At 39.0% G+C, this 144,179-nt stretch overlaps 6 protein-coding genes across 14 annotated transcripts in view; 3 read left to right on the top strand and 3 right to left on the bottom strand.

The window, feature by feature from the left end:
* Positions 1-6,676, top strand: part of acbd5a (acyl-CoA binding domain containing 5a) — a 17,296-nt gene extending 10,620 nt beyond the window's left edge. For all 7 annotated transcript variants that reach the window (XM_084103057.1, XM_084103059.1, XM_084103058.1 and 4 more), the window contains 5 exons: positions 1-174; positions 2,480-2,679; positions 2,772-2,831; positions 3,140-3,249; positions 5,128-6,676. The exon at positions 1-174 is cut by the window's left edge and continues 43 nt beyond it. In XM_084103057.1, the coding sequence (XP_083959183.1) occupies positions 1-174; positions 2,480-2,679; positions 2,772-2,831; positions 3,140-3,249; positions 5,128-5,140 (557 nt within the window). In that variant the 3' untranslated portion in view covers positions 5,141-6,676. The remainder of the gene's footprint in view (positions 175-2,479; positions 2,680-2,771; positions 2,832-3,139; positions 3,250-5,127) is intronic.
* Positions 6,677-9,197: 2,521 nt separating this feature from the next.
* Positions 9,198-27,386, bottom strand: mastl (microtubule associated serine/threonine kinase-like). Of its 3 annotated transcripts, XM_084102335.1 has the most exons (13): positions 26,932-27,229; positions 26,142-26,279; positions 25,818-25,957; positions 25,643-25,731; positions 25,429-25,535; positions 21,015-21,174; positions 20,734-20,897; positions 17,662-18,783; positions 17,408-17,549; positions 16,216-16,236; positions 12,820-12,933; positions 12,538-12,639; positions 9,198-10,219 (listed from the first exon to the last, which is right to left on the bottom strand). In XM_084102335.1, the coding sequence occupies exons 1-13, from the start codon at positions 27,085-27,087 to the stop codon at positions 10,062-10,064; spliced, it is 2,613 nt and encodes an 870-aa protein (XP_083958461.1). In that variant the 5' UTR covers positions 27,088-27,229; the 3' UTR covers positions 9,198-10,061. The 3 variants fall into 3 exon arrangements, 2 of the variants coding, with proteins under 2 accessions (XP_083958461.1, XP_083958462.1); XM_084102336.1 differs by lacking the exon at positions 16,216-16,236; XR_014604426.1 differs by lacking the exon at positions 16,216-16,236 and having other exon boundaries at positions 9,492-10,219; positions 17,385-17,549; positions 26,932-27,386.
* A 1,727-nt stretch (positions 27,387-29,113) lies between these two features.
* LOC311075677 (uncharacterized protein) lies at positions 29,114-33,820 on the top strand. The gene is made up of 5 exons (XM_084103219.1): positions 29,114-29,173; positions 29,835-31,450; positions 31,676-31,831; positions 32,040-32,549; positions 33,418-33,820. The coding sequence occupies exons 2-4, from the start codon at positions 29,891-29,893 to the stop codon at positions 32,154-32,156; spliced, it is 1,833 nt and encodes a 610-aa protein (XP_083959345.1). The 5' UTR covers positions 29,114-29,173; positions 29,835-29,890; the 3' UTR covers positions 32,157-32,549; positions 33,418-33,820.
* An 11,843-nt stretch (positions 33,821-45,663) lies between these two features.
* On the top strand, positions 45,664-67,694 carry pcolce2b (procollagen C-endopeptidase enhancer 2b). The gene is made up of 9 exons (XM_084102925.1): positions 45,664-45,950; positions 46,136-46,244; positions 48,901-49,156; positions 54,206-54,330; positions 55,637-55,773; positions 55,911-56,074; positions 58,503-58,586; positions 59,922-60,089; positions 67,081-67,694. Exons 1-9 carry the CDS (start codon positions 45,874-45,876, stop codon positions 67,209-67,211), a joined length of 1,251 nt encoding a protein of 416 aa, XP_083959051.1. The 5' UTR covers positions 45,664-45,873; the 3' UTR covers positions 67,212-67,694.
* Positions 67,695-68,658: 964 nt separating this feature from the next.
* Positions 68,659-100,994, bottom strand: trpc1 (transient receptor potential cation channel, subfamily C, member 1). Its single transcript, XM_084102919.1, has 13 exons — positions 100,509-100,994; positions 99,370-99,524; positions 99,115-99,216; positions 98,590-98,792; positions 97,957-98,088; positions 92,720-92,915; positions 91,444-91,780; positions 87,579-87,718; positions 87,052-87,198; positions 73,075-73,262; positions 72,533-72,734; positions 70,685-70,879; positions 68,659-69,110 (listed from the first exon to the last, which is right to left on the bottom strand). The coding sequence occupies exons 1-13, from the start codon at positions 100,672-100,674 to the stop codon at positions 68,883-68,885; spliced, it is 2,391 nt and encodes a 796-aa protein (XP_083959045.1). The 5' UTR covers positions 100,675-100,994; the 3' UTR covers positions 68,659-68,882.
* A 19,132-nt stretch (positions 100,995-120,126) lies between these two features.
* On the bottom strand, positions 120,127-124,762 carry LOC311075476 (NXPE family member 3-like). The gene is made up of 6 exons (XM_084102924.1): positions 124,420-124,762; positions 123,804-124,219; positions 123,644-123,714; positions 123,323-123,526; positions 122,430-122,770; positions 120,127-120,522 (listed from the first exon to the last, which is right to left on the bottom strand). Exons 1-6 carry the CDS (start codon positions 124,669-124,671, stop codon positions 120,325-120,327), a joined length of 1,482 nt encoding a protein of 493 aa, XP_083959050.1. The 5' UTR covers positions 124,672-124,762; the 3' UTR covers positions 120,127-120,324.
* Positions 124,763-144,179: the final 19,417 nt, after the last annotated feature.

Genomic DNA, 144,179 nt, shown 5'->3' with positions numbered 1-144,179 from the left:
AGAGCCACAGCAGGCTGTCCTCCACAGACGAGGTCAGATCACAGGAGGAACTGCTGGGACAAGAGGAAGGTGCACAGCATGGAGGAGAAGATGGACAGAGCAGCGGAGGAGCTTCTCAGAGACAGGGACTTCCTGCGAATAGAAGTAACAGTTCTGTGGTCAGGAGGGGAAGAGGTAAAACCTAGCAGCCAAAAACAGTAGCGATCATATATAAGCTCTGTTTCAAAACCTTGCTAGCTTGCTTTTATTTTCTACTGAAGGCCCTGATATACTCACGCCGAAGTTCTTTTTCATTCTTTGCTTGAAATACCTACGTTATACTGTTACCAAACATCCCAATACCGGGAGCTGATGACTAAATTTACGACACTTTATGCATACACTAGAATACGTGTAAAAACTTAAGTATACTTCGCAGTAGTGGACAACGTACACGAATCAGGTACTTGAGTAAAAGTACAGATACTTTTTTAAAATATTACTCCAGGAAAAGTATGAAATACTCCTTTTCAATTTTACTTTTGTAAAATTACAAAAGTACTTGGATTTGAATAAACTTAAGATAAAAGTACTGATTAAAAGTAAAAAGTACTGATGGATGAATGTTTATTTTGTAATTTTATATACTTGTATACTTTCATATTAGTTTAGGAGGGAGGGAGGGGGTTTGTTGGGTCTGACATCATTATGAATTGTCAAGTAGCCAGCACTAGTCAGTATGTTAGTGGATGCAGAATACATATGTATTGATCTGCATGCAAGAAAATTCTCGTTTTAGTTTATTACCTAAACTTGTCATATACTATAAAACATTTGGAAGGAGATATAGCATAGTGTTTGAAAATGAGGAAAAACAAAATGCGTGTTGATCACATAGAGATAAATGCATAAAATTTTAAAAAGAACATTATGCAAACATACTAGATTTATAGAATTTGATCTGCTACGGCAGCGGTTTTATTATTTTACAGTTAAGTTTAGGGTTGTTTTTTTTGTTGTTGTTTTTTACGTAAAACCTACCCTGTTGAGATGGTGATATGGACATGTATTACAGCAGATTTTGTTCACAAACAACTGACCGTCGAGACCTAAATATGATTTTCGTTTATTGCACTTCAAGGATCTCCCGGTTCTTGGCTAATTTTCAGCCAGACTTGTGAATTCGGGTAACTGGAGACTCTGAATGGATTTTTAATAGGCTCATTGAAAAGAATCAGCTCGTTCACGAATCGGACACCGCTGTCGCGACTTGGAGCATGTGATGATTTCTTCAGTTCAAAGTAATGAGGAACAAGATGTTTTTTAGGTATTGGAGTAAAAAGTACAATATTATGGTTTAGAATGTAGTAAAGTAAAAGTTTTTTAACAGGTTGTTTTCGGTCGAAGTCCATAGTAATCGATTGTCGAGTTCACGCACGTGATCATAGGCAACTAAACCTATGAGCGTGAACTCGACAATCGATTACTATGGACTTCGACCGAAAACAGGATGTAAATACAGGTATAAGCACTGGCTGAAATAACATAATTTTTATTCATATCTTTCACATCTACTGCAGTCAGATTCACCGTGTTCACTCTGAAGGAATCACTCACATGGCTGGGCACTTGTAATGACACATCAAGGACGTTAAGAGGCTAAAAGCAGGTTTAAAACTTGCCCCATTGAAGTCAACAGGGTGCAAATTTTAAAAAGAGGATAACACGGTGTAGGCAACACCGATTTTTGTCGTTGTTCTCTGTATTGAAAGCACTCCAAATTTACAAAAAAATGAGCTCAAGGTTAAAATTGACCGGAGTTCTCCTTTAAGTACTGTAACAAAGAAAAAATACTTTGTTACTGTCCACCACTGGGCTTTAGGATGGTGCATTACAACAGCAAAATCAAAGAATGAACTGGTGTGATGTCATTTCAAACAAAATCAGGCAAAAACGTATCAGGGGTTTCGTTTCAGGAGTTCGAATCAGCTCTTCAAAGCAAACTTTCAAGAAAAGTTTTCTCCGGCTGTTAAATGCCTTCGAACTACCATTGGTCCGTGGCGATTACATAATAGGTAGATGTGGCCTTCTTTGACGTGGTAATCTTCGGTTTATTTCTTCTGTTCATTCGAGGTCAGAGGTCAAATGTCTGCAAGTGAAAACATGAACGCACGGGAGAGCCACTTTATAGTAGAAAAGGTTAAAATTCTAATTGAAAGAGACACTGACACTCTTTTTTCATGTTTAATACTTTATAGCTACTAGCTTTAAAGCAATCTATTGTATAACGTGCTATATAAATAAACTTGATTCGGTTAAAATAGTATTAAGCTTTTCCTGACAAAAAAGACCTCTGCATTGAGTGTACATGTGATGCCTTAAAATGCTTCCTAGGTAGGCAGTTCACTAGGTTTTGGAACAGAGCTGAAGTCCTCAAGTAAACCCTGTTTCTTTATTCTGTTAATGATCTACAGAATGTTGTTTGTCTCGTGTGTATCAGGGTCCAGGTCTCCTGCCTCTGGCTCCGGGCCTGCAGGACCACAGCAGGGCAGTGGGGGAGATGGGGAGCGCTGGGGGACGGGTGGACCTGTGATGGAGAACCTCAACCAACAGATCATCTGTGCTCTGGCCAGACTGCAGGAAGACATGCAGAGCGTGTTAGAGAGACTGCACACGCTAGAAGCTCTGACAGCCGTACAGGTTACAAACCCTCACCTTTATCACATCAAGACAGAGAACACAGATTCAATATGAAATATAACATTTTTCATTTGTCATGTGCCACTTCTCAGGCCCGATCCTTAGCGCTGCCGTCAGACTACCTGTCACCACCTGTAAATAAAACTAAGAAGGTAGAGTCATTATAATAAACTGATTGATGGGATGTTTTTAAGAGTTTTAAGACTAAATAGGAGAGCATTCCTGTAGCTCAGACAGCTAGCAACACCGAGGTCATGGGTTCAGTTCTCGGTGAATGCTTGAACTGATAAAATGTCTGCCAAATGCAGAGTTGTAAATGTTATTTTGTACCCTGGTCATAGAAAAGGCCAGTTACTTCTCATGTCCCAGATCATTTTATGTGACTATGCCAGTGCCATAGAACGAGTGCTGACATAATATTTGCATTTTGTTATTATTATGATTTTTTTGCTGTTTACAGAAGCCATCCTGGTGGCCTTTTGATGTGTCTCCTGGAACTGTGGCCTTTGCCGTGATCTGGCCATTTGTGGTGCAGTGGCTCATCCGTCTGTATCTGCAGCGCAGGAGAAGGTACGCACTGTCATGTTAGCTATGTAACACAATACTATTCTTTTTATTTTTGCATTTGTACACTACTGTTCAAAAGTAAAAAAAAAGAAACAATAATTAAGACTTTTATTCAGCAAGCATGTATTAAATTGATTAAAAGTGTCAGTAAATACATTTATAATGTAACAAAAATATATATTTTTCAAATAAATGCCGTTTGAATCATCAAATCCTCAATCATTCAAAACACAGACAAAAACAGAGCAGAAACAAGTGATAAAAGCATTGCTTATGCATGTTGTATTTTTTTTGATTTTCTCAGCTTTTTGTTGAGCTTTTTTTTATGAAATGTACCCACATTCAAGTGTTGATAAAAAATAATGTATGCTAGAATAAAATAATTTTATTTAGAAGCTAGAATAAAAGTTTTTTTTGGTTTGTTTTTTTTAAGCAGAGGCTATTCTTTCTTTTGATATGTTCCATATTCAGATATATTGCAGCAGCAACTTAAAAAAAAAACGTTGGCAGGGAAAGAGGTAATAAGAATAGAAATAAATGTTTCCTGAGCAGCAAATCAGAATATTAGATTGATTTCTGAAGGATCATGTGACACTAAAGACTGGAGTAATGATGCTGAAAATTCAGGTTTGCATCACAGGAATACATTTTACAATATATTCACATAGCAATTATAATATAATTGCAATTATATTGCACGATATTATAATGTATGTTTGATAAAAAAAATATATGCAGCCTTTTTTCAAGAACATTTAAAAAATCTTGTTGACCCCAAACTTTTGCACGATAATGAATACTGTTAGCCTGGATGCCAGCCGAACTTAGCCCCGCCCACAACATTTGAGCTCGGGAAGTTCGGTCTGGACTTGATCCGTTGTGGTGCAACTATACTCGAACCAGCGCTGTTCGGACCAATCAAATTGTAGGGCGGGCTTTATACGATGATGGACAGATGATCAACAGTAACGTAATCATCTGCGTCACCAAAGAGCGCTTGCCTTGGGTTGCGATAAGATTTGTTTGCTGTCAAGTTCTAATCCTTAACGGAGAACTTGTTCGTATATGCATTCACCTTTACTATTTCTCTCAAAAATGATGATCGTGTTGGTAAGTACTCCGTGTATCCTTAATTTCTTTTACAACACTGGCAAAGATCGCTTACACTCATCTTCTTCTTCTACTTCTTCCAGCGTGCGTGCAGTTGAGTCAATTACTCGGTTGCTCTGATTGGCTGTAGGTCTATCCAATTGAGTGCAGAGACATTTTCCTTCCTGGTTTGATTGAAACACACCCCATAATCACAGCCCAATGGAGCAGTATCAGACTCACATTCTGACTATATCCGAGTATGACGACGCCAGGCTAGAATACTGTGCAAGTATAATTGCAAATTATAATAGATGCCACATTTTCAAAAACCTTTTTATAGTATTTTTAAAAAATCATAGCCAGTATACAGTGAACACTGCATAGTCTGAACATAGCTTAGGTAATTATTAACAGACATGATCATATTCGGATTAAATAAAATAAGACCAAGTTGGAAAAATTTGCATGTAGAAACAAATATGTTTAAAGTTGGCATGAAACAGAAGTTGCGATGGTCTTTTCTTCTCAAACAAGAACAAATGTAGGGCGGGACTTGATTTTGTCAATAAGAGGAGTGGATTGGATGGTTGTGGTTTGCTATTGGTGGATCTCATGTGAGTGACAGGTTGCCCCGCCCTCACTCCAGTAAACATCATCAGAGAAGAGATGAGATGTAAGAGGGAGGGGAAGATTACAAGGGCAGATGAATAAAAAAAAAATGATGTGCAGTTATAATAATAATCCATTTTGATTTCATGGTGACTTTAAGATCGTTTCATCTTGTTGCAGAAGAATCAACTGAAAGGAATGGACTGATGGTTGGATCCAGAGGAGAGGCGTGTTGCGTTTAGGAGGAGGAGGGCGTTTCTCTGCCTGTCCCGTGATCTCTAACTCCTGCTTTTGCACTATGATGATGACGAATCTTGAGAATCAGCGAACGGAAAGACTGAGTGAATGTACAGCATTGCAGCTTATCATTTTTTTTTTCCGATAAGCTGCAATGTAAAATTTACAAAGTGAGAAATCCCTGATTAGGGTAATTAAACGTAGAATTACTATCTTTCGTAGTAGTTATGAAAACCCAGTTAATAGACATGCATTAAGATAACTTTAATGTCACTTATATATCATTCAGTGTTCTGTGCTCATAGCTGCTAACTGTCAGTAATACTGTAGCAAAGATTAAGATGCACTGATGATTTCTCTGATTCTCAGCCCACATCAAGGGCTTCGGACCGCAAATTTGTTAGAGGTACTAAGTGTAACATTTTTACTTTATATGTTAATATCTAGTCTTGACTTTTACTCAAGTGATCTGTGGTGCTTATCAAAGCCATAATGAGAAAAATCATGCGTATTTAAGTGACCCTTTGCTTTGCAAATGTATGGAAAGGGTCAAAAGGCAATATAGAGATTTATGTTCTTCATCCGCTCAATATCCCATGATTCCTGAAAGATCTGGCCTATCAGACACCCTTAAAAGTGTGTAGACGCTGAACCACACTTAATAAAACAAAAATCGGCATGTCACTGCATTTGATACAGAATATTAAAGCAAGTGTCAAAGAACAAAAAACAATAAAAAAATGAATGGTTAAATAAATTTGTAAGTAATAATCAGCAAAAAAAAGTCTAGATTTCAAATAATAAAACAATAATAATATAAGCATAATTTGTTTGAAGATGCAGTGACATTCAGACGGATGTTAGTGTGATTCAAGTGTGCAAATACTTTTTGGGTCCACTGTATTGTGTTGATGCAGACACATTTACACACACATTTACTAATGTTAATTTGTGGCTGTGGTGAATTATTTGAATGTTACTACAAGGTCTGTGTGCATGAGAAATCCTAAACCTTTGTCAATGTTTGCAGGGTTGAGATTGAAACCTATCCAGTTGAAATGTAAAGCACTTTGGATGAATGTGAAGACAGTGACTAAAACTAATATAAGGCTGAAATCTAATGAATCATTTACATAGGCTGTTTTTTTTTATTTAACTGAGACATACAAGTGTTTTGTTTCATTGTAGTTTGTGTAAATGAGTCAATAATTCCTTTAATAATTGTATATTAGAAATGTGCAAAAATATATACACAAAGTTCTATTTTAATTGTACTATACTGTAATGTAGCATTTGCATATATAATTCATGTCTGTACTACTTTGAATCATCTGTAGAGCAGGAGGTTCTTGATTTGATGCTTTTGTTCTGATGAAACATTATGTTCCTATTAAAACAGAAGACATATGATGAGCGCATGTTTCACCACTTACAATACATGTCATTCAATATGTTAGACTTAAGCGTTATTAAAAGCTTTAGAAAAACTGAATGGTTTTTATTTCCTTCTTGCACTGTATTTAATGTTATATTTGCTCTTGCATTATCAGATGTGTGTATTTATTTTTTATTTGTTGTATTTTAAATCTTTTTAAGTTGTATCTTAAAAAAAAAAAAAAAAAAATGCCTTGGAATGTACCTTGTAATACACACCAAACTTGGTAGAATGGTTGTGAATTCTTCACAAAACATCTGCATTGATGACACAAAAATAAGTCAATTTTACAAAAAGAATCACATGATTTTCCATTTCAGTCTAGAAAGTTTTTCAACTATTTATATAGTAATTTTATTCAGAGTCCCAAACATGACATACAAAAGAATTTATACATTTATGACCACGTTGTACAAGTTTGTTATTGTTTTAATTTAGTTAACCCTCTGGTGTTGTTTAGTCATGTTTGAAAACTAAGTTTTTGTTTTTTTACTTCAGCGGAATGGTACAAAACTTGGTAAAGGTTTTGAGACTTGATATGTGAAAAAAAAGAAAAGAAATCATGGACATGATTCGATGAGGTTAAATGGTCCTGAAAAAATACACTTGTACTTTGGCATTAGAAACGAATGGTAAGCAAAATTCGTTTAGTGGAAAGGTTTGGTACTGCGCCCAAACAAAATATTACCGAAAGCTAATGTTTTTGTAGAACCTCAAATTTGGAACTTTATTTAGATTCATGGCTTTGATTTATTTCACATCAAATTTAAAGTCTTTTTATGCATTTTTCATAATAAACAAACTTCTATAACTTGTTTTAGATTTTTTTTTTTTTTTTTTATTTTTTTTTTCACTTTTACAATAATCTGCCAAGTGTCTTCTTTAAAAAGAGACCAAACTTAAATATTTTGTCCAAAGTATTCAAGATTTATGGCAGATTAAGATAGAAATAAAAAATTTCAGGTAGATACTCAAAACAGTTAATAAAGGTGATTATCAGGTAATAAATGGACCATAACTATTCCATAAATATAATTCAGTACCATAAAATCCCCTAAAAACACAAAATATTAAATAAGAAAACATTATCAAACTAAAACATAGTACATTTATTTTAATGAAATAATAAAAAAGGTTAGCATTTTTGAAACCTGAACAACAACACGTTGTGTATATACACTTCAGTCGGGTTGAGGTCTGGACATTGACTGGGCCGGTAGATTTGCTGGTGTGCTTGGGATTATTGTCCTGTTGCATGACATGGTCGACTCAGTGATGGCAAGGTGCCCGGGTCCTGTGACTGCAAAACAAGCCAAAAATCATCAACCCTCCACCAGTGTGATGGACAGTTGCTATAGGGTATTTGTGCTGATATGCTGTGTTTAGTTTTCGCCTAACTTGGTGCTGTGCATTATGGCCAAACATTTCCACTTTGCTCTCGTCTGTCCAAAGGACATTGTTCCAGAAGTCTTGAGGTTTGTTCAGATGCAACTTTCCAAACCTAAGCCGTGCTGCCATGTTCTTTTTAGAGAGAAGAGGCTTCCTCCTGGCAACACCTTCGAAACATGCCATACTTCTCCAGTCTTTTTCTGATTGTACTGCCATGAACTTTAACATTTCACATGTTAACTGAGGCCTGTAGAATCTAAGGTGTAGTTCTTGGGTGTTTTGCGATGTCTGACCTTGGGTCGAATTTGCTGGGACGTCCAGTCCTGGGAAGATTGGCAACTGTTTTGAATGTTTTCCACTTGTAAATAGTCTTCCTCACTGTAGAATGATGGACTTCAAATTGTTTGGAAAAGGCCATATAACCCTTCTCAGATTGATGGCAGCAAGATTTGCTTCTCTAAGATCATTGTTGATGTCTTTCCTCCTTGGTATTGTGTAAACACACACCTGAATGCTCCAGACCAGCAAACTGCCAGAACTTCTGCTTTTATAGAGTTGGTCACACTTACTGATGATCAATTAATCACACTTACTTAATGATCAAAGACATTTGATTAGCAGCGCCTGACTGTTACTTACCCTCTTCATTCCAATGGAAGCTGTAAGTGTGCACTTAGTTTGTAGCCATGGCTTTTCCATTTTGGCCTAGTTTTTGTTAAATAAATAATGGCATGGTGTAATGTCACGTGTTGTTGTTCATCGGAGGTTGTATTTACCTAATTTTAAGACTTCCCAAGAACCAGATTATTTTTTGTTATGTCCTGATACATAAAACCATAGAATTTAATAGTGCCCACTTTCTTTTTCACACGACTAATATATATATATATATATACACACACATAAACTATACACATATATATCCACAGAAACAGAAAAAAATATATTGTAGTCTCGAATTAAGAAATTCGTTCCCTCAATTTTATTTTGGGGTGGAATATCCCTTTCACAAAAATGAGGGAAACAATTAATAAACAAGCTGTATTTTTTTTCTTCCCATGTCATGTCCGGGGAAACATTTTTAAACGTACATTTAAAAATGTCCAAGACATTTGTGGATGTGCCCATTATGTAACTGACATACTTCAAGAGGCTGGAAGTCTTTGTCTCAGTTTTTATTTTTGTCCCACTCCTTACAACAAAAGCACAAAGCCAGGTTATGTCAGAAAGATGAACAATATTAATAGTAACCTGTACCTTCAAAACAAATTAAATCTGAGTAACTTATTTTACTTTATGATATTTATATTTTTGGAGATTTTTCTCCCACACACTCAGCAATGGAAACTTCTGGTGTGTTGCTCAGTTGATCAGGCCTCTATATTATATGCATATTTCTGTGAGAGGTAGTGAATTTATTTATTTCTATCAGACAAACAGCACAGGCTTTAGGTTTCAAGTGAAAATCAGAAATAACGCTCATCAGTTGTATTTTATTTAATCATCTTAAAAATAGGCAAAGTGACAAGTTATAATCCAGAAACATTTTAAGGTGTTGTGTGTATTAAACAATTACAAATGACTAAAACTTATGTTTTTGAAGCAGCAACCATGTTCAAAATCAAACTTGCTGTAGACTAGTTAAAACATTTAGCATGTTAAAATTACAATCAGACAAGAAGTTTTCAAGAAAACATGAGTTAAAAACAGCAGTCTTCCATCTAAATGTGCAATGAGACATAGTAAATAGTAGTGTTGCAAAATATATTACTTTTTTTTTTCTTCCACCAAACAAAGATAACTGAAGATTTTACGCCACAAGCTTTGCAGCATTTATGTGCTCACTGCATTTCAGAATGCTTTCCAACATCAAATCTGCATATACATTTTCAAGAACATAAAAACATCTGACATGAATAACTGAGACAGAAGGAAGAAGGACAAACAAGAGCACTGTGGGATCTGTATTCATTAGAGCTTCTACAACACAGCTGTACCTGAACATACTGCGTGAGCCCTTGGCGCTACAGAGTGTGTGTGTGTGCGTGTGTGTTTACAGACTGAAGCCCGATACAGTGAGATGTTGTGCTATGTTTCTCGCCTCAAAGTACGAGGTGTCTGTCTCATCATCGGGCTGAGGGATGAAGGGCATACTCTTATGATGAAGGTTTTCCCAGTCCACACCCTCAAAGAACGCATGATACTTCAGTTCTACAGAAAGACATAAAAATACATGAAAACATGCCAGTGTTGAGAGTAAGGTAGTTTAAGAATTTTTGTCATAAAGAATTCTTGTTAGTAAGATTAACAAGTTTTAGATGCTAGTTCAAAATAATTCAATGAAAATACATTTTGGCAACAGTTCTTCTAACCCTAAATGATGGGAGTGTGTAGCTTTTCATTTCTTAAACAACCATGTAGGAACACACATCGTGGCCAAATTCCAGGATGACAATGTCAAGATTCATCAGACGCAAATTGTGAAAAAATTGTTGGGAGGGAGCATGAAGAATTATTGTCACATGAATTGGCACCTCTGAGTCCAGACCTTAAAGTCATTAAAAGTCTTTGGGATGTGCTGAAGGAGACTTTACAGAGTGCATTATTTACTCTTGCATTGTCAATACAAGATCTTGAGCAAAAATTTATAAACCTCTTCATAGAAATAAATGTTGTAATGTTATATCCATCAAGAAGTGCGTAGATTTTTGGTCAAGACCACATCACACCCATAGACATCAATCACTTCACTGAATACTTGTCGGCTAAGAACAAATTACTACCTTACAATCCACATTTGAATATCAAGACATCGATGTCTGTCAAAAATAACGTGCATAATACACAGTAGTATTTACGGGAAGCAAAGGGTCCAGAAAGTGCAAGCATTACCTGGAAAACCCACACTACCAGATGTTTCGAGTACGTTATTGCTTTCCAAGAAGGAGAAAATGCCGGCCTGAGCGGCTTCAACATGTCAGAGACGATGACATGTATAATACATAACCCACATAAGTATAAATGTATTCTTTACTCGCTGAAACTGGATCGGAATGATCAGCGAACTGAGTGAAATCCTAAATCACACTGCATGCTAAAGAGAATAAACGCCAATCCAATTGAAAAACTTCAGTGGTTAGTGAACATTGTTTAACGTTTGTTGGTTTTGATGTTTTTTATGCCGTTACATTTGATCACTTGATTTTATTTCATTCTAATGAATTATCCACAAGTAAATGTTAAATGCTAAATTACTACTCATACAAGTTACTTTATTCATCAAATCAAATGGTGGGGTAACAATCATACTAAAAGTGTATTTGAACGTACCCACAGCATATGCAAAAAGGCTTGTGTATGTATAACACATACTGTATTAAATTACACTGCCATAGACTTGTCCACCAGACTTGTTAAACAGCGTTAGGAAATGCCACACTGGCTACGTTTACATGCACAACTTTTGTTTCAATCGGACTGAATTCATTCCGATTGATGAATCTGAATGTAGTGTTTACCTGAACGCTAAACGTGATCGGGTTGATGTGCGCGTTTATATGTAACAAGCTTCAAATCGGAATAGATTTTTTGACGTGCACACTGCACGAATATACAGTTTCCTGCTGTTGGTGCATAATAACCATTTCCTACATTGGTTCTTTATTTTAAACAGCAGACTTAATATTTATCCATTTCTGGTCATAATTTGGAGACATAAGCACATGAACCGTGCAGCGTTATGCCGTGTTGCTTATATTTATCAAGCAGTAAAAATGCCCAAAACCAGTCATCTATGGATGAGAATCCGAAACAAGGACTGGTGGGATGTTGCCCTGCTTCACTTCACAGACGCAGTGAAAGGAGAGTTTTAGAATGACGGGACACCCATTTATATGACACTTTATTCAACAGAAGGAACAGCTCGTTCCACGTGTCATACGTCGTCACGCTATATTAACGTCATTGCACATGCGCAGTCCTTTCAGTTTCGGTTTTCAAGCAGATCAAGTATAAACCACTCCTTTCAAACTCAATCGGATCGATTATGGTGTTTACATGAGGGCTTTTCAGTCCGATTGAGCCGTCCATCCGATTACTAATGGATTATTTAGTTGCATGTTAACATAGCCACTGACACTCAGAGAGTCTCACTGTCTTCCCATGGTTTCTACAGCAGTAAACGTGGAAACCGAGGATAAAGCGGACATGAGGCCACTGACAGGTGATGCAATGAGGGATGTTACACTGCATAAAAATGCTAATTTCTCTGGATTTAAACATTATTGGAAACATTTGGGATAATATAAGTACACAAGTGAACAAAATATATAAGGTTTTCAGATATTTTAATGCACAAATCTTACATGTTGTGCCTTTGTGCTTATAGTCCCTCCCTCTAGTCATCCAATTTGACTCTTTTATGCTGATGCAATATATCAAACTTGACAGTATTCAAACTTTGATAATAAAAGAAATCACCTATCTTCTCAGTTGTTAAAAATATTAATTTGATATATAATATGATTCACCTTTAAAGCCAGCTCTCTTGTTTGGATCCATGGTGAGAAGAATCTCAATGGCATTTCTTGAATTCTGGGTCAACTCCTCATCTCCATCTGGCCACGGTATATCTGAACACATCATTAGATGAAGAACATGAAGATCAGAAACAGTCAACACAACTCTCATGGTTCTGAGGAAAAACAAACCAGGAGATCCATTTGTTGGATCTAGGAGTACATAACTTTTAGTTGTTTTAAAAAACCCTATTTTCATCACCTATGGTGTGTATTTATCATTGATCCTCTTACCTCTGTTGAGAATGTTCTGGAACACCAGCTGTGGAGTCTCATCGTTGAAGGGTGGGATTCCTGTGAGAAACTCAAACAGACAGACACCTAACGCCCACCAATCCACCATGAAATCTGTTGGAGAACAACAAAACCCACTTAAACACACTGTTTTATTAGAGCAAACACACAACATGGCTCAAAATGTGTTAGAAATGTGTCCACTGTTATAAAGAGGTGACAGTAGTAGGCTTGAGTTGATTTTTTGGGGGAAAGGGAACAGCAGAACACAAAACCAGCTTGATATGAACTCAAGTATCATGATAGCTAATGTTACATTACAAAACTGAATAAAAATCAGTCAAAAAATAAATACCTTCAACACTGATAAACTTGAAGCCTAAAAGGTGAAGTTTCTTTGCCAGTAGCAGCACTGAATAGAATTGTGAAAATAACTATTTTAAGAAAACAACTGCCCAGGGTGAGCTAGGTGGTTGCCAGAGTGTTGCTATGCAGTTGCTAGGGTGTTCTGGGTGGTCAAAAAGACCGAATCAAAAGTGTCCACCATCTCAAATCTGTAGATTTGACTGGGTCCCTTCTTCAATGCAAGTCTAAAGTTTCACCTGTTTTATTGTGAAAACTGTTTGTTTAGAAAAGTAATGGTAAGAGTAAATAGTAAGAGTAAGACGGGTGGTTTTAGCTTTTGATGTGACTGACCAAAGTTCTACGTATTTTGCAATTAGTGCAAAGAAAACCTTTTTGTTGCCATTTAGACTTAGTGCAAATAGTTGCTGTCTGTCTTTTATGGCTATGGGACGAACAGTGCAAGACTAATTGAATGCCAGAGTTTGATCAAATTGAGAAACTCAAGTATGCATGAGTTTTAACGCAAACAAAGCATATTTGTACAGCCAAATGCATAGCTTTTTTGAAAGTATGCACAAACACAGGAGGTCCACATGCTAAAAAAATGTTTCATGTTTGTCCAATTGCTGAGCTAATTCTCGAAATTTACGACACGCATTGTACGCATATCCTTGCATACAATGCAAAAACTAAAGTATACTTTGGGTTTAAAAAGTATGTCTAAAGTATACATCAGTTTTTATGCATACACTAGGGTATTCGTACAGTGCGCACATTTTTTTAATCACCACCATTGTACACAAGTAGGCAGATTTTTTTTTCTGATTGTTCATACTCTGTAGACTCAGCTTGCTCATGAACTCATAATTGTTAATCAAAATAACTTTTGACTTGCAGCGACATCTCATCTCTTCTCTGATGACATGAGATCACAGCAATAGCAAACCAAACCATCCAACAATTCCCAATTGACAAAAATAGGTCCTGCCTTGCACTTTTTTCTTGTTCCGAGAGATGAATACTCTTGGTGTAACAGGGCTTGAATTTTGCTGTGGGATTGCACGTATTGAGCATAATTTTACTCATTCCTGCAGATTTTGTGCTCAAACATAAAGCCGCCTCTCAGTACTAAATTGAGTTATTTTTTAGGGGTGGGAGAAAAAATCGATTCATCGATGCATCGCGATTCTCTCTCCAACGATTCTGGATCGATTCTGAGAATTTCAGAATCGATTCTGAACTTAGTTTTTAACCAGATATGCGATGACGCGGAGTTTGCTTTAGAAACACCCGTAATCTGTTTTCTTCCAATTCCTCACACACATACAGTACATACACCAATCAAACTTTCCGTAAAATAATCTTTCATAAGTTCGGAAAGGTTGAAGCGAATTACAAGGACATTCACAGGCTTCATTGCACAGGATGCGCTGTGAGAGACGCGCACTTTGTTTGATGTTATGTTACACTTGAAGCGTGCTGTCTCGCCTTTCGGTATTTTCCTTACAAATGCTCTACGAAGTCATCATTTATGTGGTTTGGAATGCAGTGGACTTTTATATTTAAAATATGAACCTCACTAACAGAAGGCTGCTTTCAATTTCAAATGCTGACGCGCGCTTTGTTTGTGTAGACTGCTCGCGCATGCGGCTGTGCGACTCCGTGTATACTTGTGAGGGGAGGGTTGAGGAGTAGATAAAGAATCATTGGTAACACTTTACAATAAGGTTCATTAGTTAACTACATTAGTTAACATTAACTAATAATGAACTGCACTTATACAGCATTTGTTCATCTTTGTTAATTTCAACATTTACTAATACTTTATTAAAATCTTGTTAACATTAGGTAATGCACTGTGAACTAACATGAACAAACAATGAACATTAACAAAGATTAACAAAAACAGTAGTAAATGTATTGCTCATTGTTAGTTCATGTTAGTTAATACATTTACTAATGTTTAATAAAGGAACCTTATTGTAAAGTGTTACCGAATCATTCTGGAATTGGATCGGATCGTGGGGTGACTAAAGATTCCCACCCCTAACATTACATACTGTGAATCGTTTTTTTGAATCGAGAATCGGTTTTGAATCGAAAATCGATTTTGAATCGAATCTTGAGCCTAAAAATCGATATCGAATCGAATCGTGACATTTTCTGAATCGTGCACCCCTATTATTTTTCACTACTTATTGCCCTTAAAGTCAAATACACACAAAATGATCTCAAAATGCCGGTCTTGTGAGTATTCACGTAAACACAATCAGTTGTGTATTAAGTGAACGTAAACAGTTGTGAGTGAAAAACCATGTGTAACAGTATAATGAATCCGTGCGTCAGGTCTTAAAGTAACAGTAGCCTATACCTGATGCCAAATTATGAGATAATAATATAAAAAATATCTATATGGCAGTTGTGGCCAGTGAAAATGCTGAGTGGCTAGTAACTTTGGAAAACCACTTGCCACAGTAGCTGGTGAGCAAAAAGTTAATGTCAAGCTCTGGACAGAGATGAAAAACTCTAAATGAGCAAGTGTTGAGCACTGTTTAAAGGCTATGCCTTTGGCTGTACGCATATGCTAAGTTGTTGCATCAAAACTTTCCTTAAACCATACCAAAGACTTCCATTGCTAAGCCAAACAGGCAGTTATGCCCCTAACTCACACCCTTGGTTGAAACGCAAGTTGACACGGTCCGCTCAACAGAGCAATGTTTCGAAAGCTACACAAAGTTAGCGTTCAGACTTTACAGGAAGTCAAGCCACAAATTACTTTTAATTGACTGACAATAAACATTGAAATTGCTTTTTTAGTATAATGCCCCAGAATTCCCAAGCACCGTCATAACATCCCAACAGAGTTGAGACATTCAGCATTACTGAAGCATTAAGGGTGATGAATCAGGAGCTGCCAATCACAAAAGCTGCGACCCATAATGGAATTAGTCAGCCACGTCCTTATCTAATGCGGTAAAGGTAAGCTGCCCACACATGCACCAACATCTCCATGGCTTATGATCTCAACAGAATACTTTTTAGCATACTTACCATAACGCACAGACCCTGAAACTAAAACATAACATCTGTTAATGAAGCAAAGTAAAAGATTTGTCCCCACGTTATTTGTATATGTACTGTGTAACAAAAATGAATTTTACAATTGTTATGTTGTATTGCAAAACCCTTATGCTGCTATTGTGGTGGGATACGGGTACGGTAAGGGACGTTTGGTGATATTGTTAGGTTTAAGGTTGGGTGAAGGGGTAAGAGAAGGTTCAACAGTGTTAATTACAGATGTAACTATAGAAATTATTTACAAAACTATTACATGAAAGTATTTTTTTTTTTAAATATAACAACATGTACAGTGTAAGTGCACTGTATCAAATGCTTAATTTAAAGACATGCATTCCACATTTTGTATTATATCATATTTCAGCATTATATGAGCTGTTGGGACACCCTGCTCTCTCGGCCATTGTAAAATCCATAATGGTTGACAATAGGCCTTTATCTCATTTCCTGGTTTCGGAACGTTCGAAATCGCCAAGCAGTGTACTCGCACTTCCGGTGGTTACTTAGCTACCTGAAAAGTAGGTCAGTAAACTTAAATAAAATCGCGATATAGACCAGTGTCTGTCAATATTAAACCGCATAAAGACTATTTAAATAGGAATCAAGCAGTTCTGCGTGTCTCTGTTTCATTTACCACACACACACACACTGAGACACGCATGATGCTCGCGATGTTTTCAGCCTAACGTTATATGAGGACATTAATGCACTTCATCAACACAGCCGCTCTGAGAGTCACTTCAGCAGCATTTTAGCTTAATTTGAGAAAAACTATCGTCATATCATAAAACACAGAGAGACGGCACGGCAACCCGTCAAAATAAAAGTTTGGTTTAACCTTTGAAGAAAGTTTTGCTTAAATCATTACATTTTAAATAAATGGTTATAACAATTTAATTAAACCATTAAAATGGAATCAAGAAAACAAACAAAAAAAGAAACTTTTGGGAGATGCGAGAGCGAAGTAGTCCAGTGATAATTAACAGGCAGCCATGGTAAACGCAATAACCGGAAGACGCAGTACACTGCTTCAGCAATTTTTCGCGGCTACTTCCGGCGTTCTATTGTGATGCGATAAATGCCTATTATCATTTAACAGACTAATATTTGAGGCACATATCAGCACAAGATAAACACATCACATACTGATCACACAAACTCTTACCATGAGGTTTGCCTAATAAAAGTTCTGGTGCCAAGTAGTCAGGAGTTCCCAAAATAGGAGCCCCTTCTACACGTTCTGGACCTCTACGGACACTTTTGGGTGTTCTGTAGGGAGTTTGAGACACAATCATCTGCTGTGGAGTCTAGAAAAGAAAAAGAAAATATGACTATTTCATTTTAAATGATTTTAATTCCAACTAAAATCCTTTTCTTCAGTTTTTTTGAGTTCCAAAAAGACTCCAAAAGGCTCCTCACCTGGTAAAGTGAGCTGCTCAGACTGGGCCTTTTCTTCTGAACTGGAGTCACTGCAGACTGGGCATTGTGGAAGGAGGTTGACGCAGACATCTCCATGGCATCCAAAGAGGCTAGGCTGAGATGCGACATACAAGAGCGGTTTATGGAGCTGCAGTAGCTCCTGAACGCAACCACGTTCTTGGGTTTGAGGAAGCCAGGTGATTTGATCATACTGTCAGATAGCCCATGAGGATGGTCAAGAAGAGAACACTTAGATTCACCCCTGTGTTGCTTTGAGCTGCTATGCTTTGGTGTAGCTATTGTGGGCCGAGCTGCCGGCGTGACTACGGAAATCTCGTTTTCATCCAGCTCCTCGAAAGAGGACGACAAAGCCTCATGTTTGAAGTCTGTCGAATTTTGTGGCGTGTTAGCAACCAGTGACATCTCATGGCCCGAGCCGTCCGAGTCTAAACTAAGGCTTCTTCTGATACTTCGGGCATCGCCAGGTGAGGTTGGGGAGCTCAAGTTGGTCTCTGCTTTAAGCAAAGTCATCCCCTCGCCTTGATCTTCGAGATCAGAGAAGAGATTTTTGGCCACATCTACGGGACTAGATTGCTTTGGGCCCATTCTCTCACTGTAGTGTTGACATTTCGGTGCAGTTCTACCATCATCAAGCCCCACAGTTGAGAAAATTCCTGTCAAGCCTGTGTTGGCCGTTGAGTTGCCCTCAGGAATATGGAAGGACCTTTTGTACACTACATTGTTTTTCTTGCAGTGGATCTCAGCCTGCTCTGGGCTTTTCTCTACTTCTTCAAACGCTCTCTTTACTGAGACTTTGGGCTCTATTGGCGGCTCTGGCTTCATAAAATTGTTCCCAAATGACTGATGGGGAACAGCCATACCCAGTGATGTGGCACTGTGCTTGTTTGCACTGAAATGGAGCCTTTTTGCAGAAATATCTGGTTTAATATTTCTGCTATTGTCCAGTTGGTTATTGAGCGGAGTCAAAACATTGCTGTGATCCTGAGCTCGTGCTGGAAACATGTTCCTCCTCTCCACAGGTGTCAAGGGAATGTTTTTTGACATTCTATTGGCCCTTTCTCTTCCGTTTACCTGAGGAAGGTTCTCGCCATCTAGTAAATTCTGGAATTGCAAGACATTGTCAGGTTGATTTTTTTATTATCATATACATGATAAATTGCACTTTTTCTGTTTAAAAGTTTAGGGTCAATGTGTTTTGTTTTTTTTAAAAGAATTTTACTTTCAAATAATGCTGATATTTTGAACTTTCTTTTCCTCAAAGAATCCTGAACATTTTTTATCATGGTTTTCAACATTGATAATAATAAAAAATGTTTCGTGAGCACTAGGGCTGTAGTACTCGAGTCCGGTCTTGGACTTTTCCGCTTTTCTATGGTCTCGGACTCGCTGGTATTCTGACTCGGACTTGTCAAATATGGCTTTTGGTCTCGACCGAGTCCAGGTTTCTTTATTATGTTCCCAGTAATCACACATACGTCGCCGCGATATTAAAACAATATATTATTTGAGGGAAAGTGAAACACTGGCCACCTAATAAGTATTTCGGCTCTTTTTCGTGAGCCGGCTCGTTTCACTCAGCTCACTGAAAGAGCCGGCTCTTTTGACTCACAAACAGCTCTTTAAAAAATAAATGTTTAAATAAACTCGCTGAAAGTCCACCGCTAGTGCAACGTAAATATTCAAATTTTTAATTGTCCATAACAACCCGAAAACTAGCCTGCTTGCCTTGCATATCTAATTAATGGGCAAAGTTTTCCGACTTTTTTTCTTACCTTTCTTTCTTTGCCTATTCCATGAGTGGTAGGCGCAATGACTGGCTGTTTTAAAATATAGCTAATATCGAAACAAAATAACCCAGCTCATAACTTGCAGGTCTGCTTAGTGGCAAACTTTTTTCATTTGATTGCTTCAGCCGCCACCCGCCCGAATTTAATTAAAATATTATTTTTCGTCACGTCATCCGCCCGATCCGCGGTTTATCCGCATCTCTTGTGTGTGTGTGTGTGTCTGTGAGTTGTCTCGGTCTTCCCTCATGCAGTTTAATTGGTTGACATCGCGTGTATGATTGACAGGAACAGAATGTAAGGCTGATCAGACAGTCGAAACGAATGTGTTAGGCCTAGGTATTATAATTATAATTTTTTTGTTGTTCTTTGAATTAGTCAATTATTTTAAATAAAATTAAAATTATTCATTATTTCATTATTACATAATGATTTAATTTCTATAGGCTAGCCTATATTTTTTAGCAGACTTTTTTTTTCCTGTCCTGGACTTGGTCTTGACTCGGACTCGAACCTTTTTGGACTCGGTCTTGACTTGGACTCGACTAGTCCTGGTCTTGGACTCGACAAAGGTGGTCTTGACTACAGCCCTAGTGAGCACCAATTAGCATATTAGAATGATTTATGAAGGATCATGTGACACTAAACTAATGACTGCTGAAAATTCAGCTTTGCGATCAACAGGAATAAACTATACTTTAAAATATTTTCAAATAGTAAACTGTTATTTTCAATTATTTCAATATTAATATTTCGGTTACAATTTATCTTACAGTATGTGTACTTACCCAAGAAATGTGATATCATATACAATATAAAATATAATAAAATACATAAAATAATTAGAATATTGTAATTTAAAAAATACTTTATTTTTGTACTTTGTGATAATACAATAATTTAAGGATTTATTTTACATCCGCACAATATATTGGTACCGTATTGTTATTAGTTTGATTAAATATTTAATTGTGCTGCACATTTACTCTATTTTTTAATACTTCGATTACATTTTGCATAAATTGCTCATTTGAAGTTAATATCTAAAAACACTTATTTCATAACACTTAAATTTAAATGTTCAGCTAATCTTAAAATGAATATCCATTTTTCATACAGTATATCATAATGTTGTGAAACCTAAATTCACTTGTTGCTTTTTAAAAGACTGATTATAGTTTTTACTTTGTTACTTCTTATCTTATGCAGACAATATAGCATTGATCAATGTGCTATAAAGCCCTTCAACAGTAATGCTGAAACAAACCTGCTCATCTTCCCACATTGGGCTGACACAGTCTTCAGAATCAGTAGTGGATGGTAACTGGCACGAGTGGGTGCTTCCAACACTCTCGAATCTCTTCCTGGATTTCATCAGCCTTGGTGTCAAACTCCTAGCCAGCAGGCCAGGACTGAACACACTGTTGGATCCTAAAGAATAGCTCATGTTAGGCTTTACATTATTCACTTACAGCAAAAACAAATGACAAATGCCGTTCTCAATAACACTAATGACACACTCCGTATGAACATTATTCTGACATGTACCTAAAGCTCGATTTGTGCCAACTGGGGATTTCAGGTACTCTGCCCGTCTCTTCAGCAGAGGTGAACACAGAGAAGCATTCCTCTGCTTGAGTTTCCCACAGGACCTGGGACTGCCAAACACTGTGCTGCTGTGACGCTTGCCCTCTGTCACCGGGGTATTCTGCCATTTCAAGTCAAAAATATAACGTATTATTCAAGCTGTTTCAAACATGTATAACATATATATATTAATATAAATAAAAGGGCTCAAAAATAAGAATGATCGATGGCCCGGGCCTGTTAATGGATCGTCACTTTATCTATAAGGCTAGTACAGTGTCGTCACTGTCATCAGGTTTATGCTTTTTTTTTTTATATCTTGCAAAAAAAATTGTGTTGTAAACTTGCTGTGATAGTTGAGTAATAGAAGATCATAGATATTTACTTTCAAAGGGCTGCACGTTCTTTATATTCAGTCTGCGCTACTTTTTGTAACATGCACATGCAGATGGCTGTTGCATCTCACTGCTATTTTCAATATCTTGTGGTGTGAATGTTGTATTAAGACAGCGTGAAGTTTTAAAAAGGTACCAAGACCCCGCAGTTCTGTTGCACTTCATCAAGCCGTTTTTAAACAAGCTCACGTTCCATATGAACAGCACGCCTCAACAGGGTCCGGTGAACCCTAATCATACAGCTCCTTCAAACCAACTAGTTCAGACAATTCAACTACTAAGTGCTTCTAAAACTATTTACAGCACCATTTTGGGGTTGGTTTGATTTTTGAAAGAAGTCTCTTATGCTCACTAAGGCCAGGGTCCCCGCGGATCCTTAAAAAGTCTTAAAAGGTCTTAAATTAGATTTTTTAAATTTAAGGCCATAAAAAGTCTTAAAAATATATATATTTTTAAAAAATGTCTTATTTTTACTTATGAAAGGTCTTAAATTTAAGATGACACTTTGACTTAGACTTATCTAAATGCTTTCGAAATTAAAACTATCTAATTAGCGTAGGCCTACTTATTATTTTTTTAATTATATCTTTGTGGATTTGCTTGTTCACATGACAATTTGCGTCACTTACGGCAGCATATTAGCCTACGTCTGTCTCCTGCACGCGAGAGGAGAGAAGAAAACGAGTAAATGTCAGTTCAGTTGTAAGTTCATTCTTCATGTGCTTAGGAGTGTGCGATATTGTCTATGAACTATGATGATATTGTAATCATTGTTTTAACTATGTATGAGGCACTGCGAGTGCGAGCTGACATCGCGTTTCTCTCATGCTTGCTTTCATTGCGTGATGTGTCAGTGCAGTTATAGATGTGCCCAAATGAGTTTTTGTCTTATATTTATATCATATTATGTTGTCATAATAGAATATCACATGAGCAAGAGTGCCGTTTTCCTGTGCACAATTGCAAATGTGCTATTTATTTTAAACAGCAGTTAAATTAACAATAAAGTTAACATTGTGAGTTACTTTTTGGACACAATATTGTCAATTTTCACTTTATATCGCCGACGAGAATTTCATAATGAAGCCGTGGTCCAACAGACAGCGATGATTTTTTGTTTCACTGAAATCCGCGTTTTGAACGAATCATTTTAACGATTCAATGAACAATCACTTGTTTTTCTGAATGAATCAGCCGTTTGAACAAATCGGTTGAATAAATGACTCCAACAACTCGTTTATTCTTGCCACCACCTACTGGTGGTTTTAGTTTCATATTTAAAGTATCCTTTAATTAAAACGTTAAAATTATAAATCATTTCATATTTAAATATTGAATAGCTTTATTTATGCAATTGTAAATGAAGTGTAAATATAGTAGGCTAATGCCAGTTTTGATGCCGCTTCTGTGTCACCTCTGCACTGCAAGGATGGATTTTAATTGAATGATTTAATTTGACATTGATACTGTGTTATTCTAATATAATTTAATTTGAATGTTAGAATTTGACATAAAAGGTTATGCATACCTCTAAATACGTTTAGAAACAATGTCCATATATAGGTGAAAATGCCCCTGGAAATCAATTTAAGGTGGCAAATATTGCCCCTTAATAAAAATGTTAATTTCAGTCTCTACTGTGAACTGTGACCACTGCATAGAATATAAAAAATATGAATATCGTGGGTTTTCTGTCAACAACAGGCCTAAACCAGCCAGGGTACCAGTACAAAAACACAATCAGTAAAATATCATCTAATTATCATCAACAAAACTTTGAAAATATTGAGACATATTTTTGTCAATATTGCACACCCCTAATGTACAGTATTAATTTTGATTTCTTCAGGTCTTAAAAAGGTCTTAAAAAGCCTTAAATTTCACTTTAAAAATTGTGCAGATACCCTGTAAGGCTGTATTTATTTGATCAACAGTACATAAACTAAAATAATACATTTAAAAAAGTAATCAATAGTACATTAAACATTTATTTTACAATTTAAAATGACTATTTTCTATTTTATTATATTTTAAATTTGAATTTATTCCCGTGATGAAAGCTGAATTTTAGCATCATTACTCCAGTCTTTAGTGTCACATGATCCTTCAGAAATCAATCTAATATCTGGGTTCCCACTCTTTCATTAACACCAGATTCAAGGACTTTATAAGCACCATTTATTTTATATCAAGCAAAATAAAGACAATAAAGGTGAGTTTGTTACTGCCAATCTGGACAGTATTAAAGACGTACTGTACCAGTGTCTATCATTACTGCAGTCATATTAACAGGGCTGCCAACTTTTGAGTTTAGCTTGGAGTGAGATTTTTTTTTTTTTTGGCGAGGGGGGTGGGTGGGGGGTGGGGGGTATGTAAAAACAAATATTGCATCACAATAAGTGTAATTGTGATTGTCAAAACATTTGGTAACTAAATAGAATTTTATGAAGTTTAGTGACAACATGTTACAATGTTTACATTGTACAATGACTGGTATAGGATACAGTTTTTATTATTGCTTGACAAAAATTTCAAGATTTCAATTCCATTCTTGTGATTTGATTCCGATTTTGATTCAATATTGACTATTTTGGATACATGTTTATTTTAAATTTTATTTTAAAAAATAATCTCACCTAATGCTGTAAACATAGAGGGCCCAATCTGCTGGTATTATTAAAGGTTAAAAATAATATTAAATTAAATATAATGCAGTTTTTGTTATAATAACAATTATTTAATGACATAAGTAAAAATATAATAAATATGTAATATAGTGCTCAGCAAAATCTCCTCTCTAGCTATTTTTTCTATTTAATTAACATGCTATGGTCATTAAATGGCTTTCCTGAGGTAAATGTAACGTTATGTGACATAATTGTTCTCCTGCTGTTATATTGACCTCTTTCCGTGGTTGAAAAACACTAATTGGTCGATATTATGTATACTTTCGGTAAGTTGTACTGCATCTTTAAATAAAAAAGTAACAGGTGATCGGTTCACGTGCACTTGAACTGAGGCGCTCAGCGATCTGTCACGTCACATTTACAAGCGCCAAACGTATTTTTGTCTAAATTTCGTAATAAAATTGACGGAATCTAAGAGCTGAGAATTAGTTTAATATTAAAAGTACCTCTTTGCTCCACAATTTTTCTGTGCGTGAGAAAATGGATGTGTGGCGTGAGAGCGTGTGAAAAGTGTCAATTGCGTGAGTCTCACGCTCAATGCGTGAGAGTTGGCAGCCCTGTATTAAGGGTAATAGAAAGGTACGGCAAATTTAAGGGGCATATATGACCTTTTTAAAATCCACTGAGGAGAGAGGGCTGGTAGAATGTACGAGAGAGAGAGTGAGTTAGGGCTAAATTAAATTATATAGATAAGGTAATTGTTAGGCATTAAAAAAAAATTAAATCACCTATTCTGCAGTTTTGTAAACTAATAAACTAAGGTTTATACATGCTAGTTTCCATAGCAGAGTTCAGGATAAATCTTTGTGTTACTACTGGAGCTGCCAGTTTGCTACGTTTCAATTAATTATTAAACAGCAAAAACAAACTATGCAAAAAGCGGCAGCCCTTCCAGCGCACTCAGTGTCCGAATTCACTCACTCGTTTTCATTCACTCCTTCAGTGGACCATATTAGTGGAGTATTTTAGGGAATAGTTAATGAGGGTATAGGGGCCGATTTCAAACAGTCAAAGTTAAAAAATTCAGTTTCAAAGTGTTAGCGTAGCCCTTTTGTTTTTTTCAAATAGTAAGGTGTGTCCAACACCAGGTAAAGTACTTAAACAGTGTAAGCAAGAACTAGGAGAACCAGTGAAGCAGCTCAAGAAGCGTGTAAGTGTTCCTGTTTCTTCAAACCTGGATTTACTAGGTGGAAAGGCTATTAAAATATGAACAACAGAACTGTGAGCGGAAAAAAACACCTTATTGTTGAGCCATATAAAATACAAATTATTTGAATCTGCAAATCTACTCACGAGACCAAGAGAGCTTATCAGTGACAGAACTTGACCAGGTGTTCTGAAATAATCTTTTTTAGGTTTCACTAAAGAGGGTGTGTTTAAAATGTCCATCAGGTTTAGTTCTGGATAGTGGGAAAGGAAAAAGTTGTTAATATCACAATAAAGACTATATTTTAGCATTTTGGTTGTTTAAAAACAATAAATAATAATTGAAAAAAAAAAAACATACCCCTGTCAAGTTTAACCTTGGAGAGGCCAAAGTCTGTGAGCTTAATGTGACCCTCATTCGAGATGAGCATGTTGTCTGGTTTTAAGTCCCTGAATCAAATGACAAAAAAAGTCAGTTAGTTTGACAAACAAAACACTAAATGACTCAATTCCTCAGTTTTATATGACAGAAATACCTGTGAATAATGCTGTGTCTGTGAAGGTAATCGAGAGCGAGCGATACCTCAGAGATGTATTTCAGAGACATGTCCTCATCAAAGTACCCATAAATATGAAGAAGTGATTTCACATCTCCTCCAATCAGATACTCCATCACCTATGAGAGTATCAAACATACTTGAACCAGTTAAAATTTCACATTAATGCTGAAATAAATGTGGAGGTGTACTTCATAAATACATTTTTGACATTATTTTTTAAAACAACTGAACATTTTCTACCTCAGTTCTTTTTTAAATGCAACCTGTACACGTTTTCATGAGATTCACCCTTATACGTACCAGATATACTTTAGTTGAGGTTTGAAGAGAGTAAAACAGGTGCACAATGAAAGGACTTTTACTGAGAGCCAGAGCATCTCTCTCAGCTTTCATCTGATCAGTCATGTTCTTATCCACCATGTCTGCTTTCTTCACCACCTGCCAGACAACAGCAGCATTTTGTTAGTCAATGCAAACAATTTCAAAATGGTGAAAACAAATAAAAAATGTTAACTTATAATAAATATCACCATTTTCCCCAGGTGATTGATTACATAAATAATAACAAATATTAATGCCATCGAGTTAAAGATCAATATAAAGATCTTGTTTTTATATTGCAGTATTTCTTATAAATTATTTAAACATGCACTTTTTTATAAAGTAATGTGCCCTCATGATCTACAATCAAAATAACTTCCCCACCCTCTTGCAGGATCTCTTGGTTAAATAGCGAGTGTGAAAACTTCCTTAATTTCTTCTCTGACTAAATTAACACCACTCAAACCCAAGCTTTTACCTCGTACCTGATTTTCCCCATTCCATAACGTTATTTTCCCTTTAGACATGCAAGGAAAACAACTAGAATCCACCTTTTCTCCTCACGATATTCTTCCTTCTCGTTTCTTAAAACAGGCCTTCGACATTGTTGGCTCAGATATTCTGCGCATTATTAATAATGGTCTCGCGACCACTTCAAATAAATTTTCATTTTGAAAAATAAATACCTACTTAACCGAATATAATAAAATAATCATAATAAATATGAATTATATTCTATCTTATATAACATGACTAAACATCTGTATACCTTGATTGCATAGAGTTTGGAGTTGCATGTCTTTCTGGCCAGGTAAACTTTCCCAAAGGCTCCTCGACTGATGGGTTTGACCAGCACAAAGTCCTCGATGGAGGGAGCTTTCACTGCGCTGCTTGAGCCTTCAGATGAAGATCCATGAGCCTCCATCTCTGCCGTCGCTTCAAATATCAATTTAATCCAACTAACGTTAGACCACTTGTCTTGCAGTCAGATGCCTCATTCACACGAGACGCATAAAAACAATTTTATGGTGATTGCTGTGTTGAAAATCAAACACATATCACCACAAAAGCTTTAAAACGCTTCATGCGTTCGAACTGTAACTTAATAGTTTGAATAAGACAGTCCTGCGTTCAGTCCACCGCAGCCATTCTCACTTTTGACAAGCGCGACGAGTTTGTTTTGAAATTTGAAATGTGCCACATAAATTTGGGTCCTAAAACGCGGTTGTTTAGTCGCCCAAACGTGTTAAAACAATAAATAGTCAACTGAAAAAAAAAAATGTTTATGTTTATTCACGATTGTATAAAAGCTGATATTTATTGTATAAATGTGATACTAATTTTAATCTTACACAAGTAAATTACGGTTACATTTCTGCAAAACGAGTCAGGCAAAGCTTTTGGCTACTTTGCGGGTCTTTAACGGTTCAGAAGAACGGAAGAAGAGAAGGCGCCCTCTGCTGGCCAGAACACACAGTAGTGACAGAATAAAACCCTGGCAAAGCGTATAGAAGTAATCTCATATTTTGTATTATTATTATTATTGTTGGAGACGTGTATATAAAAAAATGCAGTCTTTTAAATGCCACATATTTTGGGAATTGGCCCACAAATGTCATAAACTGAAGAAGCACAAACGAAAAACAATACTTCAGGCAATAATCAAACACTGATTGGTCCATCTTCAACTGCGCTGAGAAAAGTAACAGGTTCTACGTCACATCTATGTGTTCTGCTGCAGCAGCAGCGTTAAATAATTTACCAGAACAATGACACGGACTTTAATTTATAACTTATGAGCTGGTTATTATATCTAATGGGATCTTTTTAAAATCTTATATGTGGCTTTCAGCAAATATTGACACTGACAGACTTTAAAAATAACTTATGAGCTGGTTATTATATCTAGTAGGATCTTTTAAAAATCGTATATGTGGCTTTCAGCAAATATTGGATAAACAACGTTATTATTGTTCATTTGCCCAACATCCAGCCACACAAGACATGCAATCTACCTGAGGGAAGACGCGAGGAAAAGGGAAGGCGTCTTTCGGCCTAATGCTGTTAAATAGAGGAAAACATTTTACATTTCTAAGTTCAAATGTAAATGAAATGTTGTGAAAAATGCATTTTCCTTACCTGCACCTCCGGTGGGCAATTTATTTCTTAATCAGCGCTGGTTTTCATAGGCGTTAAAAGCTGAATTTTAATATTTCAGTAGCCTAGATATCTAAAGTCCATTTTTAATCAATACATTATAGCGGAAATAGTTTAAAAAAGCTGAAGCCTAACCTTCTGTCTGCGCTTCAGAGAGCATCTCAAGCCACTAAACTTATGGAAGGTTTTCAGTCAGGGAAACTGTTTCTCAAAGATGCGCAACGATTTATAGATTTATTTGGAACTATTTTCGTTGGCAATAGAGCAAAATGTAAGTAATACATTTTACAGGTTAAAATCAACGTCCTGCTGATGTTCGGGACAGCGCTCTTTCTCTTCTGATATTGGCTTAACTAGGCTATTGTAAATATATATATATATATATATAGAGAGAGAGAGAGAGAGAGAGAGAGAGAGAGAGAGAGAGAGAGAGAGAGAGAGAAATGATAGCCAACAGCAAATATTTTTGTGAATTATATTCTGTTTCAGAAATGAGCTTTTATTGTAAAATCTGTTGATTAATTTTGGTTGAGTGGTCTTTGCTTAAATAATAACATGTATGCCAGCTTCACTTGCTCCCGTTTATGCACCAGCTGCAAATGCTAAAAATAAATAATAAACAGCGCTAGTTTTTGTATCAACAATCATGAATTAAAAAAGCTAAGTCAGTCTTTGTTTGTACTGCATGTTCATCCCTCACAAACTCGTGTGGTCGACTGTGACGTCAACTCGGGTGGTCGACTGTGACGTCAACTCGAGTGGTCGACTGTGACGTCAACTCGGGTGGTCGACTGTGACGTCAACTCGTGTGGCCGACTGTGACGTCAACTGTCGACTGTTACGTCATAATGATCGTGAGTATAAACAGTGCAGCGGATTTATTCTTCTTGTAGCGAGTCGGCGATTGTGTGAGTATGCTTTTTACACAGGGTTTGGGGATCTGAATTTTAATATTTTCATAATTTGCATAAGAATCTGCTTAAACTGTGGAATGTTATTGTATCGATTTGCTGTAGCTATATTTAGATACATGTATATACTTTTATATATATATATATATATATATATATATATATATATATATATATATATATAATTGTTGTTAATTTATATTTCATTGACAAAACGATAGCAGATCTGATGACACTGAATTGATACTGAAAGCTTGTTGGCCTTAAGCTGTCATTTAATCAATCAAATTTACCTCGACAACCGGGCATAATAAAAAATTACTATATAAATTTACATTATGTGCATCTGAGTTATGCACATTAGTAGGGAAATTGATAAAAATAACAATTAACTTTTTTAGCTTCATTTGTTCATTTTAAATGCATTTTTAAGGAGGTTGAACATAAAAATTGGGCTACACACGGATGTTCGTGGAACTTCACATGACAAAAATTGCAGAATGCGGACGACATAAGTTTACGTTGGGTTTAAGACAACAAGCTTTCAGGTTCTTGTACTGTATGTTTACTCAAATCATCTCTTCCCTTTCTCTTTCTTTCATAGTGTTTCACAGATATAAGTTGCAAGAAGTATTGTTCACTTCTAGTTCATTTTCGAGTATGTCAACCATGCCCACCATTTTTGAGAGTGCAGAGCAGTCCTCATCTACTGAATTGTCAGATGAGCTCACTACGGCCCTTGCTGCGGGGCGCTGGTGGGCGATAATGGAAGTTTCAGACCCCATATCTGAGTATCCTGAGTATGAGGACCTCATCTCAGACCAGTGGTGGGAAACAGTGGAGGAAGGAGAAACATCATGCCCCTCATCCCTGGACTTCAGTGATGCATCCGAGAAGGCTCATTCCCAGCACACCGGCTTCTCAGATGGGAAATATGAGGAGGGAGAACTGAAGACCACGAGGCAGTGGAGGCAGCAGAAATCTCCCAGTGCTAAAAAAGAGGACCTCACCTCATCCCTGGTCTTCAGTGATGTATCTGAGAAGGCTCATTCCCAGCACTCCGGCTTCTCAGATGGGAAATATGAGGAGGGAGAACTGAAGACCACGAGGCAGTGGAGGCAGCAGAAATCTCCCAGTGCTAAAAAAGAGGACCTCACCTCATCCCTGGTCTTCAGTGATGTATCTGAGAAGGCTCATTCCCAGCACTCCGGCTTCTCAGATGGGAAATATGAGGAGGGAGAACTGAAGACCACGAGGCAGTGGAGGCAGCAGAAATCTCCCAGTGCTAAAAAAGAGGACCTCACCTCATCCCTGGTCTTCAGTGATGTATCTGAGAAGGCTCATTCCCAGCACTCCGGCTTCTCAGATGGGAAATATGAGGAGAGAGAACTGAAGACCACGAGGCAGTGGAGGCAGCAGAAATCTCCCAGTGCTAAAAAAGAGGACCTCACCTCATCCCTGGTCTTCAGTGATGCATCGGAGAGAGCTCAGCACTCAAGTTTCTCTGATACAACAAGGGCCATGGACCAGAGGAGAAATTGGAGGCAGAAAAAGCCACAGATAGCACCTGTGCCTATAGGGTCCCAAAAAAGAGGAAAACTCAGGATCCCTGAACATTTGACTAAACATCTGGAGAAGGCTGCTTTAGAAACACCCATACCCATCCAGTCTCTACCACCACCAGTGGCTTCCTCAAAGGTGCTCACACGCTCCTCACACAGAGCACCAATGCCAGAGAAGATCTCAGAGTGGAGAGATCGTAAAAACCCGGAGCTGCTGAGGCAGCATTTGCAAAATGCACCAGTGCTTGAGTCTTCCGCAAACCTCAGGATCCCTAAGCAGCAGAGGCAGAAGAATATCCAAAAGGAAGCACCTGTGCCTATAGGGTCCCAAAAAAGAGGAAAACTCAGGATCCCTGAACATTTGACTAAACATCTGAAAAAGGCTGCTTTAGAAACGCCGATACCCATCCAGTCTCTACCACCAGAGGTCACACGCTCCGCACATGGAGCACCAATGCCAGAGAAGATCTCAGAGAGGAGAGATCCTAAAAACCCTGAGCTGCTGAGGCAGAAGAATATTCCAAAGGGAGTGTCTGTGCCTGCCAAGACCCCACAGAGAACATTTGCTCCACCATGTTCCCCACAGCAACCACCCAGTTCTCCCGAGGGAGCTCCCATGTCCAGATGGAGTAAGAGTCTATGGAGCACAGAAGCTTCTGTAAGTCCCTTATATCTCTTGTTTTGTTTTTTTACTTATTTTTAAAATGTATTCAAACAAGTAAACACTGTCTTTAAATATATGCTACTATGTTTTCTAGATCCTCAGTTTAAAATCCTTTTATATTTCAAAATGATACAAAAAAGATACGCCTTATAGATTTAGTCTAAGAAGCACCCATGAAACCTGCCCAGCATTGCATGATTATATCTTTTCTCTCAACAGGACAACGCAGGTGTGTGTCAGGCACCTCCACAAAAACTGTGTGTGGAACTGAGGCGCTACAACCATCCAGTCCCTCAGATAACCACTTCAGAACCGAACCGGAGAACTCGGAACAGACTTCAGCCCAGGTCCCAGCCGACCCAGAAAAGAGCATTGGTAACTTAGACCCTCCTATCTCGCAATTTTACTTAGATTTGGAAACTAAATAAATACTTTAATAATTTAATCTGGGATGCGAATCATATCCTTTTCAATTCAGACGCCTCATATTGAAATGGTAGAAGCAATTTTTCTTTAGATTTTCTTTAAGAATCACTCATTAAATCTGGTCAGCGTTACATGATTATGTCTGTTCCTTCAACAGGACAGTGCAGGAGTGGACGGAAAAGTCAACAACCAACGGGCGGATCCAGGCAGCTTTGACCAAATTGACCATTTATGTAGCATATTTGCAAAATATTGTGTAATTTCAAATATTTAATTGTAACTGTACATGCCTTATATGAATGCATGTACACATGAATAAAGGTTTTCAAGCGGTGAGTACCTCATCCAATTAATAATTTGTCTTTCAATTCATTTTACTTGAATTCAATTCTACAATTACAATTCTATTAATTTATTTGTTTTATTTTTCAGGTAATATGTGTTTCATTCATTTCATTTCATTGTTAAATATAAATATTTTTCATTAAGAGCTCAACTAAGAAATATTTGTTTCGACGAATGTTCAATTTCAAGGTTACACACAGGGCAGCACACGGGCATTAAACACAAATCTCGACCAGTCACCAGACCGCTCTTCAAGTCTACGCTCTGTGGATCACTTTCCTGCTCCAGAGAGAATCATCGGTTGCATCGCGGATAAACTGAAGTAAGTGAAACAAACAACCATTTAAATGTGCTGCTGTATTAAGTAGCCTGTAAATTTTATGCCAGACATGTTGCTCTGCTGACTTTCTCTGGTAGATATGTATATGTATGTTAGTTTGAAAATGTTAACTTGGTGTTACCTAGCTTAGTTTACACTAGATAAGTTAACGTTAATATGTCAATGTTAATCAATTCCTGACCGATTGCAAAAGGGAACATAAGTTTACCCGTGGCTTATTTTGAGTTTACAATGGTAATTAACGTTAACGTTTAATCAGTGAATGTATCTCGAGTCAGCGTCATAAGAATTACGTTAAAACCGTAGAAGTTAACCTGATCAACAACTAACTTAAGTGAATGAGCTACATATAAAGCGACTGGCTTACACATGTGATTAATGGTAACGTTAGCTAACAGTTGTGACTGGCGACACACACAGTGGTCATTTATTTATGGCTTGTATGCATAGAAGTATTGCTGCATTGGCGCCAATCGGTTGATGTCGGTTGGTTTTCAAAAAAGTGTAGTACTAGCCAGAGGACACTGGGGGGCGGTAAAATATGGCAAGCCGTTTTAGCTTAAATTGTACCCAGAGTTACTCGTCGTAATTGCATTTTTACTAGTAAGAATTAAATTTGAGAGCTCTACAATTCAATTCTTACTAGTAGCAATTACAATTAGAGAGCTCTACAAATGAATTTTTACTAGTCATATGTCTCCATTGACTTCCATTCATTTTTAATTACGGAGCTCTACAATTGAATTGTTATTAGTAAGAATTACAATTAGAGAGCTCTACAATTCAATTATTACTGGTAACAATTACAATTAGAGAGCATTCCTTATTCTTTTCCTAAATTCTTTTCCAGGTGTCAGAGAAGGAAGAGGCTGAAAAAATTCTTCAGCAAGAAAGCATGGCGATCTTCGTCATCAGAGATGCACAAGCTGTACCCACAAACATTGGCATCATACTTGAGGGACAAGAGGTTCTGAGCGACTTGCTGTCTGTCGCAAATGCTGTTGCCATTCTCCTGGGCCTTCAGTCTGGAATATCCCAAGACATTTGAATATATCCAGAAAGTCATCATTCAATGAGGACAGAGATAGTGAGATACTGACTACAGCTGCATTTCTAGTAGTGATGAAACTGAGAAATTGTCGCATTTCCCTAATTCACTGCATTGTTCTCGGTTAAGGCTGTTGTTATATGGTCAATGTTTGCCAGCTCTTAGAAGTTGAAAATCTGACACTTGAGCACTGAAATTGTGGATGTGTGGAAGTAATGTATAATAAGTTAATAAATATCAATGTAATGAAAATCATTTGTCTTTTTTTATTAGATTTTGGACAATTAATTTTTGATCTAAACAAAAGATTAAATATTAAGTAATGTTCCTTAATGGGATACATGTTTAATTAAATCCATATCTTTTTGTTTGTTTAAAATAAATCATTTCTATTAACTTGTATTTTTAAAAATGAGAAATAATTGTATAATTAAATCTATATCTATTTGATTGGAGAAAACAAATAATTTCTAATACATATTTCTTAAATGAGATTTTAAAAGATTTTTGTTTAGATCAAAAATTAATTGACTTTCTTCAACAAGAAAAATATACTTTGTGCCAAGTTTTATAAAATAGTTTTCATAGACATCAAAAATATTGATTAGGGCAAGTTATTTATTTTTCATTGGCTCAAGTTATAAAATATAGATGTGAACCATTACCCTAAATGTTTTTAATTGGATGAATGATTTTTTTTTTCAGTGTATAAAAAAAATTATATATATATATATATATATATATATATATATATCAACATTACTATTGTTTAAGAGCCCAACATCCATCCACACAAAAGACATCTAGCAATCTAGGCTACCTGATGACAAGAAGGCGTCTTTCTTTAAATAAAAACATTTTACATTTAGCCTAGTATCTTTTAGCGTATTCTTAGCCTCGTTTTTCACAGAAACAAAATCACAAATATAGTGTAAAGCACCACCAGCAGCCGATACTGATTCTCTAAAATATCATCTTAATTTGCACCATCGGTTTAGTCTTAATCAGCGTTGAGTTTCATAAACTCGGCGTTGCGTTTGAAATCCGAATTTTATTATTCTCCATTTTTCAATCAATACATTATAACGGAAATAATAGTTGAAAAAACTAAAAGCAGGTTTTTTTGTTGTTGTTTTTTTTGACAAGAGAACAATTGTTGTTTCGCTCCTCTGTCTGCGCTGTCTAAACTTCTGGAAAGTTTGCAGTCAAGGAATCGAAGATGTGCAACGATTTATATATTTATTTGGAACTATTTTCGTTGGCGATATAGAGCAAAGTGTAAGTCATTTAATATTAACGTCTTGTTTTTGAATGGGATAAAATCAATATGTCAGGGTTCTGCCCTGGCAGCCTTGTCTGTTTTGTCTTTGTTTCATGTTTCTATGTTTGTCTTGTGTTTGAGCACATGGCTGTGTCTTTGTTTGTGTTTGCCATGTGCTCCTCCTGTCCCGCCTCCTTGTTTCCCGTTACCACGCCCCCTTGTCCTCATTTCACTAATTGTGCTCACCTGGGGTGCGTTTCCCGAAAGCATCGTTGGCCAACTATGGTCGCAAGTTCATCGCAATGTCCATTGAACTCTATTGGTAACGAGGGAACTTGCGACCATAGTTGGCTAATGATGCTTTCGGGAAACGCACCCCTGATCCGCATGTGCTCTGGTCCCTATTGTGCCTCTTTCCCTCATGTCTTTGCTGGTTTGTTTTGTGCGTTGTCTGCATTCATTGAGTATGCATTCTCGCTTCTTGTCGGTCAGTGCTAGATTTAGTTTATCTGTCAGTTCTAGCTTTGTGTTTGTTTTGATTTTTATCCAGTTTTTTCTTTGTTCCTGATTTTAAGTCTAGTCAAGTTCGAGTCTTTATTTTGATCTATAGTTCTAAATTTTATTTTTGGTTTCTCTTTTGTTTTTGATCTTTTATTTTCTCTTTAGTTCCCTTCAAGGTTGCTGTCTTATTTTATTTCTTTATGTAAGTTTCAGTTATTTATATCTAGATCTTTTATTTATTTAGCTAGATCCTGTTTTTTCAGTGTTTTGTTTCTTTCTTTATTTTTCTCTAGTCTTATCAGTTTTATTTTGCTTATATTACTTGTTGTCTTGGCCTGTTAATCTTGTCTCGTGTTGGTTCCTATCCTGTTGCACTCTGGTCGTTGACTCTCCTGGGGCCTGTACCATGAAGGTAGCTTAACAAACTCGGGGTTACAGGATTAGTTTTGAGTTGACAAAACCAAACCGATGCAATCAGGCTTTATTGGTACCATGATGCAGCTCATCAACTTTCTCTGTCAACTCAGGCTTTGATCCTTAAGCTATGATTACTCCACGCGCGCGTGCACATAAAAGAGTGACGTCGACACTGAACAACCAATCGCGGGTAAAGCTAGAGCAATATATTTTTCCGCGGAGGAGCAAGAGATAATCATTCATAATTACGATTAATTTAAATATGTATTTCAAGCTCGAAACAATACGGTCTCTGCTGCCAAAGCAAGAGAAGACTGTTGGAGAAAGATTGCTGATTGTTAATGTGTAAGTTAAACAAATACATTCTATATTTATGTAAAATGATGTATGTATATATGTATGTGTAGCCAGGGCCGTTTCAAGATATTTGGGGGCCCTAGGCAAAAGAGTGAAGTGAGGTCCCAAGTCCTCCCTCAGGAAATTTTTTAAAATTCAGATGGGATTTCTTGTATTCTGGTGCATTTTAAGAGTCATGAATTATCAATTGGCACAGACAGAAATTTAAGCAAAGCACCTAATAAAGCAAAAAAAAACATTTGGTGAATAGCCATACGTTTATTGTTATTCTCATAGCATATCATGAAAGTGAAGTGTGGAGGATTCGATATTTACTTTACAGGAAAAGAACTTCAATAGAAGGACAAACGCGAAGGAAAAAGGGCATTTTTCTCCAGATGGAATAAAAACACCACCAACGGAAATTGATAGCCTGCGTAACTTACATCTAAAATGTAACCGGACTTGATGGATTATTTTGTTTGGACCTAACTGCATGGGAGTGTTAGGACCAGCTCTATTTGTTTGGAATTGACAAAGTTTTTACCGTGACCGCAGCCGCGGGCAGACACAGCCGTCAAGAGAACACTTCTCTAGCTTTTGCCTTTATAAGTTACATGGCAAAAAATCTCATGCGATCGTAATCTGGGCTCGTGCATCAAGAGGATTTAGCTCAAAGGAAGTTTTCGAACGCTGTAACGTTAGCTACAACAGTGAAGTGTCGAGAAGTTGCCTAGTGTGTATTTTATGCTTAAATTCTGCAAACAGAACAAAGTTGTGTATGACTATTAGTTGAACTTTTTCACCCTCTAACAACGCTCACATCTACCGTTGTGTTTGGTCACTGATGTCAAGGTTTATGTTCGCAGAGATGTGAAAACACGTCAGACAGTTGTATTTGGAGATAATAATGGTTTACTTGCCGCTGTGTCTTTGGCGTTTTTCCTCTTCTTCTTTCTTTCTCTGTGTTTTGGAAAATCGTGAAGGGTATGAACGCTTCATGATGACATTTTTAAATTTAAATGCCCGCGTAGCGCTGAGTGTTTCTCTTCCACTGACAGCTAGTGGGGGACCTGATGGGGGGTGCGCGACGGTGGATGTCACTTCAACATTACAGTGATTAGGGCACTCATAGTGTTTGTCGTTGCATAGGGGGAATCCCTCTAGTTTGGGGGGCCCCTCTCACGGAGCAGTACTGGAAAGTGATAGCGCTGTCTCACTGTGGTTGTTTGTTTACAATGGTTGATACTGTTTGACGAGGGCAGATACACAACCTAAACGACCGTGCGGCCATCGGGGGCCCCCTTCAGCTGGGGGCCCTAGGCAGCTGCCTACCTTGCCTACCCCCTTGCGACGGCTCTGTGTGTAGCCTATATGTGTAATATAGCCAATAGCCTATTTTTGTAATATATAAAAAATGTGCATGTATGTAGGCTACTAAGAAAGATTAACATTCATTGATTTTTAGATTTTTAGATGCAACTCCAACTCCAAATGTTCTTGGCAGCAGATAAAGACAAAATATAAAAATATAATTCAAAGTGGTTATTTCAAGGAGTTAATTCAAAGAGTATTTACCACAACCTTTTATTACTTTTGTGAACATTTTATCACACTTGTTTGCAGCAAACAGAAATAAAGAATTAAATTCAGAAAACCAGAATACACTGGCGGAGGAGTTGGCTCTGAGTAGGCAATAAGGGACGGCCGATTATGGATGGGATTACAGGTGCTGTACAATCTGACCCTGGTGCTGGCTCCTCTAAGCAAGTAACACTGGGTACGTGTGCTATACATTACTACTTTTTTTTTAAGTTTTAAATATGGCTGACTGTATGTTCTGCAGGGAAATACAGTGTCCCTGTTGAAGCTAGCACACATTCACACACACAGACACAGACACACAGACACAGTCTCCCACACAGAGGTCAGTATGCAGCAGACAGAACACCAAACATAACCTGCTTTACAACAGTTATGCTTTACAGTGGCCTACTTTTATTTATTAGGGTGAAGCAAATGATGAAGACACTCTGTCTGTGTGTTCTCAGACAGTTGCTGATGTGAATGCACTGGGCTTTTTATTATGGCAAACATTTGAATGTGTGGCATAAAAAAGGGACTGGCCCTTACACATCTCTTTTGTAGGATTTTTCACAACCTGACCCAGAAACTGAGGCCTCTACCTCAATGGGCTTCAGAAGAAATGTGTAAGGATTTAAAACCCTTGACATAAATTACAGTCAGTCCTGTGTTTGTAGGAAGTCAAGGAACTTTTTGTGATTTTGATGAGCCTCCAGAAAACTTGTAATGATCATGTTTGTGGTGGAATTATGTTTCAGGTGGAAACAGACTCAGTCAGGGCCCTGTACAAAAGGAGTCTCGAACTAGACTGCACACTAAAAGAGTCTCAAGCTAGACTGCACACTAAAGGAGACTTGAACTAGACTGCACACTAAAGGAGCTGACTGTGAGCTGAGGAGGCTCCAAACAAAATCAAACAGCTGGATAAAACTGATCTATATATATATATATATATATATATATATATATATAACTTATTTAACCAAGTAACACTTTAGTATGAATATTTATTAATGCAACTTTCTCTTGCTCTCTTTCTCTCTCCCATCCCACAAAACCAATAAAACAGTTTGAGACATATCTGCAGTTTCAATGTGCTTTTATTAAGTGTAATATTGTATGGTGATTGCATCTACATCTGCACCAGCTGGGTGGTCAAGTGTGATCGGGTCAGTTTCATCGGGGAGAAGCTGGTTTTGTGTTGTTTCTCGCTCTTTCTACTGGTGGCTATATTGTGCAGAATGGCACATACAGCCACTATCTGTGATGCCCGCTCTGGTGACTCTGAAGCGCCGAACACAGTTGAAATGTGCCTTTAGGATGCCAAAGGTCATCGCTATCTTCACTCTGGTTTCTTTGGGGTCATTGTGTAGGTTTTTCTATCTCAGTTCAAATTAACAGTGTTTTGTACTGTACCAAATTTAACTTGCTTTCCTCAAAGCGCTGACACAACACAGACTCAAGGAAAATTTGTAAGACAAGCACTGGAGCCAGGCCATTTGGCATCCAAACTTGATCATATGTTCATGACCACAAGTCATCTGCAGATGAAATGTTTAGTAGATCATTGTTATATCTGTTAATGTTACTATTAATTTAAAGATTCATCTCACAGAAAATAATCATCTCACATATTCACATCATCTCTACCTGAACATTAAGGCTGTGATAGGACTTCCTATTAACATAATCTGCCTCATGTTCCCCTAGAGCAGTGGAGATTGGAGCAATAGACTGCATACATGTTGCAATGACTTGGGAATCCTATCATAAGATTATCAGAAGAATAATAAAAAAGATTCAAAATAATTCTTAACATGTATTATATTGTATAGTACATTTGTGAAATTTGCTTTTTGAGAAAAAAAAAAGTGTTCATGTGATGTCACCCTATCAATATATCTTACCGGCAATTTTATAAAAGCCCTCTTTTATGGACATGGTCGATAAATGTCCGGGGAACACTATTAATGAAGCTTTTCATGTACTCCTGCAGAGCGAGGACCATCTTGCGAATGGTTCGACAAACATATGTTTTCCCCTAGCTTCTGTGCGTCACCCGCCGTGCAAGAATGTACCACTTGCACACACACACCAAAAAAAAAACGCAACGCAATACAATTTGCGGTACAGTAAGTGCATGAATTCGACGTGTTAAATTCTTTATGTGAGGCTCAAGAAGTTCGCAAAGATAAGACATTCCTTCCGCGGAAAATCTGTATCTTTCATACAAGTAACTATCAGTTAAGGCAAGGGGATTTTGTCTGGCTAAAAACTATTTCTCTACGAAGTGCTCGTCAAACAATTTGCGCTGAGATGTCCACCGGATTTGGAAGAAAAGGTGAAGTCATTGCAACAGACACTTGGAATAAGTTACGTCACCTATAATGTTTCTTTGCTCTCAGCTGATTGGTCAAACTTCGGTCTGAGATCTTGAATCCAGAACATAACCTGCCCCGGAGCAGGTTAGCCGTGCAGCGTAAGATACCATGGCAACGAACACCGATTAAAGCCGAGCTACTTTCATAGTACCTAAAACCCAGGGTTGGCGGAAACTAAGCTGAAACATAGCTGGCTAGCCACCTAATCCGGCTTCATGGTACAGGCCCCTGGTCTGGCAGCTAGCCTGGTGCTACGTCCAGTCTCATCACCAACTGTCAAGCCTCTGATTCCCTGAGCCGCTGCCTTGTCTCCATCTTTGCCGTCACCTCTTTGCTGTCTCATCTTCGACCTACCTGTTCTCCAGTTGTGTGCCCTGCCCTGTTCCTGCCTGTGTTTTGTCTTTGTCAGTAAATATCACTCCCCCCTTTTTTTTTTTCAATAGTCCTATGTTTCAATGTTGCTATTTATATTGTTATAAATATATAAAAACAACAGCCTACTGGAGTGTTTTTTTTGTGTGAATTATAGTCTGTCAGAAATGTGCTTTTATTGTAATATCTGCTGACTAAATTTGGTTGAGTGGTCTTGCAACAGCTTCACTTGCTTCCTTTTTTTTTTTTTTACCAGCTGCAAATACTAAAAATATTATAAATAAGAAGCAGTGCTAGTTTTTGTATGAACAATCATTAATTGAAGTGCTTATAGTCCCTCTTTTGTCACAGACACTCAATCTTAGTTTCATTATCATGGACTTTTAGTTTGTTTTCACTAGTTTTCTGTCTTCCTTTGTTTAGTTTCTTGCCACTTATCAGTTGTCATTTAATCATTACTGGTGTTTGTCATTATTTCCCTCATTTGCTTTGTATTTTAAGTTGCAGTCTTTTCAGTGTTCATTTGTCCGTTCACGTCAATGCAGCGGTTGTTTTTTTTGCCTGTCTCGTTTGGAGTACCTTCTGTGTGGAATATTAAATCCTTTTGACCCTGATCTTTATCTTCATTGTGTTTCCTCCAACCGTGTGTGACAGATGACCGGACCCTCAAAATGAGAATAAAACTGGACATAGCATCCATTAATGTTGCCCCGACGAGGGGCAATTTACTGCTGGAAGGATCGACAGTGTTTGTTCCAGAGTGGCAAAGACCTGGAGTGTTGCGTGGAGGAGTTCCTTGACATCTGCCATCAGGCCACGTGTGATGACATCTGTCTGATGGAGGGATTTAAGTGTGGCTTGGACGAAGATCTCCGCTTCGTCATGCCCCCCGGCGATCTCTGCTGGATCCTGGGTACTTACATCAACTTCGTGCTGTGGACGAACGGATCCGCATTTACAGTGGGCAAATTAAGCGGAGGATGACAACAGCCTCGTCCAGCCACACCTCACAGATGTCGCGCAACCAGACCCAGAGCACAACCCACCAACACCCCTTACCACGGAGATGGCTCACCTCATCCAGAAACTTAGGCTTCTCATGATGCAACACTTAAGATCACGTAGCAGCGGAGACAGAAAAAGCCACAGGGAGCACCTGAGGCAGCTGGGTCTGAGAAAACTGAGTGGGGAGAACTGAAGACCACGAAGCAGTGGAGGCTGAAGACACCAAAAGCACCTGTGCCTGACGGGTCCACACAGGGAGAATGTATGCTCGTCAGGTCCCAGCAGAACTCTCCCAGTTCTAAAAAAGAGGACCTCACCTCATCGCTGGTCTTCAGTGATGCATCAGAGAAAGCTCAGCACTCAAGTTTCTCTGATGCAACACTGAAAGGACCAATGACCAGAGGAGAAAGTGGAGGCAGAAAAAGCCACTGGGAGCACCTGTGCCTGCTGGGTCCCCAAAGGAAGCACCTGTGCTTGCTGGGTGCTAGGAACCACTTGTGAACGTCGGGTCCCAAAAAAGATAAAAACTCAGGATCCATGAGCATCTGTCTAAGCATCTGCCAAAGGCCGCTTTAGAAACACCCAAGCCCATCCAGTCTCTACAGAGGTTACCTGTGACTGCCTCAAAGGTGCTCACATGCTCCTCACATGGAGCACCAATGCCATACAAAATCACAGATATGCCAAAACTAAGGGTAGGGACACACCAAACCGATACCAAAGAACTAGCGCTGATGAAAGCCGACTATACACTATATTGCGAAAAGTTTTGGGACGTCTGCCTTTACATGCACAACTTTAATGACATCCCATCCCTGGCCGGATGCACCAGCTCTGCGCAAGTTACAACTTACACCGTGTCCTAACCAAACGTGATGCGATAAGATTCCAGCGACAAATTTGTCTGTCCACACTAGACGCCACTGCGAGATGCGTCAAAATCAATCAAAACCCACAGCCAATCAGAACAGCGTGTGGGCAGAGTCTTGCGGCAAGTGCACAGCACCAGAGAGTAATCTTGACGGCACTCGCAAGAAAATGGATAAGTAGGCTTCATAATCAAATTCACAAATATTACACCATTTAAACATTATTAAAAATGCATTGGCTACTAAGTTACTAAAACAATATTTGTCAAAGAATACACGTTTGAACATTCTTGTTTCCATTTGTTTAATTTCAAGATCTGAGGTGAAAGCTGGGAGCACTAAATGATATTCAAAGTCACATTGCATACATAAGCACATACACAGTACCTGAGATTATCATTGCCACACTTTGTGTTTGTTGTTCCAGCTGTGACGTCGCAGAAAAATAGAAACCGTTTCTAAAAAGAATCGTCGCGTGTCGCCGTCGCAGCTGGTTAGGACAAAACTCTGATTAACATGGAAAAGTTACCTTTTATCTCGTGTAGCGTGTAGTTAGGACACGGTAGTTTTGAAGTAAATGGCCACTAAGATACAACTTATGCACTACTCAATATGTTTGCATTGCACCATTAAACTTAGCTGAAGCGTAACTCTATGTATAAACTAAATATTTATGGAAGCCTCCGATCAGGAGTAACGTTGGAATAAAATAGCAGACAGACTGAACTGCATCAATAAGCTCTTTTTTACCTGACAGACTTCAATTCTTTAGACATGATAATCCTGACATTTACACTAGCTTACATTTTAAGAGAGAGAACATTATATGAATAGATTACTTTGTTAGCACCGCTGTGTGCATCTGTCCCATGGGTCCGTGTTGTGCATGTCAAATAAAATCAGTCATAATCAATAAATGTTATTTCTTATGTTTTTTATTTATTTATTTTTGATTAATACTTATTTATTTTTTATCAATACTTATTTATCCTTATTAATGTTGTTTCAAATACAGTTTCTGAATGTTATTTACATATAAAAACACTTGATCATAATTAAGTGTCGTATTTAATGGAAACTTATTTTTACTGTTAGTTAAGTGAGGCAAAACAAGTTAGAATAAAGGATTAACTGAGATTTACAGCAATTAAACAACTTCTGCTTGCGTATTTGAAGGCTGATATTGGATCATTGAGGGTAAACGTCATATTATGCGACTACGCATTACTTTACGGAGAGTTTACGACTTACTAGCTATGTTTTATCTTGTGAACAAATGGTGCAATGGAATAAAGTACAAAGTATAGTTACAAAATAGCTAGTAGTTACTAAGGCTCTAGTGTGGACTTTACGTTCCAATTTAAAGGAACACTCCACCCATTTGCATTAAGCTTTGCAATGTTAGAAACCCAGTCATACTATTGAATGGTCGTGCAACATTTTCTCATTTTCCCCTGAGACGAGAGAAATCTGTATTTACCTCTTTACACTTCCTCCTACAATGACGCAAAAATCGTCATTTTGCGTCATTGTAGGAGGAAGTGTAAGAGGGGGGATTTCTGTTAAGACTACAAGCACTAGTTCCCACCCTTTCAAACCCGCCCATAGGGGGTTGGACCTAATGCGCTAACAGACCTATCACAGATCAGTGCCAGTGCGTTTGATTTCACCGGCAGAATGAATGAATGGCGACTGTAGAACGCAAAAGCCGAATCCCGGACATTTTGTGCGATATGCGATCTCAAAAACCCGGGCAGACTCACGGAGACTACTAGTAACTTAGCTTAGCTTTATTGTTTACAACTGCTCTCTAACCGGTAGGCGTGGCTTGGGAGTGGCCTCGTAGAGCAGCGAAGCAAGTGCATTCTGGGAGTTGTTGTCTTTCATCCACATGAGCCAAAAATACATTTTCTGGCTTTTCTCAGTCTAGAAAGATCCAAATTCAAAAATAATTTCACATTTCTTCTACATAAATGACCCAATTTAAATACACATTCATCTTTCCAGAGGTGGAGTGTCCCTTTAAGAAAGAACTTATGAACGGCTGGTGCAAGCCTACCCTGATCCGTAGGGTTTAATGTGGTGTTGGCCCACCCTTTGCCGCTATAACAGCTTCAACTATTCTGGGAAGGCTTTCCACAAGAACGAGGGTTGTGTTTATCGGAATTTTTGACCATTCTTCTTGAAGCGTATTTGTGAGATCAGGCACTGATGTTGGACGAGAAGGCCTCGCAGTCTCCGCTCTAATTCATCCCAAAGGTGTTCTATCAGGTTGAGGTCAGGACTCTGTGCAGGCCAGTCAACTCACTCATCCAAGTCTTTATGAACCTTGCTTTGTGCACTGGTGCACAGTCATGTTGGAACAGGAAGGGGCCATCCACAAAGTTGGGAGCATGTAATTGTCTAAAATGTCTTGGTATGCTGAAGCATTAAGAGTTCCTAAGGGGCCAAGCTCAACCCCTAAAACAACCCCACAGCATACCCCCCCACCCCAAACTTTACACTAGGCAGAATGCAGTCAGGCAAGTACCGTTCTCCTGGCACCCGCCAAACCCAGACTCGTTCATCGGATTGCCAGACAGAGAAAAGTGATTTGTCACTCCAGAGAACACATCTCCACTGCTCTAGAGTCAAGTGGCGGTGTGCTTTACACCACTGCATCTGACGCTTTACATTGGATTGGCTTGGATGCAGCTGCTCAGCCATGGAAACCCATTCCATGAAGCTCTACACGCACTGTTCTTGAGCTGCTGGAACAGAAGTCTCAAGCCTCTTTAGTACATAATTGTATAATGTGCATGTATAATGTTAATGTTTATAAAAAAAAAGGCAAATAGTGAAATATTTCTAGAAATAAATATACATACACTTATTTTTAATTTCTTACATTTTTAAAAACTTAAAACACATTATAGCCTATTGCACACCTAAATTATCTTCAAAGTCTCGATTTACATTCATTTTTTTTTTTACTAAACAACTACTACTAAAAAAAAAAACTAATATAACGGCATGTTAAAAGATCTAAAATGGCAAACCGTAATGTAAATAATACATTTAGTAATTAGAATATATTTTGCCATTAAAGCCACGAGGTGGCGCTGTAATCATCTCATAGTACTCATGGATCATATGCATAGATTATTTGACAAATAAATTAGTTTTACAACACATAATTAGGATATGTGTTGTAAAATGTGAAATAAACTGAATTGAACTAAACTGGAGAGTACTAGCCTACTGTTACTTGAAAATTTTTATTTTATTTTATTTTTTTATTTTAGCCTCTTATTAAATCAGACGCCTATCCAGAGCCCTCTCTCTCTTTCTCCTGTGCATGTCTTTGATCACAGGTTTGGAAAAAGGCAGCTGTCGTGCTGCTCCCTCCCACAGAGCAGAACAAACGCTATATTCATCTGCCTCTGAAACTCCCCGGAGCAACTTCAGAACAGACGGAGGACAATAATATCATTAAATGCAGCTGGACGCAGACACGCACACCGTCTGATCTGTTCCACCGTCCGTTCTTACAATGTGGAAGATCTGCGGTGTCCTGATCGCCTGGGCTCTGCTGCTCATCCTGAATGTGCGAGCTCAGTCTCAAAACAGGTAAGTTTGTTCAGTCATGATGCGCGCGCACTGAATGCTCATGTATGATCACAGCTAGCGGCGCGGCGGATCTCACATACGAAACCGCTGTGCATGCATGTCAAAGTTTTATGATGCATATAGGCTGTATTGCAAAAATGAATGCTGCATCGATGCAGGTGTTTATTGTTCTTTCTCTTGCCTAGACAGACCTTCACGTGTGGTGGTAATATCACAGGAGAGTCGGGTGTTATCGGTAGTCAGGGTTATCCGGGCGTCTATCCGCCGAATACCAAATGTGTATGGAGAATTACTGTAAGTAACTGATTTATTATGTATTCGGATAGCTGAAATGCCGACATATAACTGGCATGCGTCTCAAAGCTAATATAGTTAAACCATATTTGCATTTCCTGAAGAAAATATTATTGCCCTGCAGCAGCAAAAAAAATAAAAAAATAAATTACATTAAGTTTGAGGCTTTGGCACTCTGGAAATTAAATATCGCAGCGAAAATATAACAGTTGCCATGTTAAAGAGGCTATGGTTAAAACACGAGTTAGAATTCGCTATAACAAAATTAACCAATCAGAATGAATTAGATTCGATTTTGAATACTCTTTGAACACTCTTATCGCCTTTGAATATCATACCTTTCTGTATAAAAAAAATATAACTCAAATAAGTTTGAATATGCAGTATTGATGAAATAATTTGCAAACAATCAGTTTCAGTCATTGTTAATATCTGTAACCTTTCATTTGCAAGTCACGTGACTTTTTCACTTATCAGCATTCCACATAATAAAAATATAAAAAGGTAATTGTGACTTTTTATCTCGCAATTCTAAACTTTTTCTCTCAGAAAAGTGAGTTCCCACAATTGTGACCTCACAACACCATAAGGACAAATGATAATAATAATAATAATAATTCAGGATTGTGTGATATAAACACACAATTCTGTCTTTTTTCCCTCTCAATTGCAAGTTTATATCTTGCAGTTCTGACTTTATTTCTCACAGTTAGATACATATAAACTCAGAATTGTGAGGTATAAACCTGGAATTGTGAGAAATAATGTCAGCATGCAAGAAAAACAATCAGAGATTGTTTAGGAGATAAAAATGTGCAAATAATTAATAATTAATCTTAAAAAGTTTACAGATAACAGATAGCCTAACAGCTAAGGCTGAATTGATCAATGTCCATGTTTGAATATGTCTGAATGTTAATGTTTTGTGGGTAAATAAAAAAAGAAGAAGTAAAATGTAGTTCTGCATTGCATGTGCTGTAATGATGATGCAATAGAAAGTCGTGGCAAGAATCAGTGTGTGTCTGGTTGTGATCTCCATCTGGTTTGGCTGCTGGCCACATTACATCCTTGTGGCAACTCCAGACTCATTCTAGCATTTTATTGCATTGCCGTCATTGCATATAAGAGACTTAATTGGTGACCACTCTGACTAAGAGAGATTGTCCACTTTATTTAAAAATCTTAATTAGGGCAGAACCTGATTTCCATGTTGCTTCAGTAAAAAAAAGAAAGAAAAAGAAATAATAAAATAAAATAAAATAAATAATATACATATATATATATATATATATATATATATATATATATGCTTATTAGTTTGCATTTCACTGTTTTTATTCTTTTTGAGAGATGCTGAATCTGTTTTTGTGCAAGTGAGATGAGTAAATGCATGTTCACATTTAGCCTACAACTGCAATAACCATCATGTTCACACAGCACACACAAAGCCTCAATACTTATGATTTCTCTCAAAATGAGGACAGGAGAGCTGTCAGCCAATAAATGGGAAAACAAAGTAACATGCATTACTTTATTTGAAAAGGTAACTCATAGGTAACTATGTTTAGTTGTAAATTTAAAAGCAATAGGTGTTACTTTACTCGTTCCTTGAAAAAGTAATCTGATTACGTAACTTGTGTTACTTGTAATGTATGAGCCTACATATTTGTTAGTATAATACTTTGGAAAGATTTCATAGTCATGGTTCTTGAAGTATTTTTCCATTCATTCTCTCCATAGGCTTCTGATAAACAATCTTGAGTAAAACATTTTAAGCCATGAACCAAAGCAATCATGAGATGCATCACAACATTACAAACTTAGTCATTTGAAAAATGCTAAAGTATTTAAAACATTTTTTGAGTTTAAATTAAAAAAATTCTTCAGACACTGCAACAGTCATCCTATGCCGTCGCTCTGCGGCATCTTTTTTAAAAACCTAATTCAAAATATAATATTTCCAAAATGTTAAAAGAAAATTGAATGTTTTCATGTGATACATATTCGCAGGGCTGAGTTCACCAAACTTGAACTTTGGAACACAGCAAAATTTGTATAAACTTGCGTATGAATGGAAGTCAGTGGAACGAAAAGTGTTGTGTGATCACGCCCTTTAATATCACAGTGAAATCATGTTTTTTTTTTATGGAATTTTGCAGTATTTATTATAAATGATTCATCCTGATTGACAAAATCAAGTCCCGCCTTTCATGTTTTCTTGTTTGAGAAGCAGTTTCACTCGGATATACATCACAAAAGAGAAGAATAGGCTATCACAACTTCTATCTCATGCCAACCCCATGAAGCACTGAAAATGACGTATTTAAATAAAAAATGTTAGTACAATATAAATATAAGTGTAAAGTGTTGAGCTGTATAAAAGTGCATTGGGTCACATTTTAGTTTAGGGTCCAATTCTCACTATTAACTAACTATTAACTACGACTTTTGCCTCAATAAACTCCTAATTACTGCTTATTAATAGTTAATAAGGTAGTTGTTAAGTTTAGGTATTAAGTAGGATTAAGGGTTGTAGAATATGGTCATGCAGAATAAGGCATTAATATGTGCTTTATAAGTATTAGTAATAAGCCAATATCCTAGTATTATGCATGGCAATTCTTATGGGTCTCAATATGATGTCTGCTTCTTGCAGGTTCCAGAGGGCAAAGTGGTCGTCCTCTCATTTCGTTTTCTTGACTTAGAGAGTGACAACCTGTGCCGATATGATTATGTGGATGTTTATAGTGGCCACGGCAATGGACAGCGTCTCGGCCGCTTCTGTGGGACGTTCAGGCCGGGAGCCCTCGTTTCCACAAGCAACAAGATGCTCATACAGATGATGTCTGATGCCAATACAGCTGGTAGTGGCTTCCTGGCTGTGTACTCTGCTGCCAACCCTAATGAACGGGGTAAGAACATCTTAAAAATGGACCATATATTTGGAAGCTAATAAGATGTTTTGTTCTGTTCAACTCAGTAAGCCAAAATAGTTTATGAGGTGTTTTAAAGGAATAGTTCCCTCCAAAATGAAAAATCCGTCATCATTTACTCACCCTCATGTCTTTCCAAACTTATAAGACTTTTGAAACACAAATAAATATATTTTTAAGGAAATCTGAGATATTTCTGTCCCTCCAATCCATGTGAATCGTGCGGTTTAATCCAAGTCTTCTGAAGAGGCACGCTCACTTTATATGATGAACAGATTTAATGTAGGCTTTTATTCACATAAACATTGATCAGCACTCAAATATGGTAAACATAAGCTCAATTGTACTTGATGCGTGAGAACAAACCTCATTGGTTCTTGCGGAAGCTCAAACGTGCTGCGTAACCAGGCGGCAACATTCTAATCTGAAAAATGAAGCCTACCCGGAAGTGCGAAAAACTGCAATACATCGAAAATCCACTAGAGGGAGGTCCCAAAAGGGAGCAAATGTCCATAGACCCCATGTTAAAATGTCCGTTTTCACAGCATAAATTCATGTTTTTACAGGTTGGTCCCATGGACTTTTATTGTATTTTTCGATAGCTTCTGAGTGCCTGACAACTGTGAGGGGGGTGAATTTTTTTCGAACTCGTTAGTTTAGATCGTATTTAGATATAAAATGTATGACAAATAAGGGTGTGGTTAACTTTGATTGACCGCTTGATTGACAGCTTAGGCTGCGCCAAGGAGAATGACAACATAAGAAGCGCCATTTTTTAACACAGTTGAAATATAATACTACTGTTTCTGTATCATGAAATGTAGTTTTAAGAGTTTTTCAGGCGAGAATGTAGTTGTTTAAAGCTCAAATCTGTGGTTTATTTAAAGATTATGAAAATTTTATCCAGTTGTGAGATCCAGCGATGACCGGGCGCTCGGCGCTCATGTACCGCGCCTGGTACAGCTTTTCCTCGGCTAGTCGTTCTGACGTTTGCCGCGGACTCTGGCGTCTCTGTAGTGGTTAAACATGAGATATAATTCGTCTTGTGTATATCTAATGGGCGATTTTTGGTCTCGTGAATCTATAATTTGTTCCCTGGGCAATCGTTTTGGCTGTGGGGAAGTTTCATAACTTTATAAGCTATTTAACTTTACCGTTGTATGGTTAGACTAGAGCGCTGACTTTGTATGTTTGACTGAATTGTTTGCTTTATTTGTATAGCTTCTTGTACCTTTTACTTATACTTTTATAATGGCTAATATTGATAAAACTGAAATTTAACAAAAAGAGACTGGGTTGAGTTTTGTCATTTTAAATTTTAATACAACGAAGATGATCTGTAATGTTGTTTACTGCAAAATCTGTTGTTTAGTACAAATGCACATATTGCCTGGACCATATTAAAATGTTTAATATTTTTATATTATATTTAAAACGAAAAGAGGCAGGTTTGTGTTTTATATTTTGTTTTTTTATAAATAGGCAAACGTTATGTGCAGTGAATATAATCAATACGCGGTGCCTGAACCACATTTGAGTGGCTATAATGTTTAAGATTTCTTTAAATGAAAACGAAAAGAGTTAGTATGGTGTTTTATAACATATTTCGTTGCCTAAAATATACACAGAGATAACCGGAGTAGCAGAGCAGAAGGTGGGAGGGGTTAGGATTTCCCAAGATTTTCCAAGATGGCGCCGCCCATACCCCCCATTAACGGCTTCAAAACCGTTCTTCAGAAAGTCTATGGGTGACGTCACAGACGCTTTGTCCATATTTTTTACAGTCTATGTGCGTAACACGAGAATGAACCTCATTGGTTCTTGCGGAAGCTCAAACGTGCTGCGTAACACGAGAATGAACCTCATTGGTTCTTGCGGAAGCTCAAACGTGCTGCGTAACACGAGACTGAACCTCATTGGTTCTTGCGGAAGCTCAAACGTGCTGCGTAACACGAGACTGAACCTCATTGGTTCTTGCGGAAGCTCAAACGTGCTGCGTAACATGAGAACGAACCTCATTGGTTCTTACATGCTTAACTCACATGGATTTATTTAACTATCTCTTCATGAATTTTTGAAACGTCTTTGAAACGTTTGAAAGAGTTTTGGATAAACAGACTGTAATGGAGAGACAGAAATCTCTCAGATTTCATTAAAGATGAACAAAAGTCTTTTGAGTTTGGAACGACATGAGGGTGAGTAAATGATGACAGAATTTTCATTTTTTGGTGAACTAACCCTTTAAGGATTAGTTCAACAGTTGTTTTTGATTGTAATTTGGTGTTTATATACAATCATACTGCCCAGCTCTTCCAAAATATGATCCATGTTGCTGTCCATAAACTCAGATGCTATTACGCCCGGATTGTGTTTACGTGGGCAAAGGTCAACTTTAATGAGCAGTTAAGAGCTATTTAACATCTGACAGCTCCTAGAGAAGTCAGAGGTCAGTATAACGCTAGCTGGAGAAAAGAAATGGATCTTTAATGCTCCAATATAAACCGTTTCCGTTCAGTAAATCACTGAAAGACCTTGTCGATTTACACAAAAGTAAGAAAAACCTGGTTTTACTTTGACTAGTTAAAGAAAATGGGATTTTCTCTGCAGGGTCTGACACTTGATTTAGAACACTCTGGAGGAAGCTGGAGAACATTGCTGTGTATTTCATGGCATGATGTGGAATTTCTCACAGACGTTTTCCCAGTGAATCAGTGATTGGTCAGACCTCCAGGGGCTGTCTTGCTCACTGAGTAACTGTATAAGTGACGAGACGTCTGTTTGGCTGAAGCAAGACAGCTGGAATGTTAATGATTTAGATTGTGTCTCTGTTTGTTTGTAGTTGACGGACAACTGATGCGTGTTGGAAACAATGGAAGCTTGCTGTTAAAGCCACACGATTAATTGTTTCTCGATTCAAACACCCATGCAATCTTATTCCTAATGACAACGATTCAGCTATGCCTATCAAACCTTTGACGCACACGATCACAGCAAACATTCAAATCTGTGTTTGTTGGCGCTGCCGCTGACCCAGCTAGAGAGCAGTAGTCATGTATAGGTATGAAACAGCTGCACAAACAGTCTTTTCAACCACACAAGTATCACTATTTCTGTGTTACAGTAATTTAAATGATCACAGAAGTAATGGGATAAAAGTTTATAGTTCAGATATAAACACTAATGTCTAAAGTAGCGTTCAAAATAGAATAAAAAAAACCTTTTCTGTTTTGAAAGTAACTTTGACATTTCGAATAAAGATAGTATAGATTACATCATTATACGTACTGGTGAATCGAGACTGTCTTTATTTGAAGCTTCATGTTACTTTCAAAAGGTGTTTTACAGAGACTGTTAAAAACTTTCATTGAATCATTCATTTGAGAGATTCATTAAAAAATGATGATTCATCCAGTAATGAAACAAGTGAAGCCATTGAATTTTTTTAATTAATAATACTTTTTTCTTTCAGAACCAGAATAGTAAATTATATGTTATTTTGTTTCGCTGTCTATTCAGAATTGTAGGAGAATCGTGATCTCTGTAAAAATAAATAAATACTTAATTTATCCAGAATCGTGCAGCTCTTTTTGCAGTCATCACATCACTGATGTTATCAGGTTTAAGTTGTGTGCTAAAAGCTGGGCCAGTGCTTATTTTGGTCACCCACTATGTGTGAGTCTTATGAAAAAGGGTCATATTTCATTTTTCTTTTTTCTTTTTTTGCTATTTTCTAATTAAATTCATTAGAATCATACATTTTCATTAGATTCATTATATTTCTTTACTGTAATACAGTGATTTGTTCTGTATGAAAACCTATACAAATCTTTCATTAAAGATACACTATGTAAGTTTTGGAGCTCTAGCGGTTAATAAACAAAACTGCATGTGTCTTGTGGAAGAACATTGTAGCCTGAGCTAATTCTCCCTGTTTATGTATGGAAACTCCCTGTTAACAACGATGTTCTAAAAACGGAAAAATTTTTCCTTTGCATTTTTCACGTACAGACAACACCATTGTCAAAATGATGTCCGTTCACACGGATCTGCGAAAAAGGCTAAAAACGCTGTATTCTGCTGCCAGGCCAGTAGTTGGCATTGTCACTTTGTGAAGAAACTATGCGCCTATAGCCTGAACACGTAATATGCATGCGCATAACGTCACCGTTTTCACAAATTTCACAAAATGTCACAAATTTCACAAATCAGTGTTCAAAAGTTTGTGTTTTCAGGCCCCCAAAATGCCATTGTTGTGTAAATGAACGTCCAAAAAGCATATTCAGTTTATAAAAACAGAGTCGTGTAAACGGCCCCTACAATAGTCTGAATATAAACACTTATTATAGGTGTATCGTAGTGATTCAGGTTTAGACAAAAACATGGGTTGGAAGATGGATTTATGTACTCGCTCATTATATAAATTTTGAACAAAAAAAAGTTACAAAGTGTACCTTTAAAATTAGTGTACATTATTGTAAACCTACAAATGGCTTACTTGTATTTGAATTTGTGACATGGGCTTGTATTTCCTTGTGATTTTGGGGTGAAATATGATTGGAAACATTTATGACGGGTCTAGTGACTTTCAATCTTTTTAGTATAGCGTAGCAATCCAAAAATCCTGTTTAAAATGGCAGAGATGTTTATAGTGCAATTTCATCATATTTTCTGGGTCAAAAATAGGCTTAGCACCTTTTAATATGCGCACCAAAATCAATACACACTGCTTTCGTTGGCATACAGTTCTAGAAGCATCAGCTTTGGATAAAGGGCTTTGGCAGCTGTGTTGAAGGATTAAGGCAGGAACTGCACGCTGGGACCAACAAGTCTGTAAACTCTCTCGTAATGACAAGACTGTAGGGAAGTACATTTTAGAGTCCGCCAATGATGGTGCTGTGCAATTATCTCATGCACTCCTTTTAATTAGGGGTGAACGACCTCACACTGGATGCTTGGTCTATGTTTAGCGTTTCTCTCGTGGAGTTTAGGAAACATTTCCTAAACGTCTGTCTGAATGGATGTTTACAGGGGATCAGTACTGTGGTGGGAGATTGATGAAGCCATCAGGAACCTTCAAGACCCCTAACTGGCCAGAGAAAGACTATCCTGCTGGAGTCACGTGTTCTTGGCATATAGTAGCACCCAAGAACCAGGTGGGCTCATCATTATTTTATTTTTTTATCCTTAAATTGGCTACAAAAACAATTAATGGCTTAACAGACAATCAATAGTTTTATCGATTTAACTGCACTGCAACATTTGTACAGAATTGATCTGGATAATGACTCTAAGGGTGTGTTCTCACTTGTACTTCAGTTCTCTTGGTTCTTCTTGGTCGAAAAAAAAGGCATTTAGTTCTGGTTCGCTTGGCGTTCACACTGTCATTTTTAAGACCAAACCTAAATGTATGTTTTGCAATGGAACTTCCAAAACAATGCTGTTTGCTGGGCTAAACGTGCTTGTTGTATGCGCGTACATATGATGATATTTCTACCAACAGAAGAGCTTACAAAATGTGTAAAGGAGTCAAAACAGTGCCAGGAATGCAAGGAGACACAGTTCTGATACCTGTACCAAACTGTGGGCAACATAGCTCGAGACGAGACAATAAAAACCATGTATGCCCGAGCTGTCCTTTTTATGGTCGCATCTTGTGACATCACGACCAGTTTTTGTTTCGTTTAGATGTCTTTGGTCCATGTTGCGTTCATATATCAGTCTAATCGCACCAGATTTTGTTTGGAATAGGGCCGAGACCGATTTTTTCAGCAGTCTCAGTCCACTTGTTTGGTGCACACCAGGGTTCGGATGGCAGCATTCACGCTTATTCAAATAAACCGCACTAACAGAGCAATCGCACTAGAGTTTGTTTTAATCGAACCAAACCTGCCAAGTGTGAACACACCCTAACTTTGCAACATCGACACTGTTATTGAACTGAATTGAATCAACATTGAACTGACTTGATCTGAATAATGATACTATTTTTGTCTTTATAGCTACTTAAAGCTGAATTGAAATTTTCATAATTGATGAACTTTGCAACTCTGACATTGAACTGAAATAAAACAACACTTAACTAAATTGAGCTGTATAAGGACACTATTTCCTTTTGTAGTGCTGTCTTACACCTGAAATTGAATTAGATTCATTATTAATTTTACAACATTAATACTTATTTTCCTGTTTATTACAATGAAGCTGCTTTGAAACAATCTGTATTGTATAAAGCGCTATATAAATAAATGTGACGACTACAACCATGAATGATACCTCACAATATAATTATTTTTCTAAGCTTTTAGACTTACGATTTTTACCTGGAGGATATTAAAATGGGTGAAAAAATCCCAGTTTTACAAGTAGCGTTGATTAAAAGTGTAACGCCATCATCATCATTTCAGATATTCCTTAATCGTGTTTTTTGCATATAGCTTAAACATTTGTCCTTTTTTACAGATTATAGAGGTAAAATTTGAGAAGTTTGATGTGGAGCGGGACAACTATTGCCGTTACGATTACGTAGCAATTTTTAATGGTGGAGAAATCAACGACGCTAAAAGAATTGGGAAATATTGTGGAGACAGTCCACCAGCGTATGTATCAATGCATCATATATATCATATCAAATGTATTACATCAGTCCTTTGCTCTATATTCAAGATATAAACATGCTGCTGTTAGCAATACTTCTTTATTTGCACTTCACATTCTGTGTATCTCTCTGCTTTAGGCCTGTGTTCTCAGAGGGGAATCAGCTCTTCATTCAGTTCCTCTCAGATCTCAGTTTAACAGCGGATGGTTTTATTGGTCATTACAAATTTAGACCAAAGAAGTTTCCCTCCACAACCGTTCCACCAACCACAACAGCACCACCCACTACCACTAGACCTATACGTAAGTATTCTCCGTAATCATACTGCATGTAGGTGGAGAGCTTAATGTTAGCCTACATTATAGGTGTTGACTTACAGTTAAAGAGGTCATATTATGCCCTTTTACAAAGTCTTGATTTTGTTTTTGAGGTCTACTAGAATAGGTTCATGCTCAAATCTTTCATATATTTTAAATTGTTGCAGCACCTCTCTTCCCAGTCGGTCAGTAACGCTCTATTTAGTTCCGTTCTCTAACTGTGCGTTCACACCAAACGCGAATAGCGCGTCAAATTCGCGTCTACCGTGTCTAGTTGGACGCTTGAACATTTTTAAAAGTTTGAAGCGAAATTGACGCGTGTCTGAGACGAAATCCGCTTGTCTGTTTGCAAGATGGCTGATGTTGATCGAGCATTCATCGAGAGAGTTACCGCATCGGAGCGAGGATCACCCTTCAGGACACCAACTACAGGCGCTCTATCCCAGCTGCAGAGCGCCTGTCCATCTGTCTTCGGTTAGAAAATGTATATGAAATTTTAAATACAGTATATTAAATATTGAAAAACTATCCATGTTTTTCAAACTGTGGTATGGATACCACTGTTGGTGCTCTTTCTAGTGATACTCACTAGAATATACTCACTTTCTAGTGATACTCAGTGAACTGCTATATTGAATATTATATTCTGCTATATTGCTATATTTATCCCATCACTTCACCACGTGACAGCAGCAAGCAGGCTCCTGATTGGTTAACGCGGTGCGAACAGACGCCAAAGTTCAGATTTTTCAACTTGGGCGTCAGACGCGAATTCGTGTCAAACGTGTGAATGCACAAAAAGCACCAAATAAAATCATTCGTGTGTATCGTGCCAGACGCTCAATTCGCGTCGCGTCCATCCCGGCGCGCTAAATGCACTGATATTGAGAATAACTCCCTTTGTAGACCTTTTCATGCTTAAACAGCAACATTACACACTAAAGAAAGTTGAAAACGTTAAAAAAACTTAATAGGTCCTATTTAAAAGTCAATGACTACTCATTAAACATCCCTACTCAAAAGACCAACCTGGATTTACCTGCTGCCATGTTAACGGTTTCAGCCATTTGTCACTCACCAGCCATTCCGGTTTTCTGCAAGATGAAACTAGTCACATTAGAAATGAATGATTTAGCTTTCTAGCACCTTATGAAACTGCAGTCATATGAGGCAACATGTAATCGCATTGTACATCTGCTACATACACGTGTTCAGTCCATTAGATGAAGATGTAGTGGAAAGTAAATGATGCAAGATCACTCAATGCAAGCCTGCCAATGAGAGATGGAACAAAAAGGACAATTCCTGACACTGTGTGCATTTGATCATGTTGCTGGCAAAATCATTCTTAATCAGTATTTGTGTCATGTTTTCCAGTAAAAGTAATATTAAATAAAAAATTTGCTTCAGAAGCAAAATTGTACTGGATTAAGACTAAGAAAATTTAAATCTGACCACAGTTGCTCTTCATTATTTGTCTTTGGCTATAGGGGAAACCTATATTTCTCTCTATGGCTCTGGGGGAAACAAAAGGGAAATTAATACTTGAAGCTAAACTGTCTTTTTTTAAATATTTTATAAATGCTCTTATTTTTAACTTTCCTGAGTTCTGAGTCCTGAAAACAATTTATCAGGGTTTGCACAAAAATATGAAGCAGCACAACTGTTTTCAACATTGATAATAATAAGAAATACTTCTTAAACACCATGTCAGCATATTATAATGATTTCTGAAGGATCATGTGATACTGAAGACTGGAGTATGATGCTTAAAATTTAGATTTTCCATCACAGAAATAAATTACAGTTTAAAACTATTCAAATAGAAAAAAAGTTACTTTAAAGTATAATTAAATTTAACATTATTACTGTTTTTACTGTATTTGTGATCATATAAATGCAGCCTTGGTGAGCATAATAGACTTATTTCAAAAACATTACAAAATCTTTACAACCCCTAACCTTTGTGAGCTATATGTATATATGTATATATTTCCAAACATTTCCAAAATTTGCCATTTGTACACAATCAGTGAATTATGTGAAAAGCATTTAAACATTATTAAATTATTTTAAATAGTGTTAAATAGAGCTGGGAGTACAACACTGCTACAATACTAAAAATGTACTGATATTATTTGATGCATATCATTTAATCTAAATTGAATTACTTACATTATTTAATTTAATTAAGTAAAAATATAATCGACAGACAGGACATTCAGGCAAATTTTCATCCTTTTGTTCTTCGATACTGGCTTTAATATCCAATTTCCGGAGCTTGAACCTAACCCACACTTTCTCACTTTTTGCACGCATGTACTAAAAGACAAACTCCGCTGGCTCAGAGTCAGCATGCTACAGTAAAACTTCTTGAAGTTTTTTTTTTTGCTATCTCTGCTCTCCTCTCCAGCTTTGAAGTACTCTGCAGCGCTGTGTCAACAGAAATGCAAACGGAAGGGAACCCCTGAGAGCCACTACTGTTCCAGCAACTTTGGTAAGAGCAGCACTCTGCAGTTGATACTAACTTTTTTGCTGACACATGAAGACAAACACACACAAGCGCAAAGTGAGGTGGGAATTTGTAGGTGGGGGGCATCAGAATAAGTGGAAACAAGCTTTGATTGTTCACATTTAGTCTATAATCTTGTACTCTTCACAAAGTGCATGTTTTATGGCTCTTTTTCAGCATGCTATCTTTGGCCTGCTGGTTTGTGTCAACGTGTTTCAAAAGATTCCTTGAGCATTTTTTGCCCTCAGCACAGTGGATTTGTGTGTGGGATACAGTGCTCTAGTGTAAATAGACTGCAGTGGACTGTGGATAAACCGCTGGTAAATGGGAGTGTTGATTCAGTCGAGCTCTTTGACCGCAGTCGCTGCCCCTGGAACAGGTCTGCAATGTTCACGTCCAGGAGCTAGTAGATATTTCATTATGATTTCTGCTGTTTACTTGGATTTGCATATGGGGAAATCCTGTCATTGGTGGAGACCAGAGTCATGATGAGAAACAAGACCTGAATGTGAACGAAGGTGGAAAATTACATGCACATCAAGTCATATTGCTTTAATCAGACCCTTTATGTACTGTGGAAATGGATAAACACAAGTTTATGAAAATAAATGTTCAAATAATGGGCCTAAGCCATATTTTACGATTTTTAAACCACTACTATTACTATTTGATCTATCAGGAGGAGTTGATTTTGAAGTTTATTTGAAGTACTAAAAACAGTGTTGGGGAAATGCATTATAAGTTATGTAATCAGATTACTTTTTTTCAAGTAACTACTAAAGTAATGCACTACTTTTAACTTTACAATAAAATATCTGAGTTACAGTTTTAAATGAGTAACGGAAGTTACATTGTTTTCCCATTGTTTTTTTTCCAATTCAACCATACTAACAAGCAAAAATTACTTTTGATAAACATCTGTCTTTTGTTTTCATTTGTTTTTATTGCTGAAATAAGAGCGTTGAACTTTCTTCTCCTGCATTTGGTGTGACTGTGAAAGGGTCTTTACACTTGCCAAAAATAGAACTTAGCGGTACTGCAGGGGGTCCGCCAATTAATGTTTGAAAACAAGTTCAGCCCAGATGAGGAAAAATAACACAAAATAACATAACACATTACCTTCCATAAAAAGTAACTAAATAACACAATTTTTTTTACTTTTTTTAGGAAGTAACACAACATTATAACACGTTACTTTTAAAAGTAACTTTCCCCAACACTGCTAAGAAAAAATAAAGAAAAGCCCCCAAATGAAGATAATTCAATCACATTCGAATTAGTGGTCTCTAACGCGTTGTTTTTATCTTTTTGACATTTTAGTTATCACTGGAACCGTTATCACCGCTGTAACGCGAGAAGGTAGCATGTACGCCACCATCTCCATAATCAATGTCTACAAGGAAGGTAACCTTGCTATCCAGCAGGCTGGCAAAACCATGAGCACAAAGATTGTCATCCTTTGCAAGAAGTGCCCCTACGTCAGACGAGGTAAGTGCCTGCCTCAGCTTGTTGTAAACAGTAACACCTAAGCCCAACGTATACTAGTGTACGTGCACAGTTATATGCAAAGCCAAAGTATTATCCATTTGACGCATGCACATTACGATTTGCACTACCCTTCTGGTCTACAGGAGATATGAAAAATATCTCCCCTTGAGTTATAACCCATATACACATCTTTTTAATATTTTAGGCTAGAGTTGTACAAATGTGGGTACTTTCTAACCTCACTGCCCAATCTCTCATCTACATAGCCGTCCATTGTTGTTGTAGCTGGCACAAGCTTCTGTCTCTGTTTATTCAGTTTATTCTTTGACTACCTCGTGAATCAACGGCCCTGGGGCACTGTTGTAAGGTGACCGAGAGAGCTCAACACACTGCAACTGAAGAAAACGCATGCAAATAGAGAAAACACCAGCAAATTAAGAAAACATCTTCATCAGTTTGACAACACATGTGCTGCAAATACTCACAATGCAACCAAATACAGAAACATGCTGTAAGTAGCATAAAGCTCAACACGCTGCAAATGAGGAAAACATGCAAATAGAAAAAACACCAGGAAATTAACAGCAAATGTGCTGCAAATGCACAGAAACGCGCACAAATACAGAAATTTGCATGCGTTTTCTTCAGTTGTAGCACGTTGAGCTCTCTCGGCCACCGTACTGTTGCCACATTGTGGAGAAACTAATTATTGTGAAAAAACAAAAACATTTCAGTGCATGTGAGACCTGTGCGTACAAAGTGTGTGCAGTTAGAAAACTTGGGCTGCTGTCCGTACTGTGTTGATGATAAAATTCACGTCACACGCACTGTACACAGACCCTAGAGAATGTGTAAAAAGTGAAGTATACTTTGGGCTTAATGTGCTAGACAGTTTTATCTTCCACAGACATCAGCTAAAACACATTAATGTAACCTCTCATATTGAATAAGTAGTTGTGTTCCTATTAGTAATGCTTGTTTGCTTCTCGGTGTGTAAAAATAAAGGAATATTTCAGGTTGTTTTCCACAAACTATAATAATTTCCAACAGGCTTGCTATTGAACTAACTGTGAGCTTAATTTTTTTGTAAGATTTAAAAAATATTTTTTTTTTTTAAAGTGATCCAAACGTTCCACAAATGTTTGCAAAACATAAGGTTGGCTGGTTCTATTTTGGTTATGAAAAACTTGTTAAAAATATTAAGTATGAACTTAAAAACGGTTCCCTTTCCAAGCAACTAGTTTCTCTTTAAGGTGCATTCAGTAGTTTGGTGTTTATTAGAGTATTCCTCATCAGCTGCCGCTGCTCTGTAGATACACCAATAGGCATACAGCATTACAGTCGCTGTTTGGTGATGCAAAGAGTGAAAAACTTACTATCGTGCTTTATCAGTGGAGACAACAGTAGAATCAGTACCTGTATGACCGAAGAAGCAGAAAAGGCCAAAGTGAAAAAACAAGCATAAACATTGGTATGCATTCACAATGTGTAAATATTTGATGACAGAGAAAATCCTGAGTAGTGATGCCCTCATGGCTTTTTTGTTTTTGGACAGGAAAAGGAATTAATTATTGTGTAGATCTCTCTAAGGCTACGTTCACACTGTCAGTGTTTGGGATTGACAACCGCATTTACTTTGTCCCATTCACACAGCAACTTACAGTAGTATCTCTAATACTGTCTGTATTAACGTGCAGTTGGAGTCAAGCCCGTATTCTCCTACCAGTTATCATAGCTACTAATCTAATCATAGGTAATCATAGGTAAGACTGACTCTGGTGACTCCCTTGATTCTAATACTGTTAGACCTAACCTCGGCTTTTGATACAGTTGATCATAAAATTCTCTTATCCCGACTAGAATGTTTTGTGGGCATCCAGGGAACTGTCCTCAGTTGGTTTAAATCAGGGGTTCCCAATCCTGCTCCCGGCGATCGACTGTCCTGCACAGTTCATCTCCAACCCTAATCAAACACACCTGAAGCAACCAAAGAGCATGTCAGGATCACTTGAAAATTAAAGGCTGGTGTGTTTGATTAGGGTTGGAGATGAACTGTGCAGGACAGTCGATCGCCAGGAGCAGGATTGGGCACCCCTGGTTTAAATCATATTTAACGAATAGAAGTTTCTCTGTTAGACTGGGTAATTTTTCTTCCTCGCCTGCTCAACTCTCCTGTGGAGTGCCGCAGGGTTCAATTCTCGCACCCATTCTTTTTTCCCTGTATTTACTTTCTCTGGGCTCCATTTTCAGAAAGCATGGTGTATCATTTTACTGCTATGCAGATGATACCCAAATTTATTTACCTCTGAAACACAACAAACTTGCTGCTCTGAAATCTCTTTTTGCATGCCTAGATGAAGTGAAATTGTGGTTTTCTCAAAATTTCTTATTTCTGAATTAATCTAAAACCGAGGTTATAGTCTTTGGCCCCCATAAAAACTTTAAGAGCAGTAACATTGACCTGGATTACCTTGGTCCTTTTACTTCATCATGCGTTAAGAACTTAGGTGTTTTCTGGGATAAGAACCTCAAATTTGAAAAACAAATAAATGCGGTGATTAGTTTTTTTCCATCTACGTCTTCTCTCTAAGATTTAAATCCTCTCTCTCTGAGAAAACTTGCTTATCTCCAATTAGTACAAAATACCACTGCAAAGTTCCTCAAAAGAAAACATAAATTTGATCACGTTTCTCCAATTTTGAAATCACTGCATTGGCTACCTGTGCATTTTAGAATTGAGTTTAAACTGATTCTCTTTGTTTTTAAATCCTTAAATAATCTGGCACCGAGCTGTTTGTCTGAGCTACTCTGTCCATACAATCCCACACGAAATCTGAGGTCTGGTGATAAGAGACTTTTATCTGTCCCCAGATCACGATTAAAGCATAGAGGAGATAGCCTAGGGCCAGCAATAACAAAGGCTCTGAGGAACAGCCTTCTGGTTTACATCAGATCGGCACTGTCTTTAACTGTTTTTAAATCTTCTCTTAAAACCTACTTTTTTTCTTTAGCTTTTAATTCATTGTGAGCTTCTGTCATGAATGTGTGGTTTGGCCTCGTCTCTTTATCTTGTGTTTTGTTCAGCACTTTGGTCAGCCATGTTTGCTGTTTTTAAATGTGCTATATAAATAAAAACAAACTTGAAACTTGATAGCGACCATGACCAACAAGTCAACAAGTGACAAAGTAATACCAATGATGGCACTTGTCCATAAAACTGAAAAGTTGTATCACTTTTGAGGTGACAAGAGTCCAATCGAGCCACGAGTTCATTCATCAAATCTTCATTACCAACAGGTGACAGCATCTTTTATATCTTGGATGGAGAAAGGAGCATTTGAATTGCGCTTACGTTTGTTTCGAGTTACTTGCGCAACCCATGTTCTCTGAATAGGGAACAAGATGCTGCATAGCGATGCCGAAATGGGAAAGGCCCTTGGGGTGGTTCTGATTGTCTGAACCCCAACAGAATTGAGCCAATTTATTGGCTGATGGCGTGGGCGCCATCTTAGCACAGCTACGTCACTTACTCTTGATGTAGTGAACCTGCATCAGCATCTCGTTCCCTATTCAGACCACTCATTTACCACTGTGCTGACCAATTCTCCAAATACACCTGACTAGGAGATAGGGGCGTCCAGTAGGAGGACTTTCTCTTTTTCACGAATCTCAGTGAGATTCAACCAAAAATGGCGTTCAGCAGCCACCAAACCCACCATCATACCCCCAACCACATGTGCACTGTGCTTAGTCGCACACAGCGGCAGGTCTAGCTCTACGGAGCGCCTTGTTTTAGAGGTCTGCATTCCCGCGGCTGTCCCGCGGGATCCGCGGGACCCGACCAGATATTTTGCGCCGCGGGATTAAATTTCCGACTAAAAAACGGTAGCGGTCGGTAACTCTGGTGTAATTTGAACGGGAGCGGTCGGTCATTCAATATCACGTTCCCGACGCCGACGTTCTTTCAGAACAGCATATCTTCGCTTTACCTAATCTTAATCTTATCGACCACCCGGTATAGGCTACAGTCTGCCCTACATATTGTTCGGTTAAGGCCTACATATTTTGCTTAATGACATGTCATATTTTCTTTCTTTCTCTGACACTTTTCCTGTGTTGACAGCAAAATGTTACAAATTTTGATAATACGAATAAAAATAATAGCCTACACTTCTTTTTTTCGCTGCAACATTTTTTCCCCTACTGTCTGCAGCAAAATGTTAAATTTTGTATATTGACAAGGCGAATAAAATAATAATAAAAAAATGTTTGTGCAGACTACATTTTTATTTTCTCTGTGAAAATGTACATGTGAAATTCTGGGAGATCTATATTAAGCGGGATGGTCGGGTCGGGAAGAAAATTATTCTAAGCAGACAGCGGGTGAACAAATAGTGTATATATAGCGGGAACGGGTGGGTGCGGGATATAACCCCAGCGGGAGCGGGCGGGAGCGGGACTTAAAAAACAGTCCCGCGCAGACCTCTACCTTGACTGCTTCCGGTGACAGGCCCCTGCCCTTGTCCATTTCATTAAGGAGGTCCACTTGGTAGGCCTGAAGAATGACCAAGGCATTAAGCGCCATATCTGCCTGGCCAGCAACCATGTAGGATTTGGAAGTGGTCCTACAGGGCTTAGACTTCCGAGATGGAGCGGAAGTGGGTTTTTTTTTTATGCATGAACTCGCTGGAAACCGCTGCGCCCTGAAACACTACAGGTGGAGGGGTTGGCAGAACGGGAAAAAGGCTGCTTCCAGGATCTTGAGATCTTGTAATAAAGATAATAATAATAATAATAATAATAATAATGTTTATTTTCTATAGCGCCTTTCAAGAACCCAAGGTCGCTTCACAATGCAATACAAATAGCAAACAAACAGCAAGCAAACAGATACAAAGGCCATCTGTTTATAACAGACAAACAATTGACATGAATCAAAGAAAAACATATTGTACTATTTATCAAAGCATACAATTACGACAAAGTAAGTAGCAAATAGGGCTGAGAAAGTGGAGAACAGAGAAAACAGTGTCGAGGATACTTATTTATTGGGCAAATGGGGTGCAAATTAGATTGGCCGCACAGAAAATGCTCGTAGAGCTTGGATGACTGAAAATCATGAGACTAGTAGGCTTTCAATGTTGAGCCTCTCAGTAGCATTGTTAGCACGTCTATGGGCTCAGTGTAGGTCGCACTTCCTAGCCGCTAGGTGGGAGAGCGTCGGCCGCAGGCCCAGAATCCTCCGAATCAGATGCTGCGGTGAATAAAACATCCTCCAATCCAAAGGAAACGGCATCGCGTACCTCTGTACTGGGGCATAAATCATTTTGTTTTTCATAGCCTCGCGCTCGACATCCGATCCCCTAGTCTCGGATTCATGAATGGCCTCAGCCGCTTCATTGCCAAAGAGCGACGGGTGAGAGCGGTTGAATCCTTCTCAATGCAAACAAGCAAGCCTCACGTCGGTTAGCTTTTATGTTTAAAATTCTCACAAAACCTACAGCTAGAAGTGCCATGAATAGGCTCGCGAGCATGCGACAGGCTTACCCTGCAAGTCATTGCTTGCAATAAAGCGAAAGCATTGTGGCTGGCAATGACGCAGATCCATTGTGCTCACCAAGAGGAGAACGAAGCAAGTTCCATTTTATGCGGTCGCTGAAGCACAAAGAGAGAATGTCCTAAACAAAATCATCTAGCACGGGCCAGATAAACCGCTTCTTCTGAAGAAGAAAATCTGAGGAGCAGATGGCTTGTTCACTATATCAAAAATGAGCGACGTAGCGCTGCTGAGGTGGCGCCCACGCCATCAACCAATAAACTGGTGTGATTCGATTCAGGTTCAGACAATCAGCACCACCCCAAGGGTGTTTCCCATTTCGTCATCTCTGTCTCTGTAATTTACCGAAAGCGAAACCACACATGATAATCTGCAACACATGGTAGACACGTGTTTATGCAGAGCAGAGCAGCGGTCTCACACTGTATGACGTGAAAACTATTTGTCCAGTCCGTTTCCATTCACACAGCAAAGTTTTTTTCGAGAATACAATTGTGAAATTTACAGCTCTGAGCTTGGTTATAGAAGATTTTAACTCCCGTAAATAACTGTACCATGTGTGAATAACTGTATCAAAGGGATAGTTCACACAAAAGTGAAAATCTTTTTCATGAAATCTGAGAGCTTTCTGTCCCTCCACTGACAGCCTATGTAACTACCACTTTCAAGCCCCAAAAAGGTAGTAAAGACATCATTAAAGTAATCCATGTGACTTAAGTGGTTTAACCTCAGTTTTATGAAGTGACTCGAGTGCTTTGTTTGTGCAAAAAAACACAATTTACCATTTTATTAACAAAATATGAATCTTCAATGCGCGTTCACGAGAGCACCACGACGCATGCGTCTTGAGTTGACGCGAGAGTGACAGTACGTGAAGGTGTGTTGGAGATTTCTTTCTGGGGCTTGAAAGTAGTAGTTACGTAGGCAGAAAATGAAGGGACATGGCCTAAAACTCACTAGTACCAGTGTAATTTCCATAAAACTCAGGAGAAGATCATGCTGATCCACATCGATAGATGGCAGCGCAGCGTTTAACACCATGGTATTGTACTTAAAGTACTCAAAGAACAGCAATGCTAATGATAGCTAAATAACTACTGAATGCACCTTTAAATAAACAGTTCAGACAAAAACTTAACTTGGAAAAACTTTAACTTAAGTTGTGGAAATGTTAACTTTTTCGTAAAAAATAACCAAATGCGAGTTTGGAACAACAAGGGAGTAAAAAATCGCACATTTTTTGGGTTAACTCACTGAGTTTAGTAATGATGATTTTTCATGACGAAATCTCACTGTCATATGTTTATACAGTATATAAACATATGGAGTGGATAGAACAAGTGAGGCCCCAGAGAAAAGCTGATCCAAAGCCCCTCCTGAATGTCTCTGCCGTTCCGTCACTGCATTCAGGTTTTATTTGTGTGGTGTCGCTAGGTTTGAACTACATCTTCATGGGCCAGGCAGATGAGGAGGGCCGTGGAATGATCGCCCCCCATCATTTCATCATGGCTTTCAAGGCCAAGAACCAGAGGGCATTTAACATGCTGAAGAACAAACGTTGCTGAGCTTTTACGGAAAATCTTTGGTCTTGAAATCCACTCATGGGTGTGTGATGTCTTCATATTTGCCCTGCATGTCCCAACTTCCTTCATCGCCCTCTTCTGAGGAGGCCGAGGACTGTTGAAGCACGTGGCACACACCTGGTTGGGCTCTCTTGGTTCCTACTTCTCTTCTTACTGTTGTGATGAGCATCAAAATGACAGCAAGAGCAAAAGTAATAAGACATGTCAAGAATACTGGAATGTAAAGAGCAAGATTATGGTGTTTTGAATGGCACAGTTTACAAGATATTTGTAGATTTTTGATCCAATAACAAAGTTAGAGGAGCTAAAAGGCAATAAATTAGTAGCACATCTTTGCTGTTTTTGAAATCATGCTGGATAATATTTAAATATTTTCAAAGAAACCTATTCCTAGAGGTGAATGTTAAGTTATAAATTATTTGTTTTATGAGAGGAAAAATAAAGTTCATTATCAGTTAAATCTCAGATATTGTCTTCCTGTTTTTATTCAGTCTTTTTTTATTTGTATTTTTGTAAATTAAATGCATTATTTTCCAGAATCAGATTTGTTTCAAGGAAGTTTTCAGTTGAAAATATTTAGGTAGTCCACATGTTCATGTCAGGACATCTATTTCTAAAATTGCCTAGGGCTCATAGTGCTTGACTGTGAAGGGTACTATTCTAATGTTTAACTCCTTAGTAAACTATTAAAAGGGCCATATTCTATAATTGTGTAGCATCCTTTTTTTTCTCACCTAATAAAGTTGCTCAATATTTCTTGTGCCAGAAACAGCTGTGACCATTTTACATACTCTCTCTGATCATTAGAATTAAGTAGACTGTCACTGTGAAATGAGTAACAATGTCCCAGTAATGAATAATGAACAGGTGTTGCCATGTAAATGTGGGTACATTTCTAAATTACCTGCTTTTTTGCTGCCAATTAGATAGAAAAGTAAAGTTTTTTTCAACCTTGAAAGCCTTGCCTACAGTTTACTCATAGATTGAATGACACTCATAAATAGACATATCTATGGGATTTTTGCCAGTATGCAACAAGAAAACCTTGAATAAATTAGGAAATGAACCCAGAGTCAGAACAGGGTGAAAGAGTTACACCGTGTCTACACCGGATACGACCGTTGAGGCCACGAGGCCATTGGAGAGGATTTATGAATGGCAGTGAAGCGATGCATCTGATGCTGTTAGGTCACGTAACAGTAACATGCCGGATGCAATAAGTCATTCGAATTTAATTCATACTACCCATATTCATACCATATAGAACAAACTTTTTTAATGGTCATGAAGTAAGTTTAAATTCAAATGTAGTACCTACTTAGACAGTGCGATTTCGGGAACACTGTGGGTCATCAAGAGTAGGTTTGAAGAACTCTACTCTACCATACGTTTAAACACTGAAAACGCTGAAACAGTTACTAAGAAAATGTTTCTCTATAATAAATGTTATTTATTTGAAAAGAATGACACTTTTAGAAAACAAGTAGGATGCAAGAATATTACACAAGTTATGGTTCTGGAGGCTGTAGAATAAACAGAGCTTAATAGAATTCCAGTAGAGTCCCAGGACTTTTTGTCACCTTACATCTTCCAAAGAAAAAGAAGAAGAGCATTGCTGAACATGCTGGGTCACTTTTACTAAATGGTCATGGCTTAGCTTCTGGGGTAGAACATGGCATATTTGGAAGTGCGGAAGCCCAAAAGATCCCTCATTTCATTCCGGAACTTGGATAGGTCCTGCCGCAGATCGTTGAGGTTCTCTACCGTGGCCTGGTCAGTGCTCTGCATCTTCTGCCTTGTGGAGGTCAGGTAACGGTGCACTAGACAGCAAATAATCTTCTGATAGTTCTGGTCTCTTTTATGCTTTAGGTTCTTCCATTCCTGGAAGCAAAAAGTTATTGGTTCATTGGTAGGCTGACGTTAAGGAATGATATTCTAGAGCTCACCCCTTTTTCACTAAAATGGTGCAAGACCCGGTTCTCAGCCAATATTCAGGCAAACCTGTTTCGAAGCGGCCCAGTGTTTCTACAGACTTGAGAAATGAATGGTAACAATGGATTATGACGCTACATGTTGTTTATGTGACTACATAACCAAAAAACAAATATGGCATGGCACGTGTTTGTGAATGCCTTGGGGGGCCCAATCCTGCTCCTGGAGGGCCAACATCCTGCAGAGTTTTGCTCCAACCTGCTCCAACACACCTTCCTGGAACTTCTAGCACTTCTAAAGACCTTGATTACCAGGCTCATTTAGGATTATTTAGGGTTGGAGCTAAACTCTACAGCAGTGGTTCTCAACTCCAGTCCTCGGGACCCACTGCTCTGCACATTTTGTATGTCTCTCTTATCTGACACACTCAGTTCAGTTCATGGAGTCTCTCCTAATGAGCTGATGATCTGGTTCAGGTGTGTTAAATAAGGGAGACATACAAAATGTGCAGAGCAGTGGGTCCCGAGGACTGGAGTTGAGAACCACTGCTCTACAGAATAGCCCCTCCAGAAGCATGAATTAGGCCCCCCTGGTTTATGCAACAGCGGCAGATCTGCGTTATGCTGTTCACAGTACCGAGAATGACTCTTGCGTACCAACAGGTCTCAAACTCTTGGTTGTCTTTTTTTTTATTCCTACTCGAGAGACATAGAAACTGAACCCACGGGTTTACTGTCTTTCTCTTGTGCATGGAAAGATGGACGAACAGGCACCCTTGGTCTCCAGAGCAGTGGTTTACAATCCTGCACATTTTGTATGTCTCCCTTATTATGTATGTCACACTTGATTTGATTATCAGCTCATTAGGTGAAAGCTCTATAAACTGAAATGTGTAAGATAAGAGAGACATACAAAATGTGCAAGATGATTCAAAACTGCTTTTGAGAAATTTCACCCTCCCTCTAGTAGACAACAACAACTCCAATTATTTCAGGCCCCGAACCTCCTTTTCTGAGGTAGAAATGCATGGAACCATTTGAGAATTGGCAATAGCCAGGAACATGGAACCATTTAGGTGGAAAGGGGGCAAGTAAGGTTCACAAATCCACTGACCAAGCACCTGTTCCAGCACCAGTACAAAGCTGTAAGGATAGGCTGTCTTTAGAAGCAACAGTTTTTACTTTAAGCCCGGGACACACCAAGCCGACATCAAAGAACTAGCGGACTGTGTTGTCGCCTCTTGTCGACTGCGTCTCGGCCAAAAAGCTGAACAGTCAAGCAGAGTTTTCTCTCTCTCACTGACGGCTCGATGCCGATTCAACATGCTGAATCGGCCCAAAAAAACCCAGACGGCGCCTGACTAAAAAAACCTAACCCTACCGATGCGCAAAAACTGCCCGACGGCCGACAGTTGGCTTGGTGTGTCCAGGCCTTTCATGTCAAATCGATCGAAATGCAAACAATGGATAGACAGTAAAGTTGGTAGATTTTCCCAAATATAAGTTTACATAAGTCTTACATACCTTGAGGCTATTCTGTCTCTTGACCTTGCCTGTGGAGGTGTGGGAACAGATCCATTTGCTCAGGCTGATCACCAGGTAGCACACCGTCTTGGGTGAGGGGAGGATGTTGAAGGGTGGAGGCAGTGTACACTTGTCATCAAAGTAGCTGAGCCACAGCTTAGCCCGAGCAAACTTCCACTCCTTATCTTCATGGTTCTGCAAGTGGATAAAATCATCATGGTACAACAATGATGCTTTCACTACCCATTGTTCATTGCCTGATACAAGAAACCAGAGGTATCTGTACTCATACATGTCTTCCTGAACTAAGGAGTTATAATATAACTAAAGAGTAGGGATGTAACGATTCACTAGCAGCCGGTTAAAAATCGATAAAAATATGACTATTAAAGTCGGCTGAGTTGTAAACGAATCACGATACACATTTTAAACAGCAGGGGTGCTATACTGTGACCTCGCTTCACACAGGCACAATAGCAGCGAGCAAGTTGTAGCTAGCGTTATGGATGGTGCGTGCACACTGGCGTGAAGCAGAGCGAGCGTTTTCAATTAATTCTTGGTGGAAGCTCGACTTCCATAGGAATGAATTGGAAACTTCGTGTGAGTGGACACACACCGTAGCATGGCGACAGCAAGCGCAATGTTGACGTTGACTCATTCAAATTGGAGGTGTAGCAACATTTTAACTTCCTGAAGACTAATAATCACCACAATGAGAAGCTCCAATCATCTCCGTCTGCATGTAAAAAGGCAAACCACAGTGACCGGCGGATTTGCAGCCCCACTTGTGGCGACAAGTGCGAGAGCCACGGAGATCACAAGGTGCATCAGTGTTTTCATGGCAACCAGGTGCTGTATTTAAATTTATGAGAAAAATGTATCTTTTTCTCTAAATGTGTACATGGATTTTTTTATTTATAATTTGTTGATTTTTATGGCATATTTTTCTAAATGTGTTCTTTTCTAAAAAGTCTTGCAAGTGTAATGATACAAATTATATAATGGTAAAATTTAAATCTTGCTATAACAATGTGAAACCCCTGTCACTGTTGTACCTAAATTTTACTTAGTCTTTTTATTTATGCTATTACTCTGTGTATGGACTTGTTTTGGATTTGTTTTATCATTTCAATGTAGCATTTTGTCTGAGAAATAATAAAAGGACACTTTTTCATTTATAATTTGTCTTAAATCTCATGTTGTTAAAAAAATGGTGAGAAAATCATATCGTGAAATCAGTATCGCATCGTGAGTTGAGTGAATCGCTACATCCCTACTAAAGAGCTCTACCATTAGTATTCCAATTGTTCTCAATCATGAGTGATTGGTCACATGGCAGAACTGAATGCCCACAATCAAAGATGGCAGATTTCTGGTCACCTGTTTCCAGGATTATGTGCCAGCTGATTAAACTTTGTTGAAAGGAACTGTAATGCTTATGGATAGACCTCCATAAAACAACCGATAAGACTACATTAACCTACTGCTCCCATCAGGTTTGGAGAACTCGTAGTGAAGAGGTTCTCAATGCTGGCCCTCAAGATCTACTTTCCTGCAGAATTTAGCTCCAACCCTAATCAAACTCACCTGCCTGTAACTTTCTAGGAAGCCTAAAGATATTGATTAGCCTTTTCAGGTGTGATTGATTAGGGTGCAAGACAGTGGTCCCTCGAGGACCAGAGTTGAGAACTCCTGCCATAGAGTTTATGTGATGTTAACTCAGGGGGATGGATATATGGAACTTATATCCACTTGACGGAAACACACAATTACGGTAATTCTATCATGTTAAGAAAACACCTATTGGATTCACATTTTTGGAATCAAATCATCTCAAGGGTCACTCACAGCAATCTGTCTGAAGCTCTTATGCAGCATTGCCACCAGGAGTTTAGTGAGAACGATGACTACAACAATGTTGTAGGTACCGATGATAAGAGCACCAACAAATGATCGCAGCTCCTCATTATAGCTGCTCCTTGTGACGAACAGAGCCACATGTGCCAGGGAAAAAATGTACCAGAAGAGGGCATGACATGTCCCCATAAACCTAGAGAAAGTTGAAGATAAATGATTAAGGTAAAATATTACATTAAAACAGAGCATTCATATTCTTTTCATGGGCAACATGGAGCCTTGCATCTTTAGAAATATGATTTCTGTCACAAAAATCTGAAAACTGCTTTGTCTGTCAAATACCTTTCAAAGAGGTCATATCATGAGGAAGAGCTCAGAACTCAAAACTTCCTCCCCAGTCGAAGAAGAGCATTTATTGAAACTAAGTTACAAAAACAACTCATTTTGATTGAAAAATGAATATGACCCCTTTAACCTTTATTTTTACACCTTTTACACTGACTTCCAATCCTCTAATTAGTGTAAATAAGTACGTGTGAAAGCTGTTGCTCTGCTGCTGACAGTAGATGCCATTGCACTCCTCGCTTTGATTATTGGTTCTGGATGGATCCTTCTGGTCTTTTCCATACAGCTGTGTCAGGCCGATGGTGAAAGAGATGAGCACGAGCAGGAATAAGCCAAGAAACTTCCCGAACTCTTGTAGCATCTGGCCCATGGAGATCTGAAAAGACAAATAAACCGGCCCTTTCACATCAAAGCCTGAGTAGCCCAGACTGACTTGTATATAGGATCTATAGAGTTTGTTCTAAATAAGGAATATTCCAGGTTAAAAACAACTTAAATGGTTAGTTCACCTAAAAATGAAAATAATCCCATAATTTAATCAGCCTCAAGCCATCCTAGGTGTATGACTTTCTTCTTTCAGCCAAACACAATTGAAGTTAAATTAAACAAATATCCTGGCTCTTCCAAGCTTTATAATGGGAGTGAATAGAGCCTTTTGAAGCTCCTGGCTCTTCCAAGCTTTCCAGAGGGTTAATAAAGGCCTTCTGAAGCGATGCATTTTTGTAAGAAAAATATCCATATTTATAACTTGTTGTTATGAAAATATTTGCGTACTGAAATACTCAGGAAAGATGACGTAAAATTATAACAACTTTCTGTCTGTGTCGTCTTGACTTCTTAGCTCACTTTCATCTCTTTCACTTTTTTTCTCGTGGACCTACTCATTTGCTAAACTGAACAGCCAATCAGAGTGATCTCTCTCACCGATGGCCCCGGTGCCGATTCAACATGCTGAATCAGCCGAATTGCCGCCGACATATGGAACACACTCCAAAAACTAACCCAAAGACCGACGTGGTTTTTCACAGCCCTTATGATTTTTTTTTTTTTGTTTGTTTGTTTGTTTGTTTTGGTTCTTTTTGGATCTTCACAGACCAGTGGTGGAAAGAGTACTAAATAATTGTACTTAAGTAAAAGTATTGCTACTTAAGTAATAATTTACTTGAGTACAAGTAGAAGTACTGAAAAATAACATGACTCAAGTAAGAGTAAACAAGCAGTTTGCTTAAAAACTACTCAAGTAATTACGTTACAAAGTACTTTAGTATTATTTTTCTATTTTTACCCAAAATGGGGAGATGATAGCGATATGGAGCGTTAAACACTCTCATGTCAATTCTGTTTCATTCATACTGGAAGCCCAGTAGACACTGATTCATACCTCAGACAGAAAGACACAAGTGAGATTCATAGAAGTGATTCACTTATGACGTTTCAGGAAATGCCAATATGGATATAATAACATGCAAATAGAGACATTTGACTGAAGAAACATGAAGACAAACACATGATAGCGATATCTTAGGTATTTTCATAAGAATGATGTATGTCTTTAAAGAGATAGTTCACCAAAAAAGGAAAATTAGCCCCTGATTTACTCTCCCTCAAGCCATCCTAGGTGTATATGACATTCTTCTTTCAGATGAATACAATCAGAGTTATATTAAAAAATGTCCTGGCTCTTCCAAGATTTATAATGGCAGTGAATGGCTAGAGAAAATTTGGAAAAGCCCAAAAAAGTGCACCCATCCATGATAAAAGTGCTCCACTTTTACTCCAGGGGGTTAATAAAGGCCTTCTGAAGTGAAGCCATGTGTTTGTGTAAGGAAAATACCCATATTTATAACTTTATAATCTAAAATAACTAGCTTCAGCCAGACGACCGACCATACGCATCGATTTACGGTGGAAGACTAACCCCTGACTCGACGCCCAACGTATTATAGAAGAGGAGCTTCAGTTTGTTGCACAGCCCTATTTGTTTAAACCACAAGCGGCATCTAAGCTTACGATACTCCTACATTCTACATCATACATGTGTCACAGGTTACTCTTGTGGCGCAAGTCAATTTGCTTAGTATGCGTACAATCGTCTGGCGGAAGCTAGTTATTTTAGATTATAAAGTTATAAATATGGGTATTTTTCAAAAACCCATGGCTTCGCTTCCAAAGGCCTTTATTAACCCACTGGAGCAATGTGGAGTATTTTTTCTATCATGAATGGATGCACTTTTTGGTTTTTATATTTTTTCCAGCCATTCACTGCCATCATAAAACGATACTGGTTACTCACGTAACCTCGGTTCTCTCTAGAAGAGGGAACGAGTATTTGCGTAAGTTTAGCTTACGCTACGGGAAAAGTCATCTTTTCTCGAGATACTGAAGCCAAAAATTATCCTTAATTTTCATTTATTGTCAACGCAGTGCAGCAGGCAGCTAGCAGAGCTAGAGCGGGCAATACTGCACGCTCATTGGCTGCCGCGCGGCAACTGCTTTAGCTAAATCGAGTAACTAGCCTGCGCACACATAAGCAGGACGTAGACCCGACTTAGACTGATAGAAGTTTAGCCTGCAGGGCGGGAACTTCCAGGTTATAGAACCTAACAAATGTAGAGGGGGAGGCCCAGCCCGCCGCCATACAAATGTCATGAATGGAAATTCCGCTGGACCATGCCCACGACGAGGCCATGCCTCTGGTGGAATGAGCCCGTATGCCCAAAGGGCACTGCAGGTCTTTGGACGCATAAGCTGCTGCAATAGCGTCCACTATCCATCTAGATAGCGTCTGTTTCGAGGCGGCGAGACCCTTGGTGCGCCCACCAAACGAGATAAAGAGCTGCTCCGAGAGCCTGAAGGCGGCGGAGCGTGTGACATAACACCTTAGGGCCCTGACAGGGCAAAGGAGGCTACTGTCATCCCCACTGCCGGACGGCAGGGCTGAGAGGGAAATAACTTGAGCTCTGAACTGAGTACCCAACACTTTGGGGACATAGCCGTGCTTTCGTTTGAGAATGACCAACGAGTCATTAGGTCCAAACTCAAGACACGCCGCGCTAACTGATAGCGCATGTAAGTCGCCCACGCGTTTCACTGAAGCCAGGGCTAACAGAAAAACGGTTTTAAACGTCAGGTATTTCAACTCCGTAGAGTCCAGGGGTTCGAAGGGATAAGCTTTTAGGGCCTCTAGGACCAAAGACAGATCCCATATAGGTACCGAAGGCGGCCGTGGAGGGTTCAATCTCCTGGCCCCTCGGAGGAAGCGGGTAATGAGTTCATTTCTTCCCAATGCGCGGCCGCGCGCCGAGTCGGCGAACGCAGCAATCGCCGCAACATAAACCTTGAGCTCGTCGAGGGGCTCTGGACTGCGCGATCGTGTTAACTACCCCTTCCGGCAGATCAACGAATATCCGTTGATTACCCACGCATGCAGAGACCAGTGCTCTGGATGGGGATGTAGAATTGAGCCTCGGGCTTGAGAGAGAAGGTATCTCCTCACCGGAATCGGCCACAGGGCTGTTTCTGACAGCGCCGTCAGCTCTGGGGACCAAAACTGGTTCTCCCAGCACGGGGCTATGAGGAGCACCGCGTCTCCCTGATCTTCGCTATCACTTGTGGCAGTATTGAGATCGGGGGAAAAGCGTACAACGGGACGCTGGGCCAGACTTGGGCTAGCGCGTCCTCGCTCTTTGAGAAGAACCTCTGGCACTGAGCGTTCTCGCTCGTGGCGAAAAGGTCGACTTCTGCTTTGCCAAAGCGACGCCACAGCGTCTGGACTGTTTGGCCGTGTGGAGCCCATTCCCCGGGGGGAACATTGTCCCTGGACAGCCTGTCCGGTCCGTCGTTCAGGTGACCGGGCACGTGCGCGGCTCTCAGAGAGCGCAGCGAGCCCTGAGCCCAGACCAGAAGGCGCTCTGCCAGAGCGCGTAGAGTTCTGGGTTTGATTCCGCCCTGACGGTTCACACACGACACCACTGACATGTTGTCCGTCCGGACTAGCACATGGTGCCCGTGCAGGTATGGGAGAAAGTGCTTCAGCGCTTTCTCGACCGCCAACATCTCCAGACAGTTTATGTGAAGGCTTTTCTCCTGGTCCGACCAGCGGCCGTAGACCGGTCTGCCCTCGTGAAGCGCTCCCCAACCTGTGTTGGACGCGTCTGTCGAGATCAGTTTGCGGTGTGAGATCACCCCCAACGTAACTCCCTGTTGGTACCATTCAGCTGCCAGCCAGGGCTGCAGGGCTGAGACACAGCTCTGAGTCACTCTGGCTCGAGCGCGGCCTGAGACCCACGCTTTGCGGGGCACTTTCGTATTCAGCCAACATTGGAGCGGGCGCATTCGCAGTAAACCCAGCTGCAGAACTGCTGCAGCTGAGGCCATATGGCCCAACAACCTCTGGAAAGTTTTCAGGGGGAAACACCTGCCTCTTTGAAAAGACGCGGCGAGGTGTCGAACACAGCGCACGCGCTGTGTTGACAGCCTGGCTGTCATGGCCACCGAGTCCAGTTCTATTCCCAGAAAGGAGATCGACTGGCTGGGGATTAGTGAGCTCTTGGCCCAGTTCACCGAAAGACCCAGGCTTTCTAAATGACTGAGAAGCGCCATCTTGTGGGAAGCGAGCTCTTGCACTGACTGCGCCAGAATGAGCCAATCGTCCAGATAGTTCAGAATTCGCATCCCCTGTGTTCTCAGGGGAGCGAGAGCCGCATCCATGCACTTCGTAAATGTACGGGGTGCCAGGGACAGGCCGAACGGGAGGACGGTGTATTGATATACCTGGCCGTCGAAGGCGAATCTCAAGAATGGCCTGTGACGGGGTATAATCTGAATCTGAAAGTATGCGTCTTTCAGATCGAGAGAAATAAACCAGTCCCTCGGGTGAATTTGCGCGAGGATTTGTCTGGTCGTGAGCATTTTGAACGGCCGTCTCATGAGAACTTTGTTCAAATATCTCAGATCTAATATAGGTCTGAGCGCTCCGTCCTTCTTGGGAACGAAGAAATAACGGCTGTAAAGGCCTGCCTCGGTTAAAGAAGGGTGAACTCGCTCTATCGCCCCTTTGCGCAATAGTTTCGCTATTTCTGTATGAAGCAGATGGGCTGCTTCTGCGTTCACCTCCGTCTCGACGCGCGCTCAAAAGCGCAGAGGACGGCGAAAGAACTGCAGCGAATAGCCCCGTATTACTGTGTTCAGTACCCATTTCGACACGCCCGGGATAGCTTTCCATGCATCTGCACTCATAGCTAGGGGTCAAATGGCCTCTGGGTCTCGCCCGCTGCTCTGCGCGGGGCAGGAGACCTGAAGCGGCGAGAGCGCGCGCGCGCTGTCGGTGCTGGGGAACGGGGGCTCGCTGATAGCGACAACCGGCTGAGCAGTGCTCACAGACACGGCCTCTAGGGACTGAGAGCGCGCTGTAGTGGGCAGCCCGAGGCGCGAATGCGGGGCGGGCCTGGGAGTGTTTACAAGCGAGTGTGAGCGCTGGGGAGCGGGCACAGGACTCTTTATTAAAACACGGCCGGTGGCATGGGGCTTTATGAGATCTAGACCCTGAGTATGTGAAACAGAGCGGGCAGTGTGTAGGCGTGAGCACTGGGAAGTGGGCACATTTCCTACATTTAACACTTGAGCGGCAAACGTGCGCTTTATGTGAGTGTGCTCTGTGGGACACACAGGGGAGATCGTGCTTGTGTGTAGACATGAACACTGGGGCGTGGGCATATTTACTACACTCATAACACTGTCGGCGTGAGCCGGATTGCATGTGAGAAGCTGGCCGCGAGCTCGGATCAGCGAACAGCATAAAAAATGTTTGCTGCCAGAGCCAGAATCGAACACGGGTCTCTGGCGCGAAAGCCTGATATTCCGCCACTGAGCCACAGGGGAAGATAACAGGTTATTGGTTCGCACGAGCATCGAGCGACACAGGGGAGATCGTGCTTGTGTGTAGAGGTGAGCACTGGGCTGTGGGCACATTTTCTACACTCAAAAACCAGAATTAACACTCTTTTCCAGATTTCTCTGGGCCGCTGTACAAAAGGCGTTTGTGTGCAGGCGAGCGAGTTGTATAACTGACTCATCGGCTGCAAAATACACATCTGCAGTCGCCTTCTTAGGTGACTGACAGCGCGAAATGCTTGAAGGCTCATATGTTTAAACTCTCATAATTACTCGAGCACCATCAGCGGGAGGGTGCGAGGGGCGGGTTCACTTTCTGCATGTGAGAAGTTGGCCGCGAGCTCGGAACAGCGAACAGCATAAAATTTTTTTGCCGCCAGAGCCGGGATCGAACACGGGGCTCTGGCGCGATAGCCTGTTCTTCTGCCACTGAGCCACAGGGGAAGACGTGCATGTATTATAACAGGCTCGTTACTGCAGTATTAACATTTCCAGCCACCTGAACTTAGAGGGGACTGAGAAACGTATGAGGATTGGAGATTGGCCCGGCCTCAGCGGGGCTACAAACACTCTCTCTCCTCCTTCCGCCGGTGAGTGAGGCACGCGGGGTGCTGAACATTACTCGTGACCGTCCGCTCTGACATCCCTTGAGAACGACGCAGTTTGCGCGGGAAGCGGGGCGAGTAGCCAGAGCGTCATCATGTTTTGCAGGCGTGCGTGTACGGTGACAGGCTCGTTTACTGCAATATTAATATTTCCAGCCGCCTGAACTTAGAGGGGACTGAGAAATATGTGAGAATGGTGGTAGTCAAGCCTCGGCGGAACTCACACACTCTCTTTTCTCCTATCGCCGGTGAGTGACGGGCGCGGGGGCAGTAGCTTTCTTGTAACGTAAAGAAAACTAACCCTGTGACTGTCAGCTTTGCAATCCCTTGTGAGCGGCGCCGTCTGCGCGGCTCGAACAGAGGGAGAGAGCGCGGGGAGAGGGGCGAGCAGCCAGAGAGCGTCATGTTTGCAGGCGTGCGTGTACTGTAACAGGCTCGTTTACTGCAGTATTGATATTCCCAGTAGCCTGAACTTAGGAGGGGACTGAGAAATATGTTTGTGATGGAGGTTAGACCGGCCTCGGCGGGGCTAAAACACTCTTTTCTCCTTTGCCGGGAGACGGGGGGGCGGGGTAGCTTTCTTGTAACGTAAAGAAAGCTAGCCCCGTGACCGTACGCGTCTGCGATCCCTTGTGAGCGGCACGGTTTGCGCGGCTCGAACAGAGGGAGAGAGCGAGCCCCGTAATCATCCACATCTCTGACATCCCTTGTGAACGGCGCAGTTTGCGCGGCTCGAACAGAGGGAGAGAGAGAGCGGGGAGTGGTGCGAGGCATTTGAAACAACGCCTCGTATGAAATTTCTCTTTTAGGGAGAGTGTGTGTCGCAGCGGCGAACACACACAGCATGTAAATACAGTGAGAAAAAGGATATTGTCGCCGGATAGCTGAGCTGGCACGGCAGGCTGAAGGCGGCGAAGATTCGTCCGGCTTCCTCAGGCGCTGTCCTAAGCTGGCTCGGTGCTTTCTTGACGGCGGCGGCTTCTCTCGGAGAACAGCGATGCGAAGAGCTTCGCTGAAGAGACAGAAATCAGAGTTTTAGCCTCCGAGCCTTCCTTATATACGCTCTGACGCCGCCCATTCTGGCGGGCTGTGACGCGCGAGGGCGCGTGCGCCCTCATTGGGCGTGACGTCACGCCGGGCTCACCGGTAGGCTAAAGCAGTTGCCGCGCGGCAGCCAATGAGCGTGCAGTATTGCCCGCTCTAGCTCTGCTAGCTGCCTGCTGCACTGCGTTGACAATAAATGAAAATTAAGGATAATTTTTGGCTTCAGTATCTCGAGAAAAGATGACTTTTCCCGTAGCGTAAGCTAAACTTACGCAAATACGAGAGAACCTCTCGTAAGAGAACTTGGAGGAGCCAGGACATTTATATTAATTATGTGTGAGTAAAATGGGCTAATTTTCATTTTTGGGTGAACTAACCCATTAATGCAATGCTAATCAACATAGCCTGTATCATAGAATTTAATAAAATAATATATTTTCACACATGAAACCACAGAAGTAATTTCAAGTAATTCTGATTTTTGAAGCAAACATGATATTAAACTCATAAATTGTAGTTTTTGACGGTATGCTAAGCAAACATACTAGCTTTCCCTGTTGTCAAGAGAAAATGTTTTATTACTAATCTTTAAAAGTAAGTCCAGGTAAGATCATTTGAATGTTTTTATTTGAATAATTTCATAATTGAAAGCAAGGTTAAGTGAAAGGTCCGATAAAAAAAGAGAGATGTAGTATGAATAAAAAAGTGCCAGTAAAAAAATAAAAATAATAATAAAAAAAATAAGTGGGGTATGGTTAACATTAAATTTAAATGCTCTTTTATTTCGTTCTACCGAAAATGTGCTGGGAGCCTACATCTGATTGACAGACAAATCATGCGATCTTTTTCACTGTTGTCTTTCACTGAGCGTTTTTCAGCTTTGTACAAAGTTTGCTTCGTACATTTAGTTTAATTGTATTGTTTAAGAGGGCGAGCTTTACCTTTCAGTTGAACTGTGTTAATGTTTTCAAGACACTTACATTGTTCTTGCTCAGTCCAAGCAATAACGGTGTCCATGTTATGAGCCGAGTTTTTTATTTACTTCAACTGCTCAGTGCTCTGGTAATATCAATGGGATGACCCATTTCAGGATTTACCATAATTACATTTTAAAATCAGAATATGAGCATAGCTCATTTATATTCAATAAAATATTAAAACGTTAGCAATACGGATTCTAAACACGAGCGCCAGTGGTTTGAACGCCCCGCCCCCCAGCTAATTGATTGGTTTTGCACCCGAGTCAGACCTGTCTGTTATTGGCTGAAGCGCTTCAGAACTGTCTGTTATTGGCTGAAGCGCAGGGCTGAGGGCTCAGCCTCCACCGGCACCGCACGCAGTCGTTTGAAAAGTGTTTGTGAGATGTAAGCTCGCTCTGTTGCTCCGTCGGCACCTTTGCGAAAGTACTCTGTACTTTTGGTGAAAAATAAATGTAGCGAAGTTGAATACTTTATTTTAATTCTACTCAAGTAAAAGTAAAAGTATCACAATTTAATTATACTCAAGAAAGTAGAAATTTTTTAAAAATCTACTCAAGTAGGCTACTGTAACTAAAGTATTTGTAATTAGTTACTTTCCACCACTGTCACAGACTAGTGACATGAATATTCTTCAAAAAGAAAAAAATACATTTTCTGTCACAGTGTCTGGTTTGTGTTCCCTGGTTACCACTAGATGTCCTCCTTCCCCACGGTGTCTGTCACATTATGAACTGCATTCCTTGTCTGTACCAATCACTGTTCATTGCACTCAGCTGTTCCCCGTCATCATTGTTCCCAGCTGTTCCCTGTTTCATTGTTAGTTCTGTGTGTATATATACCCTGGTTGTTTCAGTGTTTGTCATGGAGTCCTTGTCTATTATCACACCACTTCTGAGTTCTGCTTTGTTGCCTGTTTTGTTTTGTTTTGTTTTGTTTTGTTTTGTTTTGTTTTGTTTTGTTTTGTTTTGTTTTGTTTTGTTTTTGTTTTGTTTTGTTTTGTTTTGGATTGCTTCTTTGGTTTTGACCCCTGCCTGGACTGTTTGTGTGTATGGATTACCCCAATAAATATTACTTACTGCTATTGGATCTTCTCCTCTTTTCCTGTGAGTGGATTGTGACATTTTCATACATCTCTATTTTCTCCATTTTTAGATGTACTATCCTTTTAACTAGGAATATTCCCTTTGAAATGGAGATGTTTGAGAACAGCTACTTATGGGTTGATGGTCATGGAAATGAAAAATGTTTAAAAGTTAAAGCAAGAATATGGCAATATTCTGAAACAAGTTAATTTTAAGTGTTGCATGTCATTTTTAACTAACTTCATATAGCAGACAACAACTAGTCACTAAACCTGGCTCGGGTAAATATTTGTTCGAGTCATTAGGGGGTAATGGAAGGGGAACATTTCTCGGTAGAGAACTGTACTTACACACATACAGTAGACTAGCTCTTTTAAGGGTGCCTACCTCTATCTGTACTTTAGATTCCACTGGCCTTTCCAGTGTGGGCTGAGGACTAGATGAATTGCTTGTGTCAAGTCTGACCAGTGAACCATAATGTTCTGTACTGTGTGTTTGCTCTACAACATACTGTAGCCAGGATGTTGGGTTTTTTCTTTCTTTTGCAATTAGTGTAATTCATTTTCTTGTCACTCTCAAACCCCTTTTCCACATCTAATATTTTTCAATCTTTGTTGAACCGTTGCAGTTGCCATTTCAATCTTGTCTCTGATATGAAGCCCAGGTGTCATGCCAAATCCACCTCAAAGTGATTTCACTGGCTGAAATGAGTATTCTATTTGATGCCTGATTAGAAATCCTATATAATACTGTGTTTTTCAACGGTTGCATTCCACTATTTTATCCTGCTTTAAGAGTGTTAATGTTTTGTATAATGTTTGTGGTTGGCAAAGCCGAATTTTCAGGATTCTGGATTGCATTTATTTGAAATATATTTTTTTTTTTTTGCAATAATGTAAAAGTTTACTGTCACTATTGATCAATTGAATGCATTCTTGCTGAAAAAATGTATTAATTTCTTTAAAACAAACAATGGTATCTTACTGACCATAAACGTTTGTTAACATGTTAATACGTAACATGTTAATAATCCCTTCCATAGAATTCTGCAGATTTTTCCCAAATATCAGCACAAAATATAGGGGGAAAGCTCACAGATTCCATCTGGACCTGCAAGTGACTACTTCTTTACATCCAAGCAAGTGTGCTATTAGTATACTTCTTTTAAACTAAAAATAAAAAGTATACATTCAGTCAACATTTGATGTACTTCTTTGAAGAAAGAAATATTCTTTGTGTACTTCTAAGAAATAAACATAAAATTACACTTATATTATACCTGACTTAAACTGACAGAAAAGTCTATGTGGCCTATACTTGTACTCAATCTTTTTATCAAGATCAATTTAAAAGTATAATTAAGTATTCTAAGTATACTTGTAGATGTGTTTACTCTTTTGATTAAGTATAGCCTATGAAATACCTTTTTTTAGATAGTTTTACATAATGTCTTATAAACTTACATTTTTTAAAGATAGATTTATAAAGAAAACAAAATTTTCCTAATTCTGGAAGTAAATTCCTATGTACGCTGGACTTCACAAAAATATACATACTCAATCTACTTAAAGCACAGATAAAGGTATTTCAAGTATATAAATTAATACCTAAATAGGAACATATACTTAAAGTGCAAAATTAATATATAAATAGTAAACTATAAGTATAATGTTAAGTTCACTTAAAGAAAACTTACAAGTAAACTTGCAGTATAAAACTACTATACTAGTAGTTTACTGAGAGTACACTTCTAAGCGTACTTTCATAAACTAAAAATGTGCTACAAGTATTTAACTAGTAAACTAAGTATAGTTGCAGACAGTACAAATGAAAAATGTAGTGGCAAACTAGTTGTTTTACTACTGTTACACTTAAAGTATACTTTAAAAGTATACTTTTATACACTAAAAGTGGGCCAATTTACTCTCAAGTCATGAAATAATGAAATAGTACACTTACAAGTATAGTATTAGTACATTGATATTAGTATACTTACTACATAAATTATGCTTATAATATACTTGAACTTTACATAAGTACTTAATCAAATGAATTTTTTTTTTTTTGTAAGGACAGGATTTGCAGATTATTGTATTTGGCAATACACCAGCCCATCACATACTGCACAGCTGGTATGTATAGGCTTAAGGCTTCACGTCCTTACAAAGTTGCACAATTCAGACAGCTGTACTGTAGAAACGCCAAATTACTCCTTTAAATAAAGTTTAAGCAGTCAGTTTTGACGTCTCAACTCTTGACCTCACAAAGAGAAATATGTCCTCAGACATTTATCCAGAGGTGATTCAGTGTTTTCCACTTGCTATCTTTACTTGGGGAGATTTACTGGACACCCTCAACCAAATAATGAAGCAGGAGGGAGTAAACGTCTGACTGTTCCTCTGCCTTCACAGTGGAGGTCAGCTGTGTGAATACTTGAGTCTGTTCCTTGTCATTCCTGTATTTGTACATCATATGTTTGTCTGTTAGAGGGAGTGACAAAGCAACTATTTAAGCATGTGGAGAGCTACGTGTGTCTACAGAAAACCAGAAATACCATGCTCTTTGCCCTAAATATCTTGCATAGGGTGTGTGTTCATGCATGAATCCATTACAGCTAAGTGCGTCTGAATGCATCATTCCGACCACACTTCTTGAGAGAATTACTTTTCCATACATCAGCGCCAGACACTGATGTCAGACTAGAGAGCAGAGAACGACTCACACGTACGCTCAGGACTGACATGGTGTTACTCATGCCAAACACTGAAGTCCTCAGAGAAGAACACTGCATTATGCAACCTCTCTGAAACTACTGCAGAAAGATGCCTGCTGAAAACTGAAGCTGCTGAAGTCGGTTACAAAGCCTGGGTGAATATTAAAAATATTAATAAATCGTCCTGTAGCTCAGATGGAAGAGCATGGCACATTGCCAAGGACAAAGTGCTAACATCTGAACAAAAAGACGCATGCCTTGACAGCTTATCTTTAATCTGTTCTTCAAGAAACTCATTTTTTTTTACTTCAACAAGCGTGTGTTAAGTGCTAAGAAATCGATTTGTCAAGGCCAATTCAAGACTAGTTATAGGTTGCCCTCCACATAGTCAGCATAGTCCAAAAACATTGATTAATTTAGGAAAGACACAAGTAGCGGAAACGGACCTTTAATGCTCATACAAATTGCTCATATGCCTCTGGACACAGAAGGACTGCATTGGCGTTTGATTGAAATGTAACATCTATGCAAAATAATCCTTGAAACTCTTTGACTCCCTGTGCCAATGCATCGATGAAGTCAACAGTTGGATGTGTCAAAACTTTCTTCAGTTAAACAAAGACAAAACTGAAGTCATTGCGTTTGGAAACAAAGATGAAGTTCTCAAGGTGAACGCATACCTTCACTCTAGGGGTCAAACAACTAAAAATCAAGTCAGGAATCTTGGTGTGACACTAGAGTCAGACCTTAGTTTCAGTAGGCATGTCAAAGCAATAACTAAATCAGCATACTATCATCTGAAAAATATTGCAAGAATTAGATGCTTTGTTTCCAGACAAGACTTAGAGAAGCTTGTGCATGCTTTCATCACCAGCAGGGTGGATTATTGTAATGGACTCCTCACTGGCCTTCCCAAAAAGACCATAAGACAGTTGCAGCTCATACAGAACGCTGCCGCCAGGATTCTGAGCAGAACCAGAAAATATGAACATATCACACCAGTCCTCAGGTCTTTACACTGGCTCCCAGTTAGATTTAGGATTGATTTTAAAGTATTATTACTGGTATATAAATCATTCAATGGCCTAGGACCTAAATACATTGCAGATATGCTCACTGAATATAAACCCAACAGATCACTCAGATCACTAGGATCATATCAGCTAGAAATACCAAGGGTTCACTCTAAGCATGGCGAGTCCGCTTTTAGCTATTATGCCAGCCGCAGCTGGAACCAGCTTCCAGAGGAGATCAGACGTGCTCCTACAATAGTCACTTTCAAATCCAGACTCAAAACACTTCTGTTTAGCTATGCATTTAATGAATGAGCACTGTGCCAATGTTCGTCCGACTGTTTGTACTGTACTGTATTTTATTTTTTATTCTTCTTAACTGTTTTAATTATTCTTATTTCTTGTTATTATTTTAATTTCTTTTATGTAAAGCACTTTGAATTGCCATTGTGTATGAAATGTGCTATATAAATAAACTTGCCTTGCCTTGCCTTGCCTTGCCTTGCCTTGCCTTGCCTTGCCTTGCCTTGTCTTGCCTTGCCTTGCCTTGAAACGTTTCTCATTTAAGGTCATTCCGTTTCGAATATGTGATTGTGTATAGTCAACAATAAGCATAAACATTTAGCATTTCCATTTTGTAGTGTGGATCATACATTGCAACATTTAAAATGATTCTCGTGTTTAAGAATCTGTTATCTGCTTGACAAATAATTTATGCCATACTGCAGTGCCCACTGACATGCTTTTGAAGTTACTGTTACCCTTTTTTTTTTTGGCCTTCAAAAACCTGCATTGAGAATGGATAAGAACTGTTGAGTTGTGGATGTTGTGATTACCTGTAAAGGCCCCAAGATGGAGCTGGTGGTGTACATGAAGAAGAGACGCAAATAGCTCAGAACATTGGCGAAAGCAAAAAGTCCTTCTGCAACCAGGATGGGATGGATCGCATCCCATTCTTTCCTATCTACCACTTTATCCTTATACTGAAGCAGAGGACAAAAGAAAGGTTGGTGTAAATTATGTTATCAGAGACACTTAAACACAGTAACACTTTAGACAACAAGATTGTAAACGTTAGCCAGCGCTCATTAGATTTGGTGATTTAAAAAATAAATCAATTCTGTATAATTTACACATCCTTGTGTCATTCCAAACTAGAGCTTTCTTTTTCCATGTAACACAAAAGGAGATGTTCAACGAAATAGTACTTCTTTTATGTACCACGTAAGAAAGGAAGTCATAGCTTGGAAAGAAAAGAGGACGAGTAAAAGTAAATGATGACAGAATTTTCATTCTTGAGAAAACTAGTGAGTAATGACTTGGCAAAGTGCTCAGAATGAAATGTTCTGGACTGGGTTTATACCTTGCTGTAAGCCACCACTCTCAGGGCAAACGTGGCCAAATAAAGTGAGTTCATGACGAAACTTAGCTGGTTTCGTGACTCTTCCAGGAAATCTTCCAATCCCTCATACCATAGACGCTTCACATCCGACCACACCATGCCTGCAGAGATAGGAATTTGCCATCAGCACAAAGAAGCGTCCAAGCAGCAAATCAGAAATTCCTTATTTCTGGCAGTTTTGAATCACTTCCAGATTCTATGATAATCCCTACAGGGCCAGAGACACTCAAAGAACCATGCCTGACAGAAAAGATTTATGCATGCTTTTTACAATAAGAGCAAATAGCGATAGATGCTATTTCCACTGGGTGTAAGTACAGTATATTAAAAAAAGTGGAAGATACTATTTGCACCTCAGTGTATTGAATTACATTTTACAACAGTATGCATTAATAACAACATATTGTTTACCACAACATCTGTTCACATTTATTAAAATAAATGAACACAGTGGACGTGCCAGGATTCTCCAAACAATTTTACGAAGTGCTTGAATTACACTTTACAAATATTTTCTTCATTTGTATTTAAAATGAATGTGTCTCTGAGCTGGTATGCAATGGGAGTAGGGTGAAGAATTGGATTGGAAAAAGGCTCCACCAGACAATGGCAAAAAAGCCTTTGACGTCAGGACAGGCTATTGGGATTTAGTGCAAATAGACACTCATGAATTTACTCATGTCTATTAGGGCAGGACGATATGAGGCTCTGGGCCCTATCTTGCACCCAGCGCAATTGACTTTGTACACTGACGCATGTATCATTCCTATTTTGCACCCGCACAAAGCGCGCTTTTCCCTCCACAGAAGCACGTCGCTAAACTAGGGAATGAACTTGCGCTCCCTGGGCGGTTCAGCGCAAAAAAGGAGGCGTGTTCCGGCGCAAACGTTCCTTCATGCTATTTTGCAGGTTTAGAAAACAATTGCGCCACTAACCAGGAAAAAATAGTTTAAAGTCAGTGGCGCGTTGCGCATGTTATTCATATGCTATTTTAAGGGCGCATGCTTGGCCATAATCAATGTAGCGTGTGCACAACGCGCATACAATTTGATTCTCATCTACACAGAAGCAGCAGTTTTCATTTTTGCAAATCATACATTATTATGATAGATAGATAGATAGATAGATAGATAGACAATTTATTATAAAAGCATACATCTAGCTTACACATTTACCCAAATTAGCATACGCCTTTTTAACCGAAGTTAATTTGGGTGTGTTTCTCCATCCCCAACGTCCCTGACGAGAGCGTTGCTCTCCTTGGCTGTGAACCGCTCCTGGCGCGCGTCTGGCAAATCCGCCGTTATAATAGGAATCCGCTTTAGAACAAAGCGCGTCTGCTCTTAAAGGGAATGTGAGATGACGCTCTGATTGGTTTATTTCACGTTACGCCCAAACCACACCTATGAATAATGAAGCTACTTCAGACTCATTTTAGATTTGCGCCTGGCGCAAGAGTCATTTATCCCGCTGGGAAAATAGCAACAGCGCCAAGACCCGCCCACAAAGTTACTTGCGCTTTGCGCTTTGCCACTTGCGTTTCAGATCGTTAAAATAGGGCCCTCTATGTTTTGCACCATTTTTTTTTTGCTATCCGTTTCTATTGTAATTATCAGAGAGCAAGACTGCTTTACATTATTTACATTTGACAGTGATAAAGAATCATAAATCATGCGTGAATCATTATCAATAAATGGAAGTTGTGATAGTCTTTTTTGTGATGGTCCCTATTGTGACGTATATCAAAATGAAACTGCTTCTCGAAAATAAAAAGAAATGTAGGGTGGGACTAGTGTGAGTGAAAGGCGCCATTAAACACATCATTAGAAAGAAATGTAAGAGGGAAGGGAAGTTATTTTGATTAAAGATTGAGTTTTAGTACATGACTAAAAAAAAAACAATGATGTGCACGAATAAATGATTCATAATAATAATATTATATCATAATAATATTCCATAAAAAAATAAATAAGAATAGTCTATTTTGATTTCATGCTGACTTTATAACTTATAATGTGAAATGGTGTTTACAATTACTTGTCGCAACTTACCACATTAAAGGAATAGTTCACCCAAAAATACAAAAATCTGTCATCGTTTATTTTGAAGAATGCCGGCATCCAAACAACATTTCATGAACTCATTTTATGGACTAAAGACATTTTTCAAAATATATTTTGTGTTTTCCAGAAGAAAAAAAGTGATACAGGTTTAGACCAGCATGTGGGTGAGTCAATGATGAGAGAATTTTTGGGTCAAATGGCTTTGAATGGGGCTCAACGAGCATCAAAAGAAGTATTTAATTCATTACATTGTGCAAAGAAATATTTTTTTTACATTTTGTACAGCTAAAATAACTCCATTGTGATAATGCTTTTGTAGATTTTGAAATGCTCGCTTCAGTGAAACCTTTTAGTGTGAGGAAGATTAATGGTAAGGCAGAGGTAACAACACAACAATGGATGTACCACAAAAAGCACAAAACTCGCTGAACTAGTTTTGAAGACAGTTGAATATATTTGAATAGTTGAATTATAATCTGTTGCCATTTTGATGTATAAAAGTACACTGGAGGGCTTGTGGTTTGGAAACGTGGTTAGAGTTAAATGCACATCTAGAGAAACATTAGGTAAATGATATTAGCAGTGCATATTCTTAAAGGGATAGTTCACCCAAACATGAAAATTCGGTCATTTACTCATTTGTCATTTACAACAACTTGAGGGTTGTTCCTGTATGAATTTCTTTCTTCTGATGAACACAAAAAGAAGATATTGCGAAGAATGTTGGTAACCAAACAGTTGATGGGTTACCAACATTCTTCTAAATATCTTATTTTGTGTTCAGCAGAAGAAAGACATCCTTACAGGTTTGGAACAACTTGAGGGTGAGTAAATGATGACAGAATTTTAATTTCTGGGTAAACTATCCCTTTAAAGCTGAAGTGTAAAGAATTCATCTTCCTCCCTCTAGTGGTCTTCATGCAGTCTAAATTTACTTCAACTCGATCGTATGACATTCTTTTAGTCAGGGTGCACAATAAACCATACAAATTTAAATTCACAGCCATTTGAGGCCATAAATACTTAATAAAAGGAAATAAGACAAAAACTAAAAACAAGTGCCATTAGCAACAAATTGCCCAGTGGTATCATGGTAATGCGCTCTAGAGAGATTCTAACCACTAGCTTTGTTTCTCACTTCCGCATAAAGGAACATTATCTATGTAATTTATCAGTCATACTAATGGTGCTGTAAAATTATGAAGAACAGATGGAAGAACTGAATGTATATACTGCGTATAAGTTTAAGGCTCATGGGTCCATTGTGATTATTTATCTGACTTCATAAATATAATCTTTACAAAGGTAGATTTGAAAGAATTTTGACATTGAGACTTCATTGAATGTTTCATTGAATTTGAGAATGTAGGCTGCCACAGACTTAATCCACAACATGAACCTCTTAACCTCTTAAAAAACATCAAAACTACAAGTGTGAACACACCTTTACATTTATATGAATTTTTAAAATCGCAATGTTACAAACTACTCTTTTGTACCATTAAATGCACAGCGTACTTCTGCTCTACAGTCTATGCAGCATTACATCACCAAAGTGTTGACTCGGAAGAGGCATTTGCCTCAAGGCCTTAGGGATGAATTCATGGCACTTTATGATTTGTTATAATACTTGATTTATCTTTTTCTTCCTGCTGAAACAACGATCACAGCAAAACATTCTCGTTTGTTGGATAGAAAGCAGATACCAAGAAAATAATAGATAAAAGTGTTCATGTATGCACACAAATGCCGCCCATCCTCACCTATGATCCAGAGAATGAGAAAGTAGTCTATCGATGCCAAAGGGGGACCCGTTGAGTTCTTTGTTTTCTCATTGTAGACCAGTGAATACAGGTTTAGAAGCAGTAGGAAGGTGAAGTAAGATGCACTGTGAATGATGAACTTGATGAAAGGTGTGTGGATGACCTGGCCCACACGAGAACGAGGTCCCAGCAGGTAGCAGACGGACAGCAGCGGCCACAGCAGAACAACACTCAAAACATACAGGATCTTTAAGCATGTGTGCTTGCGGCGGTAGCTCGCCATCTCGCCAAACCACACCGTGTTCAGGAACTGCTGACAATTGGACTGGGCGACAAACTACAGGTCAGAAAAAGAGAAAACACATTACAAAAAAGACATGTATATGGTCTTTTCTCATAAAATAAAGTCTTATATATCTGTCAAGTCATTTAATCTGACAATATTTGTCTACTGATTAAGCAAGTTAACCAGGTGTACATTTCCTAACTATGATTGCAGATTATGTTGTTGGCAATGTTGTAATATAGTAATTGAACCAATATATTTAATGATTTGGTGTTTCCCAGAACCATAGTTCCAAAGAACATTCACAAACAGCATCACACACTTCCACAGCTCTTGACCTGAAGGAAAATTTTTTTGTGCTCTGGGGCAAAATATGCAGGCTGACATGCATGCTAGCATTTTTCATTCCATTGAACAGGAATATGACATAAGCGGGAACCTGCGACTGAAGCAAAACAACAGAACAAAAATAGCGACATAGTCCTCGTACGCCATGTTCATTATTTACATCTCCACCATGCTGCATGACATCATCAACAATGGTTCTCTATTGTTGAACCAACGTTGTTCATACGACGATTGTGCGACGTAGTTACTACCGTTTCGGGAAACTATCTTAAAAATAAAGGTTCTTTAAAGGTATCTTTGGTTCCATGAAGAAATTCATGGAACATTTCCATTGCACAAAGTATTCTTTAAGGTGGAAAAAGGTTCTTAAGCTTATTAACATTTTCCTCACTCTAAGAAAAAAAATCCTGGTTCTTTTAAGAACTGTTAAATACAAGGTTTTTTTAGGGAGCCAAAAATAATTCTTCTGTGGCATCGTTGAGAAATTCCCCTTTTGGAACCTTTATTTTTAAGAGTAGTTCATTTTCCAGCGATGCATCATACTATGGTACTTAAGCAATGTGTTAAATCGTTGTATGAGAAACGCAGCCCAGGCTTGAGAGGACACAAGCACAGTAAGTTGTGTTAAAAATTCTCATTAACCTCTTTTTGGTTGTATTTGATGGCCAGTTTGAGGCGACTGAGGTTCATGCGTTCCTCCAGCAGGCCTCTCTTGTCCACTTGGTCTTCACTGGACGTGTGGTTCAGTATGACTTCCAGTTCGCGAGAGTTGCGGGCCTGAGCCAGCAGGTCTTTGGCAAACATCTTGCACTGCTGGGCAAGTTCTTCATAATCATTCCTGTAATAATGTCAATGAGACCCAGAATGAGCAATAGAAGGAAAAACCTTAATTTCTTCTACACTCTTACAAATAAAGGTTCTTTTGGCATCTGTGTTTCCATGAAGGACTGTTTCCATTGCACAAAAAGTTTTTTATAGTGGAAAAGGGTTCTTTAGATTTTTAAAATGTTATTTGTACTATGTACAAAATGGTTCTTTCTGTTCACTGAAAAGCTCTTTGGGGAAACAAAAATGGTTCTTCTATATCAGGGGTTTTCAACTGTGGCCCCCAAGATCTACTTTCCTGCAGAGTTTACCCCCAACCTTTGCTGTGTTCGAAATCGCCCCTATACCCTCACCCTATTCCCTACATTAATCCACTAATACTGTAATACTGTTTAATAATCATTTGAAACTGGCAGCTCCAGTAGTGATGAAAACATGTACTGTATCTTGAACTATGTCATTGAAACTAGCATGTATAAACCTTAATTAATTTAACAATTTAATAATTAATGGACCAGCAGTTTGGAAAATGGATGGATGGATGGATGGATGGATGATTCTGGCAAGCACAGTAATTCATTCGACACGATCCTAACAGAGCATTATGGGTATTTTCCAGCCATTGAGTGTACATCAGTTTTACACTCGTTATTGCAGTGCATGGGATTGAATGAGTGAACTCGATAATGTCCACTATGGTTTCGGATACTACTACAAATGGCTGTATCCCTCAAATAGTGCCCTATTTAACGGTATAAGGGGGCGATTTTGGACACAGACCTTGAATAACTCACCTACCTGCAACTTTATAGTAATCCTAAAGACATTGATTAGCTTATTCAGGTGTGTTTGATTAGGGTTGGAGCTAAACTCTGCACGACATTGGACCTTGAGGGCCAGAGCCGAGAATCCCTATTCAATGGCATTGCTGTGAAAACCCCCTTTTGGAAACTTAATTTTTTTGAGTGTAGATCTGTCATGACACATATTCAATGGCATTGAAAGTAATCTACAGCTCTTTTTTGGATGAGAAATTGTTTTACAATGGAACATGGAATAATGTCAGTATCTACAGGCATGTAGAGGTACTTGTTATTATCTGAATCAGGAATATGTGTTTAGGAATAAAGTGTTTTGTCACACCGGAGGAAATTTAGGTTGAATCACCTACTGTTCTTTTGACTAACATGAGGGTCTTGTTGTAATATATTTCCCATCTGAATTAACCTCTTCGAGTTGACTGTCCAATTAATATGATGGGCCAAAAATTGCTGTAGACATAACTTTTGTGCCTCACCTGCTAATGGTGCGTGAATGGAAAATTCTAAATTAAATAAATACTTTTTTACTCATCATGAATCTATCCTTTTAAGTCCCTCTTAAATTTAATTATTTAACTGTTTATTCCTTATTTGCGACAAATGGCACTATATGGGATAAATCATTCTCTCAGGGAAACCTGGAGACGAATTGCGATTTTTTTCAAATTTAGCAGCTAATTTGGAATTTAAAAGGCATTCTTATAAGTGCAGTACGGATTTTCTGAGAAACGCTACTGAAAATTTTAATTTACATGTATACAAAAAATATTTTGAATATTAGCTAGATGTCTGTTTGTGTGCTGTAAAAATGTCTTTATCTGCATTAATATTGGAAAAGCTTTCCAGTGCTGGAGAAACGTTAGAGAGCCTGGAAATGAATGCCGAGGTTGCTTTGTTTCTGTTCAATATATGAGTAACATTGAACCAAGATATGCTGTTGTATGCCACTGTTGTTGTAGAATCACAGTTGATTCCGGAGCAATGAAGGAAGGGGTGTTTTTGTTTGGGTGTCGATTTCAAATATTAACATTAGCTGCGTTTACATGGACCCTAATAGTCCGATTATAATCAGACTACTAACGCAGTCGGAATAAAAACTCACATGCAACCACGTCAATCGGAATGAATTGGCCAAATCCGATAAAGTGGCTGTTTACCCTACACCGTTTTCAACTAAAAACTTTTTATGTGTTTTGGCCATTCATTTACACAACAATGGCGTTTTGTGGGCCTGAAAATGCAAACTTTAGAAAATGTGTTTTAAACACGTTTTTGAAAACGATACCGTTATTGCGTTCGTGCAAACTACAAAAACGCAAACTTGTGAAAACAGCTACGGCATGCGCATGCATATTACGTGTTCAGTCTATAGGCGCATAGTGTTTCTTTACAAAGTGACATCGCCAACTACTGGCCAGGCAGCAAAATACAGCATTTTTAGTCGTTTCAGCAGATCCGTGAACGTGAAGCGTTTTGACAACGTTGCCGCCTGTACTCGAAAAATGCAAAGGAAAAAACGTTTCTGTTTTTAGTATATTGTTGTCGTGTAAACATACCCTAAAATTTTATTCGGATTGTAAGGGGTGGTTTAAACCAGGGCTCTGGACCGGTTCAATGAACGAAAACAAAAAACTAAAACAAACGAAATTTAGACAGGAACATTACCAGAAACGGAAACTAAATAAAATTGAATCGTTCTGAACAGAAACGCTTATTTGAAATGGCCATTAACTGGTTAATAACGCTATTTTATCTTTCTGTTTAATATTTTAATTTGGCAGTCAACCAATCACGAATTCAAATAGTTCGGACTATGCAAATGTGATATTGAAGCATAGCCTATCCAGTGTGAGTGAAATGCCCGCGCTCAGCTGCCAAGTCATCATAGGTGGGTCGCAATGGCAATGCGCTGGTGTTTTCTGAGGATACATCACCAACCATCAAGAATTAGGTCTACATTTCAGTGAAAATGACTTGCAGGTAATATGCAGCTTGTTGTGTGTTTTATAACCAGTGAAAATTGCAGGATAATGTAGAACATGGATTCACACAATGTCACATCATGCACTTAAAGCGCTTCTGTAACAGAGAAAACAGATTAAAACTAAATATATAAAAATTAATGTATAGTAATATAAGTAATAGTATATATATATATATATGTATATATATATATATATATATATATATATAGTATATATACTTAAATAATTACAGATTAACAAAACGAAAGCAAATTTTTTTTGCTGCATTTTGGTTCAGTTTCCTTTCGTTGAATACATTTGGATAAAAAATCTTGTTATAAAAATTATGTTGTATTGGCTATGACTAGACAGCAAATACAACACTCTCTTCATGTTTTTGAGTATAGAAAACAGCAAAAAATTGTTAACATTTTTTTACATAACAAACATTATTAACAGTTTTAAAGATATTAAAGATGTAATTTTTTCGGAACGGTAATAATACCGAAGGAATGCATGAAAAGAAACATTAAAATACTGATTCTGCTCGGAGTGAACCGATTTAATTTTTGTTTTTGTTTTTAAACCCTGGTTTAAACCTTTTTCTAATCCGATCGAGAGGACAAGTACTGCGCATGTGCAATGATGTAGAAATGCTGTAATGACATGACGCAATGAACGTGCTGTTGTTGTTGTTGTTAAATGAAATGTCACAAATGACCGTTGTGTCATTCTAAAATTCTCCTTCCACTTATCTGGCCCTATCTTGCACCCAGCGCAATTGACTTTGTACACCGACGCATGTATCATTCCTATTTTGCACCCGCGCACAGCATACTTTTCTCTCCACAGACGCACGTCTGTAAATTAGGAAATGAACTTGCGCTCCCAGGGGCGATTCAGCGCAAAGAGGAGGTGTGTTCCGGCGCAAACGTTCCCTGCTATTTTGCAGGTTTAGAAAACAATTCTGCCACAGACCAGGAAAAACCTACTCTAAAGTCAGTGGCGCATGGCACATGTTATTCATATGCTATTTTAAGGGCGCATGCTTGGCCATAATCAATGTAGAGTGTGCACAACGCGCATACACTTTGCTTATCTCATCTACACACAGACGCAGCAGTTCTCATTTTTAGAAAACCATACATTATTACAAGGAACAATATTAACACACGAGGGAAATCATTGTTGTGTCCATAAATCTATCTTACACATTTACCCAAATTATTATACGCCTGTTTAACCGAAGCTAATTTGGGTGGGTTTCTTCCATCCCCATACAATGTCACTTCTCTGTCTTTTACGGCCCTGACGAGAACGTCGGTCTCCTCGGCTGTGAACCGCTCCTGGCGTGCGTCTGGTAAATCCGCCGTTATAATAGCAATCCACCATGGAACAAGCGCGCCTGCTCTTAAAGGGAATGTGAGATATCGCTCTGATTGGTTTATTTAACGTTACGCCCAAACCACACCTATGAATAATGAAGCTACTTCAGACCAACCCATTTTAGATTTGCATCAGGCACAAGAGTCATTTATCCCGCCGGTATAATAGCAACACGCCCGAGATCCGCCAACAAAGTTACTTGCGCTTGATACTTGCGTTTCAGATCGTTAAAATAGGGCCCATCGTCTGTGAAGTGGAGCAGGACAACGTCCCATCAGTCCTTGTTTTGGACTTTCATCCACACAGACGCCTTGCTTTGGTCGCAGGAATGAATTTTTACTGCTTGATAAATATAAGCAGCATGGCACAACGATTCATGCACATGTCGTCTCCTAATTAGGACCCGAAATAGATAAATATTAAGTCTGTTCTTTAAAATGAAGAAAAGAAGCAATTTAGGAGAATAGTCTGAGTAAACAGCGGGAAACTCAAAATTCCGATTTTGAAGCTTGTGACATATAAAACGCCCACATCAACCTGATGAATTTATTTAGCAGTCATGTAAACACAACGTTTGGTTTCAATTCAATTAATTAATTCTGATTGAAAGAAAAGGTGTCTCCATATAAACATAGATAGTGTTTCTCAGAAATCACTTTAACTGCACCTTTAACTCAATATGATTAGGTGTGTAACCATTGTCAAAAATCCTGGTTCTTTCTACAACAGAACAACTTTTGTCCCCAGTAAATTAATTGTTATTAAAATGCATGCATCTGTAAAATGGTCAAAACCAAAGCAAAGAGGGTATTTGCTGCAGTTTAGCTCTCTCATTTAGCAGTTATCCCTATGAGACCTCTTTCTCTAATCACTCTTCCATTACCGAAACTCCACTTCCACCAGGCTCAGCTCTTTCAGATCAGTGCTGAGCTCAAATGCTCTCAGAATGGGGTCTTCTTCTGTAAGCATGATCAAGGATGGGCTGGCAAGGCACCGGTAAATATCTAGACGGAACCTGCAAGAGACACGATGGAGGAGGAAGGAGAACACTAAAAACATTGCAACACAACTACACATTGTAAATATACTTTAGCATGTCTGTTTGTTCTTATCAAATGTATTTATAGGTGCATTTTCAACTGGGACTACTTGAAATCCCTAAATATGTATCATGTAGGTTGAAATGTCTTACATGTTCTTGAATAAAGATTGGACTATGTCCCTGATAAGCCTTCAACGTTTTTTCAACTTTGAACTAATAAATCTTAAATCGTTCTCTCTCAAATGCTTTTCTATTTTTTTTTTAAGATATAAATACAGAATTAACTTTAAAAACTCTGGATAGGGAAAATGGGAAAATTATTAAATAAATGTGTAGATTACAAAAATTAAATATATATATATACAGTATATACAATAAGAAGATGCAATAAAAATGTTAAAAAAGTTTTTAAAATGTGCGAATAAGAGAAATTAAATAAACCAAATGGTTTGATTGATTAGATAAAATTATTACCTTGAGTGGCGAAGACTGTCCTTCTTGTTTTTGGCATTACAGAGGGTACACTCGCACCCTACAGCGTGGGGTCGGGGCAGTGAGATGTCTTGCTTTAATAGCATGGTCAGAATCTCATAATTGTTCCTGTGGGCAGCAAGAATGACTGGAGCAACATCCATTGTGGTGGAATACTCTGGGTTTTGAATGCGCTGCATTAATTTCTAAAAAAAAAAAAAAAATGAAATATGAATATTTATAAAAATACTATTTATAAATATAAATAAATAAATACAAAACTGTATAAATATCACTGATAGTAAAATACTAATATTTAGTCAATCAAATATAAAAAAAGAAACTCTTCCAAAAAATAGACATATCGTTCAAAAGGGCATATGTGTTTTCCTTCACTATTCGTTTCAACAAAACAAAAGGTTTTTAAGATCAAGAGAAAAAATTCTGTCAAGCATTTCCAACAAGTTAACTGGTAGACTTAATATTTTTAACATAAAAAAATAATATATAATTGAAAAATAGACTAACCGCAATAGAAGGCTTGGAGGAACGCCTGGGCCGATGGTTTAGCAGGATGTCAACTGCTCCTACCACTTCTGAATCAATAGCCACTAATAATGCATCTGTGGCCTGCACACACGCATGCGCACACACACACACACACACACACACACACACACACACACACACACACACACACATACACACACACCCATCCCAAATTAACAGATTGGTTTTATATAATATGTTATGCATGAGCTGAGGACATGGGTGTTTTCTTACCTGACAGCCATGGTCCAAGAGCAACTGCAATATGTCTAGATTCTCATTTTCGATTGAAATGGTGACAGCATCTCTCCCAAGTACATCTACACAGTTAATGTTTAATTCACCATGTCGTTTCTCCTCCAGAAGTTTCTTTACCATGTAGTAGTCTCCTTAAAATGCAGTTAGGTAACAATACAGGTTCAATGGTTTATACAATGACAACTAAATGTTATCAGCAAGAGAGGACAGTGGTTTGTGATGGAAAATTATATTGCCCTTAAAGGAGAGATATCCTTCCCTGAGCCATTTTAGGATTTCTTTATATGGTAAAAGAATAGCAACTGACTCCTGTCTGCACAATGTAACCAGAGGAAATTCATTAGTTTTCCAAGCTGTTTCTGGAATGTTTGGAAATAAACTACGCAGCACACTGCTGTATGAACCAGGTCTGAGCCATCAGTCAAGCTCTCAAAATCTACTTTTCTCAAAACAAATTACTAGAACCACACTAGTAGTACGTAATGCAAAATAAATATGTGAAATTCTTACAGTCCATTATTTGATTACAATTATTTTAATTGTATACAATTACCCTTAAACCATTCGAAATAAAATCTCTACGGTCAAACTTTTAGTTACTTTTTTTTTTTTTTAGTTAACTAAACTACATCTTCGTCTCTGTTCTAATCTAAGACATTTTTGAAACTTTCTATTCTAGCACTTCTTATGTTGCTGTTTTTCTACATGTGACCATTTTATTAAAAGTAAAAAACATCCTCTAAATTATCTCTAAATTAATATTAGGTCATAAACGTACTATATTATTAGCAATAATTTAATAATATTGCTAAAAAAATATACATATATATATATATATATATACATATACATATATATATCATATATCATATATATATACACACACACACACAGGCTTTCATAACTAAATATGAACTAAATATTTGATATGAGAGATATTATATTTTAATAAAACAATGATACATAATAGAAACAATAAAAAAGTTAACATACTATAAGTATTTTGTTTATATCTCAAAATGTATCTAACATAAATATAACCTAATATACTATTATTGTTGTGTTATACAATATATATTTAAATACATTCGTATTGTAATGGTAAATGAACTTACCCTTCTCGCAGGCCAGCAGAAAGAGCTTCTCGTCCAGAGTGGTCTCCTCCTTCACCTCTCTGACGTCTTTTAACGCCAGATATTTATCCGGTGAGGACACGTCCGTGCCCTGATATAGAGCAGCCATTATAACGGAGAGAGAGTACGGCAAAGCACTGATGTGCATCCCACTGAGCAGATAATTACACCTTTATACACATGAAATCACGAAATAAAAATAAGAGCCCTGGTCAGTCCTGATGAAAACGATGTTACGCGCTCTGATAAGGCCCTCGCTGTAATGAGAGATTGACTCCTGTCAGAGCTCTTTATTTAGCTTCCGCGTCTCGGCTTATGTGTGTGGTACGATAGAGAAAACATCCATCAGCATGTATGACGATATTCTAAAGGTTTTCATAACCAAATCTTCTCCAAACGATAGTAAACACAAGAAGAGGCAAGAGCATCGCGATGTTCTGTTGAGCTGGTGCTGATGATGCTGTAAATGCGCATGCGCGCTCACTGCCGTTGGAGCATCAATATAGTTACATAAGTGATGAATGTCCGTAAGAGCCTTTTGGCACTGACAAAGCTTAAGTACAGTATATCTTATTGTGTATATACAGTAAGTAACACCATTTCATTTTGAGTGATGAGTCTTTACTGCATTGTAATCCAAAAAAACGTTGTTAAACTGTTAGGAAGGAAAGCAGTGATGTTCTATTTTATATGATTCCATCGAACCGAGCAAATTACCAATAAGGATTAAACAAGCAAAAGCAATTAATAAAAGGGGGAAGCAATACATGCATTGATAGCCTACCATACCAAAAATATGTATAATAGGCTAATTAATTTAACTAATTTACACTGATTAAAGAAAAAAAGTTTTGTTAACCCATGTATGATTTACAAACAGAAATTAAGCAGAAATGGTGTTTAAAATATGTAAATAAATGTAAATATTCAAATTATATTTATCCGACATGTTTATATGTTAATTAACTTGTTTATAATCATGTTTATTGTTATGATATATGCTGCCATTTTGTCCATGTCTCCGATGGTGAGCTGGAGTTAAATGTCTTTTTGGTCACTTTTAGACAGAAAATGTAAGAAAGAAAATTATACATATACAGAAAGATAATGCAAATATAATTTCACTCACCAAGCCTATCACTTGAAGCAAACATCCATCACCCCGAGCGCATTGGGCCATTTAGTGAAACTGACGGCATAGGCCTAACGGCAGATTAAAGGCACACTGTGAAACTTTTCAACCTTCATAATATATTTCCAAGACCCTTGTGATGGTACATCGACTTACAATAGGTTGAATGACACGTCTGCCATAGCCTGACGGGGTCTGTATCGCTTTTACTGGCACTATGTAACTTCGGGGTTCGGGTAGTAACCCAAGTACAAAAAGAACTACAAAATTCGACTGCTTTACGGCATACGTCACTTCCCCCACCACTTCGTCAAATTTGGACGTGAGAGGCCAACCAGCGTTTGTTTTCGGCTTTCATGCGTATGTTTTTGTCATGGGGCTGTTTACACCTGGCCACTTCATGCGTTTTCTCAGATGGGATAGCTATCTGATCGTGAAAAGACCAGGTGTAAATGCCCTCCGAAACGCATTCAAGACGGATTTGAATCCGATCGCTCAAACCACTTCAGGAGGAGGTCTGTGCCGCATTCCAGACGAAACTGGACAAGTGTAAATGCATCTGGTTGTTGAAACCACATGTAAATTGTACTCCTCTCAAAAATGCTAAAAATAAAAACGTGTGAGAGCGTGTTATAGGCTATATGTTATAGACAGATATGACGACGCTCCTGGAACACACATCACCGCAGATGAGCAACTGAGCATAGTCATAAAGAGAACGTGCAAACTATCGCAAATCAAAGTGAAAGTAAGTCGCAGACGCTTAACACACAATCATCATCATTAAAAGTAAAGAAACGAAATGATCTTACCAGGGCTGTTACTGCTCTCTCTTATTGCGGTCTTTGATTTAGAAATTTTAGCTGATGATCAATAAAATGCTGTTCATATCTGTTGCTTTCGTGACGTGCACTCCATTAAATCTGCATACAGCGCGGGAATTGAAGATCGGATTTAAATCCGTTTCGCAAAAACACATTTATGTGACCAGGTGTAAATGGAATTGTTTTGATAAATCAGATAGCTATCCGATCTGAGAAAATTATTTTTTATTAATTTTTATTATTATTCGAAAAATATTTACGACAGTGCAAGTATTCCATAGCGACTCTAGGGGTCGCTGTTTGACAAAAACACAATTCCTTCACAGTGTGCCTTTAAGTAAAAACGGAAATCTTCATTATGAGTCCTGATTGTGGCATAATGAGCTAGAAGCCCATTTGTCCGCATTATAATAAGTTATGTGACGTCATTATCGCGCTTGCATTTAGGCTTGAGCGCGTCTTCGGTGAGGTCTCGCCTTTTTGTTTGGTGCTGCATGCGGCTGTGACCGTTCAGAGCGGACAACTGTTTGATGCTGCGACCTATTGCGTTACACTACAAACGTGGTTTTGGCTTCCTCCATTTTAAATAAATACATTAATGATTTAAACTATGTTTTACTTCTGATATAAACATTTAGATTAAATATGCCATTCTCATTAATGGAGATAAACACTTAAATTGCATGAAATCATTACTGAGAAGCTACAACAATTTTTATATTCAATAAATATAAATATTTGTAGTGAATGCGATGCTTTGAACACTTTTCCTGTGGCGTGCTGTGTTTTAACTGCAGAGATAATTGCTTATCATAATAACAGCAGATTGTCTGAGAAAATATTTTCGTTCAAAAAATGCACAAGACCTGTTTCCATTAAAAAATATAAAGCAATTAAAAATACTATAGACCCCTTTTGCGCCGACGTCACAATTACGTCACAGCGTTAGCTGGAGGCAAAACAAACGGACAACTGGAGGCGGCTAATAGACCCTTTTACTGTTTGTACACAATGATGACATATGCGCGCGCATATTGGCAATGGAAGTATGGCGAGAATCAGCAGCGTGTCAAGCTACGCGAGCGGATTAAACAACAGACGCGAGCATTTTTTATTATGTCCTCGCTCCAATCAACACGTTTAATCACCTGCAGCCACTATTCTGAAACGGCCGTGATCCTGTCGGAATCCTATAAAACTTAAGCCCCTTGGTGGAATATCGATTAGTGCAACCGTAAACGCAACAACCAGACATTTTGATGCTGGGAAACCGTTTTGATAAACTTTCGGAGGTGCCAACATGTTAGAACCAGTGGGGAAAAACACCACTTCCGTTGCCAAAATGCGCGCAACTATTTGATCACGTGGGCTGTAAAAGGGTCTATACAAACCAGCACAGATTTGGCTACATAATAAGAAGCTTAAATTATTATTATTGTTATTAAATGTCATCTTGTTGTGTTGTTGGGTGCAAGAATCGACGGAGTACAGGCTCCAATTTGAAATTTTATCGAATAATGTTTTCTAATTATTGTGATTATTTGTGAATCATCTATGATTGTATACATTGTTTTGATTGATTGTGACTAGACTTTTGGAAGTCATAAAACTGCATCGGGGAATAACATTATAATCTTGTTCACGGTAGAGAAAGATGCATGTAGGCTACACAGGAAAAGTAACCGTGAAGACACTGAATTTAACATAAAACCGCCTTCATAATAATCACAAATACACTTACATTGCTGTAAATGAGTTTTATGAATGAATGGCTTGTTCTAACTGTTGCTGGTCTTCGTCAACAACACACGCTTTTGCACCACCTGCTGGTGAGGTTGACTAACAGCAGATGGAGAGTATGCTCGGCAATCTACTGCTTTTCCTGCAGTTCCTGGATGTCAATGTTGAATTTACTGTCGAATTTGAACCACTGAATTTGTGGAAGTGAATTTGCAAAGCGAAATAAAATGGACCAAAAAATGCCTGTTGAATATTATAGGTTGTATTTTTTGGACAGTTTGAATATTTGAACAGTTATGTTGAACAGTTCAGTTGAACAGTTCAACAGTTTGAATATTTTGGAAGTGAAAGGTGAATATGGATTATTGAATTTTTAATAATGAAAATGTGTTTGAAATGTTTTTAATTGAAATATTCACAGCTTAAATATTCAACCATGTTGAATTTCAGCCCATAAAAATGGAAGCCCTAAAAATACAATGCATTAAAATGCAAGCATGGTTAATGTAATGCCTATTTTTTTTTCAAGTAGTGCAATTCAACAGGCTTTTTATTTCAAAAACATTTGACATTATTTTTCTTCCATATGTCTCTCAAAGCAACATACATCCCAGGAGATCAGAATCAAGGAGCAGACATCCTGTCGAGGCAGGGGCTGAGGCCCGGGGAACAGAGACTCCACTCCTAGGTGGTGGAGTCAGAGGTTCGGCCCAGTGGAAGTCGATCTGTTCAAGTCTTGAGAGACGACACACTGTCCACTGTGGTTCTCTCTCACACATCCAGCCCCGCTGGGGTTGGATGCCATGGTGCAGACGTGGCCGAGGCTGCGTCTTTACGCATTTCCCCCGATTGCTTTGGTTCTGGGAGTTCTAGAGAGGGTCCATCACGACGGGGTCAGTCTGTTACTGTTAGTACCCCGTTGTGGCCGGCCCGCGTATGGTTCTCAGACATAATTTCGCTCCTGGACGGCCCTCCATGGGAGATTCCCATCAGGAGGGATCTGCTGATGCAGGCAGAGGGCTTAATCACTCTCGGCCAGAGCTATGGAAACTGTGGGTCTGGCCCCTGAGGGGGCACAGTACCGAGAGGCTCTCCACAAGGAAATTGTACGGCCTGAAATGGAACGTTTTCACCGTTTGGTGTAGAGAGCGTGAGGTGGACCCAGTTAACTGCCCAGTGGCTTCAGTGCTGGAGTTCCTCAAAAATCGATTCTCGGCTGATCTTACCCTGTCCACACTTAAGGTGTACGTGGCTTCCATTGTGGCTTTCAACGCTCCTCTGGGTGATGGGACTCTGGGGAGACATCAGCTGGTCGTATGTTTCCTCCGTGGGGCTTGGAGGATGAGACCTGCGGCCCGTACCAGGGTTCCCACATGGGACCTGGCAGTGGTTCTCGAAGGGCTGGTCGAGGCCCTCTTCGAACCTCTGGAGTCGGCTGAGGCCAAGAACCTTTCCCTCAAAGTATCTTTTATACTAGCCATTACTTCTCTGAGGAGAGCAGGAGACCATCAGGCGCTCTAGATATCTCATGGGTGCCTGGAGTTTGCTCCAGGCGACATTAAGGCTAACTTGCATCCCAGGCCGGGCTATGTGCCTAAAGTGCCTTCTAATGTGGCATGGCCTACGGTTCTGCAGGCTTTTCATCCCCCACCTCACCTGACGGTGAATGAAAAGAGACTTAATTTGCTCTCCCCTGTCAGAGCTCTCAAGATATGTATTCAGAGGTCCTCTTCAAGGCGGAAGTCAGACCAATTGCTGGTGTGTTTTGGGTCGTCCAAGAAGGGGCTTCCCGCATCTAAACAGACCATCATCAACTGGATCGTTCAGGTAATATGTATGGCTTATCAGTTTGCCTTCACCTTTGGCCGTGAGGGCTCATTCAACCAGAGGCATGGCGTCCTCTAGAGCCCTCCTTTCAGGGGCCCCGATCCAAGATGTGTGTGATGCAGCTGGATGGGCCACCCCACACACTTTTATTAGATTTTATAGTCTGAACATCCCTTTTATGCCTGGCACTCTAGTGCTCTCATCCTAAGTGTGCCTGTGCGCAGCTTCCCACTGGGACAGGCAGGGCTCGTTCTGGCATAGTGGGTACTCGTTCCCCAAAGTGTCGTAGTCGACGCAGTTCGAGTTCCCTCGAAAGGGAACGTCTCGGGTTACGACTGTAACCCTTGTTCCCTGAGAAGGGAACGAGACACTGCGTCCCTTCGCCACGCCTTCCCCTGCCTGGGAGCAACTTGCTTCATCACAGAAGCTAACTCTGTTTTGTGTGTTCCCTTTGTAGCTTCCGTGTATGCTGTTACACGTTACGTCATGACGCAACACCAATCATGATTGGCTTAGTTTCATTCATGCTTCAGAGGCACTACGCTGGGGGGCGTTCCCCAAATTGTCATAGTCGATGCAGTGTCTCGTTCCCTCGTGTAACAAGGGTTACAGTCGTAACCCGAGACGTTTTTTGACAAACACCAAGGTTGTGTGCATGTGGTAATTTATTTGCTGTCCGAATCCACATCTCTAAGTTTACAAGAAGAGATCACATCAGACTTTACTGTTTAAATCATTTTTTAATCACTGCCGAGCACCATACGTGCATTGTACACTTTTGTCACTGTGCTGGAAAGTATTTACAAGAAACATTTTTCATCACAACTCCACCTCAGCGAACAAAAAGGAGAAAGAACAAAGCACGTAAACATTTGAAATTGGCCGTTATTGTGGCAGCATGTACTGTATGATACAATTTAAAAATATGTAGGCTAGGCTATTATAGTTTGGATTATTTTTTTAAATATCCCATTAATCCTAATAAATGCAATTTCAACTATTCCTGATGTGATTCTTTTATAAAGAACACCGCTTTCTCACATAACGCAGTGAAGCAGCACCTGCATGAGTGAACAATTGATTCTCGAGCCATCGATATAATCAAATTCAGCACCACCCCCACGGACAGCACCTGGTAACGTCACACGTAAAAAGCTATATCTTAAAGGGGACCTATTATGCCCCTTTTCACAAGATGTAAAATAAGTCTATGATGTCCCCAGAGTGTGTATGTGAAGTTTTAGCTCAAAATACCCAACAGATCATATTTTACAGCATGTTTAAATTGTCATTTTTTGGTGCTCAGAAAAACGCGCTGTTTTAGTGTGTGCCCTTTAAATGCAAATAAGCTGCTGCTGCACGGCACAGGGGGCTGAGCTTCATGAGCTCACACTCATTTTCATCTTATGGAAAGATGATAATATCAGAAACTCTCAGTAACGGTGTTCATTTCGACCCGGAGTCGGACAATGATGCCTACAGAGTCAGAGTGCTGTATGGAGATGGAACAGGTATAGTTTAGTTTAATTACGGTTATAACGTATTTGTCATCTGCTTTTATGTATCCACTATTAATAGCCTACAAGTCTGCTGTTTCGGACCAGGTCTGAATGATGATCAAAAATATACTGATGAGTTTAATAAAGTTTATTGTACATCACACGAAGGATGAAGCCTCAGTTTTACTCCAGAAAATCACCGTAAGAGCTGAGTAAACACAGTATAAGAAGTGCGTAAGTAACTTACATAAACGAATTTCGGTAGAGTTGAGAGAGCATTTTCTTTGAAAACAAAATAATTCCACCTTGTCTTCAGCGGCTGCCTCAGATTTCGGGAGTAAATAGAGAGATCTATGTGGATTAATACATCCATCCAGCCACACAACACCTACAACGCTGGGAGACATTCTCGTCAGTGCAGATAGCAGATGTGTACAACTCGCTGTGAACTCGATCAGGGCGGGTCTATGTTGAAACGGCAGTGTCTGTCAACACTTGTGGGCGGGGCCTGTGGCTTTAGTGACGTCACTAAAGCCACATTCTGAAAACAGGTCGTTATGAGACACTGCTGATGATTTATGGGGATTAATAAAAAAGGAGTGAGTGGATTTCTATCACTATGTGGTTGTGTACACACACTGCCAACACACATTTATGTCCAAATAGCATGCAAAAGTGAATTTTGCATAATAGGTCCCCTTTAAGCAACCTCCTAAGGTATAGTTCGGGAAACATGCCTAGAAATGGTATACCTTTAGTTATGTTATACCTTTAGAGTCTTTGTAGCGCTAAGAGACAACGTTATCGGGAAATCCAGCCCATGGCATTAGCTTTCACTGTTATGCTGATGATACATACTCAGCTCTATATTTCTTTGCGCTCCGACGAAACTTACCAATTCACAAAATGAATGCATAGCTGATATAAAAAAAAAAAAGTAAATAGCTAGTAATTTCCTACTACTTAATTCTGAAAAAACAGAGATTCTAGTTATTAGACCACAAACCCCTGCAGGCAGTAAGCAAGATACTGTCTAACACTTGTTGGATGTTCTGTCACATCTTTGTCGTCAGTTAGGAACCTGGGTGTTCTTTTTAATGCCAATCTTTCATTTGAAAGCCACATTTCTTAAAAATATATATGAATTTATATGAATACATATGCTCTCAATGACAAATGCGGAAAAGTTAGTTCATCCATTCATGACCTCAAGGCTAGATTATTGAAATGCTCTACTGGCTGGATGCCCTGCACACTTAATAAACAAACTCCAGCTGGTCCAAAACGCAGCAGCTAGGGTTCTTACTAGAACCAGGAAGTATGACCATATTAATCTGGTTCTATCAACACTGCATTGGCTCCCTATTAAACATCCTTTACATTTTAAAATCACTTTAAAAAAAAAAAAACTTTCAAAACATTAAATGGTTTAGCTCCTTAGTACTTAATGCATTATAGTCTTACTCGTCTATTGCAATCTCAAAATTCTGGCCAGTTGACAATAGCTATAATATCAAAATCAAAGCGAAACAAGATGAATGGAAAGTGAAAAATGGAGTGCTGTTAAACTGGACGGGGTTTCAGTAACGGGACATACTGGGGCCCATTGTAGCAAAGAATGTCCCAATGAATTGAACCAAAAAGAAGCAAGATGTCAAGCTCACTCATGTCTTCCATCTCATGAAAGTGATTTAATCTCTGGCATAATTGGTCCTAAATGCACAGCTGAAATCATTATTGAGGGACAGGTTTGCAACTCTCTTCACAGGTGACCACTGTGTCCAAGTCCTTTTATGACACACATCTGTCATCCTCTCCAATCCTCTCTCTTGATGATCTTATAGAAGTTGAAGGAGCTGGGGGGCAGACTGTACCATACTTGGGCTATACTGAAGTTAGCATACATTTCCCAGAGAAAATTGCTGGAAAAGCTGAAACTGTTTCCACCCTTGCACTTGTCATACCTGACTACAAATTCAATGCTGAAGTCCCAGTACTGGTTGGCACCAACACCCTTGACACATTGTTTAAATCTTGTGTTGCAAACGACAGCAGTTATGCTGCTCCCAAGGACAAATTCCAACATGCACCCCTTTTGAAAACTCTCTTGCGCAGATACATCCTGGGACAAAGCAATGGTAAAGTGGGCCAAGTCAAACTACAGGGTCAGAAATGCGTCGCCATTCCAGGGGGTCAAAAGATGGTCCTGGATGGGTATGCTAGGAATGTGGCAACGATTGCTGATGCTCCACTTGTAGTAGAGCCATCCACTCACTCCAGCCTCCATGGTGGTCTGCTTTTGTGCAGTTATGTCCTGACCAGTCCCAGACGGACCTCATTTAAAGTTCCCATTATCCTCCAGAATGAAACCGCACATGAAATCACACTCCCAGCTAACTGTTGTTTAGCTGAGCTTTATGCTCCATCAGCTCTGTCCTCACTAAGGAATACCTCAGCTAAAGAGAAAAAGCCTAGTGTTGTGTCTTCCACTACTAAAGTCGGCTGCAATGCAGTATGTTCCACCAATCCTGAAAATAAGATCACATTTGACTTCACAGACCCCTCTCTTCCTGAATAGTGGAAAGAAAGAATTACAACAAAGCTTAACTCCATTCCTGAAGTATTTGCAATGAGTGACCTTGATTATGGGCACACTTCAGCGGTCAAGCACAGAATTCGGCTTTCAAATCCAACTCCTTTTAAACAGAGAGTGAGGCCCATTCATCCCTCAGATTATGAAGCTGTTGGGCTTCATCTCCAGGAGCTTAAAGATGCAAACATAATCCGTGAGTCGGAAACCCCCTTCGCTTCGCCAATAGTCATTGTGAAGAAGAAGAACGGTGCTATCCGCCTGTGCACAGACTACAGAAAACTAAATAATCAGACGATCAAAGATGCTTACGCACTGCCTAACATTGAGGAAACGTTTTCTGCATTGACTGGATCCAAATGGTTTTCTGTCATGGATCTTAAGTCAGGTTACTATCAGGTGGAGGTTGAAGAGGAGGATAAGTACAAGACGGCATTTGTAACACCTATGGGATTCTGGGAATTTAATAGAATGCCGCAGGGAGTGACTAATGCGCCTAGTACATTTCAACGTGTCATGGAAAAGTGCATGGGCACCTTGCATCTCAAAGAAGTCCTTGTCTTCCTCGACGATCTCATCGTTTTCTCGAAAAGCCTGGAGGAACACGAAGAACGCCTCATGTAAGTCCTGAACCAGCTGAAAGAGTTTGGCCTAAAACTATCTCCAAGCAAATGCCACTTTTTCATGAAGTCTGAGAAATATCTTGGACATATTGTTTCGGAGAAAGGCGTGGAAACAGATCCTGAGAAAATCTCTGCACTCACCACCTGGCCAAAGGCGACAAATATCAGTGAGTTGAAGTCCTTTTTGGGTTTCACTGGGTATTATCGGAGGTTTGTCAGAGACTACTCCAAAATTGACAAACCATTAAAACAGTTGGCTATTGTCCACCTCGAAGGAATGCAAAGGGTTTTAAGCCTGTCTCCAATTCTGATTTCAAGAAACCTTTTGGTGGTAGATGGACGCCTGAGTGTGACACTGCATTCCAGACCACTGATTCAGAAGCTGACCACAGCCCCGGTGTTGGGATTTGCTAATCCAAAACTGCCATACATCTTACATACAGATGCTAGTCTCCATGGTCTTGGTGCTGCCTTGTACCAGGAACAAGATGGTCACATGATGGTGATTTCATTTGCCAGCAGAGGGTTGTCAAACTGTGAAAAACGTTATCCCACCCACAAGCTGGAATTTTTAGCCTTAAAGTGGGCAGTGACGGATAAGTTGTGTGTTAGTCTGATAGGATAACTTACACATCATTAGGAAACCCCTTAGTGTTAGTCATGCAATCCCTGTTAAGTGGTTTAAACAAAGCCTTCACACAAGCCCTTGAGTCAGATGATTTCCCTGAGGTTAGGATACTGACCCCTGATAGATCAATGATTTGGAATTTAATTAAATCAATTTGCTTATTCAATTTCCCTTTTAGTTACCAGGGCTATGAGGACACTCCCTGTTTACTTTTATTTTGTTATTTTATTTAGCTAAATAAAGTTTAACTAAATTTGAAATTTAACTAAATCAATTGTTTCCCTTTCCTTTTAGTTTTTTGGAGCTATAAGGATATTTTACCTTTACTTATACCCTATCTTAGATATTGACTATCAACATCTTCCCTCTCTCTATAGGATTACAGTAGTTCTAGCAACTGTTGTTTCCATAACTACCCAGGTCATTAGTATCCTAACCCCTGTCTGTGCTTTACCCCCCTCACTCCTTAGCACTGTTGGAAACTCAGAATCGACGACCAGGAGACTTGGTTCTTTCTTCAGCAGGTTTCTTTATTGAGAACACGTGCTGTCGGTAGCTGCAGTCACCAAAGTCTAATCTAAAGAAAGTTGCCTTGCAATTTTATATACATTTAGGGGGAGGGATTTACATTGAGGTTGAACAAAGCATGCAAATTAAGTATACAGGTTAAGGAACCCCCCTAGACTCCAGCTTGTTACCAGTCTCAATCCAATCAGCATAACTAATCAGTGTTGGAATCTTGATTATAGGGGCGAGGCAAGAGGACGCTGGCACTGTCTGTTGCCGCTTCTCCCTTAAGAAAATGTCTTTGTGTATTATTTTTTGCACTCTAGAACCTACTTTCTACAAAGTCACTATCTGCTATCTACCAGGTAGGTTTTTTTTCGGATTATATGGATGTATGGATTTTTGTATACCTGTTGTTGCTGGCAATTTTCTTCGTACAATGCCGGCCTGTTCCTGAGCTGTTGCATCAGAGTTTTTACTACTGTTTACTGGCCCTTTGGTCTTGATATCACTCATCGACACCAGCATCAAGATCGTCTAAACGGACAACACTTCACTGCCAAGTTAGCCCTCGCCGGACAAGGTAACATCTCCCCGGCTTAGCGAGCAGCCACTTGCCAGCCGGCTGGACAATCTTCGGATCCTCTCTGTAAAGCGACATGACGCTAAAGTACTCCATCCCGCAACTGCTTAATTTAAGGAATAACAGCAGTCCAACATATATCTCAGCCATTAAACAACTTAAAATTCAAAGCCGACCCCGCTACATCCATAGAAGCTGCCGTAGAAAGTTTGTTTTCTCTCAGTCTGGTGACTCCATTCCATCCCTCTGGTCAACCGAGCGCATTGTCGCACGGCATCTACGTCATCAGAACGCCTCTCTACTTGGAATAAATAGCGTTGGGAAGTCTACTTGCATAAGACCCGTCACCATGGAGCGGAACATAAAACGTGGAGTGGATTTCAGTCTACTTCGTTCTCTACAGTACACCACTCCATCTAACATCAAAATAGAACTGTTTAACGCACAGTCTCTCACAAATAAATCTTGTCTTATACACAGCCACATATTGGACAAGAATATTGATATCATGTGTCTTACTGAGACCTGGCATCAGTCAGAGGGATTTTTTGCATTAAATGAAGCATGTCCTCCTGGTTATCAATACTTGGAGAAAGCCCGCCACTCCGGTCGCGGTGGTGGCCTAGCAGTACTACACCGCAGTGACTTAAAACTCACCCTGCTGTCTCTGCCCGAACTGTCCACTTTTGAATGCCTTGCTTTCAGATGTAAACCACCTTTCACTATGACTATTCTTCTCATTTACCGGCCTCCTAAGCAAAATCCAGCCTTTATCTCAGAGATAAATGAATTTCTGGACCCTTTTCCCACAGCCCTGGTGAAAACACACATCAGCTCTCTTAGTCCCTTAATAACCAATCAACCATTCTCTACGCACTGATCATGTTCCATCTGCTCTTAAAACTGCTGTTATCAAACCCCTTCTAAAAAAAAACACTTCAGACCCTGAAGTTCTTGCAAACTACAGGCCTATTTCCAACCTTCCATTCTTGTCCAAAGTTCTAGAAAAAGTTGTTGCTGCCCATCTTCAGGATCATCTAAATTCAAATTCCCTTTTTGAAAAATGTCAGTCCGGTTTCCGTTCTGCTCACAGTTCCGAAACAGCCCTGATCAGGGTCACAAATGACCTGTTGATAGCGGCTGACACCGGCACACCATCGCTCCTCATCCTACTGGATCTATCTGCAGCTTTTGACATGGTTGATCACAATATTCTCCTTCAGCGCCTCCATCATACTATCTCCATCATACTATACTATGCCTTGAGGAGATTGAGGCATGGATGAAGGCAAACTTCCTACAGCTAAATAGCTCCAAAACAGAAGCTATTTTAGTTGGTACACCACACCAGGTTCAGTCATAACCCATAACCCACATCTCTTTCTCTGGTCAAAACATTCCACTATCATTGACAGTCACCAACCTGGGCGTAAGATTTGATGCTCAACTCACATTTGACGCCCACATAAAACATCTGTGTAAGACCTCCTTCTATCACCTAAGGAACATTGCTAAACTCCGTCCCACACTTGGTCTGTCAGATGCTGAAAAACTTGTCCATGCTATTGTATCCTTGAGGCTGGACTACAGCAACGCTCTCCTCTTTGGGATTCCTGGCAAAAGCCTTCAAAAACTACAATACATTCAGAACAGTGCTGCAAGGATCCTAATGAGGATAAGGGAATATGACCATATCACTCCCATCCTTCACTCACTCCACTGGCTTCCTGTCTCATACAGGATTAACTATAAAATCATCCTACTTACCCATCAATGCATTCACGGCAATGCACCCCCCTACTTAAAGGAACTACTCACAAAACAAAACTCTTCACGCAACCTCCGCTCTGGAAACAAAGCCCTTCTTCAACCACCCAGAACTAAGCTCCGCACTATGGGGGATCGAGCCTTCTGCTCAGCCGCAACGCGTCTTTGGAATTCAAATCAAATCAAATCAAATCAAGTATATTTGTATAGCGCTTTTCACAATACAGATTGTATCAAAGCAGCTTCACAGTATTAAATTAAAATAAAATAATACAACAAGGTTTGTTTCTAGTGGAATTTATTGATTGATAAAATAAAATTAAATATCCCCAAAATATCCCCAACTGAGCAAGCCAAAGGCAACAGTGGCAAGGAACCGAAAAAACTCCCCATCAAGTGACCTAATGGTGTCCTAAAACTCCATCAGGTGACCTAATGGAGAAAAAAAAACCTTGGGAGAACCCAGGCTCAGTCGGGGCCAGTTCTCCTCTGGCATTTATGAACTAAAGGCCGGATTGTAGTTTGAACTGTAAGATTTAAAATATTATATGAATGCCTGGCCTTTTTTGAACCGATAAGTATTACCTCTGTCTTGTCTGGATTTAATAAAAGAAAATTACACGTCATCCAATCTTTTATATCTTTAACACACTCTGTCAATTTGGATAATTTAGCGTTTTCATCCGGCCGTGATGAAATATATATTTGAGTGTCATCAGCATAACAATGGAAACTAATTCCATGTTTCCTTATAATATTTCCAAGTGGCATCATATATATTGAGAATAATAGAGGGCCCAACACAGATCCCTGCGGCACTCCATAGTTTACTGGAGTTATGATTGATTTTTCTCCATTCAAATAGACAAAATGGTAGCGGTCAGATAAGTATGATCTAAACCAGCTTAATGCTTGTCCTTGAACACCAGTATAATTTTGTAGTCGATCTAAGAGTATTGTGTGATCTATAGTATCGAACGCAGCACTTAGATCAAGCAAAACTAGTACCGAGATACAGCCCTGGTCAGAAGATAAAAGCAAATCATTTGTGATTTTAACAAGCGCAGTTTCAGTGCTATGATGCGGCCTGAATCCTGACTGAAACTTTTCATAGATATCATTTTCTTGCAAGAAAGAGCCCAGTTGAGCGGACACAACTTTTTCTAGTATTTTAGACATAAATGGAGGATTTGAAATGGGTCTATAATTTGCTAGATTATTATGATCTAATTGTGGTTTCTTAATGAGAGGTTTTTTAACTGCCAGTTTAAATGTTGTTGGAACATGACCTAAAGATAAAGATGAGTTAATAATATTGAGGAGAGGCTCTTCCACTACAGGTAACACTTCTTTCAGTAGTTTAGTTGGTATAGGATCTAATAAACATGTTGTTTTAGATGAAGTGATAAGTTTATTTAACTCTTTTTGTTCTATAGTTGTAAAGCACTGTAATTGTTCTTGCAGGGGGATAATTGAGGCTGAATTATAAGGCGCGATTGAGGATTGAACGTTTACAATTGTGGTTCTGATGTTTTCTATTTTCTCAGTGAAGAAGTTCATGAAATCATTACTACTAAACTGTAACGGGATATTTTGTTCGGGTGACGTCTGTTTATTTGTTAGTCTAGCCACGGTGTTAAATAAAAACCTTGGATTGTTTTGGTTATTTTCTATTAGTTTGCAGAGGTGCTCAGCCCTGGCCGCTTTTAGGGCCTTTTTATAACGTGACATACTGTCTTTCCACGCGATTCTAAAGACCTCTAAATTAGTTTGTTTCCATTTACGCTCTAAGTTACGGGTTTCTCTCTTTAGAACATGCGTAGTATTATTGTACCATGGTGCTTTAATTTTCTCTCTGACCTTTTTTAATTTAATGGGTGCAACAACATCCAATGTTCTAGAGAGAATGGTGCTTATAGTGCTAGTTAGTTCTTCTAGTTCATCTGTTTGTTTGGGTTCAGGCAGCAGCTGAGACAGATTAGATAAGCAATTTGAGAAATTATCTATGGTGGATGGAAGGATTGATCTGCCTGGTCGATAACGCGGCGCAGCATGACATATTACAGCAATACGTAATATGCAAGTTACCAAGTAATGGTCAGTGACATCATCACTTTGTGGAATTATATCTATATCGGTTGGATCGGTTCCATATGATATAATTAAATCGAGTGTATGATTAAGACGATGAGTTGGTCCGGTGACGTTTTGCTTGACCCCAAAGGAATTTAATAAATCTATAAACGCAGCCCCTAACTAGGGTGACCACCCGTCCCGCGTAGCGCGTGTGCGCACAGCGTTTGAAGCCCAATTCATGCGTCCCGCAAATTGAGACCGTGTCACGCATAATCCATGCTTGCTCAAAAAAAAAGTTGGTCGCTCTATATCCTCGAGCCCCAGGCAGCCAAACGAACATTACTTGACAGTTCAGCACGCTATTGTTGCCACACCCACCCCTCAGTTGAACTGCTGACTGTAGTCAACTTTTTCGTTGTTGTCATGACAGCGCACGCACGCGCATACCAGACACACTGGGAAGGAACTTTTAGATGCGCGCTTTCCAATTCGAAAAATGGAGAAAGAGACTGTCTGAGAGGCACCGCCATCATCAATTAAAAAGAGAAGGTGTGGGTTCAAGAAAGACTGGGAAAATGAATATTTGTGGCTGAAAGGTGTTGAGGGGGATACCGAGAGGGCTTTTTGTGACCTTTGCAAAACGTCCTTCTCAATCGGACATGGAGGGGAATACGATGTCAATCGTATTTTTTTTTTTGAAAATACTTTTTTTTTAACTGTTCCTGTGGTGTTGAACAACTACAATTCCTGTTAATCCTATAATTTTATATTATAATTTATTTAAAGTGAATAAATTGTAATGAAAAATAAATGAAATTAAATAGTAGCCTAAATCGTAAGTGGAAGTGCATCTGTCAATTCATTGAATGTTCAAAATATTATGAATCTTTGTTTAGAAAAAAATACACATTGGTTGGCCTATTCATGAGCATACATCAGCAATTACACGTTTAGGGGAATAGGGCATTATTAATATACCATGATGTAAGGTGGTATGTGCTAGAAATGGGTAAACCACTATCCACAGTGAGTCTGCCCATGGGGTGGGCCAGGCAGTGTCCCACATTGTCCCTCAGAAACATACCCCTTGTCCCCCCTTGGGCTTATTAGCAGGTGGTCACCCTACCCCTAACGCATCATTTGAATTATCTACGTGTATGTTAAAATCTCCAACAATTAATGCTTTATCGACATTGACCAATAGATCTGAGAGAAAATCTGCAAGCTCTTTTAGAAAATCAGCGTAAGGCCCAGGCGGTCTATATACGGTAGCCAAGGCTAGAGATAATATGGATTTTTTTCTAACATCTAAGAGCGTAACATTTAGAACAAGTACTTCAAACGAAATAAACTTATAACCCGTTTTCTGAGTAACATTGAGAATATCTCTATAGATTGTTGCAACACCGCCGCCACGACCAATCAGACAGGGCTCATGCTTATAGGAGTATCCAGATGGAGTAGACTCATTTAGACCGAAATAATCATTTGGTTTAAGCCAGGTTTCAGTAAGGCAAAGTACATCGAAGCTATTATCTGTGACTATTTCATTTACAATAACTGCCTTAGGTGTGAGTGATCTAATGTTTAGAAGACCTAGCTTTAAAAATTGTTTTTGTTTACTAATAGCAACATTTTCTGTTTTAATAACAATTAGATTTTTCCTAGATCCTGCAGTAGAATTATTATTTGATCTCACTAAACGAGGAATAGACACAGTTTCTATGCAATGTTCTACACTAGTATTTATATCATTTAAATTGGTGCAGGAGAGACTATGATTTGGACTTTTGGTTACTAGTCATCTAATGGTATTTAACATTTTGGAGATGTTATCCGACAGAAGATCCACTCCGAATCTGCTTGGGTGTAAGCCATCGGCACGGAAAAGCCTAGGACACTCCCAAAACAGATTCCAATTATTTACAAAGAGCAGTTTCTGGTCATTGCACCATGACATTAACCATTCATTTAGCGTGAATAGTCTACTAAACTTTTCATGTCCTAGTCGGTACGTGGGAAGCGGTCCTGACACAATGATCGTTATTTCAGGCGATGTGCTGCGTACTGTATCGATCAGATTCCTGAAGTCTTTCTTCAGAACCTCTGTCTGGTGCAGCCTGATGTCGTTCACTCCCGCGTGCAAGACCACAGTTCCGATGCGCTCGTCACTGTTCAGAATCTCGGGAACGCGAGCAGCAATTTCAGAAACACGAGCACCAGGAAAGCAGTGACTGTGCACCTTACTTTTACCTAACGTACCGTGTACGTGCCGAACGATGGAGTCGCCGATGATCACAGCATCGCGTTCGGTTTCGCGAAGAGGGGAGAAGCGGTTTTGTGTGGATAACTCGAAAACCGGGAGGGTCGGAGAGAGTTTTCTTGGTCTAGACCTGACTCGCGTCTTCCGCTGCGGAACCATCCAGGCTTCGTGGTGGCGTGTTGGAGCCGGAGTGAACGAGACCATGGCTGATCGCGACCTCGGCGCTCGGGACCGATGCTGAGTAACGCACGGAGTAGACGAGGTCGGAGTCAGCGGGTTAGTAAAGTTAATCACTGATTTGTGTGCATCGGCGCGTGATGTTTCAAGAGCTAACCGCCGGTGTATCAGCTCGGCCTGTCTCACTGAAAGGTCGTGGATCTGTTTCTCAACAGCTTCCAGCTCAGACTGCAATGCGTGCAGCTCAAATGTGTCCTCAACTGCACCAAGAGGTAGACTACTTACATCTGATATATTCGCCATGTTTGTTTGTGGAGTGTGGAGAAGACGCATTCAGCCGTGATCCATGGACGTAACCTATAAGAGTATCCGGCGTTGGATCACTAATAGGCTTGAGACGCGTCTGCTCAACAGTCCGCGTTGTAACTATGAGGTTTGAGCAGTAGTGCTTCTCAGTGAGGAAAAGTAGAAAATGTTCGTTGTAAGTGAGTTTAAAGGGAAAAATCAAGAATTATAAATCAAATCGATAGAGCTCCAAAGACAACAACGCGTTCAGATGCGACACATGCGCAATTCCCTTCCAGAAAACCTAAGGGCTCCTCAAGCCATACACTCTTTTAAGAAAGGACTAAAAACCTATCTTTTTAAGCAAGCATTTTTTACTTTTTGCTAACTTTTTATTTTTTTCTTCCCGGTTTTTAACTTTGTTTATAGTCTGTAGCACTTTGGGATTGTTTTTAACTATGAAAAGTGCTTTACAAATAAAATATATTATTATTATTATTATTATTAACTATTCAAACGCATATATGCTAATCCAATCAGCCCAACCTTTCAACGTCTGGAGTTGGGACTTTGGCTCCAAGAGCCATTAAAGACAAAAGGTTAGCGTCTCCGTGATCTGACTCATTTAACTTACACTGGTAAAACCGGTCTGGCAGAAATCTATTGCTGGAAACTCAATAAGCATCATTTATACCTCAAATGCTAAAATCAGTATTCTTCAACGTGATGTTTATGTAAGGAAGCATATCTGAAACATATTCTTAAATTTGTAATCCTACAGCACCAAGCTAAGCACTTGAAGTAACGTAAACGCACAGTAGGCCCCAGACAGAACGGGAGACACTTCCCGCTGTTTCTTCTTCTTTTGACCTTGATGTTTGATGTGTCCCTGCTAGCTTAGGCTAACAGCAGCTTAACCCATACGTGACACCTGTTTACCTATGTCTCCTAGCTAAACTTAAATAGGTAAAACACTCCTTTCTTCCCTTTCCTTTCTGAGATCATCTTATTGTTTCTATTTTGGTTTTGCTCTATTTGTTACTCTCGTAGTATAACGTGTGAAAAGAACCATCCGTTTTGAGGAATAGTTTTATGACATGTAAAAGTCCAGTCATCAGTCGATTCTACAGGTTTACATTAAGCAGGTAGGTGCTAAGCTTGGTAAATTTTAACAATATGTATACCAGAAGTTTCTTACAAATGCTCATTTTTTCACTGTAGGTACATACATTCCTTGGTATATTATAACAAAGTAAGGTAAATATTATTCTAGTGTATCAGGCAGGACAGATATATGAGAGCAACATGTCAACTTCATTAGCAATGATAACAGGACCAGGGTGAATATTTTCACGTAGATAGTGACAGGACGTCATCTGCCAGACTTCGAAGTAGATTACTCCATCAATATCTCGGAACATCGCCTGCATCACTGTATTCATCTGTATTGTATACCAATCACTTTGAAAAATATCCTGTAACAACACAGATCAGTAACAGACAATACTATTAGCATTAATATTAACTTGGTTTAGATAAACTACATTGTTTGCATTTTCTACCAGAAACAGTGCTGAGTAGGTTACTTCAATTTTTGTCTGTCACCTGTTATGACATTAAACTTTGACCTTGTAGGCCTATCTAATAGGGGGAAAACAAGGAATAGTTAATTAAAAAAAATGATTAATCTACGTTTCCTCATGTTTTATGCTGAGCTCTATACTAGTCTCTATTATTGAACAAAAAAGCTATTTATAGCAGAATGTCCAGTAAATGGTGACCATTTTTTCATGGGAAAAATAGTTCCCTTTCGAGAATGGTCACTTCGTATTGCGTAGCTTTCCTTGAGAATATTGAAGCCTATATTTAAAACACAGTGCAACTGCAACAACAAGTGGATCAGGGAGAGCAGATGCGCGGTCCTTCTAGTAGCCCTCTTCTGGAGAACCCAAGTTTGGTTCCCAGCGCTGGTGCAGATGTCAAACACAGCCCCTAGCCGATACCTGTGTGGAACGACCTCCTCACGCAGGCGAACGGGGAGATCTGGGACCCTCATCCCGATTTGTGGGCCCTCCATGTGTGGCCCCTCAACGGGTATCCTGGGACCTCCCAGAAGGAGTACTAAATATCATCACTGAGGCAAGAGTGCCTTCTACTCGGCGCCTCTATGCTCTGAAGTGGTCAGTTTTCACCAGCTCGTGCACAGCTAGGGACCTCGACCCACGTTCGTGTGTGGTACCAGTCATACTCTTCAAGAGCTTTTGCACGTGGGACGCTCCCACTCCATGCTCAAAGTATATGTGGCAGCCAAAGCAACCTACCACGCTCCTGTAGTGGGCCAATTACTGGGGGAAAACGACCTTGTTGTTCGTTTCCTCAAAGGGGCCAGAAGATTCCAGACCTCTTATATGTCATAAGGACCCGACTCATGTCTGGTTCTTACTGAGATTCATATCCCTTTGGGAGTTTTTGATTTGTGGCTTGTGTCTTTCTGTGTACCTCGGGCTGTTCGCCCAGGGCGCCAGTTCTGGACAAAGTCAGTTGCTAATGTGCAGCATTTTGCATTGCGTCCCCACTGTGTATTAGCTACGCAATACGAAGTGACCGTTCTCGAAAGGGAACATACTCGGTTACTAACTACTGAGAGTAGGGAACGAGTATTGCGTAGCCTGCCACACTATTGCAATCTGCTAGGTGCTTCGCTTCAATCGATTTAACCTGAAGCTATGGCGAAAATTATGGGCTTTTATAGCTATAAGCTACGCCCCTTCTGGTGGGTTCTGACGTGCTGGGTGCCAAGCTGCCTGATTGGTTCGCGCGTCAGAGCCGCTTCACCATAGGTTTGTGCAGTTGTCGCAGCAAAGCCAATGGGCGAGCTTATCACTCTGCTGATGCTCGCTGTGCAGCTGCACTGCGTTTTAAATATAGGCTTCAATATTCTCGAGGAGTATTCAATATTCCCCACTGCGTATTAGCTACACAATACTCGTTCCCTACTCTCAGGGAACCAAGGTTACGTTAGTAACCGAGTACGTTACATTTAATTCTGTTTCTCTCACAGAACTATCATATGCCTTCTGAAACATGGAATAGTGCTTGAGTCATATGGACTACTTTGCTTGTACTCTGGTACTCATCCACTTTCATTCCGCAAAACCATGGAAGACAATCATACCATAGGTTTGTAATGACAGGATATGACTGAAACACCTTTAAGGGATGGAATTTGGCATGAATTGGAAAATGAAGTGTCACCTCAGCACATGCATATTTGTGTTTCTAGACTTTAAATATAAAGACAGCAGGACAAATGTACCATATTACGAATACAAGATAGAAAGTTATTGAAAATGGAGTAGGATTGGAAAATTAGCAATTGTACCTTTAATCCTGCAGTGTTTCCAGACTTGATGATGACTCTGGTCTCTGGTGCACGACTCAACAATGCAACAACAGACTGACGGATTTTGGCCACTTCATGCACGTAAAATGTTATTGGGTGATAAGCCAAGTGGGCAAATATTGTAAAGACAACAACTGCATGAGGTCCACCAGCTATTTCATCAATATCATTGCTGATATAATGCAAGTCAGTAATGAGCATTTTAGGAAATCGCAAAGGAACACCGTGTGGCCTCCAGTGAACAATGATATTATTTTTCAATTCTACAGCCATCAGGGGTCCACCAGAACGAGGAGTGTGGAGGTCCATTCTTTTTATGCCTAAATAAGATAAGTAAAACTTACATTAGACTCATTGCTTTATTTATTTCTTAAACAACTTTGCAAAGCTGCTTTTTATTGCACACAGCAGCCCCCTAGAAATATGGAAATATGGCACTTAAGGAATAGTACACTTAAATTTTTTAATTCTGTCATCATTTACTCACCCATATTGAATGTTTGAATGTTGATGAGTAAATGATGACAGAATTTTCATTATGTGGTGAACTATCCCTTCAAGATGCACTGACTCATTTGCATGTCTGAATGTCATTGCATTAGATGCAAACAAATTCTTTATGAATTTTTGCAATGTAAATTACAGTGTAATTTTTAAGTGTGACCTATTTAAGTCTTTAAAAACAATTGTCACTTGATTTAATATTTTGGTGTAATTGCAAGACATTCATGCATTTGTTGATGAAGTATCCAAATACTTTTTGGGGCTTCTGTATATTTCAGTTATATTACTTTTATGACATCAAGTCTTAAATAACATGAGAACATTTTTAAACCCCCACCACCCTCCCATCAATGTCATGAACAACTTGCCTGGCACTTTTCTCTCTAAATACTCAAACCACTGCCTTGTAGTGGAGTCTCCCATCAAGTAGACGATCTTGTTTTTAAGACAATTTCTCATTTGTGAAGAACTGAACTTCTGGGTGTTGCACACAAAAGACTTCCAGACGTCTTTCAGATAAAACCCTGCAGGAACTGGTGTTGTCATGCCAGATCTGCATCTCTCCATTGTGCCTAAAGCAAAGAAACATTAACCTGAAGAGACAGTGCCGTAATTATGCAAATTCTTAATTCTCTTGCAACTAACAACATTTGATTTTAGATTATATCGGTCCTGATATATGAACATACCAATGCCTGTAGTGTTGGGAAGGACATTTATGATTTGTGTGTCTCCAGTAATAGCAACATTTGTTAATGTCCTGTGTGGAGTAAAAAAAACAAACATCTTCCAAAGTTTTTCTGGTTTTACAATTCCTCAGTAATTCATTTTGAATCCTTTCCCACTTACTTTGTGAAAATTTGCTCCTCAAAAGGATTTAATGGGTTTTCCAAACCACCTCTTGAGTGATGAACCAGTTTGTCACAAGAAAGTTTCTTTGGTCTCTCACACTGCCACACCGTCCCTGTTTTTATATCCTTATACTCACAGCAGCAGTCGCCTTTACTCCAACTTCCATCTGCACCCCACTTAAGATTGCATTGTACTACTTCACGGATCCTGGTTTTTTGGGGTCCTGGCCCTTCAAAGTAGCCATTATAGTGGCTGCGTGGAAATGAGGACTCCCTGTATTTTTTTAGAATCTGCACAAGCTCACTGGAGTGCTCTAGACGTACATAAACGTGTGCCTGACCTTCCCAGGGCAGAAGAAGAGCAACAGAGTAAGTCCCATTACGGTGATCCAGAACCTCCCCGTACACACTCGCCTTCAAGAAGAATAGAGAAGGTTAAGTGTAATGCAGAAAACTAATTTCTGTTAGTAAATCCAATTTTAAAGCATATAAAACTATAATATATAAAATGTTGTAAATCAACCATTAACAGGCAAATGAAACTCAGCTAATCAAACTCAGTGTCTTAATTTTTATAAAAAGAAATATTATAAAATAATATAAAACAAACACACCTTTAGCTCTGAATTGAATAGCTTTGCTTGGAAAAAATCTCCTCCATATCTTTTCAGGTTCTTGTTGTGGTCTCTGGCTGTGATGGTAACAGAGATCTTTTCTCCCACTTTGTAACTCTCCTTGAGTCCCACAATAGAGAATGTTGAGTGGACTGGGCTTGTGCTCTGATCCAGCTGAGTGATTTCTTGATCTGGACCGGGCCAGTCCAGAGCCTTCTGTAGCCGTTCCCACTCCTCTTCACTGATTCCCATATCATGAGCGGATATTGTAGATGAATAATTATTATTTCGAGGAACTGGTTTAGGTCTGGGGGGCTGAAATGGTCTTATTTGGATCCCACCATTCAATCCCCATAGAGCCTGGGAGAGGACCAGAATTTTAAATCGACCAAATTCTGTTTTTTTGTTCTATATATAAATTATTTTTTTATTGTAGATAAAGATAATTTATGGATAATACTATAAAAGTTATGTAGCGTTTATACGCCCGTATAAATATAATACATTTTTATTCATAACGGATTATGATCAATAATTAATAATTTAATTATTTTCAGAATTTACTGTAGCAGAATCAATAGTATGATCATTTTATCAGTTCATCCAATGAACAGAAAGCATAAACAATTATTAACTCTAGGAAATATAATATCTTCCTGGCCAAGAAAGAATAATCCCCAGCTAACAGTAAATAAATAAATCAAGGGTAAAAGCATAGGTAACTTAGATCGCAGTTCAAGACAATAAATTCGTAAGCACATAACACAAGTAATACTTCTCTTTTCAAATACAAACAATACTTTATTGATTATATACTAACACATAAAACTAATATCTAACACAAACACACGCACACGCATACACACACATTCATACAAGTTGCCGAAAGAAAGAAAGAAAGAAAGAGTTTGGAAAGAATGAGTTTAAGAGTGAGATGATGAAATCTCAAGATTCTATGCACTTATAAGACATAACCTGAACGAACCATCAATAATTAATTTCACCCTTCGTTTCTTAGGTGGGTTACTAAATCTGTATCAAATACACCAGTTCAGTTTAAGAGTCTGGAGGCAGTACTTGCTTGTTTGCGTTCCTTTTTTTCTCTTGGGATTCCCTTTTTGGATGTAAAAGGGGTTTCCCGAGTTTGTTGGCTGGTCTCCTCGTGCTTGGATAGATGTCTGTGGCGGCCACTCACGTGGTGTGGATGGCGGATTGATGGAAAGTCTTTGTTGAAGCTGGCTTTGCAGAAGAAACGTGGACCGAAATCTTGCCGCAAAACTTAACTTAGAATCGAGACTCACAACGGAAAAGAAAGGAAAACTCAGAAAAGAAAGAAAATTGAGACGAGAGTAGGCTAGTAAGATGGCTTGAATAAAGCTGTTGAACCCGTTCTTCTGATCTTAATTTGGGTTCCTTGTCTATGCGCGTCTACATGGTTACTAGTCTGTCTGTTTTTTTCTTCATCTTTGTTCTGCGAACCTAACGCTCTGCGCTGGTTTTTAAAGGTTTTTTTAAAACAAAAAAAGGTTTGTTCCTCCTACAAATGGGAGTTCTGACTGCTGCTTTGTTTTCAAAGTCGTAAACCATGTCTTCCCTGGGGGTGTCGGTTCTCTAGCTTTAAGTGGAGACCAGATGCAACAGTTTAGGCATGATTTCTCATGATCAGAATACGAAACATTTTACACAGATTTAATTCCAGCCATCTTGCTAGTTGTGTTCGTAAGACAGCATTGATATGAAACAGTACACACTTTCATTCACACATCTAATATCTAACGATTTAATGACTTGTATGGGATCTAACCAAGTATAGACACATATAGGTTGTAGACAATAAAGAATCATGTAGTTGAACGATGTTTGATTATAGGTCAGTCAAGAATTGTTCTGGGATGAGTTTTATGGATTTTGATATGTACAGTCTCTTGATGTGTAAAGTTTATGGGGTTTAAGACATTCCAATCTTAGGTCATGAATATTTCCTGCTGAAATCTGTTTTGTTCATCTCTCATGGGACCTTGGTCTCTGTCATTCTCTTAACCAATCAGTGTTCGGCAACAAATCTAGCATTGACCAGTTATTTCATTAGTGGGGCTCATCCCTGGGGGGCTCTTTTAAATAGCCAGACTGGTGGCGCCGGGACCCGATGGCAAGATTGATGATGATGATGAGAAGTTCTGAACAAATCTTCCCCCTTCATTCGGCGGAAAGCGGAGAGTTTGAATTAATCTTCTGGAAGAAGATTAGTCTGTGTTTGGTTCATCCTCGCAGTCGCTACAGTTATGTGGATCTCATTTGCGGTTGGTGAAATCATGCACAAAGTGTGAATGGGTTAGGTCCTACTATGTAGCGCTAGCAACACCATCATGGGTTCAAAAGCAAAGAATTGTCTTTACTCAACAAGTCAAAAGGGAACATCAAAGGGACCTTAGTTCTCATCAAGATGGCTGTATGTTCGACATTTTATCTGCTTCTCCACAACTAAAATAATTATGAGAATACTTAAAACTGAAGTTTGTCTTTTTTTCTTCTTAAAATACTTTCAATCCTAGATAAATAGGCAGAAACAACTATAAGTAACCTTGAACACTATGAACACACGGGATTTGTGGTGCTACACTGAAAAAATGTTTAGTTTGTGCAATTTAGAAAATGTACTTCATGTGGTAACATCTACAATAACTGGTTTTGTTTAAATGAAATAAATGATTTAAGATGACTGATTATAACTGAATTTAACCAACCTGAAAAACAAGGTTTTACTGAAGCATAACTCTCAGTAGATTTAACTTTATTTCAATAATAGAAACAACTCTAAATGTCCAACATAACTGAACATTAAATATTAACATAAACTACCAACAGCTTTCCCTTTACTTAAAAACCCATAAAGTAACACTTCATCTCTAAATATGCTCTCCTAATGCAGCCCCTTGCAAAGCATGCTGGGAACTACAGGTCCAGTGCTCAGGGCTTCGTTTAGCATTGTAAGCCAATAGATCTTAAAGCCTTAGCAACCAATGGTCTCTATGATCAACTTATATCTCACAATGCTTTTGAGGAATGAAGCCCTGAGCAGTGGATCTGTAGTTCCCAGTATGCTTCGCAAGGGCCTGCATTAGAAGAGTAAATTTAGGGATTAAGTGTTATTTTATGTTTTGCAGTAAAGGGAAAGATGTGGGTAGTTTATTCATGTTAAATGTTCAGTTGGACAGTTTCTATAACTGAATTTTGTGGTTACCATTGTGGTGAAGAGTAGTGCATTTCAATTGCGATTTTTTTTTATTTTTCACTTTAACATCATGTATATAATAACCCCTAATCACAATTTCTCATTGAAGCAAAATTCGCCAAACAGCAGTGAGCAGGTACGCCTGTGTCGAATGTGTCCATCCTGAGCTTTAATGGAAATTGTATGTTGGGTCAATCTAAATCAATTAAATGGTAACTAAACCCTAAACCAACTTTTTTTAGTTAATGATCTGTAAGAATGAGGCTTTATTAGTGCTGTTCATTGATTCGAGTAACTTTTTTGACATTTGGGTATAAAGTGTTTTAATTCTACAATATATGGTGTAAAAACGTCTGAGTGCTGCCCTCTTAAGGTTGAACTGTGGCTACTGCAGTTGAATTTTCCTATTGGATGTTGCGGTGGCAAGTGACGTAAGCGGTGGCAGGTGACGTAAGCAGGTTCCAGCTCACCACGCCCCTGGTACGAGCTCACCACGCCCTTGGTATGAGCTAGCGTAAGCGTAGATTTATCTGTATTGTACAGTGGTCAGGATGGTACGTAGGTGTAGTGTTGCTGGTTGCAACAGCACTGCTGGACTGCATAGCTTTCCAGCAGACTTGGAAATTAGGCGCCAGTGTTTGCATGCACTTGGCCTGGAAGACCGTGTGTGAAACCTGCATTTTACGCGGGATTGCTTCTCCAACGCAATAGAGGTGGACATGGGCTTCTCCACACAGCTCGCGCTGAAAAGCAACGCAGTGCCAAACGCTGCTCCTCCTGCATGGACTCCACCACCGCAGCGGCGTCTTGATGTGAGTGATTATATATATTTTAATCACAATTTATGGTTAGGCTAAAGTTAATCCTCTGGGGTCGACAAACGCGTCGGCGCATTATGCTGGATTTTTTCACATAGCGGGAAAATATGAATATGCCTACAGAGAGCGCGCGCTATTGACATCAACTCGATAAAACCAGAGAATGAGGGGCTCTGATAAAACTCATCAAATGCATGTACTTTACGTAGTCTTGCGACCCTGTGAGTCACTCTCCATTTTAGAGAGTCTGACAGCAGGTCTCAGGTGCAGGGGTTGAAATTAGATCAGATGGATTAAGCTGTGATAAAGGATTCCTGTTTATTTTTGTTATATGTTTATTGAATTTTGATGTTACATGTAACAAAATGTTTTCTCTGTATTCAGGTTTGACTGTAGTAATAATAATGCAAAAACATTTACACTTCAAATCAAATTTATTATTTCTTTTTATAAACCTAGACAAAAAGTAGTATGAGAATTTCAAAAAAAATACTTTTGAATCTTAAAAGTAAGTATTTTTGTCTAAAAACTACTAAATTCACAAGCCTCTCTATTATCCCTATTAAACATCATATAGATTTTAAAATATTGCTGATTACTTACAAAGCACTAAATGGTATATCTCCCCAGTACTTGAGCGAGGTCTTAACACATTATAGTCCTTCACGTCTATTGCGATCTCAAAATTCCGGCCAATTAATTATACCTAGAATATCAAAATCGACTGCTGGCGGTAGATCCTTTTCCTATTTAGCACCAAAACTTTGGAACATTCTTCCTAGCATTGTCCGGGAAGCAGACACACTCTGTCAGTTCAAATCTAGACTAAAAACACATCTTTGGCCTAGTATACACATAACACATTAAAGACTTCTATAATTCAATGTTAGGCTGCATAGTTTAGGTCAGCCGGAACCGGGAACACTTCCCATAAATCCTGATGTACTTGTTACTGTCACGGCTGATACAATGCAAAAAGGTGCGAGGATTCAAGTGCAGGAGAATGATGTTTATTTACAAAAGAAAACAAACACAAAACAAAACCCACGAGGGGGAAAACATAACTAATAAATACAAAGACAGACCAGGGCGGGACAGGAGGGACAGACCAGGGCGGGACAGGGCGGGACAGGAGGGACAGACCAGGGCGGGACAGGAGGGACAGACCAGGGCGGGACAGGGCGGGACAGAGCGGGACAGGAGGGACAGACCAGGGCGGGAAAGGAGGGACAGACCAGGGCGGGACAGGGGAAACAAAACGTTTGGGACGCCAGAGCGGCCCACCGGGTTCGGGAGGCCAGGGCGACTCGCAGAGTTCGGGAGGCCAAGGTGGCCCGCAGAGTTCGAGAGGCCAAGGCGGACCATAGAATTCGGGAGGCCAGGGCAGAGCAGGCTGTGCAAACGGCCAGGGTGGAAATGTCAGTCCATCGGGGGGCCAGAGTGGAGACGACAGTCCATCTGGCGGCCGGGGTGGAGACTTTCCAGGGCGGAGACGACCCTTCAGGAGGCCAGGGAGGAGAAACAGGCTCAGGTGGCCATGGCTCAGGAACAGGAGCGGACACCGGCTTAGGAACAGGAACGGGCACCGGCTCAGGAACAGACACCGGCTCGGCGGCGGCCATCTTGTCCGGAGACACTGGCTCGACAGCGGCCATCTTGTCCGGAGACACAGGCTCGGCGGCGGCCATCTTGTCCGGAGACACAGGCTCGGCGGTGGCCATCTTGTCCAGAGACACAGGCTCGGCGGCGGCCATCTTGTCCGGAGACACAGGCTGGGCGGCGGCCATCTTGTCCGGAGACACTGGATTGGCAGACGTGACGTGAACACTCTCTAAATCGGCAGACGTGACGTGAACAGTCTCTGGATCGGCAGACGTGACATGAACACTCTCTGGATCGGCTGACATGAACAGTCTCTGGATCGGCAGACGTGACATGAACAGTCTCTGGATCGGCAGACGTGAACAGTCTCTGGATCGGCAGACGTGACATGAACAGTCTCTGGATCGGCTGACATGAACAGTCTCTGGATCGGCAGACGTGAACAGTCTCTGGATCGGCAGACGTGACATGAACAGTCTCTGGATCGGCTGACATGAACAGTCTCTGGATCGGCAGACGTGACGTGAACAGTCTCTGGATCGGCAGACGTGATGTGAACAGTCTCTGGATCGGCAGACGTGCCAGGTCGCTGGGGTGGCGCCGGCAGGACGAGCAGCTCGAGCGGGGCCGGCAGAGCAGGGCGCCTGAGCGGCGCGGGCAGAGTAGGGCGCCTGGGCAGCGCGTCAGGGATGGCAGTCACCTCCGGGATGGTCTCTGGGTTAGGAGCCACCGGATAAGTCATTGAGGAGGCCTTTCCTTTCCTCCTCCGTCTCCGGACTACCGGACTCGAGACCACCGGCACTGGAACCACCGGACTCGGGACCACCGGAACAGTCACGGAGGGAGCCTTTCTCCTCCCCCTCCTGCGTCTTGGGGTCACCGGACTCGGGACCACCGGAACTGAGACCACCGGACTCGGGACCACCTCCCTGGCAATTCTCTCCCGATGGCGAATGAGACCCTCCACCATCGCCTCAAAACTGACCCAATTGAATCCTGTGATTTTGTAATAAATAAATGTTCTTCCTTAAAATACATGGTGCATAAGTGAGTACACCCCTATGTTAAATTCCCATAGAGGCAGGCAGATTTTTATTTTTAAGTATTTTTTTAAAAACTTTTTTAGGATACTATGCATCCTGATAAAGTTCCCTTGGCCTTTGGAATTAAAATAGCCCCACATCATCACATAGCATTCACCATACCTAGAGATTGGCATGATTTTATTTCAGTTAGCCTAAAAGCTAGTTTGATTTGCATTGAGAGATGATCTTATGGAAAGTATCCCATGCCAATCTCTAGGTATGGTGAAGGCTATGTGATGATGTGGGGCTATTTTAATTCCAAAGGCCAAGGGAACTTTATCAGGATGCATAGTATCCTAAAATTTTTTTTAAAAAAATACTTAAAAATAAAAATCTGCCTGCCTCAATGGGAATTTAACATAGGGGTGTACTCACTTATGCACCATGTATTTTAAGGAAGAACATTTATTTATTTACGATACATTATTCATTCACAAAGAAAATTGGTGTCCTTAAAGGTTGGATTTTTCCTATTTTTTTAAATTAAGGCATTAAGTTCAATTTCCAAAATATGATTTTTTATTCCTCTTTTTAGTCAACTTTAGCATGGGTGTATTCACTTATGCATTGCACTGTATATATATATATATATATATACTGTACTGTATATATCAGTCAGTTGAGTACGTCAGAAATAAAAGTGGGGCATCCGTTCACTGTCAGTGATTGGGCGTGCATCCAGTGTGGACAAATTATAATGAGTTATATATGATTTTGATGAGGCGCATATTGAAAAGTTTAGTTTTGTGAAATAAAGTAATATTGCTGCACCCTCCATTGCAGTTTGTGATAAGGTTTGTAATTGAAGTTTGAATGTCAAATTTCTAAAGAGTTTATTTAACACGTATAATTTATGATGATCTCCTCCAAATGTTATGAAAGTGGAAAAACAACAACAACTCACGACTACATTAGGTGTCAGAATAGAACTTTATTAAAACATAACTACTATATAACATAACATAATTATTTACAATTATAGCTCTATAGAATTATAAAATACAGACATTTGTGTCAGTGCCTGTGTAGCTGCTGGGTTCCTCTGGAGAAGTGCTGGATGCTGTCACTCCATTCTCTGTTGTGACAAACTTCAGCATGACCCTGCATTAAATAATAATGCGGAACATATTAGTCATTCAACAACAACAATCATTCAACAACGCTCACAACAAAGTTTTAGGATACTGGGTTAGTTAGGTACTCTGATTTTAAACTACAACCAACAATTGAATTTAACTTTGCACTGCCTAATCTAAAGTGACAAAAACTGAGCTTAAAGGGATAGTTCACCCAAAAATGAAAATTAGCCCATGATTTTCTCACCCTCAAGTCATGCTTGACATTCTTCTTTCAGACGAATACAATCGGAGCAAAAAATGTCCTGGCTCTTCCAAGCTTTATAATGGAAGTGAATGGTTGTTTCTGATTTGAAGTCCATCAAAGTGCATCTATCCATCATAAAAGTGTGTGTGTGTTACTTAATGATATAATAATTAATAATCTGGGTTAATAAAGGCCTCCTCAAGCAAAGCGATGAGTTTGTGTAAGAAAAATATTCACATTTAAAACTTTATAAAGTAAAATAACTAGCTTCCGGCCAAACGCACATAGGATTCGACTTAAGTGTAAAGCGCAACTTATGCGTGTAATGCGACGAACTGCTGATATTTACGCTACGCCATGATGCACTACGCTACTTCTGACGTCACAAGTTGTGTAAGTTGCCCTTTAGGCGTAAGTAGACTGTGTATGTTCGTTTGGCCGGAAGCTAGAATTTTACTTTGTAACATGTTAAATATGAATATTTGTCTTACACAAACTCATTGTTTCGCTTCAGAAGGCCTTTATTGACCCCCCAGAGCTGTGTGGAGGACTTTTATGATGTATAGATACACTTTGATGGACTTCAAAACAATAACAACCATTCACTGCCATATAAAGCTTGGAAGAGCCAGGACAGTTTTTAATATAACTCTGAAAGAAGAATGTCATATACACCTAGGATGACTTGAGGGTGAGTAAATCATGGTCTAATTTTCATTTTTTGGGTGAACTATCCCTTTCAGTGTCAGTATAAATCTAAGACATCTGCCATTTTTTAAGAATCACTGAGTTCACCTTTAATTAAACAGTTACTTATAAAAACAAGAGCAGTGAGTGTTTAATAAAACAACAGTTGATTATAAACCAATATAAAACATAATTATGTCCTTTAGCTACTGTTGTCTGATTGATTTTACAGCCTTGGGCATTCAGAAATCACAGAAAATTAGATTATGCAGTTTTGTTGCAGCAAATAATCATTTACAAAGAAGAAAACACTGTAGGCATATTGACACGTAAAGCCATACACCATGGATGCACTGTATAGCATGTGATCTGAATGTCAATGACAAATATGACAAAAATGACAAATATCTTTACCATAGTTCAAAATGCAATGCAGCGCACAGTGTTATTGAATTGAAATAACACTGGTGGTGGTTAAATTATTAATGCTTTAAACATGTTTAATTAATCACATTAACTTCAATAGCCAAAAAATAACATTTCACAGGTTGGTAAACATACCTTTCTTTTTCACTTAGCACCAGACTGCTGTTGTGTCCTCCTGTCCATCAACTATCATTTGCAACCAGGTGCAAACATAAGGTGTAGGTGTGGATGCAGGAATGCCATGTGCTTACGGCATTCACAAAATGCCTTTTTTTGTTTTTATATTGTTATTAGTTTAAATGATTGGTTGCACTTTGTTATCTGTGTTACAGTGTAATTATACTGAACATTTAAGTATTAAATAATTGAATTATTTAAAAATAATTAAATAATGAACTACATGTACTTACTAAAGGGTTAGGGTTAAGATTAGGGTTAGGTTTAAGGTTAGTTGAATGTAATTATGTATAATTTATTACTATTGTAACTACATGTAACGTGTAAAATAAAATGTTACCAATTATAGTTAAGCTGAAAGATAGGGTAGGCAATTTCGGAGAGGCTAGCAATAGCAAGCTAGCTTTGAAGGCACAAGATCCCACCCTCACTTCCGAGCTTCTACAAAGCCACGCCTCCTTCAATACACATGAACTCACAGCAGAGTTTTCAAAGCGCCACGAGACAAGAGACAGTGTTAAATTACCTCATGTCTCAAAGCACATAACATTGCAATAATAGTGAACACCAGCAACTTACAGAGCTCTAGTTATACCAACTGACTACAGCAGATTAATTTCCGGGCGTTGATAGTGTTGACATACAAAAGCATAAATCTGAGTAGAACGTCAAGGATAGCCATCTTGTAATTATGGTTATGACATGGCGTGAACGCAGCATAAGCTTGTTGTTTTGGTTCAGGAGAAACTTTAAAGCGGCTAAACAATGGCTGTCTGTTTGTGACTGTATATCTACAAATCTGCCTATCCTCGTGGAACGCGCTGATCATGTGTGATGTCTGCGCGAGCATGGTGCGAGGAGGTATTTAAATACATAAGGTAACAGACAGGTAGGACAAGAGTCGGACCAAATTCAATGATCGAGACTTCCACAGAAGATATATGTACATGTTTTAATATTTAGACCACTTATATTATTGATTACTATCAGGATATGAAGAGAGTTTAAACCACTATAACAAAAAGTGTTTATAATACAAATTGCCTACCCTACCTTTAATAAAGTGTGGAACGTGTGGAGGTGTTTTTTTATTAGGATTTTTTTTGAAGAGAATGTTTGAAGTAGAAATTTAAAAAATAATTTTAATTATTTGAAATGTAAATCTTTAGTAACATTATACATGTATTTACTGACATAAAAACAGCAAAACAATTATAATTCACATTTATAACAGAAGTCAGTACTTAAATATAGGCTATAATTACACATTACACAGAAATAAACTTTTTAATGTATCAATTTTTTTATGAACTTACCAGAATGGATGATGTACAAAAAAAACATGCCAGTAGTAGTAAAAATTCTCTTAACCTCCAGACTGAAATACAGAGAAATGATCAATTTCCAAATCCTTCAAAACATGAAACCCATAAATATTACAATATTCATAAACTAATGATTACCGGGGGGGTTTGATTTCTTTGTGGCTGGTACGACCATGGCTAAGACTGTTGTTTTTCTAGATTAATTTTAAGTCCGCTTGTGAGTGATGTACATTCACTCAACTTCAAACCAATGTCCTGTTAAACTGGCCACACTGCTCTGAGAATGAGGCGTTCACACTAATTATGTGACACTCAGTTGAACATCCCATCTGTCCTCAGTATTGGTTTAGCCAGTTTGGCTTTGTTTGATTTGATTGACATTAGATGTTAGATTACATATGAATGGTGAAGATTTTCTTGCTATGGGAACAACAGAATTCTTTTTCCTGTTCTTTTTTTCCCAGCAGTGTAATCATTACGTCTCTGTGGCACTAACACAACATTATTTTCATACTTTTTATTGCAAGGAAAATATACACACAATATATTATATACTGTATACAGGGTGGTATGAACTTACATATTAGAAGATATATGGAACCTGTTAGCCCACCCTGGGAAATGTTAACCAGATTGCAGGTGATAACCAACCAATATGGTCAAACAGGTTTGTTTCTGTAAAGGCAGCCGCAGAAGTCTCATTTTCTTGTATGAGAAGATATAACAATACAAATCTAAAATGTCTGTATAGGGTTCAATCCCACAGAAACTGACGATTTTTATTCAGGGTCAGTCAGCTTCACTTAAATAATGACCGGTGGATATTACTTTACAGTAGGAATTTGAATGTGATTGTGAACATGCCCTATTATACACACTTATGCAAGCAGGTTATTGTAATGTAAGTGTTTTATGTTTTTTCCTATGCCCACACGTTTTTGAGATTGGAATGTTTCTAGTGTTCCAAAATCCATAACAACAATGGACACCAAATTCTCAACACCATAACTTGCTAAAAAGATTTAAATGACAGGCCTCTAACAGTTTAGGTTATCTCCAAGCACATTTTTCCACACTGCCTTTTAACCTAACTTTATACATGTACATTGAATACACCTTTTATGTAAATCTGAAACCCCTAATAGAAACAAAATCAAGACTTTGTAAAAGGACATAATAGGACCCTTTTAAAAACAGAATAGCAGTAAGCAGTAATAAACAGCAATTTATTCCAAACATTATAAAGTAGTGTTGTGTTGTGTTGCAACACAATGTGTTGCATCCGAAGTTCTCTCTGGTGGTATACAATAGTTTTGTGGAGGTAACCCGCTGGTTGGCTGTACTCTGAGATGCGTCACGTCTTGTCCTCCCCCTCCTGCGGCATCCACTAGCGCCTCAGGTATGTGCTGGTAGTGAGTGGTTTAAATCGTGTGTTTAGAACGCTACTGATATGTGTTATCTCTTCAAATTGTAGCGTTTCATTTAAGCACTTTTCCGACTGTGCATTTCATCAGCTCAGAATAGGTGTCTGCCCACCCTTCAGGTATGTAAACTGTCCCTATATTGAGTGGTGGTTATGATGGCGTGCAGTATACTGAGTCGCTATATCACTGTTAATGCGTTTCCTGTACCCCAGTTAATCGGTGGTTGTGATGATCGCGGTAAACAGTAGCCTGTGGGGATTATATGTGGGGTGATGTCGTCTTTTGGTAAGTGTAAGATGTCTGGAAGATTGTAGTGGAAAGAGAGGCACTAACATCTCGCTGCTTCTCTTTAAGGCGTTCGTGAGGCACGGGTCCTCCCTTTCGTCCTCAGGACCATTTTGCTGGTTCCCTGCACAATCTCCCTCTCGTTCTTCCGTGTTCCTATGAACTTGAGTCCACCCGGATAACCACGGTGTTTGCGCTGCCCTCCGTGTCGCGCTGATCGCGCCGGCGGGAATTCATAAGGGCACAGGATTTGTATCGTCTACTTCCTTTCCCTTTTTAGTGTGATAGAAAAGTTTTGATCAATAATAATTGACTGTTATTGGTACGAGAAACAGTGCGTGTGCGCGCGCGAGTGTGTGTATACGTGTGTGTGTGCTGCACCAGCTCTATCTGCTGTTATTCTTTTCCGTTTCTTTAGTTCAGCTGTATGTATTTTGTTTAGATTTTGTTTCTGTTATCTACTTGTGTCGTTGCTGCCCTTGATTATTATATTTTCTTTTGGCTATTTATTTTTGGGTTTGACCAAACTCGGCTGCTTATCTTGTTTTCTCCCAGGAACTGAGGTGGCCAGGTGGGAGGACCTTCGAGTGCATTGTGGTGGTGGTAGTGTTGCAGTGGGTGACACTTTTGGAGTGCTGCGTGTATGATCCAAGTGCACGGTGACGTGTGTGGGTGTGTGTGTGAGTAGAATTACGCTTTTGGAAAAGCCATTAAGTGGTCCTTCCGCCGGTAGACTCAGCCTGGTTGTTTTGTTTTACTTTTTGTTTGACTGAAACTCCTCCTACCCTCGTGGGTAGAGGACTATGTTGGTGTGTGCCATTCATATTGCCCCCCTGTGAGCACCTGTTTTTGTGCTTTGACATTTGTGCATTGAGCGCTGAGCGCCCTTGTTTTAAGAAAAGATACTGTTTTAACTATTTTTGTATGTCAATAAAAGACCTTTTTGTAATTTAGTTGTACTCTGTCTCTAACCTCCCTGACACACACGAACCTGTGGGACCTAATGCTAATTGCTGGGTTATTTAGATATTCCCTGATTTATTCAGGGTGGCGTAGTTGACAACTATCACCATAAGCAAAGTAACTTATTGAAATCCTATCCCGCTTCATGCCACACATGCATAGACAATTTCACATGCATGAAACCTAATTCACGTACCCCCCCAAAAAAAATTCACGTGCGTGAAAAAAAATATACACAAATCAATTCACATGCACAAAATAAAATTATATATTCGTAAAATATATTTCACAAATGCAAAACACAATTCGTAGATATACAACCGTGCACAAAAACCTTTGAATGTTAAAAATGTACGAGTTTATCCTTGAATGTGAATGTGCAAATCGTCATTCACGTGTGTGAATCGCTTTGGATGGGTGTGTGTGTGTGTGTTTGAGACTTTCCTGACAGCACAATCCTCCTACACAGATGAGTCGTACTCTTTAGCCGACCAGGGGTGCGTTTCCCGAAAGCATCGTTGGCCAACTATGGTCGCAAGTTCATCGCAATGTCCATTGAACTCTATTAGTAACGAGGGAACTTGCGACCATAGTTGGCTAACGATGCTTTCGGGAAACGCACCCCAGATTTAGCTTATCAATCGACCAATCAGTATCACGCGAGGGCGGGCCTACCTGCATGTTACGTCATCAGCTTTCGACCAGTTCATGGCTAAGCAGAGGTAATGTGCAGTTGAATTAATCGTTCATTTCTGTGTTAACTTAAGTTAAAGAAGTTAGAGATCAGTTGAAGCAATAGTTTATGAACTACTGTTTAGTCCACATGTGAACATTAACATTTATTGTTAGTATTGATGGATTTTCATGTCCTGTGCTGTCCACCACACATTAATGTATGTAATGACGTGCATAGGAGACATGTTTTGTTTTAAGCTGCATATATTATGTAGTTTTATTGTTTCAGATTTCCGAGACAGATGATGTATGAAGTTGCAGACAACCAGTAGCCTACTGTGATCTTACCATTCCTACTGTAATTCTTTCAAAACAGTCACGTTGCAAGCCATCCATTTTGACAGTTGTTTCAACAAAAGGTTGAAAGTGATGCATTGTTACTGTATTCATTTGTCTCCTGTATGGACTATATGGACATGCTCTAGGAATAAAGCACTGCTATTCATGCATTATTAAATGTTCTTGTCAGAATTAAAAGATTCAAAGACATATTTACATTTGATGTACACATTTTATTAATTTGAAAGTTTCCAAATCCTTTGAGAATAAAATATACATAAAATGACTTGATCATGATTAATGTTCCTGTTACATATGAAGATCATGAACTGACAATCTTTAGTACGAAGCACAACATTCACTACAGAGAAATATACGTCTCTTCCAGAGTTGTGAGATCCAGTCAGAGTCTTCTTTGCTTTTAGAGTATATAAATATAAGTGCAATACATCAAGTGAAAAGTTAACAAATGAATTGTGTTCAATCCAGTCATCAACCTCTCTGTTAGGACATATCAGATTTTGGTCTGATATTTAAAACAGTAAAAACCTATAGTACAAGAGGTGCAAACAGAGGACGTGGGAGATTAAGTAATGGTATTTGAATAGAGTTTACTGAGTAATCTCAGTTGCATAATCTTAATTGCCTCTCTATGATAAGTATACCTTTGTCTGATCATCATAAAATCAGATTCGCCTGTTTTAGGCCTACTAGGCAAAGTAAAAATTAATGCTTCACAACATTGTCCTGTGACACTAAAAATCTTGAGATGACAATACAGCACAAACCATAAGGAAATGAATATTGAATATATTGGTAACACTTTACAATAAGGTTCATTAGTTAACATTAATGTATTAACTAACCATGAGCAATACATTTGCTGCTGTGTTTTTTAATCTTTGTTAACGTTGGTTAAAAATACAGCTGTTCATTGTTAGTTCACAGTGCATTAACTAATGTTAACAATATGTTAATGAAGTATTAGTAAACTGAAGTATTGAAATTAACATTAACAAAAAATAATAATGTAGGCTATACATGCAGTTCATTATTAGTTCATAATGTTAACTAATGAAACGTTATTGTAAAGTGTTACCAAGACATTAATACAAAAAAAATAAAGTATAAAAGAGAATAAAGAAACAACATGAACTAAGATGTGTGTGACTGCTATCCAGATGTCATGCCAAAGGTGAGTAATCCTGAAAAATGCAGGGAAACAAGTGTTTAATAATTTAACAACATACTCAAATGGCAAATTAACACCGGGTGCTCATTAAAATAGGTCTATATACTATTTAAAGAACAATCTCGATGAGTCCAGTGCTGAGAGAGCTAGGGTGGGTATTGGATGATTGTTTTGCACTCATTAGCGTGATTGTTGTAGCTGTGAGAGCTGTCTGTAGCTGCAGCTAAAATACAACAGAACAAGCGTCATTCTTCTTAATTCTTGATACGATATGGGACATCTGATGAGTAGCATCTGCCTGCAAAATCGGAGGCTGCATTTTCAGGACCACACTTTTAGGACCGCATTTCTGGGACCCTAGGTTTTTAGTGACAACGCCACCTACCGAATTAGAGGACCAGCGAAGATGGATGACAATCAGAGTGTGAGTATCAAATGCGAATAAATTTTTTTTACAATTGTTTTTACAATTGTTTCACAGCACAACTGTGATGCATTTCATTGGAAAGTTAACGTAGCCAACGTGATGGTGATCTGCTAAATAAATAGTCCTGAATGCATAGCCATCATATATTAGCCTCTAATGCTGTAAAATGAATTGTTAGCACATTCATTTAACGGAACTGTTGCATGATAAGCCTGTGTTGACTTATTGACAGCACAATAAACTGTAGCATGTTCGTTCTGAAAGCTTGTTAATTACTCATTGTTTTTCCATTTTAATTCAGTTAAAATAATCGTAATGTTTTCAGTGTCACGTGCTCTCAGTCAGTCTGTTTAACGTTACCTACAATACATGTTATGAGTAGGCTACGTCTCTTCATTGACATGGTTTTATAAAGTTGGTTGAGACATATGACATTTTAATAGTCAGACATAACAGAGAGGCCATCATAATAACTGACTGTTTAAATACCACGTGTTAGATTGTGTCATTTACTGTGTACTGTATAAGGACACAGCTCAGGGTAGGCAATAGTATGACAAAAGATAAATAAATAAATTGGTACTAGGTTTAGGCCTAAGTTATGTCTATTTATTCATATGAAATTTACTTAAAAATGTTTTTCAAGAAACACATATCATATGTATAATATGTTATTTCTATTCAGATTTCTTGCATCTCTCTCTATTATTATTTTTTTCTCAGTTCAGATGGGCTTTATTGACATGAGTGTTTCTAGAACCTTTGTTCCCACAACATCAAAATCATTTTTTTTTTCAAATCTTTGAACAGTATGCAATAATAGTATATGAACATTAATTGTTATGAAGATTGATATCATTATTTTTGTATCGTATATGTGTGTGCACTCTGTGGTAACTAAGTTAAAATTAGAGAGTAGAAATTTCTTAATTTAAAATTAGAGAGTAGAACATTTTCAACTAAATGTTCCTTATTTAATTCACTTCTCTTTCTCTCTCTTAGGAGTCAGTGATGATGCTGTCCATGAAGTTCTGTCTATGTGATTCACGTCATGAACAAATTTGTTTTTGTGTGTGTTGAAGTTCAGTTGTTATATGTTATTTTGTAAAATAAACACAATCTTAAATCTACCCCCAGAGTCATCCTTGTCTTCCCTCTGTACTTGAAAATGTGGTCGATCTGACTGAAAAGACTATAACATGATTCCTTGTTTATTTTACTTGAGTAGTATTTGTGTGTAATAAAACTGTAAAACTCTAATGTAGTTAAAACTGGGTGGAAATACTGCCTTGGTGGCACTTTTTTCGGTCCTCCAAAACTATGGTCCTGGAAATGCGTTCCTGAGACTGCGGTCCTCCAAGTCGGTAGGTGGCGCTGTTACAAAAAAACTAGGGTCCTAGAAATGCGGTCCTAGAAGTGGGGTCCTGAAAATGCAGCCTCCGGGACTGCAGACAGATAATATTGCATCTGATTACCACAGCACTTGCTTATATCAGTAAATAGTTCATAAACTATTGCTTCAACTGATCTCTTATTTCTTTAACTTCAGTTAACACAGAAATAAACGATCAATTCAACTGCACATTACCTCTGCTTAGCCATGAACTGGTCGAAAGCTGGGGCATGTTCAAGTTCAAAACGGTGCGCAACGTTTTGCTACGGTTTCCGGGTTGAACGTCATATTTCCTGGAAACGGCGTGCACCGGTGTGCAACGGGGTTTGAGATACGTTTTCTCTTGTTTTGGTGGGTGTGTCAGAACTGCAGTCCAATCAGCAGCAACATGTATATAAAGCTTGCAGTATTAAAGTGAACTCACACAATGGGTTCAAGGAAAGTAATTTACAAATGTGTTCGATGCAGCTCGGTATACACAACAACTGAGGATATTAGAAGACATGTTTGTCGTAAGTTTTATTGTAAAAATATAGGATATCAACATAATGATGTAGTTGTTTATATTTTTAGCTTCATTGCAAGTGTATGACATTTGGTATAGAAATAAACAAGGTAATTAAGTGCTTTTCTTAAAAATGAGAAAGAAAATACAGGGTATTAAAACAGTATGAACTACAAATAAAGTCAGTATGTGAGACTAAATAGATGTGTTTTAGTCTGAATTAGGTAAGATGTGTGCTTCCATTTCAGTTTCAGCAATCCCTTCACTCGATTGGGATGTTCTCTTTTGTTCTGGGCGGCAAGTGCAGTAACTGTAACATCGGGCATATTTTGTAGTATTAAACACATATTTATACCGACTTCATCAGGCTCTGAAAATTCTTCACAAAGAACACAAAGAATGGCCTTCTCAGCTGCCATAGTTGCAACTCTTGCGTCATCAGAACAGTGTGTTCAACGCATCACCGTTTCTGTTTAAAAAACGTTGTGCAACGTTTTGTCGGGGCTGAACGCAGCCCAGATGACTTAACATGCAGGTAGGCCCGCCCTCACGTGATACTGATTGGTCGATTGATAATCTTAAATCTGATTGGCTAAAGAGTACGACTCATCTGTGTAGGAGGATTGTGCTGTCAGGAAAGTCTCAAACACACACACACACACATTTTTTTTAATTTATTATTATCCAATGCCACAAGAACAAGAGGTATCACATGTTCATATTATTACATACATTAACTTTCAGAAAAAAAGAAAAAAGAAAAAAAAAACATTTTTACATAAAATCCAGTGCTTTCAAAGCATTACATGTTTTCATTGCTTTTTTGTTTTTAGTTTGTTCCAAAAGATGTACATATAATTTAAAGTCATTTATAAAATGTGGAAAATTTGGTTTATCTTGAGCCCACTTCTTTTTATGAATATGATATTTTCCTAATAAAATAAATAACTGTATAATATGCTGTTCTTTACATTCCAAATTGTCTTTCTGGGTGTAAAAAAGCACACCAAAAACACAAATTTCCATCGTACACTTCAGTTTCCTATTAATAAAGGTTTCTAAATCTTTCCAAAATAATCTTGAGTAAATGCAGTGAAAAAAACAGATGCAAAATCGTTTCTTTCTCTAGTGCACAGAATTCTCAAGTATATGAAATATTAAGCTTAAATCTTTCCAAAACATGCTTAGCAGGATATATTCTGTGAATTATTTTGTAAGACACTTCTTTAATTTTGTTATTGACACAAAACTTATCTGGTAATTTCCATGCTTTAACCCAAGAGATATCACCAAATAAAGAAGACCAAAAGAATCTTGCTGCAGGAAAAGACGCAGAACAAAGAGCATTCCTTATAATCTTATTTCTACAGTTTTGTTTTAAAACATCAACATTATCAATGAAAATTTTATCACAAAGATTGTTCATGTTGATTTCCACTGAATCAGCATTTTTTAAGAGTAACATAACACTCTTTGGAATCGCGTCAAGAACAATAGCAAACTCTCTTGGTTTAACTGGTAATTTAAATTTTTGTAGAAACTCAGTATATGATAACAAATATCCATTTGAATTAACTAATTGTCTTACTAATATAATACCTTCATTGAACCAATTTTGATAGAATAGTGATTTGTTTTTAAATAGTATATCTTTATTATTCCATATGAAATAGTTGTGTGGTGAAAAATTGTGTTTATATACCAATTTCCATGCTAGCAGGGCTTGTCTGTGAAAACTGGCCAATTTTACAGGAATTTTGTCAGCAGAAAAATTACATTTCAACAAAAAATCTATGCCTCCAAGAGTATTAAATATATAATTTGGAAATACGTTCCAAAGACTTTCTCTATTCTTCAAAAACTCAATCAACCATTTAATTTT

Source organism: Abramis brama (genome assembly GCF_963993115.1).
Source record: "Abramis brama genome assembly, chromosome: 24".
Taxonomy (NCBI): domain Eukaryota; kingdom Metazoa; phylum Chordata; class Actinopteri; order Cypriniformes; family Leuciscidae; genus Abramis; species Abramis brama.
Note: the sequence above shows the minus strand (reverse complement) of the source record. Positions and strands in the feature narration are given on the sequence as shown.

Bases quoted from the DNA above. Each gene is read 5' to 3' on its own strand.
- mastl (XM_084102335.1), bottom strand. From the start codon at position 27,087: ATGGAGGCTCATGGATCTTCATCTGAAGGCTCAAGCAGCGCAGTGAAA. The intron at 26,280-26,931 runs GTATACAGATGT...GTTGTCTGGCAG, and splicing joins CCAAACTCTATGCAATCAAG to GTGGTGAAGAAAGCAGACAT. The intron at 16,237-17,407 runs GTAAGAGTTTGT...GTTATGTTTTAG, and splicing joins TTTATTAGGCAAACCTCATG to TTTCAGGGTCTGTGCGTTAT.
- LOC311075677 (XM_084103219.1), top strand. From the start codon at position 29,891: ATGTCAACCATGCCCACCATTTTTGAGAGTGCAGAGCAGTCCTCATCT. The intron at 31,451-31,675 runs GTAAGTCCCTTA...TTCTCTCAACAG, and splicing joins TATGGAGCACAGAAGCTTCT to GACAACGCAGGTGTGTGTCA. The intron at 31,832-32,039 runs GTAACTTAGACC...TTCCTTCAACAG, and splicing joins CGACCCAGAAAAGAGCATTG to GACAGTGCAGGAGTGGACGG.
- pcolce2b (XM_084102925.1), top strand. From the start codon at position 45,874: ATGTGGAAGATCTGCGGTGTCCTGATCGCCTGGGCTCTGCTGCTCATC. The intron at 46,245-48,900 runs GTAAGTAACTGA...TGCTTCTTGCAG, and splicing joins AATGTGTATGGAGAATTACT to GTTCCAGAGGGCAAAGTGGT. The intron at 60,090-67,080 runs GTAAGTGCCTGC...TGGTGTCGCTAG, and splicing joins GTGCCCCTACGTCAGACGAG to GTTTGAACTACATCTTCATG.
- trpc1 (XM_084102919.1), bottom strand. From the start codon at position 100,674: ATGCACATCAGTGCTTTGCCGTACTCTCTCTCCGTTATAATGGCTGCT. The intron at 70,880-72,532 runs GTGAGTGACCCT...ATCCACTTGCAG, and splicing joins AGAGCTTCAGACAGATTGCT to AACCATGAAGATAAGGAGTG. The intron at 69,111-70,684 runs GTATGTAAGACT...TTTTGCTTCCAG, and splicing joins AGAGACAGAATAGCCTCAAG to GAATGGAAGAACCTAAAGCA.
- LOC311075476 (XM_084102924.1), bottom strand. From the start codon at position 124,671: ATGGGAATCAGTGAAGAGGAGTGGGAACGGCTACAGAAGGCTCTGGAC. The intron at 123,527-123,643 runs GTATGTTCATAT...TCTTTGCTTTAG, and splicing joins TCCCAACACTACAGGCATTG to GCACAATGGAGAGATGCAGA. The intron at 122,771-123,322 runs GCAAGTTGTTCA...TATCTTATTTAG, and splicing joins TTTAGAGAGAAAAGTGCCAG to GCATAAAAAGAATGGACCTC.